General features: G+C 34.8%; 11 protein-coding genes and 3 long non-coding RNA genes across 15 annotated transcripts; 6 read left to right on the top strand and 8 right to left on the bottom strand.

The window, feature by feature from the left end:
- Positions 1 to 28,024: 28,024 nt before the first annotated feature.
- LOC148780386 (uncharacterized) lies at positions 28,025 to 31,448 on the bottom strand. Its single transcript, XR_016041697.1, has 2 exons — positions 30,836 to 31,448; positions 28,025 to 28,287 (listed from the first exon to the last, which is right to left on the bottom strand). It is a non-coding gene; the product is annotated as an uncharacterized LOC148780386 (long non-coding RNA).
- Positions 31,449 to 46,852: 15,404 nt separating this feature from the next.
- Positions 46,853 to 47,418, bottom strand: LOC148780385 (uncharacterized). Its single transcript, XR_016041696.1, has 2 exons — positions 47,243 to 47,418; positions 46,853 to 47,126 (listed from the first exon to the last, which is right to left on the bottom strand). It is a non-coding gene; the product is annotated as an uncharacterized LOC148780385 (long non-coding RNA).
- Positions 47,419 to 51,390: 3,972 nt separating this feature from the next.
- LOC105421833 (uncharacterized) lies at positions 51,391 to 52,107 on the top strand. The gene has a single exon (XM_011630784.1). The coding sequence runs from the start codon at positions 51,391 to 51,393 to the stop codon at positions 52,105 to 52,107; it is 717 nt and encodes a 238-aa protein (XP_011629086.1).
- A 2,332-nt stretch (positions 52,108 to 54,439) lies between these two features.
- Positions 54,440 to 57,520, bottom strand: LOC148780384 (uncharacterized). Of its 2 annotated transcripts, none has more exons than XR_016041695.1 (2): positions 57,331 to 57,520; positions 54,440 to 56,111 (listed from the first exon to the last, which is right to left on the bottom strand). It is a non-coding gene; the product is annotated as an uncharacterized LOC148780384 (long non-coding RNA). The 2 variants fall into 2 exon arrangements; XR_016041694.1 differs by having other exon boundaries at positions 54,440 to 56,058.
- Positions 57,521 to 69,015: 11,495 nt separating this feature from the next.
- LOC18424316 (uncharacterized) lies at positions 69,016 to 70,327 on the top strand. The gene has a single exon (XM_020661620.2). It carries the CDS (start codon positions 69,335 to 69,337, stop codon positions 70,196 to 70,198), a length of 864 nt encoding a protein of 287 aa, XP_020517279.1. The 5' UTR covers positions 69,016 to 69,334; the 3' UTR covers positions 70,199 to 70,327.
- An 8,661-nt stretch (positions 70,328 to 78,988) lies between these two features.
- LOC148780383 (uncharacterized) lies at positions 78,989 to 80,021 on the top strand. Its single transcript, XM_088845837.1, has one exon. It carries the CDS (start codon positions 79,178 to 79,180, stop codon positions 80,003 to 80,005), a length of 828 nt encoding a protein of 275 aa, XP_088701963.1. The 5' UTR covers positions 78,989 to 79,177; the 3' UTR covers positions 80,006 to 80,021.
- An 8,812-nt stretch (positions 80,022 to 88,833) lies between these two features.
- On the top strand, positions 88,834 to 90,137 carry LOC148780382 (uncharacterized). The gene has a single exon (XM_088845698.1). It carries the CDS (start codon positions 89,160 to 89,162, stop codon positions 89,982 to 89,984), a length of 825 nt encoding a protein of 274 aa, XP_088701824.1. The 5' UTR covers positions 88,834 to 89,159; the 3' UTR covers positions 89,985 to 90,137.
- A 1,835-nt stretch (positions 90,138 to 91,972) lies between these two features.
- LOC18424315 (uncharacterized) lies at positions 91,973 to 94,443 on the bottom strand. Its single transcript, XM_006828904.3, has one exon. The coding sequence runs from the start codon at positions 93,037 to 93,039 to the stop codon at positions 92,095 to 92,097; it is 945 nt and encodes a 314-aa protein (XP_006828967.1). The 5' UTR covers positions 93,040 to 94,443; the 3' UTR covers positions 91,973 to 92,094.
- Positions 94,444 to 96,805: 2,362 nt separating this feature from the next.
- On the bottom strand, positions 96,806 to 98,025 carry LOC148780381 (uncharacterized). The gene has a single exon (XM_088848560.1). It carries the CDS (start codon positions 97,752 to 97,754, stop codon positions 96,927 to 96,929), a length of 828 nt encoding a protein of 275 aa, XP_088704686.1. The 5' UTR covers positions 97,755 to 98,025; the 3' UTR covers positions 96,806 to 96,926.
- Positions 98,026 to 106,115: 8,090 nt separating this feature from the next.
- Positions 106,116 to 106,943, top strand: LOC18424313 (uncharacterized). The gene has a single exon (XM_006828902.3). The coding sequence runs from the start codon at positions 106,116 to 106,118 to the stop codon at positions 106,941 to 106,943; it is 828 nt and encodes a 275-aa protein (XP_006828965.3).
- Positions 106,944 to 111,832: 4,889 nt separating this feature from the next.
- Positions 111,833 to 112,639, bottom strand: LOC148780380 (uncharacterized). Its single transcript, XM_088845990.1, has one exon. It carries the CDS (start codon positions 112,637 to 112,639, stop codon positions 111,833 to 111,835), a length of 807 nt encoding a protein of 268 aa, XP_088702116.1.
- Positions 112,640 to 115,524: 2,885 nt separating this feature from the next.
- LOC18424311 (syntaxin-111) lies at positions 115,525 to 116,821 on the top strand. The gene is made up of 2 exons (XM_011630783.1): positions 115,525 to 115,632; positions 116,210 to 116,821. Exons 1-2 carry the CDS (start codon positions 115,525 to 115,527, stop codon positions 116,819 to 116,821), a joined length of 720 nt encoding a protein of 239 aa, XP_011629085.1.
- A 793-nt stretch (positions 116,822 to 117,614) lies between these two features.
- On the bottom strand, positions 117,615 to 118,157 carry LOC148780379 (uncharacterized). Its single transcript, XM_088845989.1, has one exon. It carries the CDS (start codon positions 118,155 to 118,157, stop codon positions 117,615 to 117,617), a length of 543 nt encoding a protein of 180 aa, XP_088702115.1.
- A 2,216-nt stretch (positions 118,158 to 120,373) lies between these two features.
- LOC148780378 (uncharacterized) lies at positions 120,374 to 121,179 on the bottom strand. The gene is made up of 2 exons (XM_088845988.1): positions 120,709 to 121,179; positions 120,374 to 120,604 (listed from the first exon to the last, which is right to left on the bottom strand). Exons 1-2 carry the CDS (start codon positions 121,177 to 121,179, stop codon positions 120,374 to 120,376), a joined length of 702 nt encoding a protein of 233 aa, XP_088702114.1.
- Between the last annotated feature and the right edge of the window lie 23,000 nt (positions 121,180 to 144,179).

The following is a 144,179-nucleotide window of genomic DNA, read 5'->3' as shown; positions in this document are numbered from 1 at the left end:
AGTAACAACTAATGTGGCTGAGTCATATAACAAGTGGATTTTAGAAGCACGAGATATGCCAATTCTCTAGTGCATTGACTTAATTAGGAGACAAATTATGGAATTAATGGCCACTCGTAACTTGAAAGCTGAAACTTGGATTACAACACTTACCCCAAAAGCACAAAATGAACTAAAAAATATCATAAGACAATCCCTTTCCGTGAGAGTCACTGTGACATCAAATGGCTGTTTATGAAGCTAGAGGTGATCGCATGAATTACAAGGTAAATATTATTACACGAGAATGTGAATGACGGGGTTGGCAAATAGCATGTTTGCCTTACAAGCTTGTTTGTAAAGCCCTTCAAGTAATGAATAAGGATTCCATTGACTATAGTCAAGAATGTTTCATAATTACGAAATTTCAGAAAATATATTCCGTAGCTATCATGCCAGTTACCTTGATCGACTTGTCTGGGCATCGTTTACATAGACAACTTCATCTAAAGGGAGTAAGAGTACTTCCACCTCACTCAAGGCCCCCCTCTGGTCGACCTAAAAAGAAGCGCATTGAGTCACATGACATACCAATGTGACCTATTCACTGTAGTCGATACAAAGGAACTGATCGTAATAGGGCAACTTGTAAAGCACCGACTTGAAGTTGTACAAATGTAAATTTTGCAGCCCTTTCATTTTAACTTCTCTTTTTAATGTGATTGTTATTATTGTACTTATAGTTGTGTTTATTTTGGTTAAAGAAGCATACTTTATTTACATTTTTGTTTCTTTGTAATGTGATTCCTGTTATTGTACTTGTAGTTATACAAATGTAAATTTTGCAGCCCTTTCATTTTGACTTGTCTTTTTAATGTGATTGGTGTTATTGTACTGGCAGTTGTGTTTATTTTTTATTAAAGAATAACACTTTATTTACATTTTCTTTTCTTTGTAATGTGATTGTTGTTATTGTACTTGTAGTTGTACAAATGTAAATTTTGCAGCCCTTTCATTTTGACTTCTCTTTTTAATTTGATTGTTGTTATTGTACTTGTGTAAGTCTAAATTTTACAGTTGTAGTTATTTTTGCCAATTCATAAGTTGTGCACATGTAAACTCTAATAATAAAAATAGATAATAGTGATGCAAGACCCAGAACCGTCAAGTGGAACAAGGGGCCCATCCACTTCCTCCGATCAAAGGGAAAAGGTATGATACTCAATTTGCTTTAGTTCATGATTTACATTAATTAGACAATTATTATAATGTTAATAATTATTGATATATTTTATTGAATCCATTTCAGAAGAAAACAATTTTCGTATTAATGAATCAACTAAGACCCTGAGAAAATGGGAGCTGGATCCACGACAGGTAGCTTTGGTTGAAAAAACCAATTTGATTTTCTCGAAAAACATAGGGGTCACACATATCGATTGCAGTCTACTGAGGGCCTTTATTGGAAAGTGGTGCAAGGTGACTAATACCGCATAGTTAAGTGTTGGTGATGTGACTCCAACCCTGTACGATGAATGACACATATTACGGATACCTGTGACAAGTGAGTCTGTAACATGCATAAGACCTAAAGACTACATGGCTTTCATCATGGAGTATTTAGGAGATTGTCTTAATGGTGATAAGTTAAGCCGACTAAAATATACTTGATTGAGGACGAAATTTGAGCAACTACCGAAAAAACCTACCAAATTAAAATTTCTTTAACACAGTAGAGCTTATCTCCTGTATTTAGTTGGCACAACTATATTTGCTAATGCATCTCAAAGATCGACGCTGACAAGTTACTTGCAACTGTTCTGAGATTTCGATGAGGCAGGAAAGTATGCATGGGGTGCAGCAGCACTTCCATTCTTGTGTCGTTCCTTATCTAAGGTTGTGGACGGGGATACACATTTTAGTGGGTCAGCAACACTATGACAGGTAACTTGCATCGTTCATTAATTTTTATAGTCAATATTGTGATATTTACAATTCCTTGGGCTTCAAAATAACTGTTTCTTGCTATATTTTTACATTCTAGCTATTTCTTTTGCAGTGTTGGATCTACGAGCATATTCCATCTCTAGCCAGCAAGCCTACAACTATCACTATAGAAATGCCTAGAGCTTGCAAATGGAAAAAACAACCACGAGGGAAAGACCCATTAACAACATTTGATGACTTCTCAATTGACATGGTTTGTTATTTACTAGTGTGTCTATGTAATTGTGGATAAATACAAATACAAATAAGTTATTATTGTGTTTTGCTTTTGTTGTAGGTGACTTGGCAACCATATGAGTACAGTCCATGAGATATACTAAGTAAAGAAAATACGTTGTGCCGGTCATATCGGATATGTTTCAACATTGCAAAGTTCTATACGCTTGATCGTGTATTGCAGCAATTTTGGATGATGCAAGCGATTCCTGTTGGGCCACCCAAGTGGGATAGGAGGGAAAAGGTCGGTTTACATCCCACAAGTTGGATTGATGAGTTGAGTGCCGAGATAAGCGACTGGCGTCAACGAGAACACAACATTGTCAAGGCAGACATGGATAAATATGATGGAATGCCTACAAATGAATATATGAGCTGGTACAATATGTTCCCTCATAGATATAGAAATACTCCAATCTGCCCCCCCTCACAGTCACAATCGAATTATAGAAATAATCCCATGTGCCCCCCTTCGCAGTCACAATCCCATTTACCTCCCCTCGCAGACCATCATAACGAGAGGTCATTGGTATATTATGTAATTTGTGTATTTTCTTTTTTGTTGACTTAATATGCATTCAAAATAATTTTTTATTTTGTTTTCCATTGCCTACCTGCAGTGATTAACTTGCACAGGGATGCTACAACCTACACTTAGGTGTGAAGTATTAGCAGGTGAATCCAGACATTACGTACAAGCGGCACATGATTTGCTGTTGCAAAATACTCTTATAGAGATAAATGCCGAGGAGTGGGTGGAGGGAGATGGTGAAAACGAGCTCGAAGAGAGACATGATGGAGACGATGAAAATGAGAGCGAGGAGAGAGATGATAAAGATGAAGAAAGCTAGACTGAGGAGGGAGATGAGGAAAGTGAGACTGAGGAGGGAGATGATGAAAGCGACACTGAGGAGGGAGATGAAAAGAGAGCAAAAAACATAAATGACAATAGCAGAAGCCTGCAAATTTAAGTTGTGCCAACCTTACAGGAGGAATCAAGGAGGCATACAAGATCACAAGGAGATGGAGATGTCCAGGCAGATGTAAAAGGAAAGGGTATAACAAGCTGGCCAAAAAATGGTTGAGGCGAAGAAAATGATTCAGTTGTATCTTTCAGTTAATATGTATTTTTGTACTTTGAAGTAGCTAGCTAATGAAATGTCTCATTGTAATAGTTTTTATACTTTGAAGCTACTCTATCAAGTAGTCAGCTAATGAAATGTCCCATTATAATAGTTTTTGTACTTTGAAAGTGGCTTGTGTATGTCACCTGAGAACAAACATTGAAATCACTAGGATTTTTGTATTTTAAAGTGGTATCAGAGTATGTGCATCTACAATGTTTTTGTACTTTGAAATGACTTGTGTTCTTAAGTGGCATGTCTTCTTCTTAGCATCAATCATTGAAATCAAAGGGATATATATATATATATATATATGTCTTCTTCTTGGCAACTTAAGTGGTATATGAAGACCAACATTGACATCACAGGGATATATGTATGTGCATCTACAATGTATCATAAATCACATATAATTCATGAAAATCCATGTGCTTCGGTGATATATTGGGGCACTCTGGCGATCATGAGGGGTAGTCCGGCACTTAAAGGGCATGGTCCGGTGATCACTAAGAGCAGGTCGACACTTTAAAGGAGCAGTCCAGTGAAAAGTTGGGTCAGTCCGGCAATTATTTGGGCCATCCAGCATTTGGTCAATTGAAAAGATGGTCCGATGATCCTCTAAGGCCAGTCCGGCATTTAGGGCCTTCAGTCCGGCGATTTTGTTAAGTCAATCCGGTGATTGACCTCATTGGAAAATTCAATCCGGCAATTGCAAGGGGAAGCCCGACGATTTTCTATGTCTTCCAAAAATTTATGGGGGCAGTCTGACGACTAGATCAATGGAACACCCACTTTGGCAATGCGATAAGGTCGGTCTGGCGTTTAAGGGCACCAATCCGACCTTTTGGCTGGTCGCTCCGGGGTTTATCCTCACTGAAATTTCCTATCCAGTGATTTTGATGACCGTTTCGATGTTTAGGGTATTCGGTCCAGGATTGTCTTTGTTCACTCCGGTGTTTGATCTCACTGGAAAAACCAGTCCAACATTCTGTGGACCAGTCCGACGTTTTGTTTAGTCAGTCCGACAAAAGAACTGTGCAGTCCGGTGTTAGAGTCACTGAAACTGCCCATTCCGGCGTAATGAGGGATAGTCCGGTATTTTGGCACGTTAGTCCGACGTTTTTTTGTCTCAGCCCGGCATTGCTCATTCCGGTGAATTTGTGGGTCAGTCCAGTGATTCATGTCACTGAAACTGCCCTAGTCTGGCGATACATGTCACTGAAACTGCCCGCAGTCTGACGTTGTGTTGGACCAGACTGGCACTATATGGGGTTCAGTCCGGCGTATTGGTGGGACAGTCTGGTATTTTCTTCACTGGAACTGCCCCAATCCGGTATTCTGACGAGCAGTCCAGCTCTCGGGCATGTCACTCTGGCTTTTTTGTATTACAGTCCGACGTTGTGCAATCTAACAGTTTTTTGGGGCAGTTCGACGTTTTATATCATTGGAACTGCCCCAGTCCGGCGTTTTAAGGTGCAGTCCGGTAATTGGTGGAGTAGTCCGGCGTTTTTTTATTCTGGTCCGGTTTAAAAGTTTAAATGGACCTGAAAATAATTTTTTTAAGTATGGGAAGGGTATATTCATCCAAAAAATTTCTACTTTTTTTGTTAGAAAAGCGGGGTTTTCAAAAACGTTCGGGAAAAAAGTTAACTTGGCGTTTAAGTTGATATATACTTGATTTTGGAGGGGTTTTTAAAATTTTTCCTTTTTAATTATCCATGCAAATCCCAAGGAAAAAGTTGACAATCTTTTGAAACGATTTTGCTTCTAACCCTTCATAAATATGTACTCCAAAAATTGACAACTGATTACTAGTCAAGTAATAAATAGCTCTAAGTCCTTCCATGCCTAGGTTTCCTTGTCCTTCTCTTGTCTCCTGATAGGCTTGAGTTCTTCTATTTAATACTTGGTCAGCTTGAGTTCTTCTATTTAATACTTGGTCATAAGCTGTGTACAGGCGTGTGTGCTCATGTGGGTCAATATGCGCTATGTTTACATAAACCAAAAAAGGTGTGTCAGGCTTAATTGGTTAGCGCTTGGCAATTTGCATTGCTACATCCTAAACTCAATTCTTATCAAGCTCAATTCTTATCAAGGGTAGAAACCTTCTTTAGACTGACTCACCCCAAAAAAAAAAAAAAAAAAAGTGTGCCAACAGTGACACTGATACCAAAATTAAATTGTCTTTTAGACGGGACACATCTTTCACCATTAAAAGAAAGGAAGATGTATTTAAGCAACATCAAATATTTTTACAGTAAAGTTTCAAGTAGTAATATCAAGACTTTTTTTTGTTCTTTTATGTTTTGCAATAGAAGTGTTATGAGTGCACATGATGAATGTTACATCGATCTTACCTTGCAAGTTTCGAAGCAAAAAAATGTTAAGATGTAAGTGCATGCATAAATGTAACTGACTGAAACTTTTGAAACACTCTCTCTATTGTTTTTGTTTTTTTTTTTAATCTCTCGACGTAGTTTTTTTTCCTATATCTCGTTTTTTTTTTTTTCAATTTTTTCCATTTTTTATGTCTCTCTCTCCCTCTCTGTTGTTTTCTTTGCTACTTTTTAGGACTAAAATTCTTTCCCTTGTTTTCATGGTTATTTTTTGGGACTAAAAATTTATGGGCATGTGTTGCGTGCAGGTGAAATGGCGCAACCAGTTGGTCCAAAGTTTTGCAAGTTTTACCTGTCTCGTTTTCCCTGTTCTCCCGGCAACTGCGTCCCGAATGATTGCGACATAAGATGCGTCTTGGTCGAAATACAAAAAGAGATTGCCCCTATCCCGAGCAATGCCTATGCACTTTCCCCTGCTAAACACACTCTCTCTCTCTCAACGTTGTATTTCTACTTCTTTTTATCACTTGACGGTTTTGCTAATGAGGGATGACAATCCTATATAAAAAAATGTGCACTGTTATGTCCTTGTCTCTCTGTCTCTCTCTTAGATGATGCAATTTTGTTTCTTTCTTTATATGTCTCTCTGATTGTGTCTCTTTTTCTTTTTTATCATTTTACCTTATGCTAGGGTGATAATCTAATTTAGGTTAATGTGCTTCTCTATCTGGACTTGTTTGCCTCTAAAACCTCATGTCGATCAATGTTTTTAAACCCAGATTAGGTGGACCATTCTGGATCATCATTCTGAGATGGATCAGATCGATTCTCTTGGCTAAGAACAACTTTTTAAAAAAATATTTTTAAATTAGATTGGATTTTGGCACTCTACAATCAATTTCTCTGCCCCAACATATTCCCTGTGCATGCTCTCATCTATACAGGTGCTTTTTTTTGTGATTTTAGCATCATAATTAATTCATGAGGTTCTGCCTAAATTTTGGAGGAAGTCTAAGTAGTAATGATCTTTTTTCTTTTTATTTATATTTTTAAATGTTAACTTGGGAGCCAGGTAGGATTAGAACTCGATATAGCATATTGTGACACCTGCTACCTTGAAGACCTATGCCTTTAGGATGTTTCTTGATCCTTCATCCATTGTATTTTTGTTTGATTATATAGAATTACAATGATATGTGAGTTAATTCATAGGTTGTATTAGGTTTTCTTTCTGTAATAAATTTTTTTTTTTTTGACAGATGTAAGTGATCTTGCCGGTAATGCAAAAGAAAAAATAAAGTTTTTTTAAACTATAAGTATTATTATAGATCACATAAGTCTTCTTTCATTGTTATCAGAGCAAGATCTCTTGCTGCACACATTTATTTTGTTTTTGTTTTTTTTTTGTGAGTTTGGAATCAAAAATTTTAAAGAAAATGACTTTGTGATCAAATGATACACAACCGGAATAACAATTGGCATGTTTCCAACATGAAGATGTGCTCTACAAATTAGAGTTTTTATGTTATTTTGGCAGATTGTTATGAGCCGGATGATTCGGTGCTTGTCTTGGGCATACCCTAAAGATATTTTGTGATTTTGAGAGTAGTATGCCTCTGTAAAATTTCAGTACGAGAAAATATGGGGATTGAGAGTTATGAACTCATCATTGACGGAATGGGGCACTAAGCCCTCCGAGTATAAATAAAATGTTTTATTCGGTATTAGCAAGGCTAAGTGCATCTAAACTTGAAAGGGCCATGGCATTTTCCATGTCCCTGATCACGGAAAGACTTGCAAGTATATCTGCAAAGGGAACCGATTCAAAAGATTGGCACAACATAATATCCTTGCTGCATTCCTTTGCAACAATAGATGCCATTTCACCTGCATTAATAAAAGGATGCGGTTAATCATGAATATGAAAAAATAAATAAATTTTTATAAATTGGAAATACTAATTATATTAAGAAAACATTTTCGACCGTTAGTTACGACTGTTTTTAGATGAACCACCTATTTTGCATCTATCTTTAAGATGGATGCTTTATATCTCTGGACCTCATGTTGTACAAATGCAGTCCAGCCCGCATGAAACAATTGTTATTTATTAAATACAATAAACCATCGAGAGACAAAAAAAGAAAAAAGTAGGCCTAGTATTGTGCACTTTGACCTACTTGAGAGGATGTTCTAGTACACTCCCATGGAATTATTATTGCGCATCTACTGTCTCATTCAAAAGACTTACTTTAGAGGATTTTTTCAATCTGAAATTTAGGAACCGCCTAAGAATCACTGGACGATTATTTTTAAAAGAAATTTGAGCTTTTGGCATTCAGATCTCACCCTTTTTAAATATTGGACAATCTTTGATAAATCTTGAGACATTATTTTTTCTAGTGTATAGATATTTTAATTCCAAATTTTTTATTTATGCTGTGGGTTTAAAAATTTATATCCTCAAAATTAGAGTCTTAAAATTACTCTTATGTTAGGTTTAACCCGAGGGAGTAAATAGATAGTATACTCTTGCCAGAGTGTAAAATCTTTTGGCTTAATAAAAACGGATGATGGCTCTCATGTTTGAGCACCCCACGAAATGCAAGTAGCAAGTACGGCAGATATCGACACTATTGGGTAAAAGTATCACATAAAAAAAATAATTTTTTTAAGAAAGTCACACTCTTTATGACATTTCTATTTATCATTGTGGTAGCACATAGTCAAATTTTGCCAAAATGTAAAACTATGGTATCTCCTACTAGTATACATTAGACTTTCATCATTGGTTCTTAATATTTGGACGCCCCAGAGGTATATCATACAGTGTGAACCATAGTCCATATGGTACAGAAATTATGCACCATTCGTTTGTGACATTATTTTCACATTCGCGAACAAAAAAGTAAATGCAACGCTTTTTCAGATCTAAAAAATTGGATCTAACTGCAAATTACGAAAAAAATAAAGCATTCTTTCAGCAATATAATAAAAAATCATTTTATATTCTCAAAAAATAGATTGATTGGAAAATATGAAATTTATGGAACTCTTTTTAAATATAAAATATAAAATAGGATTTATTTATTACTTTTTTTTCTTTACAAATTGGTAAAAATGATATAATAAGATTAGAATATGATCCATTTAAAAGTTGAGAAAACATCTTTGTACACATTTTTAGGTTTCATTTCTTAAAAGATTCAAGGTTTAAAAACGTATATGGTGGCATAAAGTTCTCTTGTGTTATATCTTCTAACACTCTAGATCAACTTTACCCACTTTGATTCTATATTTTTAGCCCAAACAAAAAGACATCATTTTTTTCTATTCTTTTATAAATTCCTTTTTCTCTCTCTATTCCAGTATTTTTTTCAAACCTCTCTCTCTCTGCGGAAAAACCCGAGAAGAGAGAGAGAGAAGGGGGTTTAGAAAGAAATAAAGAGTGAGGAGTTTAAAAACGAATAAAAAAAAAATATCATTTTAAATTTTGTTTGGGCTAAAAATGTATAGTCAAACGAGATAAAGTTAGTCCAAGGGTACACATAATCTCTATGCTGCCAACTATATTTTAAAACTTTGGATCTATTTAAAAATGAAATATAAAAAGAGATTGTCTATATTGCGAAATGATAACTAAAAAGTTATCACCCTATTGTTAAAATTTTTATTTTAAATGTTAGAAATGATATTTGTTCATTTACTTATATGCATTAATATGCAATCATGTACTGTTATGTTCTTGTAGACGTTGTAACAAATTGTGTTGCCTGTATTGTTATTGACATTATCGGAATACTCTGAATCTTAATGCAGATGTTTTAATCTATTTATTTTAGTTTACTCATGACCATGGGATGTAGAATATTCATCTCAAAGTATCAATTTTTTACACAAGGCTCATGATTATTATACAATACTTTAGATTGTATTTTGTGACTTAGAGCAAGTAACGCAATTTTACTGTTTTAATTTGGTTTTTAAGATAAATGTAGTTAATAAAATAATATAAATTTAATCTATATTTTGTACTTTTTTTAATTTTTTTGGGTTTTTAATCCATTTAAAAAACAAATTCTACCAGACCAAATCGGTCTTGTTAACCACACGGTTAAGCTAGTTCCGATCCATCCACTTCCAACCCCATGTCTGGTTGACCATTACGGTTCGGCTTTTCCTACACCTAATGAAAGTTAAGAAGTGATATTTCCAATAATAAATAAGATGATTTGATACCTTTAATGATTTTATATGCCGATTTGACCGTTAAGTGGTTATTTCACAAGTTGTTTTAAAACAAGATAAAAAATGCCCTTTATTTATCAGATCTCAAAGTTTGATTTCCCCTACATTGTGATAAATTTTAAATAGAGAGATTTATATATATATATATATATATATATATATATATATATATATATATATATATATATATATATAAGGGGGAGTGGATTTTAAACGCCCACTAGTTGACTGCTACAGTAAATGTCAATATCCCAGATTGAATCTGGGCCGATCTGACGGTCACAACCTCTTTCATGATTGAATTTTAAATTTTTTTTTTTATAAATCCAAATCACTTGAAATTTTAGGTGTATATTCTTCTCATCAAGGCGCACCTAATAAAATATAAAAAAAATAATCAGAAAATTAAAAATTAACCAAAATACCCTCGAAATTTTATAGGGGTGTTTTGGTCAATTTTTTCATGTAAACGTTTTTTATAATATTTTCAAAATATTCACCTATTTTTTATGTACACAGGCTCCAAATTTCAAATCAATCCGATTTGTAAAAAAAAAAATTAAATTCCAATACTACCAGACATTCTGGATCGTCAGATCGACTTAGATTCAATTTGGGCCATTCACGTTTACTGTAGCAGCACACCTTTGGGTTCACAAAACATTTTCCCTATATATATATATATATATATATATATATATATATATATATATATATATATATATATATATATATATATATATATTGGAAAACGCTGGGATTGGCCCACTAGCTCATATGAACATATGAGCCCAGCGGTCCAGATTGAATCTGGGCCGATCTGACTATCACAACCTCATTTCGTGTTTGAATTTTAATTGTTTTTTTACCAATCCAAAGAACTTAAAATTTTAGGCGTGTATTCTTCTCATCAAGGTGCACCTAATAAAAATATTAAAGAAATTATTCGTTAAAAACAAAAGGATCAAAATACCCCCGAAATATTTTAGAGGTAGTTTGATCAATTTATTTCATGTAAACTATTTCTTTGATATTTTTAAAAAATTCAAATATTTTTTATGAATATACTATTAAAATTTCAAGTGATTTGGATTTGTAGAAAAAAAAGTTAAAATTAAAAAACTACTGGACACTGTGACTGTCAGATCGGCCCAGATTCAATCTGGACTGTTGGGCTCATATATTTATATGAGCTAGTGGGCTAATCCCAGCTTTTTAATGATATTAATATTTTGAAAAACTCCCATTATAGAAGATGTGCAAATGGATAAAATTAAAGTATCATTGACATAACTAAAGAGTTTGCCTCTTCATGCTTGTAATTTCACCATTAAATTTTAAGTAATTTTTTCAAAATCGCTCTGAAGAAAAAGAAAACATTTCCAAAAAATGAAATGGTGCAGTGAGCCCTCCGAGTATAAATAAAAGAAAATTATTTCATGTGGGCTGGACTGCATTTCTATGTATGAGGTTCAGAAAGTGTAAAGCATCTATCTTATAGATGGATGCAAGGAGGTATTCCATCTAAAAACAATAAAAACTAATGGTCCAAATGTTTCCTTACTAGAATTATTATTTCTAATTTTTTATATTTACATATTTTTTCATATTCAAGATCTTCATTTTAAAGATTACAAGTCTTTTAAAATTAAGTCCAAAAATCTATCTAAAAAATAGATTTATTAAGAGGCTCGCATTATTACATATGTCTGCTTGGCCACATAGAAGTCCATAAATAAAAAGCTTTTCTCTGTATTAACAAGGCCACGTGCATCTACACTTGAAAGTGTCATGGCATTTTCCATGTCCCCGGAAATGGTCCAACTTGCAATTGGATCGACAAATGAAACCGACGCAAAAGATTGTGGTGATAAAATTATCCTGGCTGCATTCCTTTGCCTCTACAATTGATGCTATTTCACCTGCATTAAAAAAAAGATGCGGTTAGAATGAGGCTAAGCCTGCACATGTAGAAATGTGGGTTCGGCAATAAGTATATTTTAAATATAATTTGATTTTAATTTTAAAAGAATATAGAATCTTTACCACAAAGATCATGAATATGAAAAAAATAAATAAATTTTGAAAATTAGAAATACTAATTATATTAATAAAACATATGGACCATTTGTTACAATTGTTTTTAGATAGGCCACCTATTTGTATCCATCTTTAAGATGAATGCGTATACCTCTGGACCACGTATTGTACAACAATTGTTCTTTATAGCATGCCATAAACTTTTGAGAGAGAAAAGAGGAAAAAATTAGGCCTTGCAAGTACATTATGCACTTTGACCTACTTGGGAGGATGTTTTAGTACCCACCCATGGAAGTAATATTGCGTATCTACTCCCTCAATCAAAAGACTTACTTTGTAGGATTTTTTCAATCTGAAGTTTGGAAGCCACCTAAGAATCACTAGATGATTATTTTTAAAAGAAATTTGAGTTTTTGGCATTTAGATCTCACCCGTTAAAAATTGGACAATCCTTGTTCATTCTTGAGACATTATTTTTTCCAGTACAATTCCAAAGTTTTTTTATTTAGTCTATGGGTTTAAAAGGTTATATCCCCAAAATTAAAGTTCTAAAATTACTTTTATGTTAGGTATTACCCAAAATTAAAGTTCTAAATAAAGAGTATACTCCCGCGAGAGTGTAAAATCATTTGGCTTAGTAAGAGCGGATGGTCGCTCTCATGTTTGAGAGCCGCACGCAATACAAGTAGTATGTTGACTTTATTGGAAAAAAGTATCACATAAAAGAAATATTTTTTAAAAAACATCACATTATTTATGACACTTCTTTCTTAATAAAGAGATATTTATCATTACAGTAGCGGAAAGCTAAAATTTGCCAAAATGTAAAACCATGGTATCTCCCACCAATAAACATTAGACTTTCATCATCGGTTATGTAGGTGTTCCAAAGGTGTATTATACAGTGTGAACCATAGGCCCTATGGTACAGATATTAGGCACCATTGGTTTGTGACATTATAATCACACTTCATGAACAAAATAGTGAATGCAACACTTTTTCAGGACTAAAAAATGGGACCTGACAGTAAATTATGAAATGTAAATAAAATTAAGCATTATTTCAGCGATATAATCAAAATTCACTATGTATTCACAAAAAATGAGACTTCAATGTAAAATATAAAATATATGGGACTCTTTTTAAATATAAAATATAAGATAGGATTTATTTATAAATTTTTTTTTTGTTTCTTTACAAATTAGCAAAAATGAAAAACAATAAGATTAGAATATGATCAATTTAAAAGTTGGGAAAGTACACCTTCTTTTTAGGTTTCATTAATAAAAATAAACGAGGTTTAAAAATACATATGGCTGCATAAATTCTCATGTGTTATATCTTATAACACCCTAGACCGACTTTACCCCTTTTGAACCTATATTTTTAGCCCAAACAAAAATTTAAAAAACATCATTTTTTCCATTCCCTTCTAAATCTTTTTCTCTCTCTGTTCCCATGTTTCTCCCCAGACCTCTCTCTCTTTCTCTCTCTCCTCATTATTCTCCCCAAACCTCTCTCTATGGGAGAAGCATAGGAAGAGAGAGAGAAACAAGTTTTGAAAGGAATAGAGAGAGAAAGTTAGAAACGAATCGAAAAAAAAAGTTATCTTTTTAACTTTGGTTTGTACTAAAAAAATAAGGTTGAAGGGGATAAAGGTTGCCAACGGTACATATGATCTCTATACCGTCAGATATGTTTTAAACATTGGATCTATTGAGAAATGAAACCTAAAAAGAGGTTGTACGGATATTTTTTCCTTTAAAAATTTATCAAAATAGCAAGAAATATCAAATTCCAAATCTAAACTTAATCTTACATGTCCCATATTCTTGATATGAAATAGCCCTCTATATCATTAAGTGTTTTAAAACATGGATAGGTGGGATGGATCAAAATTTAGCACATTGGTGAACTGACCAAAAAAAATGAAGGATTTTTTTTCCTAATGTTTTTAAATTTTTTTTATGATTCAATATATCTCAAATTATCCAAGGCATAGATTGAAGAACAGATTTAAGTCATTAATCATAATCAACAATTCCTTATCCTGATTTGTGATTTTTCAAACCATTATCACTTGAGAAAAATCTAAGATCCATATCTAGATTGAATATTTGAATGATAGTTCTCATACCCCTATGTGTGACCTAATATTTCTATATACTACTACATTGGATACAAGTGAAAAGGACAAAAGACTGAGTTTGTCTTGGTTTCCATCCTTGAGAGGGAGAGAGAGAGAGATTAAACTGTACCTGTAGAGATGAGGAGAAGAAAAACAAAGGCAAGTAACAGCTTCATCTTGAATGGACCCCAATGCACAAATTCTTCACCTTTTCAAATGCTATCTACTAAGGTATGTCGGGTAGTTATAGAGTCAAAGTTAATTTTCTTAGTAAAGAAAACCATTATTTCCCATTCATTATGCCAGTCCAATTTCCTTAATTGTAGAGGCTGAGGTGATTTTCTTGCTAAAGATAACCATTATTTCCAAATCATTTTCTCCAATTTCCTATTAGGATTGTCTTGTTTAAAGAAGCTCCTATTTTATTATAATCTTGTATTCACAAGGGAGATTATAGAAGGCTAGTTTATTTTGATTCAATGATTGCTATAAATTTCTATATTAATGAGAGAGAGAGAGAGACCTGGTGGCGGAGGGGGCAGGATTGGAGCCCATGACTTCCATAGGAAAATTGGTTTCTAATACAAGAGCAAGACTTTATTTAGGAAAAATGCTTTTCTCGTACAGTCATACCCAATCATTATAATAGGATCACCAATATCTATAACTAGATCATCACAAATGATGATCACAAAGTAGTAATATAAATATTTCCTAAACAATTTGTGCAGACATATTCATTGAAGAAAGCTTTGGTGTCATCATAATGAATAAATTTAGTATCTCTTGCAAAGAGCAACCCTAGAATTTTTTTAAAGGGAAAAGTTTCTATGCTTTCCTTACAGCATAGAAGTTCTATCCTCCCCTACCAACCAGCCGTTCAATTTTGATCAAGAAAGCCACTTATGGTTTGATCTTAGATCCACATGTCTTAAAGTATTTTATTTTTAGTTTTTTTATACAAATTGTATGAATATGAAATTTGGTATGTGCCATCTTCTCATTGGGCTTCACCTATAAAAAATATTAAAAATAACTTTTTGATAAAATATAGTGACCAAAATACCTTTTAAAAATTTCAAGGGTATTTTGATCATTTTATTTTATTGAAAATATTGTTTATATATTTTTTATTAGTACATATTTAATAGAGGAATTGACGTCCAAAATTTGGTATCAAAATAGTTTATAAAAAAAAAATTAAAAATAAAATAGTGTAGAGACGCGACATTGTGATTGAGACAATCTTAACCCTCCATTCAGAATGGACGGTTGGATAAGGGGGATGATAGAACTTCTATGCTGCAAGGAAGAAAAACTTGCCCTTTTATAAATTCTCCATGCAAGTCCTAATTGACTATCTTTTTGAAGGATTTTGCCCTTAACCCTCTATAACTATGTACTTCAAAACTTGACAACCCACAAAGTGATCACAAGTCAAGTAATCCAAGTCCTTCCATGACAAGCTCTTCACACTTTTTGACCTAGTTTTCCTTTTACTTCTCTTTTCTCCTGGTAAGCTTGAGTTTTTCTATTTAATACTTGGTCATGTGTACAGACATGTGTGTGAATGTCGTTAAATATGGATTATGCTTACGTAAACCAGAAAAGGTGTGGCAACAGTGACCTTGATATCCAAATTAATTTTGGTCAATTTAGAGCTGACACATCTTTCACCAAAAAGGGAAATACCAAGTAGTAATATCAAGAAAATAACATGTTTTAGACCGGACACATCTTTCATACAAAGGATAAAATGTAGGGAAATTAAGGTGAAAAAGAGACTCAAAGCCATTTACTATTTTTTCACTCTAACATAAATTATTGCAAAATGATTGCATGTGAAAAATTCATATAGAGCTGAGCCTTTAAACAATCAAATTAGAGCCCACCTCAAAAATTTCACTAAAAGAGATTGTTTTGATACCCAAATATCCTCAAATTGATCATCTCAACATCAAGATGCATGGACATAAGAAAAAAAAATGGATTTCAAGTTTTGGAAATAGTGCATCTTGTAACGCATTTTTGGGCTGTCAATTTTCAAGTTTTCATAGATCTACTTGATCTACACTATTTTTGAATCTTTAAATTTTATAATAAATATAAAAATATATTTTAAAGTTATCACAAAGATTTCCAGTAATTAAACCACATTTCTAAATACTATTTGAAGGTGCACCTTCCTTTGATTCTTTCGACCCTTGGCACTACACAAACCGCACCCCTATTTAAAATGTTTCTTATTATATTGTATATTTTGTTTATATTCTATTTTTTCTAGAATACTAATTAGAGGTGTATTTTTGTATAATTAATTTTTTGGAAACTTTAAATTCTGACTTTTTTCCAAAAATTAGGAACTTTAAGTTTGGAACGGGTTTAGTAAATTATTAGGTGCATTGGTTTGGAACTTGAAGTTAAAAAATTATTGTTCTTGTTATTTTTTATTTTTTTTTCTAAAGTAAAAGATCAATTCAGAACGTCATGTTCCCAACCTATACTTCGATATTTTTTTTTCTAAAAGGTTCCTGAGTGAAATTAAAGCAATGTAAAAAAAAAACGACCGTTCTAATGGAATCGGCCGGTTAGAACAAAACTGTGACCCTCCGAGTTTCGGTTAGCCTCACCCAAAATTCTGGGGCTTTTGGAGATCACAGAGTTACTCAGAAGGTTGCAATCCTAATTTAATCGAAAAGTCAAACTTTGGTGCTCAATTTTTACATTCGAGATCACATGTATGAATTTCGTGTTATTTTTCTTTTAGCACTTTTTTATATAAAATTTTTCTTGCTCTAGTAATTGTTTACGACTTTATTTTGCTAAAAAAATAATTATGCAAAAAAATATTTTTAAAGTTGAAATAATAATTTTCTATTTTATCTCATTAATTTGTAATTTTTATGGGAAAGAACTCGGATTTTTTAAATTTATCTCCAATTTTATGTTAATGATATAAAATCTAAACTAACAGCATGAATTTTTCTTGTTTGTCTTTAATGACTTAATCTAATAGGGTGCGGTCCGTATAGAGCCTAGGCTCTAAACAATTAAACTAAAACCTATCTTCAAATAGTGTAAAGAAATGTAGTTTCAATATTGAAAATCTTTGTAGTAGCCTCAAAATATATTTTCATCTTTATTTATAAACTTTAAAGATTCAAAAATAGTGTAGATCGACAGATCTATGAAAAGTTGAAAGTCGTAAAAATTGACGGTCCAAAAATACATTGCAAAATACACTATTTTCGATACTTGAAATCCATTTTTTTTCCTATGTCCAAGTATCTTGATGTCAAGATGATCAATTTGAGGATATTTGAGCATCAAAACAACCACTTCTAGTGAAATTTTTGAGGTAGGCTCTAATTTGATTGTACTTTATGTTTGTATATTATAAAAATAAATAAATTTAATTAATCATAATAAGGATTAAATATTAAAAATAAATAAATATAATTAATCTTAAAAAGAATTATAGACCATTTTATTTTATAGATGTCCTTGTATATGAGAGAAAGGTATATTTATAGTACCTACCCATCCCTATCTAATACAAACACCATAAATAATTTGGAACAATTTATCGCCATCATTTAAAATAAAGGGCGCTTTTATTTGGAACAATTTATCGCCACCATAAATAATTTGGCTGCATGGTTGATCTTTTGAGGAGGGCTGGTTTAGTGAGAGAAGTCCATGAATTCATGAGAGAGAAGCCTATTGAGCCTAATGCAGTTATTTGGAGGACTTCGTTGGTGCCAGTGCCATTAATGGACATGTAGAGCTTGGTGAATTGCCTCGAGCCCAATTGGGTCGGCTCGAACCGAGACTTAGCGGTGATTATGTTCCTCTATCTGGATTACAATGACCAAAATACAATCACGAGTCTAGGGCAAGATTAGGGTATCCAAGTGCTAAAAGGTTCTTGAGATTTCGGAAGCTGGAAAATGGTTTTCCGATTGTGATGAGGTCAAACTCTAGTCAGAGTACTCGAAGAATACTGAGAGAAATGCCCGTAATGACCAATTGAATTTGCCCCAGCACTTTCAGTATGCATGACCATCTCTCTCAAATTGTTGCCTGCAAAAGTAGCCCTAATACTTTTGCCAGCAAAAGTAGCCCTAATACTTGATTGGAGAGAGACCGAGTGCGTGATAGGGTTGGTAATAGCATTTGTGAATGGGGAGAAAGAGCTCAGGAGAACAGGGCTAGGCTTCAATGGTTAATAAGATGGATGACGGGAATGGAATTTTATAATTGATTTGAAGTGAAAAAAGATGGAGAGAAGGGCTTCGGAGGGGAAGAAGGTAGGTGTTGCAGTAGGTATTTGTGATGGCCCTCCTGGCAATCGCAATTTGATTCCGTTGATCGGAGGGCTTGGGAACAATTGGAGATTAAAAGTGTGTTCTTTGTCACCGGTTCTTTCTCTCCTCTGATTGTGGATTTCTTTCGGCTTTTTGATTGAGCCCAACGTGGATGGAATTTGTCCTATAGGCCGGATGTGAAGATCATTGGTCCTAATAAAGTGGTGTTTAAGCTTCAATCTGAGAAGGAGATTGCTTTAGCTATTTTCCTGTAGGTTTTGCAGAATCCGAGATAGTCTTCTTTCCTTGGACCATTGGAAGGCTTCTGGCCATGTTTCTTTTCGACATAAGGTTTCTAAGTGGCTCTATCTATGGGGCCTACCCCTGTCAACTTGGAATCTCGCTATTATAAAAAAATGACTTGACAGATTCGCGTTTTCGTTGATTTGGATTGGGATTTCCTCCTGAATCCTTTTTGTCGGTTTGTTCGAGTTAAGATCGACCTTTGTGTTGGGGTGTCTCTTCTAGAGATCGTTTTGTTGTGCATAAATGAGGAGTTCTTTGAGATTCATTTATCTGAAGATAGAGAGGCTCATTCATCAAAGTCTGTTGGGTATCCCATCATGGATGTGAACGATAGAGTTAATCTGCATGGAAATTTCTTTCTGGTAGGAACAAGTCGGGACGATATCAGTGCCAGAGTAGGAATTTGAAATTTAAAAAAGGTGTAAGGCCCAAAGGTAGGAAACGGTGGATACCGATTGGCAGGTTCCATATTCGTCGGAAGCTTATTCGAAACTTCTGTTTTCTCGTCAGTGTGTTTCATTTGACGTTGCGAACGCATCCACTATTCCCGAAGAAGTTATTCCAAATAGCCTTAAAGATTACCGTGGGGTTAATGTCGGGTTTTATGGTTCGGAGGTTGCACCATTGACATTTCCCATTTCAAAAGGCTTGGCGGAGGGCGACTGTTTCAAAAGGGAAAGTTTCCATATAGGATTTTTTGATAGGGATGGCTGGGCGACTCATTATGAGGTTTTGCCCAAACTCTTCCCTAGGAAAGTGGACGACCTTAAAAGGAAATTGCTGGCAGTGACTACTATAGCTTCTTTTCCCTATTTTCTTGCACAAAAGAAGTTCTCGGCGTGGATCCTGCAACAGCGTTTGGTGGTAGTGATATTGGCTCTTCTGTCAAAAATGAATATACACTTCCTTCATTGGGCCATGGTGCAATCAGTGAGTTGAGGAAGAGATATTGATCTCGATATGATCCTCTCTTTATCAAACCTCTAGCTTTGATGGTCATAGTTGATGATAATGTCTCGGTGGTCCGTGTGCCTCAGGCTGAGAAGAATGCTATTGTGAATGGGGAGTTTGCTGCAAATGAGGAGATTGCTGTTGTGAATGGAGAGTTTGCTGCAAATGAGGAGATTGCTGTTGTGAATGAGGAGATTGCAGTGATTGAGGAGCTTGTTGTTGTGGATAATTCGAATGGGGGTGAACTGCTCCTCTCTGAGTCTTTGGAGGTTGTCCCTTTAGTCGCATTCCCTCAAGAGGTCTTGTTGCATTGTTACTCACTAGACTTACTTCTGTGATGCTTCTTCAGCCAGCTACGGTGCTTGATGATACGGTCTTGGTAGGGAAGATGATTCAAGGCATGGGTATGGATGATGTGCGCCTAAGTGTTGTGATGATGGAAATTCAGGCTAGGCGTAAGGCGAGAGCTGCGGTGCCAAACGATAAGGGCCAGTGTATTGTGGCTGCTTCTGACCCTCTGTCCCCAGCAAAGTCCCAAACTTGTGTAAAGAAAAATAAGAAGATAGAATTGGGCACTCTCTCTAGTGGGAAAAAGAAGAAGAAAGTGGAGTTGGGCACTCGCTCTTCTGCTCGACTTCAAGCTTAAGGTATCAGCAAAGGAGCTCCTGCAGTTGCTACAATCAGGTTTTGTGACCATACTCTGGTAGAGGCAGAGTCGTCTTCCAGTGATGATGAAGGTTTTATTGTGCTGCGATTGGAAGATCGTTGACCTGGCAGTCGTCCGGAAGGACCAGGTTCTTCTTCAAACCCTCCTCCTCCTTTTCCCTTTTAATGAATGTGATTTCATGGAATGTTAGGGGTTTGGGTAACCCCAACAGAAGACGGGATGTGTTATTTTTGGTTTTGAAATTTAGACATGTGCTCCTAGTTTTGCAAGAAACAAAACTCCCTAGCCACCTACTATTTCAGGGGTCCGGGAGGTTTGGGGTAATGGGTCTGTTGATTTTTGTGATGTGGATGTGTGTGGGGTGCTTGGTGGGCTGTGGGTCCTCTGGGATCCTACGGTACTCCGGACTTTTGACTGTGTTAGAAGGGATAACTTTTTGCTGGTTGGTTTTTCTGTGCCTAATTCGGGCTTTAAGTGGGCCCTTGTCAACGTTTATGGGCCTTATGTTCTTTCCTTAAAAGAAGTTTTTATTTCGGATTTGAATGTTGTCATCCTTTCTTTTGCTTATCCTGTAGTGGTTGGTGGTGACTTTAATCTTTTTCAGTGGCCTGACGAGTGTCTTGATGATACTCTTATTAATTCCTCTATGAGATTGTTCAATGATTTTATTGAATGTAATTCGTTTTTGGACCCCCTATTTTTGGCACTAAGTTTACTTAGTCCAATAATAGTGTTTCTTCTCTGGCTATGTCCAAATTAAACAGATTTCGGCTATCAACGGAGTGGTTAGAGGTGTTTCCCTTATCTACAATCAAGCCTTTACCTAGACTATCCTCAGATCACTGCCCAATCTTTTCGAATACTGAGGTGAATCGAGGAGGACTGAAACCTTTTAAGTTTGATTTAGCTTGGTTGGAAGAAAGGGAGGTGTTTGAGCTGATCAAAAGGACTTGGGTCAAAACAGTGGTGGTGCGCACCGTAGATTTCCAGTAACATAAAAAGCTGTTGAGCATTAAGCAAAAATTAATTGATTGGAAGAAGGTGAATAAATTTGATATCATGGCTAAGATTGATGGGGTGTTATTTGATATTGAATTTTTGGATCACAACACCCAAATGTTAGGGGTACTCTCGGAGCAACAAGATTTGGATCGATGTGTTAAATTGAAGAATTGGACGATTTACGTAAGTTAGAGGAGGTTTATTGGAAGCAGTGTTCTAGAATTAAATAGGTAAAAGAAGGGTATTTTAATACAAAGTTCTTTCATGCCACTTCCAGTGCGAGAAGTGGTCAAAATGATCTCTCTGGTTTGTCGATCTTCGGGATTGATCTTGACAATGAACACGAGTTGGAAGCAACAGTTATTAATCAGTTTAAAAAAGCTTTCTCTTCTGAGGTAAAGGTCACCCCCTCTTTGAATAGAGCCCCCTTTAAAGTTTTGTCAGTGGAGACGAAATCCATGTTAGAAAGAGAGGTGTCTTGTGAGGAAGTTCATAAGGTAGTGTTTGCCATGCCCGGGAATAAAGCCCCTGGTCCGGATGGTTTCCCTTTAGCTTTCTTTCTGAAATTTTAGAATGTAGTGAAAGATGAACTCTTGGAGTTTGTGAAGAGCTTCATGAGAAGGGGTTATATCTTTAGAGGGGTAAATTCTACTTTTTTGGCCTTAATCATTAATAGAGCACTAATTTCTGGTCTTACTGATATTAGACCTATTAGCTTGCTGACTAGTCTTTATAAGATTCTTGCTGATAGGTTGAAAATTGTTCTTCCATTTCTTATCTCTAGCACTCAGTCAGCTTTCATCCAAGACCGTCAAATTACTGATGGTGTACTTATTGCCCAAGAATGTATTCATTCTCGAGTTTTAAGTGAAAGGCCAAGTATTCTACTTAAGTTGGATAAGGAAAAGGCTTAGGATCGGGTTGAACGGGGTATTCTTCGTGAAATCTTGAAAGCAATGGGTTTTAGTGAAAGATGGTGCAGATGGATGTTTGGTTATCCCTCTTCTGCAAACTTTTTTGTCCTTTTTAAAGGTAACCCTATTGGTTTTTTTTAGTGCATCCAGAGGATTACGCCAGGGTGATCCCTTGTCCTCTTACTTATACACAATTTATGTAGAGTGCTTTAGCCTGATGTTGAACAGAGTGGAGGGATTGGGTCATTTTGCAGGTTTTAAAATCTCAAATTCTGATCTGATTATTTCCCATTTGCAATATGTTGATGACACTCTGATTTTTTGTGATGATGAGCCATGCCATGTCTTTAATATTGCTAGATTCTTGGAGATTTGCGAAGTTACACGTGGCCTTAAAGTGAATTTCCATAAATCTTCCTTGATTGGTATCAATTGTGAGGAAAATTTGATGAAGAGTTTGGCAGAGGTATTGGGATGTAGAATTGGCTCTTTCCCTATCTCCTATATTGGTCTCCCTATCTTTGATAGTAGACTTACCATTGCAGTTTGGGACATAGTGCTTGAAAGAATTCAAATGAAATTAGACCTCTGGAAGCATAAGTACCTCTCTTTGGGTGGTCGGCTGACGTTATTGCAATCAGGTTTATCCAACCTTCCGGTGTACCAGATGTGTTTAATCAATATGCCTGCTTTTATATCACGGAAAATTGATCGTATGATGCAGAATTTCTTGTGGGGTTCCTGTGCTGAACAAAGGAAATTCCATCTTTTAAGGTAGGATAGAGTATGTACCCGTAAACGTGAGGGTGGTTTGGGAATTAGGAACATCAGATTGGTTAATCAAGCTTTACGGTGTAAGTGGTGGTGGTGCAGTTTTCTTCTTAAAGATCAACTTTGGTGCAAAGTTCTCTCCGCCAAATATGGGATGGACAAATTCGATCTTTGGCGTGGGGGTGGGAGAGGCAATAGTATATCGTCTGTATGGAGGGATATCTTCTCTTGCAAACCGATGATTACGGGTTATTTTAGATGGAATATTGGGGGTGGTGGGCGGAGGCACCACAAATGGATTGGGGAATTTCCATTGAAGGCATTATTCCCTGATTTATTTGCTATTGTTGTTAATCCAAATTTTTTGGTTTGTGAGGCAGTTGATAAGAGGGGATTTCAAATTTCTTGGAATATACCATTGTTGTATTCTCGTTTAAACGGTTTGGTTTTTTCCCAATGGTGTTATTTGATGGAGTTACTTGATACTGTTTATATATCATCAAATGCTGAGGATGAAGTAGTTTGAAAGATTGAGGGTGATGGAAGGTTCTCAATTAAGTCTTGTTACAATCTCTTTTTCGACGATCGTTGGAAATGGTCATATCCTCAGGTGGCATAGGTATGGATGTGGCCTATCCCTCTTAAGGTTCGTGTCTTTATTTGGCTGGCAGCTATGAATAAAGTTCTCACCATTGATAATCTTTTTAAAAGAGGCAAACTTTTGCCAAATTTTTGTCTTCTTTGTAAGAGCGATGGGGAATCGGGACCACACCTTTTTATTCATTGTCCTTTTACCACTCGTATATGGGGGTGGCTTTTTTGAGTTCTTAGTATCAATATTATGTTACCTCAATCAGTGGGAGAGATTGTGCACCAGTTTGAGGTTGGCTCTAATTTGATTGTTTACAGCCTCGGCTCTATATAAACTTTTCCATTTTTTTCTTTTTGCTAATTGATTTTTTTTTTTTGCAATATTGTTGTTAAAATTTTTATTTTAAATACTAGAATGGATATTTGTTTATTTATTTTGGTGCATTAATGTGCAATCTTGTACCGTTATATTCGTGCAAACATTGTAACAAAAAGTCTGTATTGTAATTCATATGATCATATTGTTCTGAATCTAAATGAAGAGAATTCAATTTATTTTTCTTTATTTATTTCAGTTCTCCCATGACCATAACTTGTTGATTATTCATCTCTAAGTATCACTTTCTTAGACGAGCCTCATCATTACTATCCATAGACGTTTAGATTATATATTGTGACATAAAGAAAGTAATGCAATTTCTATATCTTAAGTTTTTTAGTTTAAGATAAATGTAGGTAATAAGATAGTATACACTTAATCTATATTTTTTCATGTCTTTTGAATTTTTCTTTGGGGGTTTTTGACTCATTTAAAAAAAAAAAGAAAAAAAAAGAAAAAAAAAAGAACACTACTGTAATGAACCAGTCCGATTAACAACCCAATTACGACAGTTCTGATCTAACCGCTTCCGGACCCATGTCTAGTTGACCTATCCAGTTCGATTTTTCCTACTGAATGAAAGTTAAGAAGCAACATTCCCACTAAAAAATAGGATGATTTGATACCCTTAATGATTTTGTATGCCGACTTGACCCTTAAGCTGATATTTTCCCAAGTTATTTTAAATATTAAAAAATGCCCTTAATTTCTCATAATCTCAATGTTTTATTTCTCCTAGCTTTTGTTTCTCTAAATCCTAAAAACAAATATAACTGAAGTCTATAATGCTAAAGATTGTGGTGTGATAAAATTTAAACACAAAGAATAAAAGATATATATCGCAAAGTAATGATTTAAGTATATTGAGAAACTCCCATTATAGAAGATATGCGAATGGATAAATAAAGATATCATTGACATAACTAAAAAGTTAGCCTCCTGTAATTTTTAAAATTCCCAACCCCCTTCGTTTTTGCTCACCTGTAAATATTAGCCAACCAAATTAAGATATCCATGACCCTCAAGTGGGTAGAGAGAAACATTATTACTAAAAATCCATACATCCAAACAGGCCGATCTAGCCATTTCACCATTAAACTTTAAGTAATTTTTTCAGAATTAAATGAAACTTTTCCAGAAAATGAAAACTTCAAATCCATAACTTTCTTACGAAATGGTGCAGTGAGTCCTCCGAATACGTTATTACGAAAATGGTGCAGTGAGTCCTCCGAGTACAAATAAAATGATTTACTCAAGTATGCAAGGCCAACTGCATCTACACTTGAAAGGGCCATGGCATTTTCCATGTCCCTGATCACGGTAAGACCTGCAAGTATACTTGCAAAGGGAACCGATGCAAAAGATTGGAACAACAAGCCCGCACATGTAGAAATGCAAGTTTGGCAATAAATATAATTTTATCTTAATTTCTAGGGAATATATAATATTTAACATAGAGATCATGAATATGAAAAAATAAATCAATTTTGAAAACTAAAAATACTAATTATATTAATAAAACATTTGGATTGTTAGCTACAATTGTTTTTAGATGGACCACCTATTTGCATTCATCTTTAAGATGGATGCTTTATATCTCTGGACCGTATATTGTAAAAATGCAGTCTGGCCTGCATTAAGCAATTGTTCTTTATAAAATGCATTAATTTATCGAGGGAGAAAACACGAAAAAATTAGGCTGCATTGTGCACTTTGACCTACTTGGGAGGTTGGTCTAGTACACTCCCTTGGAAGTATTATTGAGCATCTACTTCCACATTCAAAAGACTTTGGAGGATTTTTTCAATCTGAAATTTGAGAACTACTTAAGAATCACTAGATGATTATTTTCAAAGGAAATTTGAGTTTTTGGTATATAGATCTCACCCTATTTAAATATTAGACAATCTATGTTCAATCTTGAGACATTATTATTTTTAGTATATAGATATTTTAATTCCAAAATTTTTATTTAGTCTATGGATTTAAAAGGCTATATTCCAAAAATTAGAGTCCTAAAATTACTCTTATGTTAGGTTTTACTCAAAGGAGTAAATAGATAGTATACTCCCGCTTGCAGGAGTGTAAAATCTTTTGGCTTAAGAAGAACGGATGGTGGCTCATGTTTGAGCACCCCAGGTAATGCAAATAGCAAGTACTGCAAATATTGACTTTATTCGGAAAAAGTATCACATAAAATAAATAAATTTTTAAAAAAGACATTATTTATGACTTTTCTTTTTTTAAGAAAGATATATTTATCATTGTTGTAGCGTTGAGCCCAAATTTGCCAAAATGTAAAGCCATGGTATCTCCCACCAATATACAATAGACTTTCATCATTGTTTCATAATATGTTGATTCCACAACTGTGTATCGTACGGCGTGAAGCATAGCCCTTATGGTACAGATATTATGCATCACTCGTTTGTGACATTATTTTCACGTTTCTCGAACAAACAAAGTGAATGCAATGCTTCTTCAGGACTAAAAAATGGGACCTGACTGTAAATTATGAAATAGAAATAAAATAAAGCAGTCTTTCCGCAATATAATCAAAATTCATTTATATTCTCAAAAAAATAGATTTGATTGTAAAATATGAAATATATGGAACTCTTTTTAAATATAAAATATAGAATAGGATTTATTTATAACTTTTTTTTCTTTACAAATTAGCAAAAACAATATACAATAAGATTAGAATATGATCCATTTAAAAGTTGGGAAAATATCTTTATAAACCTTTTTAGGTTTCACTTCTCAGAAGATGCAAGGCTTAGAAACATATATATGGCATAAAGTTCTCATGTGTTATATCTTCTAACACTCTAGATCAACTTTACCCCGTTTGGCCTTATATTTTTAGCCCAAAAAAAAAGACATCATTTTTCTATCCCTTTATAAATCCCTTTTTCTCTCTCTATTCTAGTGTTTCTTCCAAACCTCTCTCTCTCTCTTTCCCTCTCTCTTCATGATTCTTCCCAAACCTCTCTCTCTGTGGGGAGAAACCCGGGAAGAGAAAGAGACTAGGGGGTTTAGAAAGAAATAGAAAGAGGAGTTTAGAAACGAATAGAAAAAAAAGTTATCATTTTAACTTTTGTGTGGGCTAAAAACATATAGTCAAAAGAGATAAAAGTTGGTCCAACGGTACACATAATCCCTATGCCACCAGATGTGATTTAAAACTTTGGATATGTTGAGAAATGAAACATAAAAAGAGATTGTACGAAGATATTTTCCCTTCAAAGTTTATCAAAATGGCCAGAGGTGTCAAATTCCTAACCTAAACTTAATCCTACATGTCCCATATTCTTAATTTAAAATGTCCCTCTATATCACTAAATGTTTTAAAATACGAATGGTAGGCTGGATCCGAATTTAGCACATTGATGAACTGACCAAAAAAATGAAGGATTTTATTTTCATATTTTTTTTATGCTTTTTTTATGATTCAAGATATTTCAAATTAAAAAAGGCATAGATTTAAGTCATTAATCATAATCAAGAATTTTTTATCCTGATCAGTGATTTTTCAAAAAATTATCACTCAAGAAAAATCTGAGATCTATCTCTAGATTGAATATTTGAATGATAGTTCTCATACCCCCATGTAATATCTTATAAACTACAATGGATACAAGTAAAAAGGACAAAAGACAAAGTTTGCATTATTTTCCATTCTAGAGAGAGAGAGATTGATTGAACTGCACTTGTAAAAATGAGGACAAGAAAAACAAAGGACAGTAACAGCTTCATCTTGAATGGATCCCAAAGCACAAATTCTTCACCTTTTCAAATGCTATCTAAGTCGTGTACGTATAGAGGCTGAGGTGATTTTTTTGCTAAAGATAACCATTATTTTCAACTAATTTTGTTTGTCCAATTTTCTATTAGGAATGTCTGGCTTAAAAACAGCTCCTATTTTATATCATCTTGTTGTATTCACAAGAGAGATTATAGAAGGCCAATTTATTTTGATTCAGTAAATGCTGCAACTTTCTATATGAATGAGAGAGAGACTCGGGAGTAGAGGGGTAGGAATGGAGCCCATGACTTTAATAGAAAAGAGAACTTTTCCATAAAACCAAAACTTCAAATCCATAATGGTGCACTGAGACCTCCGAGTATTAATAAAATGTTTTACGGAGTATTAGCAAGGCCAAGTGCATCTACACTTGAAAAGGCCATGGCATTTTCCATGTCCACGATCATGGAAATACTGGCAATTTCCTCTACATAAGGCACCGAAGCAAATGATGGTGGTCACAGGAATATTCTTGCTGCATTCATTTGCCTCCCCAATTGGTGCCAGTTCACCTGTAAGTGAAAAAAAGAGGCGGTTAGCATGTGGCTAAGCCCGCACATGTAGAAATACAAGCTTGGCAATAAATATATTTAAATATAATTTGATCTTAATTTTGGAGAATATATAATCTTTACCAATAAGATCATGAATATGAAAAAATAAATAAATTTAGAAATTTAGAAATACTAACTATATTAAGAAAACATTCGGACCATAGTTACAATTATTTTTAGATGAACCACCTATTTGCATCCATTTTTAAGATGGATGTTTTATACCTCTGGACCGCATATTGTACAAATGCGGTCCAGCCTATATGTAACAATTGTTCTTTATTAAAGGACCTAAAACCTTGATAGAGAAAACACGAAAAAATTAAGCCTAGCATGTACATTGTGCACTTTGACCTACTTGAGAGGATGTTCTAGTACACTCACAATTGCGCATATACTCCCTCATTCAAAAGACTTACTTTGTAGGATTTTCTCAATCTGAAATTTGGGAATCACCTAAGAATCACTGGATGATTATTTTCAAAAGAAATTTGAGTGTTTGACATTTAGATCTGGCCCTTTAAAAATTGGGAAAATATAGAATGAGACAATTTGCCTTTTATACAAGGTGGCCACAATAATCTTGAGCATTGGATGTAAAGTTGGGTGGCTGTAATTATTCCAATGACCAAAATCAAACTTCAAATAGAAATTCTCTTGAACTTTATCATACATCCAAGCGATCAAATTTCACATCAAATGGTTGTAAAGAATTGTGACCACCTTGTGGTAAATGGTCTCATTGTATACAATCCCTTAAAAATTCGACAATCTTTGTTCAATCTCGACAATTTTTTTTATTTTTTCAATGGGTTTAAAAGGTTATATCCGCAGAATTAGAGTCCTAAAAATACTTTTATGTTAGGTTTTGTTCTGAGGGAGTAAATAGATAGTATACTCCCGCCGAAGTGTAAAATCATTTGGCTTACTAAGCACGGATGGTCGCTCTCATGTTTGGGAGCCCCATGCAATACAAGTAGCAACTACAGCATATATTGACTTTATTTTAAAAAAGTATCACATAAGAGATATAGTTTTTTAAAAAGTCACATTATTTATGACAATTCGTTTTTTGGAAAAAGTTATTTATCAGTGCAGCAGCGCAAAGCCAAAATTTGCAAAAATGTGAAACCATGGTATCTCCCACTAGTAAACATTAGACTTTCGTCATTGATTCTTAGATACCCCAAAGGTGTTTCATACAGTGTGAACCATAGCCCCTATGGTATAGCCCCTATGGTACAGATATTATGCACCATTGGTTCGTGACATAATTTTCACGCTTCATGAACAAAAAAGAAAATGTAATGTTTTTTCAGGACTAAAAAAATGGGATCTGACTGTAAATTATGAAATATGAATAAAATAAAGTTTTCTTTCAGTGATATAATCAAAATTCACTTTATATTCTTAAAAAATGAGACTGGATTGTAAAATATAAAATATATGGGACTCTTTTTTATTATAAAATATAATTAGGATTTATTTATTAATTTCTTTTTTTTCTGTACAAACTAGCAATAACGATATACAGTAATATTAGAATATGATTTATTTCCAAGTTGGGAAAACATATTCGTTCATCTTCGTTTTTGGTTTCATTTCTCAAAAGACGCAAGGTTTAAAAATATATATGGCTACATAAAGTTCCCATGTATCATAACTGCTAACACCCTAAATCAACTTTACCCCTTTTGAACTTATATTTTTAGCCCAAACAAAAGTTAAAAATACATTACTTTTTCTGTTTCATCCCTTTCTCACTTTGTTCTCATGTTTCTCCCAAAACCCCTCTCTCTCTATAGGGGAGAAATGCATGATGAGAGAAAGAAAGGGGTTTAGAAAGGACTAGAGAGGGATAGAGGAGTTTAGAAACGAATTGAAATTTTTTTATCCTTACTTTTGTTTGGGCTAAAAAAATAGGGTCAAATGGGATAAAGTTGTTCCAAGGGTATACTTTATCTATAGGCCACTAATATGTTTTAAAACCTTGGATCTGTTGAGAAGTAAAATCTAAAAAAAAGTTGTACAGAGATATTTTCTCTTAAAAGTTTATCAAAATTGCAAGCAGTGTCAAATTCCTAACCTTGACTTAATCCTACATGTCCCGTGTTCTTGATCTAAAATATCCCTCTATATCACTAAGTGTTTTAAAGCACGGATAGGTGTTGTGGATCAGAATTTAGCCCATTGGCGAAATGAATAAAAAAAAAGAAGGATTCTTTTTTTTTCATTTTTTTTATTTTTTTATCATTAAATTTATTTCAAATTATCAAAGGCATAAATTTAAGAACAAGTTTCAGTCATTAATCATAATCAACAATTCCTGATCATGATCAGTGATTTTTCAAACCATACCACCCAAGAAAAATCTAAAATCTATCTCTAGATTGAATATTTGAATGATAGTTTTCATACCCATGTGTGACCTAATATTTCTATAGACAAAGTTTGCCTTATTTTCCACCAGAAAGAGAGTGACAGAGAGACAGAGATTGAACTGTACCTGTAGAAATGAGGACAAGAAAAGCAAAAGCAAGTAACAGCTTCATCTTGAACAGACCCCAAAGCACAAATTCTTCTCCTTTTCAAATGCTATCTTCTTAGGTAAGTTGTGTACTCATAGAAGCTGAGGTGATCGTCTTGCTAAAGATAACAACTATTGCCAACTGATTTTGTCTGTCAAATTTCCTATTAGGATTTGTCTTGCTTAATGCAGCTCCTATTTTATTGTAACCTTATATTCACAAGGCAGATTATAGAAGGCCAGTTTATTTTGATTCAATGAATGTTACAAATTTCTATATGAGACAGAGAGACCCAGGGGCGGAGGGGCAAGGATTGGAGCCCATGACTTTAATAGGAAAATTGGTTTCTAATACAAGAGCAAGATTTTATTTAGGGATAATGCATTTCTCATACAGTTAGAGCTCATCTTTATAATAGAATCACCACTATCTTGTTGAAATTTTGTGGTTGCTCTGAAACCACTGTTGATTTTTTTAAAAAAAAAAACCTACAAACTAAAGAACTCGAAGAGAGATAGACACAACTCAACTTCACTCAAGTTTTTTTTTTCACACGGTTACTACATTTTTCCACACACAACCACACACACATTCAATTTAAGGAGCACCAATATATAGGCGAGTACAACACAACTGCCCACTACCTAGATAACTACCCATTGCCTAGATAACTATCCATTACATCCACTTTTTTCATCATCTTTAACAAAGTGCTTATACACCACTATCTATGTATTTATCTACATTGAGGGAGAGAGATATAACTTCCCATACACGTAGTGATAACTACCCTTATATTCCTATTATTTTGCATCATTATCTTCAACATATCTATTACAAGATCACCACAAATTAGTAATAGAAGTATTCCCTAAGCAATTTGTGCAGACGTATTAACAAAGCTTTGGTGTCTTAAAAATGAATAAGTACAGTGTCTCTTGCAAAGAGCAACCCTAGATTTGGAAGGTTTTGCCCTTAACCCCCTATAATATGTTCTCCAGAACTTGACAACCCACAAAGTGATCACTAGTCAAGTAATCCATACCTCTAAGTCCTTCCATGATGAAGCTCTTCACAATTTTTGCCCTAGTTTTCTTGTCATTCTCTTGTCCCCCGGTAAGCTTGTGTTCTTCGATTTAATACTTGGTCATAAGCTGTGTGCACGTGTGTGAATGTCTGTCACTATGCACTTTGTTTACGTAAACCAGAAAAGGTGTGCCAACAGTGACACCAAAATTAATTTTAGGCTTTTAACCGGGACACATCTTTCGGGAAAAGTTTATATAGATTCGAGGCACTAAACAATCAAATTTGAGTTTACCTCAAAACTTTCACTAAAAGATGTTGTTTTGATGCTCAAATATCCTCAAATTAATCATCTCGACATCAAGATGTATGGATATGAGAAAAAAATGGATCAAGTTTTGGAAATAGTGTATTTTATAATGCGTTTTTAGACCGTCAATTTTCAAGATTTTCAACTTTTCATAGATATGTCGATCTACATTATTTTTGAAGCTTTAAACTTTATAAATAACGATGAAAATTTATTTGAAGGTTATCACAATGATTTTCAATATTGAAACAACATTTCTCCACACTATTTGAAGGTAAGCTCTAATTTGATTGGGTAGAGCCTAGGCTCTATACAAACCGCATCCCTAAGAGAAAGGGAGATGTAGAATTTTAAGCAAAATCAAATATTTTTGCAGTGAAGTTTCAAGTAGTAATATCAAGAAATTTTTTTATGTTTTGAAATAAATGTCGTGTTATTAATACACATGAATGTGAATGTTATACAGATCTCGCAAGTAGTGAAGCAAAAAAATGTTAAGATGAATGTGCATGTATACAACAGAAAATTTTTAAATTCTCTCTTTCTTGTATTTTTTTTTTTTTTTTTTTTTTTTTTTTTTTTTTTATATTTCTCTCTTTTTTTTTTTTTTGCTATATCTAATGGCTAATCTTCTTCTCTTCTTTTACTTTTTTTCCATTTTTTTCAATTTTTTTTATGACTCTCGTTTTCTTTTCTTTTTTTTATGACTAAAATTCTCGCTCTCTTGTTTTCATTGCTATTTTTCTAGACTAAAAATTTATGGGGAATGTGGTGGGTGCCAGCTTTACTTGCCTCGTTTTCCTGGTCCTCCCAGCAACTACGACTCGAATGATTTCGACATAAAAAACACCTAGACTCTCGGTAGAAATGCAAAAGGAGAATGCTCCGATCCCGACCAATGCCTATCTAAAATGCTCTCTCTCTCTTAATATTGTATTGCTGCTGCTTTTTTTCTCATTTTACGGTTTTGCTAATGAGGGGTGACAACCCTATAAATAAATGTGCATTGTGTTGTGCATCTCTCTCTCTTTAGGGTTCTCATGAACTCCTAGCTTGCCGAACTGGGAATCCCAAATACGGGGATCCCACCCAAGATCGTGTACATGATTAACTAAATACCAAATAGATGAATACAACTATAAATCGAGTGCAAGAAATACAACAAACATAAAAAACACACCACAACAACACACGATTTACGTGGTTCACCCATAGGGCTACATCTACGGCCTCGACAACAAGAAAACCACTATCACAATGAAGATTACAGCAACACACGATTTACGTGGCTTACCCTGTAGGGCTACATCCACGGCTTCGGTAACTAGAAATCCACTATCACAATGAAGATGATAGTTATGGGTTACAAGAGATAATACCTAACTCTAAATATCGGTAAAAGACCATTACCGATCTTTTCTTCTAAACCCGCTCTCCCAACCGAGGAACACCGGCAATCAACATCATCTTTTCTACTGCATTACCGCTACTGGAAAGATAACCTTGAGAGCAACCGAGAAACTTTATCTCTCTAGAAGTGAAAGTTAACCAATCCAAAATTCATGGAAGTACCTCCTCTCTCTCAGAGGCTATGTCTCTCTCTCTTGGAGACCCATCTCCATATTGGAGATCCATTCCCCTAATACCCAAAGGGGTGGCCCTCAAAAGGATGGGTATTATGTCCTCCTTCACTCTCTTATAAATATATCACTTTCTTGCTTCACAAAAAAGTCAATTTTTTATTTTCCATAATACCCTAATCTTTAGAAGAAAATATGGGTATGACGATTTAGCTATCACCAAACCGAACAATCTCCACCTTTATAGCAAAATCATCATAATTGTCTTGACAACCTTCATTGAATAGATTTTTTGATTTTTTCATACTTGCCTCCATTTTGAAATTTTCACAAAACACTTTACCTTCATATTTCTCCACTTCAAACCATGGATATTTCTTAATTTTTTCTCAATTGCATCCATTGTGGAATTTTCATAAACACTTTCCCTTTATATTTCTCCACCTCAAACCATGTATCCATAAAACTTCATCATTCATCTTTTTCTTAATATAAACCTTAGTCATGTACAGACCTTGTGCTCTGATACCAATTATGGGGTTCTCGTGAACCCCTAGCTTGCAAAAACTGGAATCCCAAACACCCGAATGCCACCCAAAATTGTGTACATTATTGACTAAATGCGAAGTAGATGAAAACAACAATAAATGGAGTGTAAGAAATAAAGCAAACATAAAAAGCACACCACGATAACACACGATTTATATGGTTCACTCCGTAGGCCTACATCCACAACCTGGGCAACTAGAAATCCACTGTCACAATAAAGATTTTAGATATCGGTTACAAGAGATTATACCTATCTCTAAACATTGGTAAGAAACCATCATCGATCTTTCCTTCTCAACCCGCTCTCCCGACCGAGCAACACCATCGATCAACATCATCTTTCTCACTGCAATACCGCTAATGGAAAGATAACCTTGAGAGGAATTGAGAGACTTTCTCTCTCTATAAGTGAAAGTTAACCAATTCAAAACTCATGTGAATACCGCCTCTCTCTCAGAAGCCATGTCTCGCTCTCTTGGATACCCATCTTCATATTAAAGATTCATTCCCATAACCCCTAAAGGGGTGACCCTCAAAAGGATGGGTATTATATCCTCCTTTACTCTCTTATAAAGATATCACTTTCTTGCTTCTCAAGAAAGTCAATTTTTGATTTCCCATAATACCCTAATTTTTAAAAGAAAGTATGGGTATGATGATTTAGCTATCACCAAACCCAGCATCTCTTTCTCAGAGATGTATTTTTATTTCTTTCTCGATATCTTTCCCTCTTATTCGGTGTCCCTTTATCTTTTTTATCATTTCACCTTTTTCTAAGGGTGATAATCTAATTTAGGTCAATGCGCTTCTCTCTCTGGACTTGGTTGCCTCTAAAACCTTATATCGATCAATGTTTTCAAAACCCAGATTCTTTTGGCTAAAAATCATTACTAAAAGTCTAAAATATATTTTTAAATTAGATTGGATTTTGTCACCCTACAATCAATTTCTTTGCCCTAACTTATTCCCTATGCATACCCTCATCTATACAGGTGCTGTTTTTTTTGTTACTTTAGCATCATAATTCATGAGCATCCACATAAATTTAGGTAGAAGTCTAAGAACTAATGGTTTCTTTTCTTATTATCTTTTTTCTTTTAAATGTCAACTTGGAACCCAGGTTGTTATGCAACTCAATATGGCATATTGTGACACTGCTACATTGAAGACTTATGGCTTTAGTATGTTTCTTAATTCTTGGTCCATTGTATTTTTGTTTGATTATATAAAATTACAATGATATGCGAGAGAAGGTTGTAAGTTGTATTAGATTTTATTTCTATAATTTTTTTTTTAAAATATGTAAGTGATCTAGCCAGTATTGCAGAAGAAAGGATGAAACATTTTAAACCATACATACTATTGTAGATTACATAGGCCTTCTTTCGTTGTTATCATAGCTAGATCTCTTGTTGGACACATTTATTTTGCTTTTTCTATTTTTTTGTGAGTTTGGAATCAGAAATTTGAGAAAAAATGACTTTGTGATCAAGTGATACACAGCTGAAAGAACTATTGGTATATTTTCAACACAGAGAAGTACTCTACATATTAGAGTTTTTAGGCTATTTGGGCACAATGTTATAACCCAGATGATGAGGTACTTTCTTGGGCACACCCTAAAGACATTTTGTGATTTTGAGAGTAGTATCTCCTTGCAAAATTGATAATTTAGGGATTGAATGTTATGGACTCATCATTGATGGGTGTCAGTTTTGATCCATCAAAATCCATGAACTGTATACTATGCTTCATGAATGTTTCCACCAAGTAAAAAATTTTATTTTTGAGGAATATTTTATTGTAATTCACCCAAATTGAGCCTATATTCAAATACTAATAATTTCATGGAGAAAACCCTTGTGGTTTGAATGATATAGTGATTTTATTAAAAGGTGCTCAAAAGCTATTTTCTGTGATGGAGACTATTTCTATGATGTAAATATAAAGCATTTATATCCCTTCTTAACAAGTGTCGCTCTCAATTTTATTTAAGTGGCTACAAATAGGAAAGGTTTTGGAGAGGTTTAGGCACCTTGCACTAGATCATTCTCCCTATCTCTCCCTAAAACATCTCTCTCTTAAGCTGTCTTGTGTACTGGGTACAACGGCATGCTTCTCATCTCTGTGAGAGCCCTTCAGTATCACAAAATAAAATGACAACATTGTCATACATACTTGTTACAACATTTCTCTATCTAAATTATCTCCTAACTATTGTTTTATGGCAAGCTTGTCTTCCCTCTTATGCAATATGTTCAAGGAAAACTCATTCTCAAATAGTTTCTCTCTCAACGAACACTACATAACTGGCAGATCTATATGAATTTGATGAGTTTGTTCCTTGTATTTGTTCATATGTTGTATTTGAAATATTAATGTGAAGTTTGGGAAAAATTTGTATGGACAAGAAGAAAGTTATAAAGTATATATTTTAATTTGCTGAAATGATTTAAGTTGGGTTTTGAAAAGTATATACTTGCTGGAAATTAGGTTGGGGTTGTTTGGATGAGGTTTATAGTAGTTGCAAATGATTTTGGGTTCTAATTCTTTTGTCCATAACAAAGTTGGTGATCTTTGTGCATCTTTGGACTCAATGTACAATAAGTTATTTGTGACCCTTTTCAATTGGGCAAGAAAGGGTTACATGCCGTATATTTGTTGATTTTTCTGGTTGAGTTCAAAACCCAATTTGCATACTACTATAGCTCTCTATTTACTTTTGAAAAGCAAAAAGACATGCTGCATTTGGCCAACATAGTGTTGAATTTACCAATCTCAATCTTTTGTTTGAATGAAAATTGAGTAAGGGCAATTTCAAGGTGTTGTTTGGGCCATAGTTTTGCCTTGTATTACGTCATTCTATGTGGCATAACAATTTTGTTTTGCCGTAATTTTGTTGCATGTGTATGTGAAATGGATACATAAGAGACTTGTATGGGGCAATGATTTCATGCAACCGTCGTATAGTAATATGATGAAACAACCTTAAAAAACCATCTTATGGCAGTTGTTTGATCCAAATTTTGAAACATACACCCTTTTCATTCTCATGAACAATCACAAAAACTAAAAATTTGAAAACACAACTTAGAAAGTATTTTTATAGCCCAATTAACTTAGGCTGTTCATTCTGGTGAGATGCTTAAATTTAGGTCTTAGAAAGATTTTTTCATTTCCAATTTTTTTGGATGGCTTTATTATCTTTAGATGAACAATGTTAAAAAAGAAAAAAATGATTTTGAGTTTATAAAGGCTAAGATCTTGAAATTCACAAAATGAATGGTCTAGATTTATTTTTGGAGGGGACTCATTTTGACCATATCTAGGGTTCAAATTGAACTTTTTTTTTTTTGGATTGATTATTAAGATGAAGAGAGTGTGTGTGCAAAATTTAGGATCATACAAATACCACAAACATGGTTTTCTAGAAGTGTCGTTGCGTTATACTATGATAGAACCGTTGCACTAGGTCATTGCTAGTATGTAAAACTTTCAAATTGTCAGACCACGTTAAACCCTATAATAAATGATACATTATGAAACATACAAGATAAAAATCACTATCTCTATAAGCATACTTAATGTAATACTATCCAACGTGTCTATGATTTTTTGGGCATGTTGACACACAAAAGATATGATACGTGTTTGTATCTTTACATTTTTCCCTTTCTTCTCAAAATCTTAGTAAAAAATACTCAGTGGTACCTAAAAGCCACATCCATCCTTCATTAAATAATACACAAATGTGTCATGTTTAGAAAGGAAAATGAGAGTTGACAAATCCCAGAAAAGCGAATCACGGCACACCCAACAACAATATCAGATGCATAGACTTCTAATTCGGATTTCTCCACTAAGAAAAATAAGGAAAATATTTATGGAGGAGCTGAGATGCAAGAATGCTGCTCGCCCTCTCTGTTGGGGCAAAGGAGTCCCAAAACACGTATTTGGATGCATCTCTACACGTGCTGCTCGTTACGTTGTTGCATAACACTTCTGTCTCTAGCTCTCCAGTGCCGCAACAACCGTACCTAGATTCCTCCAAACCTAGAAAGCCCATAAAACACGTGCCAATGATATCAATACGTGAAACCTGTGACTTGTCATTGCTATGATCCAATGACTTGGATCATAACAATAGCTTATGCCCAATGGCCCAAACTATATCTCTGTTGATCTTGCGATTGTATTTTATACTTGGCTTTTAATAATATTTATATAAATTTAAATAAGTTGAAATTTGGAGTCGTCAACTACTCTCCTTAGGGCACACCTAATAAAAATATTTAAAAATTTGTAAAAAATAAATTGATTAAAATACCTTTCAAAATTTTAAGCTATTTTGGTCAATTTATTTATGTGAATTATTTTTTAATATTTTTATTAAGTGCATATATTTTTCAAGTGTTGACGTATGTTAGAACTAAAATTCAAATACACAATGCAGCTGTAGTCATCCAATCAGTTTGATTCAATCTAAATCAATGGGCACTTATTATTGCATCAACACTCAGGCTGACAAAATATATTTCCATATATTCATATCAATCTATCTATATTAGCACAAGCAGGTGCTACACCATACCCATTTGACATCCTTAACTTTCTAATTTTCCATTATTATAAAGGAACATGAAACAACATATTTTTATTTTTCAACTTTAGCACAAATTATTCTATAAGTGACCCATAGCAAATCCACATTATAGTTTTGAAAATATATTTATAGTTTGATAATCCCATCACGCCTATCAAGGAGGAGGCTAAAAGCCTGGACTAGTGTTGTAGATGTATGAACCATGCACCATTGTTTGAACCAGTGGTTTAAAAAACGGATCGGTGCATCGGATCGGGCACCCAAAAAATCCATCCAAATCGGTGAATCGATGATCTGGATCGAGAATCGGCCGAATCGGTCGGATTAAGCCTTAAAAGTTTTATATTAAAATTCATTATAAATGTTGTTTTTTAGTAATCCAATAAGAAATGGGGTACTCCATTAATAACTTTCATTTTTTCGCATCAACATGCGAATATTGAGATGTTCTTTCCCCGTATGAAGGTTCTCAAACCTAAGTAAACGCAATGTTATACATTGAAATTAGAATTATTTGTTTGTATTTTATTATTTTATCATCATTTTACTTTACAAATAAGAATAAATTTGAAATTTATCTTATAATATCATCTAATTTATAACTATAAGAAAAAATTATACATTGCATAATTTATAATGTAAAGAAATTAATATACAAGATTTGATTATCATTGTAATTAGTATAATTGTTAATTCTAATAAACATGATTAAAAACAAGGGTATGACCCTCACAAATAAATAAATCTAATGTATAATAATTAGTAATGATAGAAATATAGAATTTAATAACATAAATTTGCAATCATATTTTAATAGAATTCGGGAAATAAAATAAAATTTTTCATATTTGCAATGGGACATAATTGATAAAGCAACTTGAAATAAATTCTAAAGTGGTATGAACTAGTGTTATTTTTCTCTCTTAAAATATCTCACGAACTAATATTTTTTAAAATGTTCAAAAAACCAGTATTAGAATTATTTTTTAGTTTTTTTAATATCGTATGACCTAGTGCAATAATTTCATATAATTATGTTAATTTTTTGCAAATTTTAGATGGAATTTATTTTTTAAATTTTATGTAATTAAAAACTATTTATGTGTACTTTATGCTTGTATATTATAAAAATAAATAAATTTAATTATTCATAATAAGGATTAAATATTAAAAATAAATAAATATAATTAATCTTAAAAAGAATTATAGACCATTCTATTTTATAGATGTCCTTGTTTATGAGAGAAAAATATATTTATAGTACCTACCCATCCCTATCTAATAAAAACACCATAAATAATTTGGACCAATTTATCGCCAACATTTAAAATAAAGGGCGTTTTTATTTGGAACAATTTATCGCCACCATAAATAATATGGCTGCATGATTGATCATTTGAGGAGGTCTGGTTTAGTGAGAGAAGCCCATGAATTCATGAGAGAGATGCCTATTGAGCCTAATGTAGTTATTTGGAGGACTTTGTTGGTGACTGTGCCATTAATGGACATGTAGAGCTTGGTGAATTGGCTCGAGCCCAATTGGGTCGGCTTGAACTGAGACATAGCGGTGATTATGTTCCTCTATCTTGATTACAATGACGAAAATACAATCACAAGTCTTGGGCAAGATTAGGGTATCCAAGTGCTAAAAGGTTTTGGAGATTTCGGAAGCTGGAAAATGGTTTTCCGATTGTGATGAGGTCAAACTCTAGGTCGGGATACTCGAAGAACACTGACAGAGATGCCCATAATGAGCCATTGAATTTGTCCCAGCACGCTTAGTATTCAGGACCATCTCTCTCAAATTGTTGTTGCAAAAGTACCCCTAATACTTTTGCTTGCAAAAGTAGCCCTAATACTTTTGCTTGCAAAAGTAGCCCTAATACTCGATTGGAGAGAGACTGAGTGCGTGATAGGGCTGGTTGTAGCGGTTGTGAATGGGGAGAAAGAGCTCAAGAGAACAGGGCTAGGCTTCAATGGTTAACAAGATGGATGACGGGAATGGAATTTTATAATTGATTTGAAGTGAAAGAAGATGGAGAGAAGGGCTTCGGAGGGGAAGAAGGTAGGTGCTGTAGTAGGTATTTGTGATGGCCCTCCTGGCAATCGCAATTTGATTGTCACTAATCGGAGGGTTTGGGAACAATTGGAGATTAAAACTGCGTTCTTTGTCACTGGTTCTTTCTCTCCTCCGATTGAGGATTTCTTTGGGCTTTCTGATTTGGCCCAATGTGGATGGAATTTGTCCTATAGGCCGGATGTGAAGATCATTGGTCCTAATAAAGTGGTGTTTAAGCTTCGATCTGAGAAGGAGATTGCTTGAGCTCTTCCCCATAGGTTTTGTAGAATCCGAGGTAGTCTTCTTTCCTTGGACCATTGGAAGGCTTCTGACCATGTTTCTTTTCGACATAAGGTTTCTAAGTGGGTCTATCTATGGGGCCTACCCCTGTTAGCTTGGAATCTAGCTATTATAAATACGTGACTGGACAGATTGGGGTTTTCACTGATCTGGATTGGGATTTCCTCCTGAATCCTTTTGGTCGGTTTGTTCGAGTTAAGATCAACCTTTGTGTTGAGGTGTCTCTTCTAGAGATCGTTTTGTTGTGCATAAATGAGGAGTTCTTCGAGATTCAATTATATGAAGATAGAAAGGCTCAATCACCAAAGTCTGTTGGGTATCCGATCATGGATGTGAATGATAGAGTTAATCTTACTGGAAATTTCTTTTCCGGTAGGAACAAGTCGGGACGGTATCAGTGCCAGAGTAGGAATTTGAAATTTAAAAAAGGTGTAAGGCTCAAAGGTAGGAAACGGTGGATACAGATTGGTGGGTTTTCATATTCGTTGGAAGGTTATTTGAAACGTCTGTTTTCTCATCAGTGTGTTTCATTTGATGTTGTGAATGCGTCCATTATTCCCGACGAAGTTATTCCAAATAGCCTTAAAGATTACCGTGGGGTTGATGCAGTATTTTATGATCCGGAGGGTGCACCATTGACTATTCCCATCAATCATGTTGTTTCGAACGGCTTGGTGTAGGGCGACTGTTTCAAAGGGGATAGTTTCCATGTAGGATTTTCTTATATGGATGGCTGGGCGACTCATTATGAGCTTTTGCCCAAACTCTTTCCTAGAAAAGTGGACGACCTTAAAAGGAAATTGCTGGCAGTGACTACTATAGCTTCTTTTCTCTATTTTCATGCACAGAAGAAGTTCTCAGCTTGGATCCTGCAACAGCGTTTGGTGGTAGTGATCTTGGCTCTTCTGTCAAAAATTAATATGCACTTCCTTCATTTCGCCATGGTGCAATCAGTGAGTTGAGGAAGAGATCTAGATCTTGATTTGATCCTCTCTTGATCAAACCTCTAGCGTTGGTGGTGATAGATGATGATGATGTCCCGGTGGTCGGTGTGCCTCAGGCAGAGAAAAATGCTGTTGTGAATGGGGAGTTTGCTGCAAATGAGGAGATTGCTGTTGTGAATGGAGAGTTTGCTACAAATGAGGAGATTGTTGTTGTGAATGAGGAGTTTGCAGTGTTGGAGGAGCTTGCTGTTGTAGATAATTCGGATGGGGGTGAGGTGCAAATGCGGAGATTGCTGTTGTCAATGAGGAGATTGCAGTGATTGAGGAGTTTGCTGTTGTGGATAATTCGGATGGGGGTGAACTGGTCCTCTCTGAGTCTTTGGAGGCTGTCACTTTAGTCGCATTCCCTCAAGAGGTACAGTAGCACTGTTACTCACTAGACCTACTTCTGTGATGCTTCCTCAGCCAGCTATGGTGCTTGATGATACGGTCTTGGTAGGGAAGATGATTGAGGACATGGGTATGGATGATGTGCGCCTAAGTGTGGTGTTGTTGGAAATTCAGGCTAGGCGTAAGGCGAGAGTTGCAGTGGCAAACGATAAGGCCCGGGGTATTGTCGCTGCTTCTGACCCTCTGTCCCTAGCAAAGTCCCAAACTTGTGTAAAGTAAGAAGATAGAATTGGGCACTCGCTCTAGTGAGAAAAAGAAGAAAAAGGTGGAGTTGGGCACTCGCTCTAGTGAGCTAGGGGTTTGGGTAACCCCAATAGAAGACGGGATGTGTTATTTTTGGTTTTGAAATAGACATGGGCTCCTAGTTTTGCAAGAAACAATACTGCCTAGCCACCTACTGTTTTAGGGGTCTGGGAGGTTTGGGGTAATGGGTCTGTTGATTTTTGTGATGTGGAAGCGTGTGGGGTGCCTGGTGAACTGTGGGTCCTTTTGGATCTTACGGTTCTCCGGACTTTTGATTGTGTTAAAAGGGATAACTTTTAGCTGGTTGGTTTTTCTAGGCCTAATTCGGGCTTTAAGTAGGGTTTTGTCAACGTTTATGGGCCTTCTGTTCTTTCTTTAAAAGAAGCTTTTATTTCGGATTTGAATATTGTCGTCCATTCTTTTGCTTATCCTGTAGTGGTTGGTGGTGACTTTAATCTTATTTGGTGGCCTAATGAATGTCTTGATGGTTCTCTTATTACTTCCTTTATGAAATTGTTCAATGATTTTATTGAATCTTATTCGTTTTTGGACCCCTTATTATTGGTACTAAGTTTACTTAGTCCAATAATAGTGTTTCTTCTCTGGCTATGTCCAAATTAGACAGATTTCTGCTATCGACGGAGTGGATAGAGGTGTTTCCCTTATCTACAATTAAGGCACTACCTAGACTATCCTCAGATCACTGCCCAATCCTTTTGAATACCGGGGTGATTCGAGGAGGACTGAAACCTTTTAGGTTTGATTTAGCTTGGTTGGAAGAAAGGGAGGTGTTTGAGCTGATCAAAAGGACTTGGGTCAACACGGTGGTGGTGCGCACCGTAAATTTTCAGTTACCGAAAAGTTGTTGAGCATTAAGCAGAAATTAATTGATTGGAAGAAGGTGAATAAGTTTAATATCAGGGCTAAGATTGATGGGGTGTTATCTGATATTGAATTCTTGGATCATAATACCCAAATGTCAGGGTTACTCTCGGAGCAAAAATATTTGGATCGAAGTGTTAACCTGAAGGAATTGGAGGATTTACATAGGTCAGAGGAGGTTTATTGGAAGCAGCGTTCTAGAATTAAATAGGTAAAAGAAGGGGATTTTAATACAAAGGTCTTTCATGCCACTTCCAGTGCGAGAAGGCGTCAAAATGATCTCTCTGGTTTGTCGATCTTTAGGATTGATCATGACAATGAGCACGAGATGGAAGCAGCAGTTATTAATCATTTTAAAAAAGCTTTCTCTTCTGAGGTAAAGTTCACCCCCTCTTTGGCCTTCTGGGGTCATATATTCAGAGGGGTAAATTGTACTCTTTTGGCCTTGATCCTTAAGAAAGCGATAATTTCTGGTCTTTCTGATATTAGACCTATTAGCTTGCTGACTAGTCTTTATAAGATTATTGCTAAAATTCTTGCTGAAAGGTTGAAAATTGTTCTTCCATTTCTTATCTCAAGCACTCAGTCAGCTTTCATCCAAGACCATCAAATTACTGATGGTGTACTTATTGCCTAAGAATCTATTTATTCTCGAGTTTTAAGTAAAAGGCCAAGTATTCTACTTAAGTTGGATATGAAGAAAGCTTATGATCGGGCTGAACGGGGTATTCTTCTTGAAATCTTGAAAGCAATGGGTTTTAGTGAAAGATGGTGAAGATGGATGTTTGGTTGTCTCTCTTCTACACACTTTTATGTCCTTTTTAAAGGTAACCTTATTGGTTTTTTAAGTGCATCCAGAGGATTACACCAAGGCGATCCCTTGTTTGCAGTTTTCAAAATCTCAAATTCTGATCTGATTATTTCGCATTTACAATATGTTGATGACACACTGATTTTTTGTGATGATGAGCCATGCCAAGTCACTAACATTGATAGATTCTTGGAGATTTGCGAAGTTACACTTGGCTTTCAAGTGAATTTCCATAAATCTTTTGTGATTGGTATCAAATGTGATGAAAATTTGATGAAGAGTTTGGCAAAAGTCTTGGGATGTAAGATTGGCTCTTTCCCTATCTCCTATCTTGGTCTCCCTATCTCCGATACTACCATTGGAGTTTGGGACATAGTGCTCGAAAGAATTCAAATGAAATTAGACCTCTTGAAGAATAAGAACCTCTCTTTGGGTGGTCGGGTGACGTTATTGCAATCATGTTTATCCAATATTTCGGTGTACCTGATGGGTTTAATCAATATGTGTTCCTTTATTGCATGGAAAATTGCTCGTATGATGTGGAATTTCTTGTGGGGTTCTTGTGCTGAACAAAGGAAATTCCATCTTTTAAGGTATGATAGAGTATGTACCAGAAAACGTGAGGTTGGTTTGGGAATTAGAAACATCAGATTGGTTAATCAGGCTTTACTGTGTAAGTGGTGGTGGTGCAATTTTCATCTTAAAGATCAACTTTGGTGCAAAGTTCTCTCCGCCAAATATGGGATGGACAGATTCCATCTTTGGCGTGGGGGTGGGAGAGGCAATAGTATATCGTCTATATAGAGGGATATCTTCTCTTGCAAACTGATGATTTCGGGTTATTTTAGATGGAATATTGGGGGTGGTGGGCGGGTGGCTTTTTGGCACCACAAATGGATTGGGGAATTTCCATTGAAGGCATTATTCCCTGATTTATTTGCTATTGTTGTTAATCCAAATTTGTTGGTTTGTGAGGCAGTTGATAAAAGGGGATTTCAAATTTCTTGGAATATACCATTGTTGTATTCTCGTTTAACCGGTGTGGTTTTCTCCCAATGGTGTTCTTTGATGGAGTTACTTGATATTGCATATATATCATCAAATGCTGAGGATGAAGTAGTTTGGGAGATTGAGGATGATGGAAGGTTCTCAGTTAAGTCCTGTTACAATCTCTTCTTCCACGATCGTTGGAGATGGTCATATCCTCAGGTGGCATAGGTATGGAAGTGGCCCATCCCTCTTAAGGTTCGTGTCTTTATTTGGCTGGCAGCTTTGAATAAAGTTCTCACCATTGACAATGTTATTAAAAGGGGCAAAATTTTTCCAAATGTTTGTCTTCTTTGTAAGAGCGATGGGGAATCGCGACCACACCTTTTTATTCATTGTCCTTTCACCACTCGTATATGGGGGTGGCTTTTTGGAGTTCTTAGTATCAATATTATGTTACCTCAATCAGTGGGAGAGATTATGCACCAGTTTGAGGAAGGCTCTAATTTGATTGTTTATAGCCTCGGCTCTATATAAACTATTCCATTATTATTTTTTTGTTAATTGGATTTTTTTTTTTGCAATACTGTTGTTAAAATTTTTATTTTAAATATTAGAATGGATATTTGTTTATTTATTTTGGTGCATTATTGTGCAATCCTGTACCGTTATATTCTTGCAAACATTGTAACAAAATTGTGTTGTCTGTATTGTAATTCATATGATCATAATGTTCTGATTCTAAATGAAGAGATTTCAATTTATTTTTTTTTATTTATTTCAGTTCTCCCATGACCATAACATGTTGATTATTCATCTCTAAGTATCACTTTCTTAGATGAGGCTCATCATTACTATCCATAGAGACATAGAGAGTAATGCAATTGCAATATCTTAAGTTTTATTTTTCGTTTTGGGAAATATTTTTTATATTTTTTAATTGTGCGCCCTATTTTTAGTACGCATGTCTAAAATTTCATTATGAGAAGATTTTTAATCAAAATAATAAAATTAATATAGTGATATGCATTCTGAACCATATGAAGAAGATCTAATTGTTGAGATTTCACATATATTACTATCCATTATAAGTTTGCTTTATGGAGAAGCACATTGATCTGAATTGGATTATCACCCTCCGATTAGCAAAAGGTAAAATGATAAATAAATTTAAAAAAAAAAAGAATAAAAATAAATAAAGTTGCATAATCAGAGAGAGGAAGATATCAAGAAAAAAAAACCGAAATATGAGAGAGAGAGAAGCACATCGCACTGCACATTTATTTATATAGGGTTGTCACCCCACATTAGCAAAACAATAAAGTGCTGAAAATAGAAGCAGAAATACAGCATTGAGAGAGAGCATTTTAGCAGGGGAAAGTGCATATGCATTGGAAGGGATCGCGGCATGCCCCTGTTGCTGCTTGACCCAAAGTCTGGAAGCATAATTTGTTGCAGTCATTCGGGTCGCAGTTGCTGGGAGGCTGGAAAAGCTTGCAATAGTTTACTTGCTGCGCCATTTCACCTGCACCCAACTCCAAAGATTTTGGACACAAAAAATAGCAAAGAAAACAAGAGAGAGAATTTTAATCATAAAAAAATAGCAAAGACCGAGTATTGAATAGAATTACTCAAGTTTACCGGGAGACGAAAGAAGGACAAGGAAAACTAGGGCAAAAGGTGTGAAGACCTTCATCTTGGAAGAACTTAGAGCAATGGATTACTTTACTAGTGATCACTTTGTGGTTTTGGACTAAATATTTATAGAGAGTTAAGGGCAAAATCTTTGCAAAAGATAGTTACCGTTTCCTTTGAATTTGCTTGAAGAAATAAAAAATCTTCTCAACGAATACTGAATTTATTCATTTTGAAGACACCAAAGCTGTGTTCAATGAATATGTTTGCACAAATTGTTTAGGGAATATCTCTATTACTGATTCCTAAAATGATCATGTTATAAGTACTGGTGATCCTATTATAATAATGGGTTATGAGAAATGTATTTCACCTAATAAAGTATTCTTCTTGTATTAGAAACTAATTTTCCTATTAGGGCAGGTTTGGATAGGAGGAAATTAAGAATTTTAGATATTTGAAATCCAAGAAAATCTATAGATTAATATCAAGGATTTTCCTATTAGAGCCGGTTTAGATAGGAGGAAAATTAAGAATCTTAGATATTTGAAGTCCAAGAAAAACTATAGATTTCTAATATCAAGGATTTTTGTCATGGATTCTTCAAATCTGTTGTTTGGATAAACAATACAAAACTTATGGATTCCTTGCAATAATTTCCATACCCATTGTTTGGTAACAAACCTCGATACACTTTCTTTCTCTAAAATTTTTATATACTTTCTCTCTCTAAAACTCAAAATTTGGGATAGTGTCCTATAAAAAAATTTAGATAGTTTCTCTCTTAACAATTTGATATGGTATCTCTCTCTAAAATTTAATATACTTTCTATCCAAAATTTAAATTTGAAATTGTCTATCTAAAAATTTAAAGATAATGTCTCTCTCTCAAAATTTTAGATGCTTTACTCTCTCTAAAATTTAATGTAGTATCTCTTTCTAAAATTTTAAAATATTCTCTCTCTAAAATTTGAAACTTGTATAGTTCCCTCTTCAATAATTTTGAGATAGTTTCTCTCTCTAAACATTTTTAAATGGTTTCTCTCTCTAATTTATGATATATTTTTTTTCTCAAGTTTTAAGACACTTTCTCTTTCTAAAAGAAAAAATTTGAGATAATTTCTCTCTAATAATTATGCGATAGTTTCTTTTTACGAAAAACTTTTATGTACTTTCTCTCTCTCTAAAATTTGATATAGTTACTCTTTTAAATTTTAAGATGCTCTCTCTCTAAAACTTCAAGTTTGAGATAGTTTCTCTCTCTAAAATTTATAAATAGTTTGTCTCTTTAAAATTTGATACAGTGCATTTCTAAAATTTTATATACTTTACCTCTCTAAAGTTTAAAATTGGGAAAATATCCCCTTATCTTCTATTTTTAACTTCTATATCTCACTAGACTCAAGAAATGAAAATATTACTTGTAAGCAAAAAGGATCCATCTTTTCTATCCTACAACCCCCTAAACCCTCTTTGTCCATAAATTTTTTATCCAAATAAACTCGAAAATAACACCATATCCAAACTTTTCTACTCCGTTAACATCAGTCTTTTGAACCACCCTCTCTCTCACATCACCGTGTCTCTCTCAAAAATCCGTCTCTCTTGACTTTCTCTCTCTCTTTCTATCTCTATTTTTTTGGGTATTCTCTTAGTTTCTCTCCATCTATATCTATTTTGGGATTTTAAGGATTTTCATTAGTTTATTTTTATCCCTATCTCATTTTTTTGTTTTTTTTTTTGGATCTTTTTCAATTTCTCTCTATCTCTTCCTATCTCGATTGTTTCAGGCATTTTTTTAGTTTTTCTCCATCTCTATCTTGAGATTTTTAGGGGTTTTCAAGAGATACTCGATTTCTCCCCCTCTCTTTATTTTTGTATTTCTCAATATTCATCTCAATGTCTCTATTTTTTCAATAATCCCTAAAATATAAAGTTATAAGGTGCTCAAAACCCCATATTGCCATCAAGAGTCTCTTCAAAAACCCCCAAATCAAGTATGTAATTTTTTTTTTTTCTTTTTTCTTTTTTTTTGCTTTTTTTCCAGCATCCTTTATTTCCTTGGGTTAGCCCTCTCTCTATCTCTTCCTCACACGGTTTCTCTCTCTCAACTTCTAATCTTTTGAGATCCGCCCCTCTCAAAGGTTTTTTTAGAATAATGTTAAAAATAATTTTTGATGCATAGAATAGGTCTGACTGCTATATTTTGGGAGAGGTTTTTTTAAAGAGGTTTTACTTCTATATTTTGTATAGTTGTAACAATGAATAGAGTGCGCGAAAATGCGTAGATACAATTATTGGAAGCAATTATCTAGACATCTATTTTGGGGCTGATAAGGATCTCCCTATATTCATAAAAATTTTAGGTTTTGTTGGCATCATCTCAGACACTTCTGCCAATTTTAACAATTATTTCTTTATTTAGTAATGATTGTATGTGTTTCTGGTTATTTGGCCTTTGCCAATTTCAACAACTATTTCTTTATTTAGTAATGATTGCATGTGCTTCTGGTTATTTGGCCTTGATTATGTTTACTCCTATTTAGAAGTACTGCAACTTTTGCTTATTAAGTATCTGAAATTGGTAGAATTACCTTCGTTTGCTGATTAAGTGTCTGAAATTGGTAATTACCCTGCTTGTCAACTTTGTCCTCTGGATTCAATGTGGCACACATGGTCTTTGATTTTTTCTAAATACAAAATACAAGTAAAGGGTTCTCAAGTTACATATAGTTGTTTAAAAAAGGATAGTATAGATATAGTTGTAAAGCTATGGCTGATCAAGTTACATACAAGCATATGAGACTGAAATCTGATGATTATATAAAACTAGCTGTTCACTCAATTAAATATTGACTGCCCTTATCATTTGATAGATATGTTACTCTTATTAGAAGATTATTGTTTATATGATTAGTGTTCTATAGATTGAAGTAATAGTGTTGAACCTCATTATCTTTTATGCAGCTGTGAACATGGATGAAAAAATGTTCCTATGTATATATGGAGGTGAACTTTGCAATAACTTTGATGGTAGTATGGAGTATGTTGGGGGCGATTCATGTACTTTTTAGTTCATCGACAAACAAAATTGGATGAGATAAAGGAAGATGTAGCAAATCAATTCTCCATAGAGTCATCCAGAGTGCCACTTAAGTACATCTTCCCAAGTAACAAGAGACACCTTATTACGTTATTTAATGATCGTGATGTAGAAAGGATGTTATTTGCATATGAAGGTTGAAATGAGTTAGAAATCTATGTTTTCGATGGATGTGATTGCAAGAGTGGTGTTTATGTGGTCAATGGTAACACAAGGTACGCTGACCCATAAATTTGATCTAATCAACCTTTGTTTTATATAGAAGTTATGGATAGCATATGAATTTGGTCATATTTTAGAAATCTATAGATATTGTCTAATCACCCTATTGTTCCTTCCGATGTGTTAGGGACAACAATTTTGTGCGGGCCCTGCCCTGTTCTTCGAATGTTGAGGAAGGCAATAATGAACATAATACTATGCCTCGTTTGCTTTGCACATGGAAAACTGATTAACTAATATCGGTCAAGAATTCCGCAATATATCTTAATTTTGTGATGCACTTTGGAAGTATGCAATGGCGCATCACTTTGAGTATGTTTACATAAAAATGAGAACTATGGGGTGATGGCGAAATTTAAGAATCATAATTGCAATTGGGAGATTTATACTTGTAAAGATGTTCAAAATTAGGACATGGAGGAGAAAATGTTGGGGCTAACATCAATGTCCATAAGAGAGCCTCAAAACAATTTATCGCTAACCTTGTCCAAAGCTAGTTGGATGACACCCCAAGGTACAAGCCCAGAGAGATGATAAAGGACATAGCTCGAGATTATGGGATAGAGCTTCCATATCTCAAGGTATGGCGGGGGAAGGAGATAGCAATAACTGAGATGCATGGTACCGAAGAAGATACTTCTAATCGACTCCTAGCATACCTCGATCGCAATTTAGAGATAAATTTTGTCGAGTTTTTATATCACTTTCTGCTTCAATATATGGCTTTAAAAATGGGAACCGTCCAATTATCTTTCTTGATGGAACACATTTGAAAGCTCAATTGCTTGGTACATTGCTTGCCGCTACATCAATAGACTCTAAGGATCAGATGTTTCCACTTACATATTCTATCGTTGATACAGAGGATTATGACAATTGGTTTTGGTTTCTAGATAACTTGAAGAGTGCTATTGGGATGGATCAACCAATCACATTTATTTCCGATAGACATGTTGGGCTAGTCAACAATGTATCAGATGTGTTTCGAAATTCCCATCATGCTATTTGTGAGCACCACATGATAGAAAATCTTAGGAAGGACATGAAACATATTCGAAATGATGTTAAAAAGGCCATAATATCTGCTTTCCAAGGTGCCACACGTTCATTTCGGCGAGAGGAGTTCAACCTAAGAATAGCAGACATTCAAAATTATTCTCAAGAAGAATTTACATGGGTAGCTACATCAACTCCAGGGCGCTGGGTAACTTCAATATTTAGGGGAAAGCGGTATGGACATGTTACAACCAATGTAGCAGAATCTTTCAACAACTGGATTTTAGAAGCTCGAGAACTCCCAATACTGCAATGCCTTGAAAAAATTAGGAAGCAAATGACCCAATTAGTGGTAGAGCGCCTTTTAAAGGCTCAAAATTGGACAACTACATTAACACCCTCTGTGGAAAAGAGTTTGGTAGCAATTGTAAAGACTTCTATCTCATTGTGTATGATATGGGTTTCAAATGACGAGTTCGAAGCAATTGGTGACCATAATAGCTGCACAATAAACATTAGCACACGAGAGTGTGAGTGTCAGGCTTGGTAGGCATTAGGCCTACCATGTAAGCATGCATGTAAGCCATTCTGATGGTTAAGAGAGATTTATATGAGTATTGTGATGACTAATTTACAGTTGTAAAGTACAAAGAAAGTTATACCAAACCGATACGGCTAGTCTCATACTTTGATATGTCTTTGCAAAGAGAGTCATCTTCTTATGAGCTAGAAATACTACCTCCATGTACGAAACGTCCTCCTAGGTGTCCCATAAAGAAACACATTGAATCACAAGAGGTGAAAGTGAGGCCTCTTCAGTGTAGTAGGTGTGGCCAGCATCGACATAATAGAGCTACATGCAAGGCGACTCTTTCATGTGAGGCCAGTATAATTTGTTGCTGAATTTTGTACTCGTTATTCATATTATGCATGTTGCTCATACATAAAGCTCCATCATTATGTGTAATGCACCATCATCTCTTTCATGTGTAATGTTATGTATCAAACAAATGCTTGCTACTGATTTGGAGATTTAGAAATAAATGTATGTGTTGATTTTTAGTTGCAAACAAATGTATGTTGCTGATTTTTCACTTAAGTTCATTATGTGTAATGCACCATCGCTTTCATATGTATAGCTTGTCAAGCACAAAATCGAGGAGTCAAGCACAAAATCAAGGAGTTGGAGCCCGTTGCGAAGGGACGAGACCTAGCCAGGTTTTTATACAAGGCATCCATTTATAGGCCCTTGGTGGTCAATTTGTAAAACTTTTGGGCCCCTGGCGGGTTTTTATACAGGGCATCAATTTATATGGTTGGTTATGTTTTGTAGAATATTTTTTGGGCCTTCTTTTGGTCTTTTGTGATATCACAAGTTTTGATCGAGTTTTAGTCACTGAGTTGCAAATGATTGCTTGTATTGGAACTGAGCTCAAAATCCTTGTCATGACGGTAACATTCAACGGCTTGGAATGCATATTATTGTGGATATATCTCATGCATATGTAGCTATTATTACAGTTGTGATTGAAGTAAGCATATGTAGCTATTAGCCTATTACTATAGTTGTAATTGAAGTAAGAGGACCATGGAAAAAGTTCAACTATGTATTTTTCTTGGTGCACCATTAAAAAAAAGTTACAGTTTTTGTAAATTTTAAGTATTTTGAGAGAGAGAGAGTTTTGGTGCACCATTAAAAAAAAATATAGTTTCTTACAAATTGTAGGTATTGAGAGAGAGATATTACGGGGTTTGGTTACAGGGGAGATGGCAGTTACAGTGGATAGTTAGAAAATGAACATGACACTTGATCTTGTTGAGGGTATCTAATTTGAATTTTAGTAGTATTTATATCTGCACTATTATATTTGACGTCCATATCAATGGGTTGGATAGTTCGCATGTTGTCTTGTTTCATCTGGTTGATGTTCTCTCGATTCACAGTGTGCTATGGGTAAAGATGCAAGACTTTAGAAAAAGATTTTACAGTTACTGATTTTAAGTTGCAAATAGTGATTTTAAGTTTGTTGAGTTGTAAGTCACTCGGTAAACTGAATTATAGAACGAGATAAAAGATGTGAAGAATGGATGGGGTTCCTTCCATAAAGGACCTTCTATGTTTGAGAAGAATGAGGTTATGATCATGGCCAAATTTTAAGTGGCTTGTCTTTTTTTTTGTTAGCAATTTTTGTTGAGGCCTAAGGATGTAAATATATTGTGCGGAGGGACAGTTGGCATATTAACATTGACACAATATTTTCTTGTGTTATCAACATATTTCTCTTGAAATGAACATGGGTACAATTTAATGGGCACAAGCCTCTCAAAATTCACATACACAATCACTTTAAATACGTATAAGAAAGTACACATGCGTTCTTTACATTCATATTGGACTCTAGGTGTATATAAAGAGAATATAGAATGAGACCATTTACTTTCGATACAAAATGATCACATTAATCTTGACCATTGGATGGGAAATTGAGATGACTGCAATTATTCCATTGACCAAGCTCAAACTTTAAAAAAAAAATTCTCAAACTTACATATCCAAGATATCAAATTTTATATCAAATGGTTGTAAAAAATTGTGACTACCTTGTATCAAAAGTAGATGGTCTCATTGTATACAATCCCATAAATAAATTCATATTGGACATGTTATTCCTCTATCTAAACTCAAGAAATTCGTTTGAGCATGGGTTCAAATTTGGCTAATGAAGGAGCTCTCTTTCTTCATAGTTTGTTTTTCTCCATCTATTTTTTTCTTCCTTATTCATTAAACACAAATAGAGGTTCAGAACCTATTAGAAACAATAGGAAACAAAGGGAGATATTACGCCATTCCCTCTTTAACACACCTACATGACACAGAGAGATTGCCTTCAACATCACAGCATTTATGAGATTACAATAGTTACAAAATAAATTAAAAAATCTATGATCATTTATTATTGAAGGGGTATTCACTATCCCTCAGTTACATCCCCACAAAATCACCCATTATCCAGGGGCATGAACACATATTTATAAAAGAAAATACGAAGGAACAAAAACAAGTGTGCTCAACAAATGCTTTGGCAGCAGCAAAGCACGGGCATAAATTAAATACTAAAGACAAACGCTGCCTCTGCAACTTCTTTAAACACCCAACCACACAACCCGTTTGATGCTGCACCCCAACTACAAAAGAAAGGATCAAAGGAAATAGAAGAATCCAAGGAAACAATTCTTACCAGCAAGTTAGTCAAATGATGAAAATAAATATTATAAATCAACACCATTACAAAATATATGGACATGAAGGGAAAGTAAAAGTTACAAGTGACACCAACAAGAGAAGTAAGTGAATATCTCTTGAGCTTGATAGAAAACAAGGTAAATAAGATCTGCAGCAGAGCAATAGATAAAGAACCGTGAAACATAGAAACCATGGAAGAAAAGGAGAATAAAAATAAAGGCAAAATATCTCATTATCCCCCTATTTTTAACTTTCATATCTCATGGACCCAAGAATTGAAAATATTATTTGTAAACGAAAGGTCTCTATCTTACAACCCCCTAGACCTCTTTGCCTATAAATTTTTGACCCAAACAAATGCTAAAATGACACCTTATTCAAACTCCTCGCTTCTCTAAAACTCGATCATTCTCTCTCTCTCTCTAAGACTCCATCTCTCTCTCTTCACTTCTGAGTGAGTATACCAGCCAAGGGGTTTAGGTTGAACTCGAACACGAGCACACTTTTTTATGTGTGAGAGAGAGATGGAGTTTTAAAAAGAGAGGGATGGAGTTTTAGATAGAGAGAGCGAGATGGAGTTTGAGTTTTAAGGAGAGAGAAGGAGTTTTGAGAGAGAGAGGATGAAGGGAGAGAGATGGAGTTTGGGTTTTAGAGAGAGATGAAGTTTTGAGAGAGAGATGATGATGTGAGAGTGAGATGGAGTTTTAGAAAGAGAGAGAGAGATAGAATCATTTTAGAAGTTGTTGAGGTCAATAATATATGGCCAAAAGGGTTTAGGGGGTTGGAAAATAGAAAAGATGGAATCTTTCTGCTTGCAAATAATATTTTCAATTCTTAGGTCTGATGAGATATAAAAATTAAAAATAGAGAATAATAAGATATTTTTTCTAAAATAAAAATATATATTTAACTAGCATGGAAAGAGGCCAAAAATCCAAAAGCATGGATAACATACAAATAGAAGATTTTAGGAGTTTATCAACACTTATGAACTCGTCAAGGTACTAGCAGACAGACGAGTTAACATATAAGCTTAGAGCAGGCACATATTCAATATCACTACTAGAAAAGAAATGATACCTCCACCAAAATGACTAAAGCATAGTTTTTGTTAGAGAAATGTATAGTGCACTTTAAGTGACTATTGAGAACCATGGGCCAAATGGTTCACCATCCAATGAAACAATGTGGAGTCATGGAGAGAGAGAGAGGGGTGCAACCCACCATCCACTCTGTGCCTTGAAAGCTTCAAAGGACCTTGAAACAGTTGAAAATAGCTTTTGATAAGAATGGAAACGAACTTGTTAGAGCTGAAATACATGTTTTGGTTTAGAAAGAGAGCATTACAAAGGCTAATAGATGTGAATAGAACCAGAACCAAAACCTAATTACCAAATAGAGTGAGAAAACCAGAATTCAACAACAGTGACATAACAATGATACAAATTATGATACAATAGAGTGAGAAAACCAGAACCAAAACCTAATTATGTAATACACACCGACAATAACATAATTTCTTAAAGTTCTCCACAACGGTGATCAGCAGAAGGAAACCAGAATTCAACAACCATTTACCAATTCAAAATCAAGTTCAATAGAATTGCTAAAACAATCAGTACACAGATGGCACAATGTAAATAAATTGCTCAATAATCTTCTTCACCCATGCAACATAGTGCGCATCATTATGATATCTTCTTTGGAAGTCACACATTCATCTTCTTAGCATGAAAACTGATAACCCATAACACAAAATATGAATGATAGAGGAAAATGAAGGAACCATAGTAAACAATATATAGCAGGAAAGACAAAGTATCATGCAAAAACTCCCCACTCCCTTTCAATTGATCTATCTCAAAGACCAATACAACAAATTCAAAAATATCTATAACTTAAAAAAAGAAATCTAAACAAGGACAAGATTTTGAAATGAAAATTCTGATATAGTATCTGAAAACAGCGAAAAATCAGGTATCTGTGCAAAAATTAGGTATCTGAGCCTTAGAACTTTATATTTTAGGGATTTAGTGAAAAAATAGAGACATTGAGAGGAATATAGAGAAATACAGAGAGAAAGAGAGAGGGAAAAACCGGACATCTGTTGAAAAACCCTAAAAAACTCGAGATAAAGATGGAGAGAAATTAAGAAAATGCCCCAAAAAAATCGAGATAGGAAGAGATAGAGAGAAACTGAGAAAGATCCAAAAAAACAAAACAAAAAACGAGATAGGGATAAAAATAAACTAATGAAAAGCACTAAAATCTCAAAATAAAGAGAGATAGAGAGAAACTGACAGAATGCCCAAAAATATGGAGATAAAAAGATATAGAGAGAAACTGATAAAGATCCCAAAAACAAAAAAAAAACAAGATAGGGACAAAAATAAACGGATGAAAAGCCTTAAAAATCTCGAGATAGAGAAAGAGGAAGACACTAAAGAAAAAATCATATGAAAAAATTCGAGATAGAGAGAGGAAAAATGCAAAAAAGCGCTAAAAAAAATCTACATAGAGAGAGCATACCTGATGTAGTTCAGATGAACTGCCTCTGAGTTCCAGAGCGCAAGATCTATGTCCAAAGAGCGAGAGCTGCCTCTGGTTTTCGCAAGAGAGAGAGAGAGCTGCCTCTGATTTTCGCAAGAGACAAATGGAGGCTTGAGAGAGAGACGGTGATGTGAGAGAAAGAGGGTAGGTCGAAAGACTGACGTTAACGGAGTATAAAAGTTTGGATATGGTGTTATTTTTCAATTTATTTAGGTCAAAAATTTCTAGTCAAAGGGATTATGGGTCAATCAAATAACAAAAATGCAGCTAATTTGCTTAAAAGAAATATTTTTATTTTTTGGGTTTCATAAAATATAGAAAGAAGTTAAAAATAGAAGATAAAAATATTTTTTTTTTTTAATTTTCACTTTGAAACATAATTTTTGAAATAATTTCCCTCAACAAAATTTTAAGATAGTTTTTCTTTCTAAAAATTTCATGTATTTTTATAATATAAATTTTAAAATAATTCTTCTTTTTAAAATTTTAAGATACTTTCTCCCTCTAAAACATAAATTTTACAATAGTTTCCCTCTTCAAAAATATTAAGATAGTTTCTATCTTTAAAAATTTTTAAGTAGTTTCTCTCTCTAAAATTTGATAAAATTTCTATGTCTAAAATTTGATAAAATTTTTATCTCTAAAATTTTAATATGTTTTCTCTCTCTGAAATTCACAATTCAAGATAATTTCTCTCAAAAACTCAAAATTTGAGATAGTTTTTCTCTCAAAAATGACATATTTATCTCTCCAAAATTTTTCGGCAATTTCTCTTTCTAAAATTGGAATAGTTTCTCTTTAAAAGTTTAAAAATATTTTCTCTCTCTACAATTTTAAAAATATTTTATCTCTCTAAAACTTAAGATTTGATATAGTTTCTCTCTCTAAAATTTTTTGAGATGGTTTCTATCTCAAAAAAAAATTTAGTACTCTCTAAAATTTGATATAGTTTCTCTCCAAAAATTAAAAAATGAGATTATTTCTCTCTCTTAAAATTTTGAAATAGTTTCTCTCAAAAAATTTGCATGTATTTTTTCTCACTAAAATTTGATAGTCTCTCTCAAACTTAAACTTTGATATAGTTTCTCTCTCTGAAATGTTGGATAGTTTACCTCTCTATAATTTTTTGGTATTTTCTCTCTCTAAAATTTTAACATACTTTCTCTCTCTAAAATTTTAACATAATTATTATCTCTAAAAATTAAAATTTTAGATAGTTTCTTTCTCTAAAATGTTGAGATAATTCATCTCTCTAAAAATATTGGTACTTTCTGTCTTTAAAATTTTAACATAATTTCTCGTTTAAAATTTGAAATAGTTTCTCTCTATAAAAATTTTGAGATAATTTCTTTCTTTAACAAATTTAAGTACTTTCTCTCTCTAAAATTTCATGCCTACCAAATGCTCCCTATCGAGGGAGCCCATGAGTGAAATCCATAGGCCTTAGAGTAAAAAAATAGGTTTTAGTGTAGAAATAAAATCATTAAAAAATAAGTTTTATTTCTATGATTTTGATTTTGACAATATCAAAAAATTTAAGAACCCATACTTTAAAATCCATGTACCCAAACAGGGATGGGCTCTAACCCTCCCCCTCCGCCGCTGGTCTCTCTCGGAGGGAAAACAAGGCATATTTTGCCTTTTGTCCGCTTTCACTTGCATCCATTGTAGTATGTAGAGATATTGGGTCACCTAGGAACTATCATTTAAATATTCAGTCTAGAGATGGATCTTACATTTTTCCCAAGTGATAATGGTTTGAAAACTCACTTATCAGGATCATGAGTTCTTGATCATGATTAATGAATTAATTCTATTCTTAAATATGCACCTTTTTAATATGAAATATCTTGAATCAGCAAAGATAAATTCCCACAATTTTTTTTTTTTGACAGTTCTCCAATGTGCTAATTTCTTATCCGTCCCACATTTCCATGTTTTAAAACGTTTAGTGGTATAGAGGGACATTTTTTATAAAGAATATGGGACATGAAGGATTAAATTTAGGTTGGGATTTGACATCTCTTGTTGCTTTAATAAACTTTTAAATGGATCATATTCTAAACTTATTCTATATCTTTTTTGCTAATTTTGACACCTCTTGCCATATATTTGACAAGTACTTTCTTATGGACCATTCTTTGATTCCTAAATTATAGCTCATAAATTAATTAGGGTGTGGTTTGTACAAAGTTGAGGCCCTAAACAATCGAAGTAAGACATATCTAAAGATTAATTTTCAAAAAATATTTGCGATGGTATAAAATTTGGACTTCAAAAATGGTATAGATTGGACAGATCTATAACACTAAAAAATATTGAAAATTGATGGCCCAAATAATCTAGTACAAGATGGACTATTTTCCATATTTGAAATCTAATCTTCTTTTTAACATCGATACATTTTTGAGGCCGAGATGTCAAGGGTTTTTCAACATTGAAACAACCTCTTCTAGTGATTTCTTTTTGAGGTGCGGCTTACTTTGAATGTTAGGGCTCAACTTTATATAAACTTTTTCCAATTAATTACCTGTCAAATAGCCCATCCATCTCTCCCTCTTAAAAAAGGATCTAATAAATTTCTAAAACATCATCCAATAAGTAACTATGCATGAATGCTTTTTTTCATGTTAATAATTTCCATTCTCTTGCTTTCTATTGCTCTAGAATATTTTGGACATGTTTGCTTGCGAAGAGTTTTGTTTTGGAAAACTGAAACTTCCGGATATGAAAGGGGCGGCTTCCATTTTTCCACCCCATTTTTGGAACCAAGTGGATGGTGATGACTCAAAGTAATGGTTATAGAATTCTATTTGCTTCTAATCTCATTTGGGGCAAGTTTTACTATTTTGAAATTCGACGATAAATTGTTGCTTCATTCCCGCCCGCCATCACTTGTGCAAAGGGAAAATAAAAAATAAAAATAAATCCTATTTTATCTTTTATATATAAAAATAGTTTCATAGATTTTATATGTTGTAATGAAAGAGTGATGATCCTATGAAACCCTCCCACATTCATGTGTATAGGACTTCAAATGATCACTATTAAATTTGACACAGATCTCTAAAAAATCAAATCTTATATCTATGTGATAACTTTTCTAGAGATCTGTGTCAAATTTAATGGTGATCATTTGAGGTCCTACATACATAAGTGTGAGAGGGTTTGATAGGATCATTATTCATAATCAAATCTCATTTTTTAAGAGCATAAGGTGAACTTTAATTATATTGCTAAAGAAAAGCTTTATTTAAATTATATTTCATAAATCACATGAGGTCCCACTTTTTTTAGTAGTGAAAGAGTGTTGTATTCACTTTTTTGTTGATGAAGTACGAAATAATGTCAGAAACCAATGGTGCATAATGTACGCACACCATAGGGGCTATGGTTTCACATTCTATGATACACCTTAGGGGCATCCACATATTGGAACCAATGATGTATAATGTTTACCGGTGGGAGATATTAGGCTTTTACATTTTGGCAAATTTTGTCTTTGAGCTACTACAATCAAATATCTCTTTTTTAAAAAAAAAACGGAAAAATTATAAAAAAAACCCAAGTGTACAATTCCTATTACCCTCAACCCAACTTTATCTCTCATTTATTATCTCAAAACAAAAAAAAAAAAAAAAAACCTAAAGTACAGTAACACTTTTACCCGTGCCCCTCTCTCTCTCTCTTTTTCCTCCTTCGGTCAAAACTGCAGTCCGGCAGTCAAAACAAACGGTCTTGCACTTTTCGTTCCATCAAAACTGCAGCCCGGGGGTATATTATCTATTATTCCCTTGGGTAAAACCTAACATAGGAGTAATTTTAGGACTCTAATTATGGGGATATAACCTTTTAAACCCATAGACTAACTAAAAAGAAAATGAATTAAAATATATATGTAATAAAAATTATAATGTCTAAAGATTATTAAAGATTGTTCAATTATCAAAGGGCGAGATCTAAATGCCAAAAGCTCAAATTCTTCTTTTGAAAATAATTGTCCAGTGATTCTTAGGTGTTTCACAAATATCAGATTGAAAATTTCTCCTAAGTAGATCTTTTGAACGAGGGAGTAAATTCATAATAATATTTCCATCGGAGTGTATTAGATGTTCAACATTCTTTTCTTTTGGGTAATTCAGTAGGAAAGACAAACCCTATCCGTTTTTTCAATAGATTGGGGAGTTACAATTTGAAGACGTTAATTGGGGGTGTCAGTGATAAAAATAGATAGTAAGATGTGGTAATTGGATGTGGGGATGCACGACAACCCCAACCCCTTTCCTTATTACTCGTCCAACATTGGCAACGAACCATTGTCTTGCCCTTTAAGTCCTGCTAGGGAATTGAAATTGGACTTCATTGACCATTGATAAGTGCAAATGGTGGATGGTTTGTCGGACAAAGTCCTAAAATGGAATGCTTAGAACGATAGCATCTTTCAGAATGAAATTTGCTGCAGTGGCTAATTAATATAGGGACACGGTTTCTATGAATCCATATAGAAATGAGTCATCTCTTAAAAATCTATTTTTGAGATGGATTTTTGGACTTAATTTTTAAAGAAATGTAATCTCAAAACATGGAGATAATGAATATGAAAAAAAATAATTAAATTTTAAAAATTAGAAACAATAAAAATAGTAATTAAATTTTAAAACTTAGAAACAATAAAAATATTAATTAAATTTTAAAACTTAGAAACAATAAATACATTAAGAAAACATTGAGACCGTTAAGTTTTAATTTGTTTTAGATGAACCACCTATTTGCCTCCATCTTTAAAATAGATGATGTATACCTTAGGATGCGCAAATATAGAAATGAGGTCCCACTCGCATGAAACAATTTTCCTTAATATATTCAGACAGGCATAGACATATACATACGGAGGTTATGGAAGTAATGGGTATGCGAATACACATGCCAATCATTATAATGTTGACATAAAGGATAAAGTTGATATAGAGCCGAGGCTTTAAACAATCAAATTAGAGCCCACTTCAAAAATTTCACTAAAGGTTGTTGTTTTAATGCTCAAATATCTTCAAATTTATTATCTCTACATCAAGATACATGATCATGAGAAAAAAAAAATGGATGTCAAGTTTTAGAAATAGCGCATCTTGTAATGCATTTTTGGACCAAAAATTTTCAAGATTTCATAGATCTGCTCAATCTACACTACTTTTAAAACTTTAAATTTTATAATTAACGATAAAAATATATTTTAAGGCTGTCATAAAGATTTATAATATTAAAATCATATTTCTTGACACTATTTTAAGGTAAGCTTTACGTTTATTGTTTAGAGCCTCCTTCTATACAAACCACACCGCATGTAAGACATCTTTTAATGTGGTGAAGTCACGGTCGCACCCCAAAGAGAAGCTTACTAAACAAGTGAGACAAGCGCTTAAGGCATACATAAACTATGGAAAAGGGCCTCTGTTAGTAATGCCCACACAAGCCAATTATACGTGCTCTGGCCACGTATAGCAAGGCGATGACTCTCATAGATGCCCATGCACAAGGGCTATTACAAAAGGCAAAGGTTTCTATGCGGCCAGCCCTCATATTATAGATGCTTATGTAGAAAAACGGGCTTGGCAATAAATATATTTTTAAATATAATTTAATCTTAATTTTTTAGATTATATAATCTTTAATATAGAGATCATGATTATGAATTTTTTTTTTAAACTAAAAATAATAATTAGATTAGGAAAACATTTTGATCATTAGTTACAATTGTTTTTTGATGGACCACCTATTTGTATCCATCTTTGAGATGGATATTTTATACCACCGCAATCGCATATTGTTAATGCGGCCCAGCCCTCATGAAACAATTTTCCATTACAAAATTCAAAACCATTTAAAACCCTCTCATGACCATTGTTGCCAGCACACTAATCTAGCCATGTTAATGGTCAACCACGCCTCTTGCACATGGTCATATTCTAAGTTCTTAGTGGTCCACCAAGACCCATCTTAGCCACTCTTCCGCACCATATCCCACAAGGCCTCACACCAAAGGTCTTTGCCACTAGTCCACATGCATGCATGCGTCTGCGCCATAGTTATCAGGAGTGGGAGCGGGAGTGGGAATGGCTCCGACTCTTATTCGTGGATCAAAGCATTGGATTGATGGCTTTCCGAAGCTCCGGAGCTTAAGGGGCGAGTTCCAATCAGGGTAAAAGTTGCTGATCGAGATCCCATATGAAGAGGGAGCGCATTCCTAATACAACGGCATCTAGATCCTTACTTAACGAGTACGTGGTCCACGTATAATGGGATCACGCTTTCATACTCAATAGGAGCGACGTCCCATTTGAATTTGTGTAGCTCCCCCATATAAGAATAATCGTGCTCCTAGAGTTGGAAAGGATTGAACTCCATTCAAGCACGGATTGCGTTCTGCATATGATGGTTGGCACTTCCATTGCCGAACTCCAATTGTATCAAGAACCCAACTTCATTACACATGGATTCATGCTCGCACTAAGCACGGCAACCTGTTTCCATATGTTTATTCTAGAAGCCAATGTCCTATATAGCAATGGCCCATGGGGCTAGATCCATACGCAACCAATCCTAAATGTCTATGGATTAATTAAATTCCATTAATCCTGTATGAAATAAATTCTTTTTTTTTTTCTTTTTTCATTGAAGTTCTTTGTATGAAATAAATTCTTTCAATGCTTTATACAATCATATTCTTGAAACGGCATATACCAGTGTTGTTCAAAATCTCATAAATGATATGCGCATCGTCATCACGTAGGCCGTTTGTGTACATGGAAATTATGCTTAGGAAACAAATTAATAGTGTGATGCATTACCAACGTAATATATTACCAAAAGATGTAATGTTTTTATTTGGGTACCATCTGGATGCAACTTAAGCATGGATTGCTATTGTTTGGCTACGTCCAAAAGAAATTTAGGAAATGCATTACCTTTATTTTAGGATGAAAATACTGCATGAAAGTTTGGCTTAAAATATATATTTTTATTTTAATAGTTAAATTTATTTAAGAAGTTTCTTTTAGAAAGCTATAAATCGGTAAAATAATTTTATTCAAAAATACGAAAAAATTCAAGTTCAGTTCTTTATAAGGACATAATTCTGTGAACGTAGAGATCACACTCCTAAATTTGAGAAATCGTGGAAATGGGATCTACAATTTTCAAAAACATGCACTGTGCGATGGTGGGATCAAGATCTTTTGTCCATAGGAATTGGATTTTTTTAGGTTAAAATAACTGGCCTACTATTAGAGATAGCTAAACCGCTCAAAGGCGCACCGGTACGGGACTTGCGAGTACATTGTAATATTTTGCCATTGACAAGGTTCAACCTAAGTTGACCCCAATGCATGACAAAAGGGAACTGACAATATGAGTGGCTAAGCACTACAATTAAAAACGACAGTAGGGTCTGTATTGTGCATAATGCATATGTTGGGCCTAATTTTTTCCAGTACTCTCACTCAAAACGTTTTGTGCGTTTTATAAATGCACGTGAAATGGCATCAATTGTAGAGGGCAATGGTTTAAAAAACGGATCAGTGACCCGGATTGGGCTTCCAAAAAATCGATTCGGATCGGGAATCGGGTGAATCGGTCAGAATAAAGCTTAAAAAAAATTCGAAAAAATTATTAAAATTCATTATAAATATTGTTTTTTAGGAATTCAATAAAAAATGAGGGTACTCCATTAAGAATTTTCATGTTTTTGAATGAATATGCGAATATTGATATGTTCTTTCCCTGCATGAACCGCCATTCAGCATTTAATTTACAGTACTTCGTGCTCATCCCTACACTGTTGCTGTTGGGACTCGATATGTGAATAATATGGCTGGGATAGGGTGGCCTCAGAATCATCATCTCTCTCATTTTCTCTTTGAATAATATGGATTAAAAAAAAAAATAACAAATTTTCAAAAAAATCGATCATGGATTAAAAAAAAAATCACAAATTTTCAAAAAATTCTATCATGGATTACAAAAAAAAATTTGATCATGGATTAAAAAAAAAAAATCACAAATTTTCAAAAAATTCAATCATGGATTACTTAAAATTCGATCATGGATTACAAAAAAAAACAAACAAAAAAAAACAAAAAATTCAATCGTGGATTACAAAAAAAGAAAAAAACAGTTCGATCATGGATTACAAAAAATTCAATCATGGATTACAAAAAACTCTATCATGGGTTACAAAAAAAGCAAAAAACAAAAAATTCAATCATGGATTACAAAAAAAAAAACAAACATTTCGATCATGGATTACAAAAAAAAAACAAACATTTCGATCATGTATTACAAAACATTCGATCATGGATTACAAAAAATTCTATCATGGGTTACAAAAAACAAAAAAAAAACAAAAAAGTCGATCATGGATTACAAGAAAAGAAAACAAACATTTCGATCATGGATTACAAAAAATTCTATTATGGGTTACAAAAAACCAAAAAATTCAATCATGGATTACAAAAAAACAAAAACAATTCGATCATGGATTACAAAAAAATCGATCAAGTATTACAAAAAAATCTATCATGGATTACAAAAAAAAAAAAAAAATAAATAAATAAATAAATAATAATAATAATAATAATAATAATAATCCGTATGGACTCGCCAATTCACTGTTCGGACTCGCCGATTCCGTACAGTGAATCGAAGATTCACTGTACAGAATCATCCGGTTCTCTCTAGAACCGGACGATTTCCGATTTTTAGGCGATCCGGTCCCCTTTCACGATTTCCGAGTCGAACCGGGTGAGTCCGGTTTGACTCGGCGTTTTTTAAAACGCTGGTAGAGGGAAAGAAAGGCAGCAAGAACGTTACTTTGACCATTTGTTGCCAAAGTAAGCGCCGCACCTATAGAGAAGATGATAATTTTTTTGGAATTCAAGATAAGGTAGACATTTATTGATATTTATCTTGAATTTATGAATCTTTAATTTTAAAGATTGGTTTTTTTTAATTTAGGTTTTTTATTCATATGGGTATAGCCTATTATTTAGAATCTAAGTTTATGGATAAATCTTACTTACATTAAGATGAGGCTTTAAGTCGATAAAATCAATTTTTGATAAAATTAGGAAAGTTGACACTGGTTTGAGGTGAGGCTTTATTATCTATGTAAAGATGATTTTTTTAGGAGATAAAGCATGTGTGAAAAAAGCAGGCGGACTTTTGGGTTTGTCTTCTCTTATTGAGATACATTGTAGAGAGAGAAAATACATAGAGAAAAAAAATAAAGAGAAACTTTTTGGGATTTTTTTTGCAGAGAGAGAAAATCATAAAAAATAATGCTTTGTGAGAGATTGAGTCTCTAGCTCTCTCAAGTAAGTTGTTTTATAATTTTATTTGTTTGATTTAGTGAAAAACATCGATCGTCTTCACCCGTGGGCCTATGGATGTAGTTACATTTGTAGCGAACCACGTAAATCTTAATATTCTTTTCATGTTTTTTATTTTATATTTTAAATTTATTGCTTGTTTCATTATTATTAATTTTTTTATCAATTATTTTTCTCGCACTTCATTTGTCAAAATTCAACCCAGACTACCCATCTTTTGATTCTTAAACAAGACATGTAAATCATCCCATTTGAGTGTGTAACCGAAAAAAGAGACGACCCCTTGAATGCATTATTAACAGACGCATATTCCTTTCCATCCCACAAGAGGGAATCACCACTTTGAGTGCATGAACCAGCACAACTTTCCAATGCTACATCATTAAAAAATTCTCATAAATGTTCACATATCAATGCTTAAAAAAACTTGTATGGAACTTCTATTTTATCAGGTTTTAAGCATGCTAATTTGATCAAGTCCCCACAAAAAGGGAGAGAGACAAGTCGAATATCTTGGTTTGAACTTTTAACCCCAAAATGGATGGAGCATTTATCCAGACAAAAGCAAGCCTACCAGGCTGGCTTGTCTGTGACAACAGTCTGGGTTTCCAGACGTGCTCTCTCGTCCCCCACTTTCATCCCCGCATCAAGCCGGCCTTACAAGATGACGAATTGGTTTTCTATTTATTTAAATTTTGACGACTGAAAATGTAATCATTTTCTCTTGATACTAATTCCTACTATTGGAAAAATCGGAATGGTGTCCAAACTGTCATCTACTGGCTTCGAGCGGGCTCAGAACCCCCATAACCGAGGTTTATAAGCACTAAAAAAATAAAACCTGTAAGAGCCCGGCAAAATAAGAACCAAACCCATAATTAGTGATTCCGAGCCAGCTCTACGATTCTTAAAATACAGATTATATCATAACCTATGCATCTGACTTCGAGACTGTTAACTTAGTGGCAATTATCGCTGATAATTTGAATTTGTCCTTAGTTTGTCACGGGAAAATCAAGGGTTGATAATATCTCCTATGTTATCACTATAAAATGAATTTATAACAGGGGCATCCCCAATATTTTCTGGATAATAACCTTGGACGACAATAACATACAATAATTGGAAGACTAAATTTTGAGAAAGAACTTAAATAAAAGATCCCCTAATAAGTAAGACTATTACCTAAAGTACAAAAATCTGTCATTTTGTAATTTCTGAATACTAACTTTTCAAAAACATTAAGTACAACTTAGTATTTAAAATTGTAAAAATTAATTGCCGTTACCTCTGCCTGTAAAGTACCTTGCAAATCTGTCATCTAAAATATTTGAACGAAGCTTAAAACTTACCAAAAATTTCATTTGAATAACTAAGACTTTCTAAATAAGACACTCTTGTAAGGACTTATAAAGGAAAAACAGACAATCACAATTAATCTTGACCATTACGTATAAAATTTGGTGACTACATATGTTCGATTGACCAAGCTCTAAAGTTCCAAAAAAGCAAAAAAAATATAATGAAAAATGATTTGATAGGGCAGCGGCCCTATCAAAACAAATAAAGCCTCACCTCATAACTCATAAAAATTCAAGTTTTAGAAAATCTTTAAATCGGTGAACTCAACTTGAGCATTATAGTTGTACAAAAAAATTAGGATTTTAAATTCTAAATATAGTGTATATTGCAATAAATCACCTGGACCATCCATTTTGCCATAAAAATTAGTGTTCACAAACCTAGATGATAAGTAGTATTTTTTGAGTTTCAAATGCTATTGTCAATGTTAAAAATTAATTTTAGAGCCACCATGAAGATTTCCTACGCCGAAAAAGCTTTCCAGATGAGGAACTCAAAGTTGAAAAGATATTTTTTCGAACTCTATGATACATCCAAGCTATCAAATATCACACGGTGTGTACTAAAAGTACATGGTCTATGATCTGATGTACGAACCTATATAATATATCTTTCATATATTAACACTCGAATAAAATTTTGATAAACACCGAATAGTATTGCTCATATATTAACACTCTAATAAAATTTTGATAAACACCCAATAGTATCCCAATGCCATAGCCCATGCATCCGGAATGAATACGAAAGAGGTTGGTGTTCATGGTAGGAGCATGCTCATGAGTCAGATGAGCAACTGTGCAGATAAGGAAGCACCGAAAGGATGGTGGAGGGTACGTGCCCACATGGACAGAGGCCGTGTTTGAATCTTTAAAATATGGGCCACCAGCCTGGCCCTGTGATGAGTTCTCTCCACGCCTGTTCATAGACCAGGACATAATTGAGACTGCACCGGTTAAGGACCCTTTCTTTATTGTGCGCAGGTCTTGACTTTTGATCCCACTTTTTTTCCTGAAACCCACCCACGCTTTGTCGCCTGTACGCCGTGTGACCACTGCAGCTCTCCACATGGCGAGAGATAAACAATGCACTAATTCGCCACCCTTTAAAAGGCCAGAAGAGGCTCTTTCACCTCCACACTCCTCTTTTTCTTTGGTTTTTTATCTCTAACAAGCAATCCAAACTCTTGTGTTTTTGTTGTCAAGGAAACGCAGAGACGAATAGATAGAGTTGCAAAAATGGTGGCTTCTTTTGCGCGTTCGCTTTCTCTTCCAAATGCTAGATCCAAAACGACATTGCATGCGAGATCTGTGAGCCTGCCTTGCCAGCCTCACCCGGTGACGGCCCAATTGCAGGACCATTTGCAAAAGCTCAATACATGGGTCAAAAACTGTTCCAAATCAGTGAGCTCGTTAACTGATGGTTTAACTTCCTTGAAAGGCCTCTACGACTGCTTTGATGATCTTCTCCAACTACCACAGACGCAGGGAGCCTTGAGCCATAACATCAAATGGGCTAACGCTCTCCTCGAAGACCTGCTGAAGCTTCTCGACTCGCACAGCACCTTTAGGGCCGCACTGCTTGCGCTCAATGAGCAGCAGCTCGGAGTGCAGGTGGCCCTCCGTAGGAGGGACCCTTCCATCAGAGCAAAGCTCGGCTCGTTTCTGAGGTTTCGAAAGAAGATGACCAAGGTAATTTCTGTGTTTCTCCCTGTTCTTGCCTCGATAGCTCAATCGACAATGCCAAGCACTCCCGAGGCCTCATCCGAGCTCTTTGCAGCCCTTCGAGATGTTCGCACTGCGACCGTGACTGTATCGGGTTGGCTTTTCCTGTGTCTCTCTCTCAGGCAGAGGCCTAACAGCATTTCAAGATTAGTGTGCTCAAGGCCATTGGAAGATGGCATTGGAGAAGTGGATTCCACTGATGATGTGATCAGAGATCTATATCGTTGCCAGAAATTGGAGGAGGGGTTGGTGCAAAAAGCGCTGAAAAAGTTGGTTGTTTTGGAGGACTGTATAAGCAGCCTTGATAAGGGGAGTGAATCAGTGTTTAGGGGGTTAATCCAGTGTAGAGTATTACTTCTTAATGTTCTTACACAGTAGGGATGGAAATAAACATAGGCAGCGTTTGGATGTGCAGATTTTTAGGGAAGAGCTTCTCTTTGTATACTTTTGTACATTATCTCTGTACAAGAGAACCTATTCGATTTAAAACCCTGAATTATCGCCAAACGTTTGTTGGTTTTGCCTGCTTTATTTCCTCTATGGCTATTTCAACTTATGTGACTTCAATGTTGGGTGTGGTTTTATAGTGATGAGTGTGGAAATTGAAAATCTGTTTTGGTATTTAATTATTGAATTTTAAGATGGACAAATGATACCGAACGAGTAGATTTTTGTAAATGAAACGTCTAGATAATATGTTACAAGAAAAAAAATTTCTCTATGTGTCAATTTTGAACTTCGAAAATTTTTCTCATATTTGTCCATTTCAAACTTGAGACGATAGACGTTTTTTTTTTTTGGTAAGGTAGTGGTTAAATTAGAGGGCGTTTCAGTATCAATTTTTTTTTTTATAACGAATTTTTGAGCTACACCTTACTTTAAAAATACAGAATTGACACCTAGTATAAATTCTTCCCCTCTTTAATGTGATTGAATTATGGAAAAGCAAATAGCTCTTATATTGAGTCTGCACGCGACGAGACATGCATACCATGTGGTCTAGATGCTCGTTTTAAAATTCATCCAACTTAGTTGAAATATTTGAGTTATAAGTGAAAAACAGGTCCGTGAAAAAGCGTAGATGGCGCGACATTCAGAGTGGGAATGGGTACGACTAAGCCTTAGTTCGACCAGACCCGACCTAGATTCGTTTCAGGTCTAGGGGTCTAGCTCTATAAATAAAAAATATGTCTAAAATTATTTTATATTATAGTATTATTTATATATGAGTATTGATCTCATGAGACCTTCCCACACTTATATATGTAGGATCTCAAATAATCACCATTAAATTTGACACAGGTCTCTAAAAAAATTATGACATGAGTGTGGAACTTGATTGTTTTTAAAATTTGTTTCAAATTTAATGATTATTTTTTGAGGTCCTATATACATGAGTGTGGGAGGATCTCACAAGGTGATTTCCTTTTATATGTAATTTATAATAATATATTTAGGTGGAATTGGCAACAACGCGGACCTGATCTGACTTGATAAGATCCATGCTAGACCCAGACCCAGTCATGGTCAGGTTAAGGTCAAGTGGACCTAGACCCAACCTGAGCAAAGTCGGATATTTTTTGAAATCTCCCTCTCTCTCTTGTGCCTATAACTCTTCTTCTTCTTAAGAATCTCTTTATGCCTCTAGCTATAACGTCTTGTGTAATGCTACATTCTATTAAAAAACAAATGGACACTACACACTGAAGGAAAAATTAGGTAGTCTAATCGATACCTGCCTAGTTAGATCGGAACCAGCCACTAGCTAGTTTTGATTTTAGCTAGTTTTAGTGATCGGCTAAGTATTGTTTAAATAATAATATTAATAATAATATTAATAATAATATAAAATTCCAACAAACACGAGATTTTGTTTGTAATGTATTTTTTAAAGGTTTTCATCATTGTAACAAGTATTGGAAATTGTTTCGATCATTAATCCTTATTTTTATATTTTTTGATTTTTTTGAAAAATTTCAAAAATATCTGTGGGGACAAATCGATTATTTAAAATCCATTTTTTTCGTTACTTTTCAACTTCATTTGGATGTGCTTTTTTAATCATTCTTTAAATATAAATTTTAGATTTCATTAATTTTTTAAATTGTTTAACACATTTTTAATTGTCTGGGACTCTCCCGGTTAAAATGGTCGAACATGCCAATTTACCGGGTAAGCCGATCGAACCGCTTCCGCACCCATGTCCAATTAATCGTTCCAGTTAGCTTTTTCCTTCATTAACATAATGAGACTATTTACTATTGATATAAGAATGCCACAATCATTATTTACCAATGTTAAATAGTTAGTTGGGGAAATGTCATTTAATGGACACCAAGTCCAAAATAAAATTTCTCGAATGTTGTGACACATTTTAATCCGTTAGATTTTACACCTAATGGCTAAAAATAATTATGTCCTCCGTATATAAAAAACAAACGGTCTCATAATATTCAATCCCGATTAAAAATAATGTCATATAGTGTAAAAAATAATAAGATAATGGTAGATTATATAATATACAATATTGTTATAATAAAACAAATTAGTTCATCGAAAATATTTGGGTCAGGACGGGTCAACCCAGACCTGACCTAACCGGATGTCGGGTCCTTACTTCTGGTCCCGGAGCAGACCCATCAGATCCAGAACTAAAAAACATACTCACAAGTCAGGTCGAACCACGAGGTTGACTCAAGCCGTTACCTACCCCTACACGATATTCAAATATTAAACCCGTTTGAGGACCAGTTTAGTTAGTTTCTTAGCAAAATAACACAACGAAGTCAGCACATGTGGTGGCGAACGTGTGCACAAAAAGGGCCGAAGCCACAATGCCTTCCCGCTCCACTCGCCTGCTTTACTGGCGTGGGGAGTATAAAACGCATATGCATATTGGCCGACCAACCTGTGTATAATAGGCGGGCTAAAGACGCACGCGTGAGATCAGTTTTTTTTTTTAAAAAAAAAAAAAAATTTGGAATTTACTTATAAAATTCATAGAAAATGAATTGAAAATTGGAAAGTATAACTATTTAGGTCTAATATTCGAAAGGAGGATGATCCCTATTTAACATTTTGAGAGATTGTAAGATTATTTACCTATGATACAAGAAAGTCACAATTATTTATAACCATTGGATGTGAAATCTAATAGCTTGGATGTATCACAAACTCTGGGAAAAAAATTTTGAACTTTCAACTTGATCAATGGAATAAATGCAGCCACCCAATTTCGCATCTAATGGTCAAAGTTAATTGCGATTACCTTGTAACAAAGGGAAATGGTTTCATTGTATACTTTTTTATATTTCGATATTGTTTTTTGGAAATGTGTACAAAAAGACTATTTATTTTTTATATAAAGAGGCTACAATCAGTATTGACCATTGTATGTGAATCGGGTGGCTAAGGGCGTATCATTGGCTAGGCACAAGTCCAAAATCAAATTTCTCAAATGTTGTTACATACTTTCATCTATTATATTTCACATCCAATGGTTAAACATGATTGTGATCTGTACGTACCACAAATAAATTGTCTCATAGCATACAATCCCTTTTTTTTTTTTTTTGTGAGACACCCACAAAAGTCCCACTATTAACTTTGGCTCCTAAAAATACTACTAGTTTGGGTTGCACATTATGGGACAAATTAATAGTATGCAACTGCACTAGAAGGAAATTATTTCCCTTTGTTGTCAATGGTTTTGCTTTTAAAGTAGAAAAACTAAACACATACAGACCAAGAAGGCCATATCCATGCTCCTCTTTTATTAAAGTTTATGTTAGCCAGTTGGGGTCACCTGTAGACAAAATCAAAGCCTCAAAAATATTCTTCTAATATTATGACATATTCTAGTATGCCCATTTAACATCCGATTGCTAGATGATTGTGACTTTTTTGTATCAAAAGGTGAACAATCGTATCGTTTACATTCTTTTTAAATAGATCTTATTGTGTCATAGCAAAACGTTTGATTTTATAATATACTAGAGGTTTATTAACTAGAATTGCAAAAATAATTTATTCTTTTCCCTTGATTTGGGAGAGATTACGAATCTATTCTTTGTTTAAAGAAAAAAGTCTTTAAAATATTCCTTTTCTTGGGTTATACGAGCGAGGAAATTGTCTATTTTGGGTGCACTAAATCAATCCATTGGATGAGTCCACTAGACCGACTATTGCTAAAGCGTTTACTCACACAAACTTCATGTTCATTATTTTGAAAGTAATCGATTTGTGATTTTTAGATATATCACAGAATTTCAGATAGAAAATAATTATCTTATGTGATTCATTTTATCTTTATTTATATGTCATAGTTTTAAGTATCATAAATATGAATCATCCACACACGCCCAAAAGCATCAAAAGAGGCATCAAAATAACCAAAAAGATATGAACTTTCATTAATATTCAATCGGTACAAATTGTCAGCTTTAGTATCATACATCAATGTTCTAAAATGCTTCCCAATGGCGACCCGACCAAACTTGAATATTATTTCATAACACTTGTTGTCGAACTTGCGAACATAAATCAAATTACACCTCATATTGGGCACATACAAAGTATCAACAATAAGAGATTCGTTCCTCCTGATAAATACAGCTTAAAAATACTGACACCAAGTACATCGTAGTAGATGTCATTCCCCATATAAATCTACTGGTTACTGGCTGTGATCTCCTTCAAGTCCATCCTTAGTCATCGAGATATGTCGAGTGGAGGCTGAGTCGACCCACCAATTCCTTAGGTTATGGTCGGCAACTATTGATTCTAGAACTATACAGAACAAGTCAGTACTTTTATTTTGATTACTATTATTACTTCGAGCATTGTAGTTATTATGAATCTAAGTTTTGTTTTTCAGCTTGGGACAATTAAACTTGATGTGTCCAATTTCCTTACAACAACAAAAAATTATATTTATTCTTTTGATTTTTAAAATTTATCTCATTTCCCTTATACCTATTATCATTCTTATTATTGCAAGGTTTGGGAATTTGAGAAGATGAACTTTAGGCAAAGTGGAGTTCATTTGATTTTTTCCTCATTCTCCTTTCAACTTCATTACTGAGGTGCATGGGAAGATTCATCATAGTTATCCATTGTGCAGAGTGGTTTCATGCAATTACAACATGCTCCCAAGATGGAGGAAGACTGTTAAGGATAACGAACACTTACATGTGTTCAGGATAGGATTCCATGTCGTAGCAAGGTCATTTATGAGCACTATCATTTTATTGATATGTTCGGTCACTGAGTTTGATTCTTTCATTATACAAAAATTATATTTTTCAAATAAAAATTGCACACGGGTCTCAGAAGTGGTCTCATATTTTTCAGATAGGGCACCCATCATACTTTGAGTTGTTATGTGATCCTCAAAGACTTTAATTAAATCATCTTCCATAAACATAGTAGTCCTAGCTATCTTCTAACCATTTGTCAAGTCACCTTCTGGCTTGACTATTAGCATTAGGCTTTGAAATTGGTGCTTCTGTATCTAGAACATAATACCCTATCTTCGAAGAAAATATATCCAATTTTTCTTTTTCACATAAAAAAATTGGTTCCATTGAGTTTTTCAAGTTTCGATAGTTCTCACATGACTAGCCTAAATACCATGAAATTTTAGATAATGCCTAAAGGTTCAAAAAAAAATTGTGTTTAAGAACACGATTTTCTGCTAGTCGAACCAATAGGTTTGCCGACTCTCAGTGCGCTGCAACCTCAAAGAAAAATTTTCTCAAACAATTTTTGTTCACGCTGTTTTGAAGCAAGAAACTAAAAAAGTAAGTTAATAAACTACTAATTTTTATAAATATATGAATGTGTTTTAGCTCTAGAGAGAGAATCTACAATAATATTTGATCTTTTCAACCAAAAAAAATGGCACAACATAATCATAAAAAATTGAGTTCAGTAAATCAAGTTCATGAAATTTTTTCACTTAAAGAGACCAAAGCATATGATAATTATGCTAAGCAATAACAATTATTATGCTAAAATTATATGTAGAAAAAACCCTAAATTAAGGTATATATATATATATATAGCAACAAAAAATTAATTATCAGCAGCGATTATATGTCTCTAAAATCCTTGTGTGTCTCTCCAAAATTTCAGCAGCACAAAATTTAGGAGGTCCGTAGTTTCCATTGCAAGTCACGGAACTACTTGCTAGCTAAGAAAATTTCTATTAAAGATGAGAGAGGAGCACAACTTAGGATGCAACCGGGAAAAATAAAGAGGCAATATCTCTTGATATTGAACGAAAGATATTGAGTCAAAACATAAGTGAAATTCACGGCAATGAAGTCAATAGTGGTTCAATCTTATTAACAACAGTAGTCTTGTATTAGAAAAAGTATTAGATTTGCTAAGAGTGAGACTTACGTACTTTTCAATTAAGTTGAAACAATCAAGTCAAGAAAAGATAAAGTAAAACTTTTCACGATAAAATACTATCTTTGCAGCACTACAGTTTAATGGAAAAGTAAATGAAAAACTAAAAATGAGAGAAAAAAACCCAATGCAGATAACTAAGGGTTCTCTATTTGAGTTTGAAAAGTCAATAAACATAGGGATATGGTTAATTATATAATATTACTTTGCAGCCTTGATGCTTTAATAACAGAAAAAACACTGATAGAAACATCAACAGAGAATATCACCAAATTTCAATGACTTTTACAAGATTTCAGTAAATCCATGAGGTTATTTTATTATAACAACGAGATGGAAAATTGAGTTATGGTACGATCATTCTACCAGAAAGCTAATGACGAATGAATAACTGAATATGAATAACGGCTTAGGTGACTGCAACTCAAAACTCAAGCGACTGAAAAAATCCAACTAGAATTTTCCTAGCCTTCCATAAATCACATGAGATAACTTGAATTTTGCTAGCCTTTAGTAAATCACAGGAGATAACCGCCCTGCCATAGGAGTGTCAGGCTCTGATACCAATGTTGAACTTTTGAGGGGAAGAGATGAACCCGTCAAAGTCTTAAGAATCGAAAGCAATATTGTAAGACTGTGAATCGCAGATATCAGAGTTTTACCCAAACAATTGAGAACTCAAGCTTTCTCTGTATGCCTCTCCATAGCTATGAAACCTTAGTTATTGAGGGATGAGAGGAAGCCATTCTCCAATATTTGGCTTTCTTTCTAAAATATTTGAGAAGGTGGCTCTTTTTTTGTGGGAGATAGGTAGTTGTCTTCTACCTATTGGATAAAGGCATTTTCTCTATGTAAGAAGAGTTTTTAGTGATAAATATTAAAATATATTATTAAGATAACGAAGAGAAATATTGTACATGTGAGGCCCCATAGCCACCCACACATACCAACAAAATGCTCATAAAGTTATACTTTAAGTTTCCCCAAAGTAGACAAGCCTGCATAAGCCTCATTGAAGTTGTGGATTAGGGAACTCGTGGGATGTACTAATAAGTGCAACAATGTCGATTACATCGTTTCTAGTTTCTACCACAGTTGGCTCAATCCTACAAATCTAAACCCCGGTTCACAAATTTAGACCAAGCACCTGAATTTATGACTTTTTTTCGGTGAAAACTTAGGACCCGCAATGTTATTTCTTGAAAAAGAAACTCTCCAAATGAGCTTCATGTTTAAGGCCTGCATCATGTATGTGCAGTAAAAGTTCAACATTTTATCATGAACTAGTAATTGTATGAGGAATGGGGTTGAGGTTGTGGTGGTAACACCATCTGAGCCTCAGATACCGGTTTAGGTTAGGTTTCCATTTCCACTGCTGAACAACTGGATGGTGCAATCGTCGAACTTCTACCCTCCCACAAATTAAGAATTGGCTTTTGTTGTTTTTTGGTGGTAGATCAGTAGGGCAGGGGTCCCTAAATTGAGAATTTACTTCAATCCAGGGGTCCCTAAATTGAGAATTTACTTCAACCCACGATGACATTCCTTCCCATATGTTTCGTTTTTTGTTTTTTTTGAATGTTGACATGATACTTTTGATTAACTTATTAAATTGATATACATGTATGCATTGACAAACAGAATTGTTAACAGTGTCAATACAACCAAGTACAAAACCTATTGACTATCACAGAATCTCTGCAACCAAGTACAAAACCTATTGACTATCACAGAATCTCTGGCCGCTCCCTTGGAAGGAGCATACTTCCGGCTTCATTTCTCAAAAGACACGAGCATTAAAAGACTTCCATATGAGCTATGATGTCCCTAATTTCTTTAAAATTTAAGGTAAAATGGCACATAACTGCTTGGCTTGGCTTGAATGGTTAGCAGCTGAGTTTAGCAGCGCTATATCTCAAGTTCAGTTCCTAATGTTAAGTACACAAAAACAAAACTACTTTCGTACCTCTACTGCATCAGATAACACTAAGGAGTATTCTTCAAAAATCCCTTTAGCAAGGACTTCTTGCTAGTATATGAAGGCCTTGAAAGAGTGTAGCGGCCAGCTCCTCCTTACCAGTATAAATTGCACTAGGTTTTGAGTAGGTTAGAGCATGCCATCCTAAGTGAACAATCCTCCTAAGCTAGCTGCGTTCGGGTTACCTTGATGACAACAAGCAAAACTTAAATGATACTTCCCGGGTTAACTTCCAAGTGTTCGACCATGTCATGGCAGACTCAATTTGGCAACTTATCTTCATGGTGATAGGATATCATCCATTCTGACTCCCCACAGCTCTTTTCTTGAGGTTGCCCAAGATATAGTAAAGGCCATATTTTGGTTTCCATTTAATTATGTTATGATCTCATCAGAATTTGTATTCCCATGTTTCTACAGAATCCACATTTTAACCATGAGTGTAATTCCTTTCCATCCCTGTCATTACTTTCACTTGCTGAAGGGCACTTCAGGTTGTGTAATTCCTTTCCATCCCTGTCTATCAAGGCAAAGGGAATCTTTTCAGTTCTTCCTGTAAAAGAAATAACCCAAGACCCATATGTGTCTCGTATGCTCCAAGCAATGGAATCACTACAGCTAAGCCTAACTTTCAACCTTCATTATCAGAAGCCATTGGAACACTGGATGTATAAAAAAGGGTGCTTATTAATTCAAAATGGTTGTTGTCGGGTGGAGAGAGGGCATTGAAGATGAGAAACACAGGTATTATTGGGTTTCGAAGCAGACCAGCACATAACTCTTCCATGAGGCTACATAAAGAAAGAATTCATTCCTACACTGCAAAATTTTTATAAGGCAGCGACAATCTCAAACTTAGGAGAAAGATACCTTTGTCCCCCCCAGAGTTTCCTATAAGAGGGAAGATCCCACCATCAAGACCTAAGTTACACAGAGAATTGGATTAGAACCTTTGAGTTGATAAAATGGAAGCCAGAGTTTCCCACCATGCTCGTTCCAATAGCATGCCTAACAGGTCACACCCCATCTTGTTCAGATTGAAGGAGCAAATGCAACATTTTAGTGGTTCTGAATTGCAAGCAAAACAATTCAATCAGAGCCTCATCGATTCTCTAGTTGACATATACAGCACTTTGAATATCCTTCTCCAATTGCCACTCACCCAAGAAACCCTTCGTCGGCAAGATGAATGGGTAAGCAACATTGTTGATGACTCCATCAAATTGCTTGATTTGTGCAACAAGATAAGAGATGCCATTATCCAAGTGAGAGGGCAGCATCAAGGTCTTCTATCGGCTCTACGTAGGAGAGACCACAAAGGGTTGGAAGGCCAAGTTGGAGGCTACATCTCTTCCTTGAAGAAAATGTCCAAGGAGTTTGCCAAATGCATTGGCACATTGGGGAAAACCTGTAAACCAATTTCATCTTGCCTCCAATCTACACAAGAGAGTGAGGTGGTGGAGGCCATAACACAAGTCAGATCCATCGCTGTCGACGTGTGCAAATCACTCATGTTGAAAATTGGTGTACCGATGAAAGGACAATCACTCTTTTGCACATTGATCAAGCCATTTTTTGCCAAACAAGTCAAGAAGGGTGCTACTGAATGCGATCGCACCCTCCTTTGCCTCAGCACATCTTCAGGAAAGATCGATGAGAAGTGTCTCAAGGATGCACAGTGCCGGTTGGAGTCGCTTGATGAATGCTTGAGTAGCGTTAACATTGCGTTGCAGCGCATCAATAGCCAGCTAATTCAAACTCGTGTCACTTTGCTAAACATCCTAACCAACTAAACTGCTCCTCTGCCTTCCCAATTTACAGCTTTTGGGCATCCGCATTTTATAGGATATGACCCTTGTCGCTCGTTATAATGCGTTGTACAGAAAACAAGATTATATGAAATGGAAAATTTTGTATCATATATTCAAATTTTTATGTTAATTTTCTCCCTTCCTGCATAGGACATGAACTCATTTTCCATATTTTTAGCTTCATTATGTGATCGTTCAGCCCCTGTGGACATAAGGCTTATCATAAAAACCTCTCAAATGGAGCCTTATTCCTTCGAAATAAACCAAATACATGCGACTTTGTCTCCAAAACCAAGAACCTGACCATGTATGAATTTTTGTGCGTGTAAAATGCTTTATTAACTGCTTATATTGAATAATGGTACCAAAACATCTATTGAATCTGGCCTCCTACCTACTTCGTGGGTAATATTCCATTTTATTTTCAGATATTCTATTGAAGATTCAGATTTTCAATGGTTTTATTTAGCTGAGATACTTTGATCTGGTTCTCTGGTGTCAGTTTCATCTAGTGTTCAATGTTTGAATCCGTAAATGTTTAGCTTCATGCAATTCCAAGAATGAAAGTTGGGAAAAGCAGTTTTCTTCTCCTTTACTTTCTTTTCAATTTATTGTGAGGTAATAGCATTTCACATAAGGCTGGCAATGGGCCAGGCCTAAGGCGGACCAGCCGTAGTTCGGCCCCTGCCTCCATAGGGCTGGCCCAGCCCATCCCTTGTGCCCATAGGCCATGCTCAGGCCCGGCCGGGCCCTACATGGCCGAGCCAAAAACAAATGAAGGAGAAAACAAATGAAATAACAAGAAAAAAAAAGAGGGCTGAACCGAGCCATCACTGGCCCTAGGCCAGCTTGGAGCTATAATATGTGGCATGGTTTTTTAGGGTCGGGCCGGGCCGGGCCAAGCCTCCCCGCCTATTTCTAGCCCTAATTTCACGTATCGCTCAAACTAATTTCTTGAAATGCCTGTTCATTAATATTATCTATATATAAATTTTACTAAACAAATTCCTGCGCCATCCTTTATGAGAGGTTCTCTTTTGAAATCAATGCAATAAAAAATATCTTTGATGCAACCACTTAAACTAATATATAAGAAAGCCTTACAGCAGATATATATGAGAGTCACTTAAAACTAATATGATGGATCACATGTCATTTACGTAAGCTTGTGACAAAATCGGAGGCAAAGAGAATCTTGTGAGTGGGCTCCCTAAATTAAAAATGCCATCTCAAACATTGTCTCTCAGGATACAAGGTATTGAATAATCCGAGTTAAGGTCTATTATTTCAAATAATTGTAATGCTTCTCTGAATTAATTATAAATGTAGCTCCTAAAAGCAATGTTTTGTTTTGAGAAAGATGAGGGACCAGCATCATTGGGGCGCAGGAATAACAAAAATGTGTCACCGAAATTGCACGTGCCACATTGAAAGAGGGCCTACTCCGATGGGTGCACGCTACATTGTTTTATACCATGGGCTTAAGATTTGCACACTAGAATTCCTTCCATCTGAAATATTGCGACCTCTTTGCTACTTCAATGAGCAAAAGATTATATTTTGAAAAATATCTCCAATCTAAAGTTTTGATATACACAAGATTGTGCTTGCAATCAACTTTCTCCACTTGAAACTTTGTGCTTAAAACTATACAATCATCCGGACAACCTCAAACCTGACTCTCATATCACTTCTTATGCGTGGAAGCTCTAAAATCCAATGGGTCGATGTTTGACATGTAAAGAGCGAGACAAACATAATTGGAAACAAGCAAGCAAATTAAAACAGAAAAAAAATAAGAAAAAAAGAAGGCCAACATTTTATGCAGATCAGCCCAAAGAACTATATCAATAGGTATAGAAAAGTGAAATCCAGTATATTGACGAGTGTACATCACAAATTTGGGATACATAAAGTATTTTACTGGCAATGGAAAATACCCAGTTGAATAATTCTTGAAACCACTCTCTTGATCGACATCACTTATCATTTTTCATTCACTTTACTTCTGACAACTATTACCAAACATGCTAGATAAAAATGTGAAAAATGATTCTATAAAGAGTATACTACCCAAAAATCTATATGGAAACCACTTTTGTACAAGAAAGAAACCTCAACCTCTCTCTACACAAGGCACATAAAAATTATTTATTTTATTAGAAGCTTACTTTTCTCACTAAAAACTCCTTCATAGGTTTCTCCTCCTTTCCAAAGGTATAACCAAGAGTACTAATCCAGTCGAACTTCAATGGATATCCCCACTAATTTAGGAAATTTATTAATATTAATATGGGTATCAATCCTAATCATATAGGATTTCATTAAAGGGGTGATTTTAGATATGAGCATATCCAATTGGGCCATCCCAGGTCCTTGAATATATCGGGAAACGGGTCGTAACAATAGGAACTAGCCTGTTCTCTATTAGGGAACTGCCTGATCCTATCCCATATTTTATTTTTAAAACTTTTTAGTTTTCCTCTTTTTATTGGCCAATCTCTCGACTACATCACCAGGATCGGTGATTTGATAACCCATACCGATTTCTTGGATAGCCAATTTACCCTACCGATCTGGGTTTTTGAAGCAACAAGGCATATAAAAATTCTATTTCTTTTATCCAGGTTGATGTCCACAGCCCTCTCAAACACAAGTTATTAGAAATTAAATGGCCATGCAGGCACTTAGGGGTCGTTTGAATCCTAGGGTAAACAAAACATGTTTTTTGTATAACCATGTTATCTCGTAAAAAAACACATTTGGCAACTTTTAGGATACATGATCATGTTTTTTTGTAACCAAGAGAGCCAAAACAATCAAATTAGAGTCTACCTTCAAATAGTGTCAAGAAATATGGTTTCAATACTGTAAATCTTTGTAATAGCCTTAAAATATATTTCATCTTTATTTATAAAGTTTAAAGCTTCAAAAATAGTGATCGACTGATCTACGAAAACTTAAAAATTTTGAGAATTGACGGTTCAAAAATGCATTACAAAATACACTATTTCTAAAACTTGAAATCCTTTTTTTTTTTTTTTGATGTCCATGCATCTTGATGTCCAAATGATCAATTTGAGGATATTTGAGCATCAAAACAATCACTTCTAGAGAAATTTTTGAGGTAGGCTCTAATTTGATTATCTAGAGCTCAACTTTATATAAATTTTTCCCTTAAAAAAAGCCTACTCTCTCTCTCTCTCTCTCTGCAATTTCCAGGAAACATTTTCTATAATGTAGTGAGGAAATGGGAGTTATAGAACTAATAGGTAGTTACTATTGTACGTGAGTCAACATACTAGTAAATTTAGTTACAAGAACCTTTATTTAAAAAGAAGTGTTAGTGGGAAAATTTTGTGGAAAAGAACAAAATGGTGTGTAGTGGGAATACATAAATATCATGTATCAAGTTTGTAATGTTTTTGTGTATTCCATTTTCTCATCATTCAATAAAAAATGATTTTTTTTTCCCCTCAGCTTCATCTATTTGATTGTTATTTTTTTATTTTTTTTGGTGACTCTTAGACGGGTGAGATATCGTTACACAATTTGAGGAGCAGATTGCTCCGGTATTGTGAGATCCATGTTTGCCCACAATTATTGGTGATACAATTCCTCAATGTCTTCTCTTCAATAGAATGCATTCCTTTTTGATGTGCCCCGTTAAATTGAACGTACTAGTTTGGCTAGCGTTAACAAGGCTAACTTTGGCTCGCTTGTCAAGGTCATAAAGAATAAGTTTATTGGCAATAGCGATGGTTGGGGCATTGTTTTGGCATTTTTACTCACCTTCTAGTCGCTTCAAAATGAATTTTCATATGCCAAAATTGGATAAATGTGTTGAACTTTTGAGGGAATTGATGAATCTGCCAAAATCTTAGCAATCGAAAGTAATGTCGTAAACTTATGAATCATAAAGATCAGGGTTTTTACCAGAACAGTAGAGAACTCTGACTCTCCATAGCCATGACATCCTAGTTATAAAGGGATGGGAGGAGGCCGTTCTCTTATATTCAGCTTTTCTCCTGTAATATCTGAGAAGGTGACATTCGGAGATGGGTAGTTATCTTTTACCCGTTGGATAAAAGAATCTTCACTCTCTAAGAAGTCTTTTTAGTGATAAATACTAAAATGTATTATTAAGATAAAAAGCTAGAGAAATATTGCACATGTGAGGCCCCATAGCCATTCACATGTACCAGCATCTCCCACTTGGCTATGAGGCCAAATACATTGAAATATCATAAAGTTTATACCACTTAGTGGGCTTAATATTTATTAGTATATCCTTGTCATGGGGCTTTTCACGCTAGTCAAATATTAATCAAAATATTAATCAAGCTTGTCATAACGTCGAAAAGAGGGATTCGTTCAATTGGTATTTTGTCTAAAGATACTTGTGCTAAACAAAAGGGAAGTTTAGATAAAGTTGACACTTTAAAATGTAGAATTATATTGTACCTGTAAAATCCTTCAAAAAAGGTTGTTTGATATTGTAAAAATGCCTAATCGATCATCTCAACATGAGATCTATAGATATGGAGAAAAAGGAAAAATGATCAATTGGAAGGTTTTCCGAAATGATATAAAACATTCATACATATGGATATCAAAATGATCCATTGGAAGGTTTTCCAACTTTGAAGCACTCTTTTCTATTGGATCTTTAATGTGCAACTTCTATAGGACAAGGACCCTGCATAAACTTTCTCTTGTATTTTACTTATCCAAAAAGAGATTGCATTTTTCTAGTAAGATAGACTATAATTTCTAGGTAGAACATCATTGTCCCTTTTGTTTTTTGTTATATGAGCAGGTACTCAAGGAATTTGTTTTCTCTATGGCTCAAAATCCCCAGGTACTGAAACAAGTAGAAGGTAGAGGTGTATCTTCTGTCATTTATGTATGACATGGGTGGCACAAATAACGGGAAAGAGATTCCCGTAATTTGGTTCTTTAATAACAAATTGTCGTACAAAATTGAAAGGAAACAATTTATATAGGTTGCAACTTTAAAATGTAGAAATCAGGTGCACCTCAAAAATCCATCATAAAGGTTATTTTGATGTTAGAAAACCCTTTGTTTGGTCATCTCAACATCAATATGTATGAATCTGAAAAGAAAAAATATTTTGAGTCCAAAAATAGTGTATCTTGCAATAAATTATCTGCGCCGTCTATTTCAAGATTTTCATGTTTTCGTAGATCTACATGATTTGGACTTTTTTTAAGTTTAAAATTTTATAATTAGATATCAAAATAGATTATCAAGCCATCTAAAAAAAAATGTAACCAAAATTACATTTATGATAAATTTTGGAGGCGCACTTTAATTTGATTGTTTAAGGTTTCAACCTTATGCAAACCATACACAACCCTAAACAAAGAATACATTAATCCTAAGTTAAATGCCACTCTCTCCTATAACTGTGAAGCCCAGATACATTGAACTTGGGTCACTAACTCTCCCTGGTAGGGTAGGGACTTAAAAGAGGACAATATCTGGTGGTGAGTGTCCATGCATCAAAAATACCATTAATAAGAACTACACACCTGCACAATGCTGGTTGTTTCTATCACAACAACATGATGAGCCTCATAGGTAGTTAATTGAATTCCCCAGGTTGAACTTGTTAACAAGGTCCCTTCATCAAGGATGGACCTAGGGATGATACCAATATTGTGATCCCCACTTGTGATCCCCAATTTCGCAAATGGATAGAGGGCTTTGAATGGACTACCTTAGCACTCTATTATATCATGACTAAGAAACAACATCAAAATGTAGATGGGTAGGATGATTGGAAACAAGGATGTGTTAAAGTTATTACCTTGCTTAAGTCATAATTAAATAGTTGTCAAGTGATTGATAACCAATACTCTTATCAGAAATAGATTATGTTCTATATAATTACTATGCTTTGCATGATATTATTTTGTTAGTTGTTTGGTATTTTCCTTCTATCCTATATACAATATTTTGGTACATAGCTTGTATTATATATAATATTATTTAACTATTTACCTTTTTCCATAATTTTCAGTTATTTTAAAAAATTTATCTACTAAAGTATAAACAACTTCCCTAAAAGAGTGCCAATAAGTTTATCACAAATTATTTTATAAGAGACATTGCCAAACAAAAGATATTTGATTAACATGATTAATCTTATTGAAATAGTAGTTTTTCTGTGATAACAAGTACATCCAAACGTGACCTAAAGATTTTGAAAAAATTTATACACGGTGTCAAATCTTGTACTACAAAAATAAGGCAATCTCACATGAACAGGTTGCTTTAACTCTTAAAATGATGAGAAAAGCAAGATTCCAAGTCCAAGCAATAGTGTGTCATGTTATACATTATTTGAACGATCTGTATTTTTAGGTTCAGGTGTTTATAGATCTACTCGATACATACCATTTTTAAAACTTTAATTTCATAATTAAAGATAACAATAAATTATTAGAGGTTCATAGGAGTTGCAACAACAGACTGTATCTTCCAGTGAGGTATGAAGGATCATCTTATTTTGCTTATTTAAGGCCGCGACCTTATATAAACCACATACCAAGATTTTTGAGTGGTTTTGACCGTAAAGCCACGGCCTTAAGCGTGCCTCACCGTTTGTTATGCGTATCGCTGGCAAGTGCCCAGGAACTCTTGGGTCTGGTCCGTGACCCTTCCGTGTGAACCCGACCACGACCGGCCCTAAGCCCAGCCAACCTGGACTGGGTTAAAGGAGCCGTAGCGCAGGTCTAGTCATGGCCCTAATAAAATAAATATAAAAAAACCAACAAAAATAAAAAAAAGGAGGGTCGGGCCGAACTGGGCTCGGGTTGTCACATCCTTGGCAAAGGCCGAAGTTGGCTTGGCCGGTGTCGTGGTGTCCCCATACCTAATGGTCAATCCTCTAATTTTTAAGGCTGGGCTGACTAGGTCAGGCCCCAGTCTTAGTCATATATAGTTAAAAATCTTTATAAGGCTGCAATTTATTCCGAGAAATAAGGTTGCGTTAATATGCACTATAGATTTTGTTTAGATGATGTAAATTGGACACTATCTAAAAAAAATGTATCATGTATTGACACTGCCCTAAAAGATGCATCAAATCTATACTATCCAAATAAAAGGTGGTGTAGAGTATCCTAACCTTATTTTTACACACAAATAAAAAAGTAGTTTTTATCTTATACAAACCACACCCATTAAAAAAGGGAAAAGTTTATATAGAGCCCAGGCTTTAAACAATTAAATTTGAGCCTACATCAAAAATTTCACTAGAAGATATTGTTTTGATGCCCAAATAACTTCAAATTGATCATCTCCACATCAAGATGCATGGACATGTGAAAAAAATAGATTTCAAGTTTTGGAAATAGTATATTTTGTAATGCATTTTTGGACCGTCAATTTTCAAGATTTTCAAGTTTTCATAGATCTGCCGATCTACACTATTTTTTAAGCTTTAAACTTTATAAAGAAAGATGAAAATGTATTTTAAGGCTATCACAAAGATTTCTAATGTGGAAACTACATTTCTCAATACTATTTGATGGTAGGCTCTAATTTGATTGTTTAGAGCCTCGGTACTGTACAAACGCACACCCTTAAAACAAATAAGCTAATTGACGAGTATGACGTGTATCTCACATTTTTAAGCCTCTTCTTCCTCCTCCGCTCCAGTCTGTCTACCACTCTACCTCTCACCCAAAAAAACAACGGAAATATTATTGAAAAGTTTAATACAACAGAAGAAATTCACATAACAAAGACTTGATAAGTACGATAAATTTATTCGAGTAAATAAGTTTGAGGATAATTACGTAAATCCAATAAATGGCATTTCTCTAAAAGATGTTTCTTCCATAGAGTCCAAACAATAAAAATGTGTCTTCTAGGTTGCATCTAGAGCAACAAAATCCCAATTTACAGGAAATATTTTTAGCAAGAAATATATATTTCAGAGTAAATATTTTTTTTCAAGTACCGAAATGTGTCCAAAAGGGAAGCCTTTCCGTGTGTTGCTACTTCATATAAAACATAGGTAATTGCTGCTCTCGACCAACCAATCTAATGGACGATCGAGATAACTTCGGTGATAGTTTTACAAGTTGATCTATGAGAATTTCATCTTGATCGGATGTTTCAACCTGCATATCTACTGTGTTCTTTAATCTTTCTATAAATTGTTTTGTAATGAAATTTGCTAAGTGCCCGTTTTTCATAGGCACACAACTAATAAAAATAAAAAAAGTTGTTTCTGACAAAATAATTGACCATTAGGTATGTCTCTATAAGAAGTAAACATGCCCCAAATTTCATGTAAAACTAGTTTATACAAACTAATTAAATATGAAACAATTTTAGTCATGACATTATTGCTGAAGCTATCCTAGTTTATTTCGATCCAACAGCAAGGAATATAAGTCTCATAGATGGGTGGCACCATGTATAAATGCTTCCCTGTACCTTGTACCGTTGGTTAGTTAATGATGAAACCATCTTATAATTGTACCAGTTGCCATTACATAACATAATGGGCAGGGAGCATTTATAGCATAATTATGATTGACATTTTCATTGTAGTTTGAACAGTGGTTAAAAAGATGGGCACAGTGTTTCCAAACTAAGATAGTGACTTCCTTCCATGGAAGGAATAAGCCATCGCATTTGTTTAAGGCCAGCTAGTCCCTTATTAATTTGGAGACAAAGAGAATCTTGTGAGTTGTGTCCTCTGTTTCAAAGATCGCAGATCTCAACACTGTCTCCTTCATCGTTTCTTTAAATCTTAGTTAGATGCATAATTGATCGATTTCATATGATTTTAATGACTGGTTGTATACAAAGTCGGGTATGGATTACATTTAGAGATCCATGTTGGGTGGATGGCAGCCATGCCACTCGTGCACTCCTCATAAAATAACAGCATCCAAAATGCAGGTGATGTACGGGATCGAGGCAGACGAGCCGATTGGCATTGAATGAAGCCTAGAGATGTAAACCCTGGAGTGCACGTGTGGACACGTCGATTCTTCGAATGAGGGACCTTAGAAACGTGCTTATAAGAGGCTGAGTCACAGGTTCTATATCTGTGCTACTAACGTTGGCTGTTAGTCTTTGATTTGCAGAATGGAGACCCCAGTTCAATACCATGTTCGTTCTAACAGCTTGCCTTCTAGATCACACCCCATCTTACAGGAATTGAGCAAGAAGTTGCTCTTCTTTTGTGAATTCGCCACAAAACAAAGACCTGAGTCCCTTGTTGATTCCCTTGTGAGCGTATATGACAGTTTGGATGACCTTTTGCACTTGCCACTCGTCCCTGAAGCTCTTTATCGGCAAGACAGATGGGTCTGCCAGATGCTGGAAGACTCTCTCCAATGGATAGATGTGTGCAGCAGGATGAGGGATTCCATATCCTGTGTAAAGGAGCAACAACTTAGACTGTTGTCTGCTCTTCGCAGGAGAGACTACAAAGGGTTGGAGAGTTTAGTCAGAGCCTACATGTCCTCCCGAAAGGAGATGGGCATGGAATTCGCCAAATGCCTTGGCCCTTTGAGGAAAACTTGCAGAATGGTGTCTTCTGGATCCCTCTCACAAGAATCAACACAACATAATGAGGTATTGGAAGCCCTGAGGCAAGTGGGATCAGCCACAGTATTTGTGTGCGAATCACTCTTGTCAAGATTCATATGGCAATCTAGAGTATCTGCGTTCTTCAAGCCCAAATCTCAGCTACTGAATTGTGCGATTGTTGAGTGGGATTGTACGAAACTTTCCCTCATTGCCCTCTATTCCATCGCAAGCAAGGTTGATAGCTTGTGTGCTGGTGATGCCCTGCGACAATTAGAGTCATTGGAAGAAAGCATGAGCCGCATTGACGATCGGTTGGGATGCATCAAAAGTCGGCTGATTCGAACTCGTGTCACCCTCCTTAACATCTTAACCATCTAGACCGCTCTGATGTTTTCCCAACAATCTGCTCTAGGCATCCACTTTTTTATGATCTGATCTATAGTTGCTTGTGATAACTCTCATGTATATAACACTTATAAGTGATGTATATTGTCATATACTCGATTATTAGGAGTCATGCTTTTTTCCCAACTCCATGTTGTGCGCAAACTCACACTCCTCGCCTTGGTTCAAAATTGTTAAATTTTTTGCAGTTGTAGGTGTAGGATTTATCTGTACAGAGTAAACACCATTTACATTCATAAAGAAATCTTAAAATGTGTGAGGGCAGGTATATCTAATTTCTCTCTCTCTCTCTCTCTCTCTCTCTCTTTCTAATTCCCTTTTGCAAAGTACTCTGTCCCCTTATTTTCCAGCATCCTACCTGTCCCCTCTTTTATTTCAGCCATTCTCAAGCTCCTTCTCGATAACGAAACCAGAACCACATCATCTATTTCATTTCTCTCTAAGGGCAATAGTTGCAACACCACATCTCAAATTCGATTCCTATAGCTGAACTGCCAAAAAAAAAAGGGAAGTATGCCATGGGGCACCTTATTTGGTCTCCCTATTTCAAGAGAAGTCGAGGCATTTTTATTGACCATCTTAACGTTATTATCTAACAACCATGTCTCTTAAGCTTTCTGTTGAGCACCACCAGAATAGGAAGAGAAACGACAAATAACACAAGACACAGATAACCAGCATAGGACAAACCAAGAAAAAGGCCATAAAAGATCAACGTCACAAAAACACAGAGAAACACTTTTAAGAGTGACAACAGACTCTGTTTTGTTCATTCCTTGAATTCAAATGAAACACAAAATATTTACATCTCCACAAAAATAGAAATTCCTGATGCCCAAAATGTTTCCTCAGTACTTGATTGAAGATGTATATCTTTGACTCCCACAAGTTTAACTTTTTTTCTGTATCCTAATATTTGACGCTACAAAAAAATATTGAAAACAAATTAAACCAAATATTACCCTTATTGTTGAGATCACCTACTTCCCGATGCTATCGGTCAGTGCTGATTCTAAACAAGGGCAATTCAGGACATTTAGTCCCTCTCTTAGTCATTCATGGGTTAGACAGAACTAAGGATATCTTCTGTAAATTAGGACTGGTTTGCGGATTGGGAATGCCAAAGTAAAGCAATAAACTTCAGTAGGACATGTGAGAGTTCACAGATCATATGAATGGAAAGAAAAATTGATTATAAAGATGAGTAGACAAGAATCAATCAAAACTATTATATGAGAACTTGGGATCTTATGCAGCAATTTTCACATTGTAACTTGGGTGCCATACGTTCTTGAGATATCATGGCCTCGATGTCTCTCTTTTTATTTTTTATTCCAAAAAAGAAAAAAAAGGAACTATCAAGCCTCGGTGACCTAAGTAACATGTGGCATCCCATCAAACCCAATTATGCTTAACTGGGCTCTTACATAGCCAAAAAATAAAACAAAAACCATATGAGAACCCATATCCATTTATCTCTGTGCATGATCCCTTTACTTATTGAAAACTGGATTGAGAAAGGGAGAGGTAGAGAGTAGAGACAACTAATTTGATTTGTGAGGAGAGATCCATTTTAAGATTACAAGAGGGTAATTTGTTTTGCTAAGAAATAAGAATCCTTTATGGAATCTTGGCTCACCTCTTCTCCTCCCAAGTCACAGTCATAGTGGCCAGTAAGTTCAATTTTACCTGGATTTTTGTTGCAGAAATCCTATAGCAAAAATTGTGTGAGCTTCAAATTTGTGCTTTGTCAAATTTAAAGTACCACTACGATTATTAGTGATGCTCATCATGTAGAAATGCATTTCAATTGAATGGGGCATTTGTTCCTTTCCAAAGGGAATGGCTCTAGCCTCCACACTTACAGCAAAATCGCTCCCTACCTATCAACCAAATATGATCTTCAAGACATGGACAAGGCATAGTGATGGATAAAGCAGATTGAGAAGAAGAGAATATGATACTATAAATCATCTTTTTTCATTAATTGTTGTATACAAAATATAATTACAGTCAACAAATGGGTCAAATCCAATGGAAAGCGGATACCCAAAGCTCAAAGTTGGGAGTCTATAAGAGCAATCTATATGTTTTGGATGTTAAGGAGTGCGACCCGAACTTGGATCAACCGATTACTGATAAGCCTCAACTGATTGTCTATGTAGTTCATGCATTCATCCCATGACTCCGACTGGTTTTGGGCATTGATAGCACATAATTCTTCAACCTTTCCAGAGCTGGTGTAGAGGGCATTGAGGGCAAGTTTCACACAGTCCCACCCATCACTTGGTGGTTGTAATTTTGTTTTGAGGAATGTCGATATAATTGACAGCCGTTTCCTTGGTGTCATGAATCTCGAAAGGAGAGATCTATACACAAGAGCAGTGATAGATCCCATTTGTTTCAAGGCACACACTACATCATGGTCTTGAGTAGATCCTTGGTGTTGGGGATGATAGGAAACTGATTTGTAAGTTTTTCGCAAAGCGCAAAGGCAAGTGGCCAATGCCTTGGTCGTCTTCTTTTGGGCTAAGATGCAGGCCCTAATTTGGCCTCTCAATGCTGTGTGGTCTCTTCTACGAAGAGCTGAGAGAGCACCTCGCTGTTGCTCTCTTACTCTGGCTATGGCATCATTCATTTTGCTGCACATGTCCATCAACATAATAGTCTCATCGAGTATCTCCTCGACACATTTATGCTGTCGCCGAATGGCTTCATGGACGAAAGGCAACCGGAGAAGGTCATCAGAATCATCATATATAGCGACCAAGGAATCAACAGGACACCTGCCCTTGTGCTTGGCGTCGCAATCACTGAAGCTGAGCAACTTCTCACTCGATTGGTGTAAGATTGGGTGTGATTTAGATGGCAAGCTATTGGATCGAACATGGTAGCAATTTGGGACATCCATTGCGCAACTTCGAAACCAAGATCCACACTCTGTTGCTTGGAATGAACCAGTGGCCATGCCTCTTGTAAGCTCATGTATTAAGGGGGAGACAAATGGAATCCTCCTCCTGTATGCCATTGCTAGCAAGTGGAGTCTTGGGGTGAGTATTTGTTGATCGGCAGGGTCAATGGAAGATGGATCTGATTGTCTCAAGGACCCCAGACAACACACTAATTGTGGGTGCTTGTGGCACACATGGTGGTGTTACTTATTTATTCTGGAATGCACGAGTGGCTTGCCTACTTTCTGCCAGACAAAAGGCCAAATATTTAATCCTTAAACCATGTTGGCTTCGGATCAAAAGCGACGTGCTTCAGTTCTAATCAATTGTTTGGTGGGTAGGATCCCAAGCTTGGGGTCATGGCGACAAATGAGGCTGGTTTTTGCATTTTTACATTGATTTGTTTCCTATCTTGATGTGTGCCTTTCCGGGGGACTTTCGATGGAGTTGTATGTGTGCTCAGCACCAAATGCAAACTGAAAGCAAAAGGAGTCTTTTTTTTATGTAAGATTAAACAGATGCATCAATTTCATTGTTGCATTTTTTCAAACAATTTGAAGGATTAAAACTGCACATAGATGACCATATTATCTTCAGAAAAACAGAATTAAATTCGTTTAATATCCATCGAAAATGTGCCTTCATAATCATCAATGATTGTGATCTGATCTGTCGGCAACTACTGCTTGGAGTGTTACCTTCCACATCTCTTCCATGAATCCCCAACCACCAACAACGTATCCCACCACTCACCAATCTCTCTCTTCCTAACATCCATATATACCAAGGTTTAAACAAAGGGCAAGCTATGGATTGGACATCCTAAACACTGTGATCGAACAAACTGGATCGGAGAATCGACTGGATCGACAAGAGCTCGCATGGAAAGATTTTCAAATATCACTAGAATTTTTTAAAAATCTAGTTTCTTTCAATTTCCAAATACTAATCGATGATATTGCATTATAATTTTTATTATTTTAATAAAAATACATAAATGCTGAGAATCTTGATTATTATGAGTGTTTAGTATTTATTACATTCATTTTATGGTCAAAATAAGATTTAAAATGCAGCTCACTCGAATAAAATGGATCTTTTTAGCTCAAATTTTTATTTAAAAAAGATAAAAAATAAAAAGGAAAGGAGTTGGACTACATTCGCATATCTTTTGACCTTATAGAGACAATAAAAGTTATGCCGCTCGCAATGAGCTATTTGTTTTTATTAAACCAAAATATAAATTGGGAAAAACGTTAGGACCCTCCATTTTTGCTTTCTCACAACATAAATTTTCGCTATTTTAAAAAAATAAAAAATTATGGTTTTGATTTTTTTTAAATAACTTCAAATTTCATATTAGTTAACTTAAATCATTTCTAACGTTTTCCTCACATGGTCACAATTACCGAGGAAATAAAATTCTCTCCACTACATGAGATTTAACAAGTAAAAAAGTATATATTGCCAAATAAATAGATCTAAGTTATAAATAGATCTAAGATGAAATAATTAATAAGGATAGAAAGATGGTATTTGAAAACACGAATTTATAATCACATGTTAATAAACTTAAAAAAAAAAAAAAAAAATTATAATTATAATAAAGCAAATAGATATAGTGACTTGAAAATAGATTTTTAAGTGGCCTTATGAACTGGTGTTATTTGTTTCTTTTTTAAATATCCCATGTGCTATATTTATCGGTCGCCTAAATGGGTGAGAAAAAATAATGTAAGATGTGTTACAATATCATGATTTGTCCGCTTTTTTAAAAAATATAACATTAGTATGGAATACATGAACCACAATCTTTAAAGTATAGTTAAGCCATACTTTAAAATTGCACAAACGAAAATTTTGCAAAAGTTAGAGAGAGCGCCCAATACACTATGAGCTCCAAATTGTCCCACATCGGGGCATTTAAAGGCGGAAAATCTTGGATAAAACGTTCGGGGCTCACTCAAACCATGGCGAGCATTTCCTCGAGCACACTTTCGGGCTTATTTTTTATTTTATTTTAGCCTCCTACTTGAACTAACTCGTACCTCCTAACAGATGTTGTATTGGATTTGTGCCATACATAGTTGGCCTATTTAAGTCTACTTTATATCATTTTTATCACCTATTAGTGTCATACCAAAAAATTTTCACATGTATTCGTTTCAAATTCTATCCCTTTTTGTCTTGCCACTCATCCACCTCAATATCCTTATCTGAAGTACACTCATTCTATGGGTATATTGTTTCTTGACCATCCAATATTTCAACCTGTAAAGCAAAGCTAGTCTCATAGTTGTTCTATAGAACTTGCCCTTTAGCTTCATTGGTATGCGGCAATCACATAAAACTCAAGTTCTACATCTCTACTTTGCGCACCCAGCTCTAATTCTATTTTCAACATTTTTTTCAATCTCTCCATTTTCCTAAATTATTGACCCAAGATATCGAAAGTATGTTTTTTTTTATATTTCTTGATTATCAATCTTAGTTACTTCCTCCTCTCGACTTCTATTATTATAAACTTGTATTTCATATACTTTATCATAGTCCTTCTACTTTTAAAACCTTTATATTCTAGAGCATCCATCCAAAGTTCTAACTTTGTAAAACACTATTTCTAGTCTCATTGTTCAAAACTATATCATCTGTGAGTAACATACACCAGATATCTCATCATGTAGGTACCTAGTTAGATTGTCTGTAACTAAGACAGAGATGTATGGGCTTAATGCAGACCTATTGTCACTGAAAACTCATTTGTCTCTCCAGTAATTGTTCATACACTAGTTAGTGCTCTCTTGTACATATATCTCACCAAGTCGATATAGTGTCTAAAGACTCATTTTTTCTCCAACGCCCATCAAATATTCTATCATAAACTTCGTCTAGATCAATAAAGACTATGTGAAGGTCTTTACCCTTCGTCTTAAACTTCTCAGTCAGTTGCCTAAGTAGAAAATAGCTTCAGTAGTTGACCTCCCTGACATAAACTGAATTGGTTTTCTGATACACTCGTTTCATGTCTTAATTATAAATCAATCATTCTCTCCCTACAACTTTATAGTGTGGCTCACAAATTTGATACCTCGATAGTTCACACAAGTTTGTATGTTTACCTTCACATATCATATATAAAAGGAGATATTGGTTATAAAGATGAGTGGATAGGAGAATCTTTCAAAACCAATAGTCAAAAACTTGGGATGCTATGCAGCAACTTTCACATTGTAACTTGGGATGCATATGTTACTCAAGTTATCACGGCTTGATGTCTTCCTCTTTTTAGCCAGGCTGACTTAAGTAGCATGTGGCATCCCATCAAAAAGCAATCATGTTTATCTAGGCTTACATAGAAAAAAAAAAATAGAACCTATATGTATGCCCCATATATCTCTGTACATAATCCCTTTACTTTTTTAAACTTGGATTCAGAGAGGGAGAAGTAGAGAGAATTAATTTGATTTTTGAGGGGGGGATTCATTTTAAGATTACCAGAGGGACGATTCTTTTGTTAAGAAATAAGAATCCTTTTTGGAAAGCTTAGCCTCATTGTTCACCTCATCTCATCCCAAGTCACAGTCGTGGCGGTGAGTAATTCAATTTTACCTAGATTTATCCCCCAAAATCCTATAGCCAAAATTATGTGAGCTTTAAATTTGTGATTAGTCAAATTTGAAGTACATCAAATTTCCTCATGAAGAAATGTATTTCAATTGCATGGGGGCATTTTCTCATCGCCAACGCAAATGGCTTTAGCCTCCCTAAAGCTTCCAAGACATGGACAATTGCATAGTGATAAGAAAAGGAGATTTAGAAAAAGAGAATTTAAAGAAGAGAATATGATGCTACAAATCTTCTTTAGTAAATTGATCTATACAAAACATAATTACAATCAACAATGGGTCAAGTCCAATGAAAAGCGGATACCCAAAGGTCAAAATTGGGAGTCAATAGAAACAATTTATATGGTTAGGATGTTGAGGAGTGCGACTCGAACTCGGATCAACCGATTATTGATGCATCTCAACTGGTTGTCAAGGTTGTTCATGCATTCATCCCATGACTCCAATCGGTTTCGGGCATCCTTAACACACAAATCTTGGACCTTGCCAGAGTTGGTGTAGAGGGCATTGAGGGCAAGTTTCACAGAGTCCCACCCATCATCTGGTTGTTGTGATTTTGGTTTGAGGAACGTGGATATAATTGACAGACGTTTCCTTGATGAAATGAATCTCGAAAGGAGGGATGTATACACAAGAGCAGTGATAGATCCCATTTGTTTCAAGGCACACAGGACATCATGGTCTTCACTTGATCCTCGGTCTTGGGATTGATAGGAAACTGATTTGTAAGTTTTTCGCCAAGTGCTAAGGGAATTGGCCAATTCCTTGGTCATCTTCTTTTGGGCTAAGATGCAGGCCCCTATTTGGCCTCTCAACGCTGTGTGGTCTCTCCTACGAAGAGCTGAGAGAACACCCGCCTGTTGCTCTCTTACTCTGGCTATGGCATCATTCATTTTGCTGCACGTGTCCATCAATATAAGTGACTCATCGAGGATCTCATCGATCCATCTATGTTGTCGACGAATGGCTTCATGGACGAGAGGTAACTGGAGAAGGTCATCAGAATCATCAAATATACCGACCAAGGAATCAACAAGACACCTGCCCTTTTGCTTGGCGTTGCAATCACTGAAACTGAGCAACTTCTCATTCAATTGGTGTAAGATTGGGTGTGATTTAGATGGCAAGCTATTGGATCGAACATGGTAGCAGTTTGGGACATCCATTGTGCAACTTCAAAACCAAGATCCACGCTCTGTTGCTTTTAAAGAACCAATGCTCATGCCTCTTATAATGTAAGGAGGAGACAAATGGAATCCTTCGCCCTGTATATAGTACGGACATTGCATTGCTAACACGTGCAATCTTGGGGTGATACGCAGGGTAGGTCAATGAAAGATGGATCTAATTGTCTCAAGGAGCGCAGAGCAGAGCAGAGCAGACAGACATGGTGGTTGCACCAGTGGCTTGCCTACTCTCTGCCGCCCCAATATTTAATCCTCAACACATGTTTCCTTGGGATCAAAACATACTTACTGTGGGTATGAAAGGGCTGGCATCCTTAGGACTATGGCGACCCAATTCTTCTTCTTGTTTTTGTTGGTTGAAAATTGCATGTGGGCCATTTTATTTTACCGTTGTAATAAAAAAGCCCCAAAATATACGACGGCAAGACTACCCCTCATATTTTTTTTATATTTTTTTCGATTTTTCTCCCATCTAATGTTTCAAATATCGGACTGTTTATTTATTTATTTGTATTCAAAAATTCGAATTGCCCTATTTGTGATCGGACTGCTTGTGTTAGGGTTATGAAACGAGAGAGGAGAAAAAACAAAAACTAGCACAAGCGGTTTGATGACCCCTTTAGAAATTGTCTTGATCGATATTTCCGACATCAGATGGCTTTATGAATATTATAAAATAGTAAAAAAAAAAAACAATCAATCCGATATTTCAAACATTAAACCGGGTCCAAAGTTGAAAAAATAAAATAAAAAAATAGTCCTTCCACATATATACCATATATTTTGAACCTTTTTGTTAGATCGGTAAAATAGTACCTTGCGGATATAATTTTCTTTTTCTTTTTCTTTTTTTCTGGTTAAAGAGCTCATTTTTCGTAGCTCGCTTGCTTCCGATAGTCTATAGTTGCTTTTGTAGTTGATACCGTGTACCGTTCAAGTAAACAAATTTAGGAATGGACCCAAAAAATGGTAGACGATAGGCGAAAAGTTATAGACCACGCGTAACCCCACATATTTTTCCCAATCCACATATGAAGGAAAATTTTTTATGGGACCGCATTTTTACAATTTGCAGTCCAAAGGTATAAAGCATCTATCTTAGAGATGGATGTAAATAGGTGGTTCATCTAAAAAAACAATTGTAACTAAAGATCCAAATATTTTTTTAATATAATTACTATTTTTTATTTTTTTAAAAAAAAAATTCTATATTCATGATCTCTATGTTAAAGATTATATATTCTCTAAAATTAAAATTAAATTATATTTAAAAATATATTTATTGTCAAGCCTGCATTTCTACAATACACGAACTGGCCCCATCGAAACCGTGTCCATAAATTTAGAGACTAAGACAACTAAATATAGGCGCTAATTTATGTGGCCCAAAACTAAAAGATAGAGATAGTCTACCATCAAAAAATTTATACTCAACAACAAAACTAAAAATTTATGCCTAGTCACCAATAAGAATAGAACGTGCTTTATCACCCAATAATAGTCTTATTTCCTATTCTCCAAATATCAATTATCCAACTTATTCAAGCCAACCTTCAGCTTCTCCTCCAACTCCAGTTTTCCAAACCTCTACACCAAAAAAACCAACTTTATCTAGCAAAACTCCATATCTTGAAACCTATTTTGTTGCTGATGCAATCATAGAATCCAGACATGTGAATGACAACCCAAATAATATTACTAAGTATTACTTATGCAATAATCTTTGTCCATCTGTAGGTACCAAAACAAGAGAATGGTACGAAATGATTCTGCTAGAAACAGAGTCTATTTCCTTGGTACATTATAATCAAAAGAATTAAAAAATAGTAGCATATTCAAAATTACAAATAAGGAAAGTATTATCTTTTGAAGATTGGGGATCAGACCCTTCCAAAGCCAAGAGAATATATTCCCCAGATTTCCCAAATAAATACTACAGACATGCTGATTACATAGATGTTTGGCATAAGATACTGACACTTCAAAACCCATATAATTCTCATACTTGGCTCTTACAGTTTAAAATGCCTATAAACACTCCATTTCCAAATTGTTTCGTAACTGGTTTGCAACATGGGGATCTTTAACCCAAATACTTCCTGAACCTCTGTAACTCTCTCAAAACCGTTTTATTGACTTCAATGGGAGTGATCCCAATATAGATTACCACTTATATTTTATTGCTATGTATCAAGTACCATGGATCGTTAAATGGAATTTTGTGATATCCCCAAATAATACAAATAATTTTGAATATATGCCATGTTTAGGCAAACAAATTGCCATAAAATGGTGGGACGTCTTTGTCTACCATAATATTGAACCAGACAATATACAGCTCAAAAGAATCCCATTAGCATATGGCTCTCATTCATACTCCAACCCAAATAGTCTAGCAGAATATATTACCATAATGAAAAAGCAAAATCCCAGAGCCACCAAAGAAGAACTAGAAAAACAACTACTGAAAATATTTGAAGAAGAGACAGAAACTGCCAGCACACCAAGTACTCCCGAAATAGAAATACCACTTGATACACCAGACCCATCAGAACATGGAATGTCCCAAAAACATACATTGTATTAACCCAATATGGATACCATATGTACAATAATATTTATGATATGACATAAAGCAAAGATGTGACCCAAAGCAAAGCCGATGTGACCCAAAAGCAAAGCTGATGTGACCCAAAGCAAAGCTGATGTGACCTAAAGCAAAGTTGATGTGACCCAAAGCAAAACTGATGTGACCTAAAGTAAAGCTGATGTGACCTAAAGTAAAGCTGATGTGACCTAAAGCAAAGCTGATGTGACCTAAAGCAAAAGCAAAATAGATGTGACCCAGATATGACCCAAATAAAGATGCTCGAGCCACAGACAAAGCCACCTGTCATCAGAAAAATTCCACCTATCTCCACAATTACTCGAAAGATGCTCCAACCATCTCATCAACCGGTCTTTTACAACTAAAGCAAGATTCCCGAAGATAAGCATGAATGATCCTCTACAACCAGGACCAACCACGTGGCACCCACCTACATCTCTTACTTCTCTATAAATCGAGGAGGAAGAGAAACATTCGGAATAACCTCTCATCTCAGAAAACAGTCCCGCTTCTCATCTCTTCCCATTTTTCTTCTCTTTTAAACTATCTATGTGTGATTGTAACGTCAAAGCCTTACCAAATTATTACCCAGACGAGTGGAAACTATTATGCAGTTACTGTATCTGCACTCTGTAAGTTTTGTTTTATAAGTCGCTTTGATTTTTATAGCTGATGAATTTAAGTCTGTAACAAGTTTGCTTACTTAAGTGAGAGTTTGTAATAATTTGTTATTCTCAAAGATTGCTTAGTTAAGTGAGAGTCTATAACAGTTTGTTATTTTCAAGTTTACTTCGGTCTGTAACAAGTTTGCTTCAGTTTGATTCAAGTTTGTAACAGTTTACAGTTGTTATGATATACGTGTTGTATGTAGCATAAAGATATATCAAACTACTTATAATACATGGATTACTATTGATATTACTCCTGTATCTCTCATTATTATCATAGTATTAAGTCTCTATTTTGGTTATCTAATACTGATAGTATAGAATCTTTATTAAATCTAATCTTTATTAGGTTAGAATTGTGGTAGGTTAGAATTATGGTAGATCTTGGTTAGAATTGGTATCAGAGCCACACCATAGTCTTCTTTAAATAGTATCCAAAAAATATTACTATTAAGAGTAATACTTTAGGAGAGAAAAACCTAATTAAATTCCTTCATTAGAGAAAGTTGGTCCGAGAGTTGAGGTTAGATAGCATCCAGTCAAAAGACCGTTAAGGCCAGGAGAGCCGCTAAAGTCAAAAAGACGTAAGAGATAGCTAGGAACACTCATCCGCAACCTAATAATGGAGAATTTCATTAGGAATCTATCAAATAAAACATTACCTCAAACTAGTAATATTCTAAGGATAAAAAATAAAGAAGAGATAGTAATAGATAGTATTGAAAACCAAATACACAACTGGAATATACCTAAAGTCCCTATAAGTGATATATATAAGAAAGGATCTTTCAACTTCAAAGTAGGTTATGCTATAAAAACCGTAGAACAAACTTTATCAGTAACAAGTACCCAGGAAGATTTTCAGTTATTAAGTAATAAAATAAAACAATCTCATAATGATAAAAGTTACAATTACCTTCATATAGGTTTAATACAAGTAGTTATTAAACCATTAACCATGTTAGGACTTAATAATTCAATATTAGTATGTTTAAGAGATACTAGACATAATAAGTTTAATGATTCCTTATTAGGCATGGTAGAATCTAGTTTATGTAATGGTCCAGTATACTTTAATTGCTTCCTAAATTATTCTATATCATTAAAAGATCCAAATATCCTTAAGGTATTAACCCTAAACCTGAAAACCTAAGGGTTCGATATGATCCCAGGATCTCAAAATTTAGCCATAGTATATAGAATACATTACAAAGTTATGACCACATTATGCCCTAATGTTTTACAACATGATACAAGAGGAAAAACAATACTTTTCCAAACCAATATTGAAAATCTAATACTATTATACCAAAAACCATAGAATGGTCAGAAATTACTCTACCAGAATCATGGTCAATCTACAATGAAAATCATCAGTACCAAGCCCCAAGAATAAATAATATTCCAGAAAGAATATTAGAAAATCCTAATGGTAAAATAGAAATCCAATTTACCAACAATAGAAGAAATAACAGTAAAGATGATTCTGAAATAAAATCATCTACAAAACCTATAATAGAATTACCAAGAAGTTCTACCTCTTCTATAAATCCAAACTTAGAAAGTCTATATAGAACAAAGAGAAAATATTATCATCCCACAATATAGGTCCATACAAAAATCTGAACAAAAAATAACTGACTCAGAAATGGATTTTCAAGTCTTAACTCTTACAGAAGAAAAAAGACTTAGCAAACAATTTATAGAACATGATTACTTATCTGAAGAAAACAAGGAGATAATAACTTGGTATAAAAAACATTTTCAACCTAAATTAGTAGAATTATTTCATATAAAGTACAATAAGGCACGAAAAAAAGAACGATAAAACAAATGATTTTTTGTCTGGTTAAAAGAAATATGTAGGGAAAGAAAAATACATATTCCTAATTGTGAAATAAATACAATACAAAGTCAATATGCTTCATATAAAACAACTGAAGGAAATACAATGACAAGTATTCACCCTCCTGAAAAAAGTATTATTATAAAATGATCAAAACCAGAATTAAAATTAGAAACAAAGGCTACACCATACAAAATGACCACAGGAGAAATAATACATAAGCTGAATTAATTCCACATGTAATAGAACAAAATAACTATACAAATTTATATATGCAATCTTTAAGAAAGCAAGCATCCAGAATTGAAAATATGTTAAGACCTGTACCTATAAAAGAAACCACAAATGTTTTATTTAAACCACCTCCATCACTTGATAAAGAAAAATTTAATTTTGGAGAAGATAATAAAACCTTAATGGATCAATTAATATCAAAATTATCTAAATTAGAAATTAAAGAGAAAACTTTAAACATTCAGGACAAAGGAAAGGAGAAAATTTCTACAGAAATCCCTGAATCATCTACATTAACCTTACAAGAAGAAACACCCATAATTGCTAACACAATAGAAAATATGGAAGAAGCTTTTATGGAAAATAGTCATGAACAAGATAATAATAATATTCAAAGAATAGTATATGGAAAATCATGGAAACCTTTAACAGCTAATCCCTATCATCATAGACCTACCCCTGTTGATATACAATTCGAAGAAGATTTGGTAGCCTAGAATATTTCCTATTCAGGAAGATCAATAGTAAATTGGAATATAGATGGATTATCTGAACAACAAATATTAGACACTATGAAACATATGACCATGTATGCCTCTGCGTGCAAAATGGTAGGCAACCATGATCAAGAGGTCGCCAAAGCCATTGTTTGTGGTTTCACAGGATGGCTTCGAGATTGGTGGGATTTCCACTTACCTGAAAATACAAAACAACAAATTTTGAATAATACTCGCCAATGGACTGTTAAAAATGAAAATAATCAAGATGTCTTATATTCCGAAAGTGATGTTGTTAATACTCTCATTTACACCATCACACTTCATTTTGTGGGAGTACAGCCTTACTTGAAGCCCGATCTGAAGATTTGTTATCTAATTTAAGATGTCTAACCCTATCCCATTATAAATGGTACAAAGATGTTTTCTTTTCCAGACTATTAAGCAGAGAAGATAGCCAGCAGGATCAATGGAAAGAAAAATTTATTGCTGGATTACCATATTTATTTGCAGAAAATGTAAAAACTAGATTAAAAAATAAAAATGGAGGAATAATACCATATTTTGTTTATACATTAGGAGAATTATCTGCAGAAGGATTAGCCCTATGTACCGACATGAAATTAAAGAAACAATTAGATAAACAAAAAATGACTGGTAAAAAAGAATTAGGAGACTTCTGTGAACAATTCGGATATCATATTGAAAAATCTAGAGATAAATTTCATAAAAAGAAAAGATATAAGACAGAAAGAAAGAAAAGAAATCTCATAAAAAACACAAGAAAGATAAATTCATAAAAAGATTCTCTCCAAAATACAAATACCATAAGAGTAAAAGGAAATTACCTGTATGTTATAAATGCGGAAAAGTTGGCCATTATAAAAGCCAATGTAAAATAAAAAAGAAAATATATACTATAATTTTAGAAGAATCCATTAGAAATAAACTATATGATATAATACAAATATATGATGATGATTCTTCTGAATCTTCCACTGATACTACAATGGTAGGACAAATAGAGGATGACGATTATTTCATGTCCTCAACAGAACAATCTGGATCTGAACAGAATATAGAAGAATGTTCCTATAATATGCTATCCAAAGAAGATACCTTAATATTAGACCTTATAGAAAAAATAAATGATCCAGAGGAAAAGAGAGAAATAATTACCCAATTTATCACATTAACAAAAGCAAAAAATAAACAAATTCCATTACTCAAACCACCAGAGGATTACAATTTTGCTGAAATACTCAAACGAATTAATAAAAAAGATATACTTCAAAAAGAACACACAATATCTGAATTAAAAAAAGAAGTAAATGAAATAAAAACAGAAATCGGACAATTAAAAACTAGAATCAAAATATTAGAATTACAAAATGACATATCAGGAACTGTAACTGATACAGACGAAATCGAATTTGATCAACTAACAGATCCTAGTATTATTATAAAAGGATAGTATAGGGTATAGGTTTTGGACCCGAACCTAACCCATCGGGTTCAAAAGTTAGATTCATACCCGTACTTGTCAAGTCCTTGTTCTATCCTGTCGGGTTTGAGGTCTAGTTGGGTCCATTGTCACCTTCATTATGAGTTTTTTCTTTTTTTTCTTGCTTTTTCTTTTTACTATCATATACTCATATTATCGGCAACAAGGTCACAATCATCCGCTATTAAACGATTTATCGCTTAATAGCTAAATATGACTACAAGTTCTTATTGTATATGATTCTTAATACACCTAAGTGAATAGGGCTTGAAGTATTTTATCTCCAACAACTTACAGGTACGGATCAGATCCAACTAGACCCGGACCCAGACCCAAACCCGAATAATGATCAGGTCCAAATTTGGGACCCGAACCCGACTCGCTACGTCCAAATATTGAACCCATACCTAGACCCCGTGTCGAGTATACCAGGTCTAGTCGAGGTCCTTTTTCACCCTAGAAGCAAGCGAACCACTTGACTTCACCTCCTTAACCCAAAAAATAAATAAATAAACTAAAAAAAAAGCCAAAACCAGCCTCAATTGGCGAGAGCCTCAATTGTCACCATAATCCCAAGCATGGGACGCTACCCACCAAGCAACTGATAAGAAATGATGCAGGTCAGGTAACTTTCGATCGGAAGGCGACATTGTTTAAGGATTAAATATTTGGGCTTTTGTCTGGCAGAGAGCAGGCAAGCCACTGGTGCAGTCTACATTAATAAATAACACACCGATGATGTATGTGTGCCACAAGCATCCACAATTACTGTGTTGTCTGCGCTCCTTGAGACAACCATTGACCCTGCCCATCCATCAACAAATACTCACCCCAAGATCGCACGTGTTAACAATGCCATGTCCGTACTCGATACAGAAAGAAGGATTCCATTTGCCACCCCTTACCTTATAAGAGGCATGCATGCATGCCCACTGGTACATTGGAAGCAACAGAGCCTGGATCTTGGTTTTGGAAGTTACACAATGGATGCCCCAAACCCCTATCATGTTCGATCCAATAGCTTGCCATCTAAATCACACCCAATCTTACACCAATTGAATGAGAAGTTGCTGCGCTTCAGCTATTGCGACGCAAGGCAAACAGCGAGCTGCCCTGTTGATTCCTTAGTTGATATATACAATGATTCTGAGGACTTTCTCCGGTTGCCTCTCGTCCATGAAGCCATTCGGCGACAACATATATGGGTCGATGAGATTCTCGATGAGACTCTTATATTGATGGACATGTGCAGCAAAATGAATGATGCCATAGCCAGAGTAAGAGAGCAACAGGCGGGTGTTCTCTCAGCTCTTCGTAGGAGAGACCACACAGCGTTGAGAGGCCAAATTGGGGCCTGCATCTTAGCCCAAAAGAAGATGACCAAGGAATTGGCCAATTCCCTTGGCACTTTGCAAAAAACTTACAAATCAGTTTCCTATCAATCCCAAGACCGAGGATCAAGTCAAGACGATGATGTCCTGTGTGCCTTGAAACAAATGGGATCTATCACTGCTCTTGTGTATAGGTCTCTCCTTTCTAGATTCATTTCATCAAGGAAACGGCGTTCGATTGTATCCGCACTCCTCAAACCAAAATTACAACAACCAAATGATGGGTGGGATTGCGTCAAACTTACCCTCAATGTCCTGTACACTAGCTCTGGAAAGGTTAAAGAATTGTGTGCCAAGGATGCCCAAAACCAGTTGGAGTCATGGGATGAATGCCTGAACAACATAGACAATCAGTTGAGGCATATCAATGGTCGGTTGATTCGAGTTCGGGTCGCACTTCTTAACATCCTAACCATATAGATTGCTCCCATGGACTCCCAATTTTGAGCTTTGGGTATCCGCTTTCCATTCGATTTGACCCATTGTCGACTGTAATTATATTTTGTATAGAACAATTAATGAAAAAGATGATTTATAGTTCTCATCTTATATTCTCTTCTTCTCAATCTGCTCTACCAATCACTATCATTTTCCTTGTCTTGAAGAGCATATTGGTTTCATAATTTGGGCGCGATTTTCGCTGAAATTTTGGAGGCTAAAGCCATTTCATTTATAAAGGAACAAATGCCTCATTGAATCGAATTGCATTTCTGCATTATGAGAATCACTAATAATCTTAGTTGTACTTCAAATTTGACAAAGCACAAATTTGAAGCTAACACAATTTTTTCGATAGGATATTCGCAAGGAAAATCCAGGTTAAAATTGAATTTACTGGCCACTGTGACTGTGACTTGGGAGGTGAAGAGGTAAGCCAAGCTTTCATAAAGGATTCTTATTTCTTAGCAAAACTAATTACCCTCTTGTAATCTTAAAATGGATCTCTCCTCACAAATCAAATTAGTTGTCTCTACTCTCTACCTCTCCCTCTCTCAATCCAGTTTTCAATAAGCAAGGGGATCATGCACAGAGGTATATGTGGCATACATTTGCGGTCTCATATGGTTTTTGTTTTACTTTTATTTCTTTTTTATTTTTTAGCTATATAAGCCCAGTTACGCATTATTCGGTCATATGGAGATGTAAATATTTTGGGTTTCATTTGAATTTATGGAATGAACAAAACAGAGACCGTTGTCTCTCTAAAAGTGTTTCTCTGTGTTTTTGTGACGGTTGTCTTTGATGGCCTTTTTGTTGGTTTGTCCTGTGTTGCTATTTGTTAATACAAATAGCGGTGAGTGGTCTGTTCTCGTGTTATTTGGCATTTCTCTTCCTATGCTGGTGGTGCTCAACAGAAGAGCTTAAGAGACTTGGTTGTGAGATAAGACTCAGTTGTGGTATATAGTCTGTTTTACAATGGCGTGAAGTAATTAGTGTTGGCCAAAATACAATGGATCTTTTTTGTTTTTATAATTAAATGTAGTTATAGTAACACGTAAATTAGGTTGTGAACGCAACTAAAAAAATTAACAAATATATGACATGCAATACATTCTCGCTCTATAAAAAACAGTCACAAAGGTCTGCAGGAAATTTCTTTAGAACTCTAAAAATGATGCACAAAGATCACTACTTCTTGGAAAATGGTTAGGTGAAATAGGGGCAAAAGATAATACCAATTACAAAAATAAACACTCGAACCTTTTTTGTTTTTGGGCACGATGGAGCACTATCTCAAAATAATATTTGCCCCCATCCGATATTATAATTGATGTGCATAAGAAAGGCAACTCGTCCTCGAGATACAAGAAAACATAGAGGTCTTTTTTTATACTTCAAAGCTCTACACACCTGAGCTTGAAGCCCATACAATACACTAGAGTCTTGTCTTGTTTAGAGCATTGTTCGCAAAATCGCCCAATCTAACCGCTAACCGCCCGGTTGGATCGGAACCGCTCAGTGGCCGGTTCCGGTTTTAGGCAGTTAGGGTGATCAACCGGTATTTAAAAATATATATATATATATAATATATAAGTTCTCAAAAATAAGGAATTTGATTTGTAGTGTATTTTTAAATATTTTTTACATTATGGTAAAAATTAAAAAAAATTTGGTCATTAATACTCACTTTTATATTTTCTCATCTTTTTAGAAAATTTTAAAAATAGCCCTTGGAAAATATAAAATGGGTTTAAATCCATTTCTTTCATTAATTTTCGCAAAATCGCCCAATCTAGCTGCTAACCGCCCAGTTAGATTGGAACCGGCTAGTGGTCGGTTCCGGTTTTAGGTGGTTAGGGTGATCAACCGGTATTTAAAATTTGTTTTTGAAAAAATACATATAAATTCTCAAAAATAAGGAATTTGATTTGTAATGTATTTTTAAATATTTTTTACATTATGGTAAAGATTAAAAAAAATTGGTCATTAATACTCACTTTTATATTTTCCCATCTTTTTTAGAAAATTAAAAAAATAGCCCTTGGAAAATATAAAATGGGTTAAAATCCATTTCTTTCATTCATTTTCAACATCATTTGAATGTGTTTTGTTTTAATCATTCATTATATGTTTTTCATATTTTAGCAGATTTTTTTTTTATTTTTTTTCAACATTTTTTTGATCATCTGGGACTTACCCGGTTAGAGCGGTTGAATCAGCCGGTTTGCCGGTTACTCGATTAAACCGCTTCCAGGCCCAACTCCGATTAACCATTCTGGTTCGATTTTACGAATACTAGTTTAGAGAGAAAGAAAGAGATAAAAATGAGTAGAGAGAGAGATGAGTTCACTGATATGCTCCCTAGAATTTCATAGAGAAAAGTGTTGCAAGTGTTTGTTGAGAGGCTCACAAGTATATTTTCGTATGGAAACCAAGGCCCCTTATTTAGAGCACTAAGAGGCTGCCTCTTTATTGTAGTCGTGGTTATATACACTACCAACAATCACAAGTTACATGCACTTGACTGTTGTTGTTACAAGCATCCACTTTAATGGATAGACTGTTGAATCTCCCACACTACCCGGGCTCACAAAAAGATATTGGGCCCGTAAGCCTCCACTTCAATGGGTAGATGACAGTTGGATGTCCTACACTAGCCGGGCTCATAAAAAGATATCGAGCCATCAGCCCGACCCACACACGTGCTCCGTCGAGAGATGCCCCATATGTCGATCGAAGCGTGCAAAGTGCAGAACGTGACGTGTTGCAGGCTTCGCGTGCTTCGCGCATACACCATCTTTCTCTTATTTGTACTAAAACTATACATTATGAGAATGCTTTCTCCTAAATACTTTTTAAGTAACTCACTCCTCTTCAATATGAGATTAAAAACCTACAGCTTTCTCTCTCTACAAAATGCAGCTTAGAAAAGACTACTTAATTCATAAGGACAAAGATACTCGATCATAAGCATTACTCAAATCTAGCTGCAAACTCATTTTTGGACTATTGGAATTTTCAAAACTTATAAAAAAAAAATTTACGATAGAAAATAGAATTTCTCAAACTAAAATTAGTAACAAAAAATGGTGAATATCACACCTATTTGATGTTGAAATATGAATTTTCAAACTAAAAATAGTAGCAAAAAAAATATATCAAACAATAAATTGTGGAAAAGCCTTGTTTTGTACGTATTTTGACCAAAAAAAACTTTTATGGGGAGATTGTCCATACTAGAGAGATAGTCAAATCTCTTGCGATGAATTCCCCTACAAACAAAGAGAGAAGGTATTTTTCTAGGGCAAGCTTTTTATGTTTTTCCTACAACATAAAACGTATATACTTCCCCTTATCCAAATGTCCATTCTGAATGGAGGGCTAATATTGGCCAATCATAATGTAACGTCTTTACACTATTTTTATTTTAATTTTTTTTATAAACTATTTTGATACCACATCCAATCCTCTATTAAACTCGTACTAACGAAAAATATATAAAAAAAATATTTCCAATAAAATAAATAACCAAAATACCCCTAAAAATTTTAAAGGGTATTTTGGTCATTATATTTTTCAAAAAACTATTTTTAATATTTTTTATAGGTGCGCCCCAATGAAAGGATGTCACGTACCAAATTTCATATTTATACAATTTGTACAAATGTTTTTTAAAAATACAATACTTTGAGACGTCGGATCTAAGATTAAACGGTGAGTGACACTCTTGATCAAAATTAAACGGCTGGATAGTAGAGAAAGCGTAGATCTTCTATGTTGTAGGGGAAGTATATAAACCTTTCCCATTTTTCTATCGTCCGGGTTTTGATCTGGAAAAGTAGTGTGTGTATCAGTGGATGCACTTCTTCAATAGGATCTGACGCATGTAGCATCATCCATGTTGGAACGGATATTAGAAACTAAAGGCCTCCAAAAATTCTAATATAAGTGGTATATAAATTATGTAAATTTTTTATTTTTATTTTTAAAATTTATTTTTTTAGGGTTTCAGTTTAGATTTCATTTCTTAAAAATTTGAATCCAAAATCCGTCCCTAAAATATATTTACGAGAGAGGACTTATTTAAATGGATAAATCAACCAACTCATAGAAATTTTGTCCTTTTGATTATCTATTCTACTCTCTTTCCCTTTCCTCTCTCTCTCTCTCTCTCACACAGACACTTATATCACATACATTCCATGAATATGTGCCATACTAAATATTCTTGCCTTTTTGTACTTGTACTTCTAGTTATGAGTTATATATCATTTTCGAGACTTTTTTTTTTTTCTTTTAGGTAATTCAGCGGGGAAGACAAGCCCTTACTTGTTTTTTTTAAATAGTTAGTGGTTTTTTGAAACTCTCAGTGAGATTGAAAGCACAACATGTAACCAAGCCAATAGTTAGTGGTTTTTTGAAGCTGTCAGTGGGATTGAAAGCACAACATGTAACCGAGCCAATAGTTAGTGGTTTTTTGAAACTGTCAGTGGGATTGAAAGCACAACATGTAACCGAGCCAATAGTTAGTGGTTTTTCGAAACTGTCAGTGGGATTGAAAGCACATGTAACCGAGCCAACTCTCATGTGAATCATAGGGCCTTGCGCTTAAGATACAGGTTTCTTACTATATTTATAGATGACTACTTGTATTCTTCGAGAGAGCCTTAGAGGGTGAGGAGCTTAAGTACACATGATTAAGTGAAAAGAATCTAAAAAGAAGCATGGAATTTGAAATGTAAAAATGTGCCATTGTACATCTTTTACTACACAAAATTTTCTCTACAAAGAAATTGGCATGAATTGCTCAAGGCAACTCCTGTAAAATTTGGGCTCTCAGATGTTGAAGGTCTAGGATGGGAAGGGGTTCAATTTGTTAGAATATTGAGAAGGGTGACCCTCATCCGGATCAAGAGGTTACAAAGGCATCCCAACTGTTCCTCAATCGAGCCCAGCCGATCCTCCACAGAGTCCAACAGTCTCAATGCATCTTGACTGCAAGCTTCCTTCAGTTTGCTCGAGCAGGCATGGAGAGGCCAGAGAATCATGTCCAAGTGCTCCAATTCACAGGTCTCTACATGGCCTGATTCCAAAGGCCTCATTCTCAGGAATTTGGAGATCAGAGACCATCTATTACTTCCTCTAGCAAGTCCTGTTATTAGAGTATGACAATAAGAGACTGTGACTGATCTCGCTAGTCTCAAGACATCCATCACCTGACAATCACGTGCGATCGATTGATGGTTTTGGCCATCTGAGGGTATACATTTGCTCATTGTTGCGATAGTGCCGAGGCATCTAGTGAGATCCTTCGTCATCTTTTTTCTAGAGCGAATATAGATGCTGACTAGCTCATCCAACCCGAAGTGATCTCTCCTACGAATCGTTGATAGAATGCCTTGTTGTTGTTCTCTCACCTTGGCAACCACACCCCTCATTTTGTCACAGGCATCTAGCAAGCTGAGAGAATCTTCCACCAACTCCTCGACCTCGTCTTTGCATTTGCAAAGGACATGTTGGGCAAGAGGCAGCCGAAGAAGATCATCCAAGTCATTGTATAGGTTTCTGAGGTTCCCAATGAACCATTCACTGCTTGAACTGTTCATGTGCTCACAACTGAGCTGGTGCACTTGTTCCTTGACTTGGCTCAAGATAGGGTGTGATCCAGTGGGCATGCTTACGGAACGAATGCAGTATGGATCTGGGGAGGCCATCTCAGTGAGACTAGAAAGCCTCTGATCTAACTTAGTAGGTTCAGTGCCCCATAGACGCTTTATATATATATATATGCATGTAGGAGAGGGGGGACCAAATGATTCCCACACAAAAATTGGCCCCCTTGCCTCCTTGAAATCCTTACCACAAATGCATTATCAATTCACAGACCAGACCCATGGGATCTAGCCATTGTAGATGTTAACATTATGGAATACATTAGTGCTACAAAATTGGGCTCCCTTTGCCTCCTTGAAATCCTTACAAACACTTGCATTGTCTATCAACAAACGTCGACCCATGGGATCAATCCTTTCCAAATGTTAATATTCTGGAGTACATTAGGAATACAATAGTGTTGCAAACTTGCCTCCCCTTGCCTCCCTAGAGTCCTTACGGCTCATGCATTATCTATTCACCAACTTCTGACCCATGAGATCGGTACTTTGCAAATAAAAGTCTGAATACCAAATACATTTAGGAATACATTGGTAGGCTGGTAATGGGCCGGGAGGCCCGGTCTGGCCATGTTGGCTCAGCCCTATAAAAGTAGGGCCTAGGCAACAAACTGTGGCCCGAGGGCCTGGCTAGGGCCACTACCGGCCAGGTTCAGCCTGGCATACTCCCCACTTTTTCCTTTTTTTTCTTTAATTTTTACTTCATTTTCTTTTTACCTGGCCCACTCCCCACTTTTTTCTTTTTTTTTCTTTAATTTTTACTTCATTTTCTTTTTACTCGGCCCAACCCTAACAAGGCCTAGCTGGGCCTAGGCTAGCCCTATGGGGACAAGGGCCGCGCTAGGGGTCAAGGATGGCCAGACCCATTGCCACCCTTACATTGGTGATGCAAAATTGGCTCCCATTTCCTTCACTAATCCTTACGACACATACTTCGTCCGTTCACCAACTTTTGACCCAATTGAGATCAATCCTTGTAGAAGTTTATATTAAGTGTTTTAAAAATCAGAATCGGATACTAAATCACTAAGGATACCAATTTTCCATTCACCTGTTCCAAATCAACAATTTTAATATGAAAAAATGAAAAGAAATAAAAAGGAAGGGACATTGTGCGATTTATTGGAGAACTGGATCGCCCCTATCAGTTGTGGGGTCAAACCGGGCAATTCGGATTGGACCCTTACTTTTTTCAAACACTGATTAATATTATTGAATACATGAGAGATTGCATTGGTGTTGAGCATGTCTCAATCATCGCCGGCTTTGTATACATGTGCATGAGAGGCCTTGTAAATTTAGAGTCCCACATCGTGGGTTGTCACCCTGTTAATTAGGATTGCATTATTAAAATTAGTTTTGAGGACTCATATTGTCTGGTCATATGATGGCATTACGAGTTAGGTACTAGGTTTAGGGCCTTAGCATTAGGGTAGGCATAAGTGTTAGATCCTTTATGTCACCTCTCTAATTGGTGTACCTTTTGCATAAGACAAAGCCAGAACGTCAACGGTTGCATTTTTATGGTATCTAATTTCACCTTGTCTCGCCCGAACAAGTTCATAGAATAGTTTGGCACTTTTGTAGCCTGGGTGGTGGCAACGGGTCAGATCGGGTTCGGTCGGATCCCAAAAAGTATTATGGTACTAAGGCTTGGATCTAGATCCGAAGTCATAGGATCTGGACCCAGACCCGGACTTGAAAATATAAGGTGGGATCTGTACTAAACTTGACCAGACCCAACCCAAAAATTAAAATATATATATATATATATATATATATATATATATATATATATATATATATATATATATATATATGTATTTAAATATATTTAATTATTTTTCATAAATTAAGACTCGAAAGTATATGTGGGACCTAGACCCAGAACTAACCGGATCTGATTGGACCTAGACCCAGACTCGAGTTTACGATTTGGAACCAAACGCGACCTGTTAATAGGTTGGGTCTACCTTTCGGATCCCGGATCTGACCGGGTCCATTGCCACCCCTATCTGAGTTCAAAATCAGGGGAGTTGGGTTAAAATAACGGCTTATGGTAACGCATCTTGTTCCCTGGGTGATCTAATGGCGAATGGCTGGAAGCCATTCCAACAAGCGCTCGTAATGAGAGATTAAACACGTTTTATTCAAAATAATGGCTGTTATACAATGTGGATTTGAGTCTTGGATTGGAATGGCAAAACTGGAAAACTTAATCAAGATTATTGCATTTTAAATAACTACAATATTTAAAAAGAAAAGAAATTTACGAATATATCAATATTTGCCATTATTACAAAACTACCTTTTGGTTTCATTTATTACATGTATATCCATTTTCTAAACTTCCTAACATTTAAAAGAAAGGGGAAAATATTTTCATGTTCTCTATTTTTAAGTTTTATTTCACAATAGACCCCAAGTTTTAAAAGATATCTGGGTAAAAAAATTGTAGATTTTATTTCTCCTAATCTTTGAGCTAATTTAAACGTATTTTTTTAGGCCAAAAAAATTGTAAAGACATTTTTTTCTAAAAGTCATTCCCAAATTTCGAGAGAGAGATAAAACCTTTTGAAAGGGAGAGGGTACTGGGAGGAGAGAGAAAAGTGTTTGGGGAAACACAGTAAGAGAGAGAGGAGAAGAGATAGAAATAGATAAGTTTAGGATATATAATTAAAGAAAGAAAAATTATAAAAAAGACCGACTATCTATGCAACTTACCCCACCCTGATCTTTTCTCTCACTTTTTCTCCCAAAACAACATTTCTTCGCAAAACCCCCCCAAAGTAAAAAGTTGTTATTTTTTTTGACGGAAATGCCTTTCCCGTACAAACCAAATCAATTCGTGCGTCCCAAGTAGTGTGCTGTCGGAGCGCGTTCTCACAATGCCAGAGCACTATGGTTCAGACCTGCATTGCCGGAGTGCATATTCAAAATGCTGGAGCGCTTGTTTATACTGCCAGACAGCGGTCCTCAATTGCCAGAGCGCTGTGGTTCCAGAGACTTAATTGCCGAAGCGCTGTGGCTCTAGAGACTTAATTATCAGAGTACGTCTTTGCACTATCGGAGAGTTCTTATAATGTTGGAGCACTACGGCTCAAACCTGTATTGTCGGAGTGTACATTCAGAATGCGAGAATACGTGTTGGGATTGTCCGAGCACGTGTAAAAATAAGAGAGAGTAGGCCGTATTAAAACAAACAAAATAGTTTTGTTTTATTTCATGCTACTTTTGAGTTGGGGGGGCGTTATTTTGTGAGGAATGGTTGTTTGGGGAAAAAAATGAGAGAAAAAGATTGGGTGGGGGGAAGTTGTATAGATAAACGTTTTTTTTTTTTTTGTAAATTTCTCTACGAAGAAGAAGATATGAATGGGTTTAGAAAAAGCGCGCCTTTCTTTTAAATTTGAGATTTTGAATAATCGTTTTTATATCGGCGTTTCTTGGCTTCTCCTTATCTCTGGTTTGTGGAAAACCCGCCGGTGTGTTTGAACAGGAAGGGAAACCCCCTCTTTCATTGCAGCTCTCTCTCTCTCAGGTACGCAGCTGTACCGTTTCTTAAAATTTTCATAGAACTTAAGAGCAAAGGGGTCCACTGATCAGAGCGATGATGAACGACCTAATGACCAAATCCTTCATAAACTGTGGAACTCAAAGAATCAAGCCCTAAAAGACCTTGAAGCTGGACCAGATCTTGAACTATCCGACCCAACCCTAGAAGATGAGAAAAACCAAGGTCAGTTATTTGAAGAAGTAGGGGTCATTAAAGGTGACATTGAAATCCTGTATGATCTCCGGAATCTCAAGGATGCAGATAGAGAAATGAAATCCCTTCAGGACCCAAACCCTCTGAAATTTCTGAGGGAGCGAATGGATTTGGACGTGGTTTCAGTCTTAAAGAAGGCTAGGGCTATCAAAGCAAGGCTTGAATTTCTTGATAAGTCTAATGCTGATAATAGGAGGCTCTACAGTCACAAGGAAGGGAGCTTTGTTGATAAAACTAGGGTTTCAGTTAGTAATGGTTTGAGGAAGAAATTGAGAGAAGTCATGAAGGACTTTCAGTCTTTGAAAGAGAAAATAGTTGTGGAGAACAGAGATGGGTTGAGAAGGAAGGTTTATGCCGAAACAGGGCTTCAAGTGAGACAGTTGGCTGAAGAGGAGGTTTCTTTCTCTATTATAACTTAAATTTGGCTTTTCGAAAAACCGAAAATAATCATTTTTTTAAAAAAAAAAAGTGTTACGAAAATATATATTGTCTTTCAGATTAATGTAGAATGTGTATATGGTAATTTGTATATTTGGGAAAGGCAGATACAATGTCTTGTATTTATGGTAAATCTGGGTACAGTGTAGCAAAGGGGTATTTTGTATTGCATTTGCCCAAGTTATGTTTTTCTGGGGATCCCCAAGTGATTCCATTTATCAGTCATAGCCCAAGTCATGTTTTTTGGCTAATAAATTAGAGGTTAGAGCGCACAACTCAACAACTCGACGCTGTGTTAATACACTCTTGGGAATGAATAGCAACAAGCTGTATCGTGCATTCCTCTAATGGATGAGTTCCTAGAAATCAACATCGGAAAATTTTAGAATGCATGAAGCTCAGTTCCATATGGACCACCTTTCCTGGTCTTAGAAGTGAGGCACATAACCAACTCTTTCATAAAAGACTTATATTGTTATGAAGAAGGTTGGACACACATTTATCATAGCTAATTAGGATGATCTTTTTGCCCATTCTATGCAACCAACTGAACCACTAGAGGAATGGACTTTAAATTGCAATATCAGGTGAAGACAGAGATGAGGTACTAAATAAATGAATATATGACAAATTGTAAAGTACAGTGTCCGGTACAAAGCATAATAATTACAAGCTACTGGGATGGGTCCTATAAAAATCGGATTCCCCGAGCTCAAAACTGGAGTTCATAGGAGAGGATTATATTGTTAGGATGTTAAGGAGGGCAACACGGGTTCAAATCAGGTGACTGCTGATGCACCCAAACTGATCATCAATGTTGGTTACGCATTCATCCAATGACTCTAGCTGTCTTCGGGCATCCTTCACACGCAAGTCATCAACCTTGCCGGAGCTGTGCAGAGGGCATTGAGAGCGACTTGTACTCTCCCACTGCCCATTAGGCTGCTGCAACTTGGGCTTTAAAAAGAAGGAGATGATTGATTCTCGTCTCCTTGGTGCGGTGAATTGTGATAAGAGCGATTCACACACCAAAGTGGTGATAAATCCAACTTGCCTCAATTCACAGAGGGCCTCATTGTATTGAGTAGATTGTTGGTGTTGTGGCTTGTGGTCTTTCTTCAATGTGCCAAGGCATTGGGCTGAAACCTTTGTCATCTTCTTTTGGGCTGAGATATAGGCCCCACTTTGGCAATCCAAGCTAATGTAGCCCCTCCTACGGAGAGCGGATAGGAGGCCTCGATGTCGCTCTCCAATGTAGGGTATAACATCTCTCATCCTACTGCAAACGTCTAGCAATTTAAGAGTGTCATCAAGCATCTTGCTAACAAACTCATCATGTCATCGTAGGACTCCCGGGAAAGTTGTAACTGAAGAAGTCCATCCAAATCGTTGTACAAGTTAGCTAGAGAACCAACAAGGCATTGAGGATTTGATTCAAAATTGCTAATGTGGAGGACCTTCTAGTTCAATTGGCGCAATACAGGGTGAGATCCAGAGGGCAAGCTGAGGGAACGGACATGGTATGAAATCGGGGCATCCATTGTTGTAACTCAAGGACTCTGATCCAACCTCTGGCTTGGGGATTGAACATGTGAGGTCTGCATCTTATATAAGTCTAAGGGGGAGACCATGGGAAAGGAACCAGACTTCTTAACATGTGCAATCGTTTCTTTTTCATTTTTTAAGGCATATTGTTTTCACATTTTGGTAGTCCCATAGAAGAGGGATCTGCTTATTTCCTAGCAATGCAGCTGATGATGCAAGCTTAGTTATTTAAGTTGGTTCCATGAGCGGCCCGACTGCCCTCAACCCAACATTTCGCCTTTAAGTAATCCTCAGTTGAAGTTGCTAACAAATTATTAGAGATGAGGTGCTGAGGCTGTCATGTTTCAGTAATGTTTAGACATATGATGTCCAGATTTGCTGCCTTTTTGGTCAAGGGAATGCAGCTCACGAGATGCTCTTTGCTTCCTATTAATATGGTAGTGTTGAACAAATGAGAAGATAGGGAAGATCCATCCTTTTCGCTGCTGATGGAAGGCTGACCAAATCATTTATTTTCTTGTTAGGGCTGACCCAAGGCTGACCCTTGAGACTTGGCCAAACCTGGCCTTTTTCAGATACCTAATGTCCCTGTGCCAGGCTTGGTCCTACTCCCTTGCTACCTAGGCCGGCCAGGCCTTATTAATGTGGTCGGGCCGGGTGAGTCAACAAGATATGTAACCTTCTTTTGTTTTTTCAATTCGTAAAGAAAATTATGGAAACACCCTGGGCCATGACCCTTCACCCAGGCCAAGCCGATGCCTAGACATTGGGCTTAGATTTTGAAGCTTGTACCAGCCCATGGGCCAAATTAATTGGCATAGGCACGGGCTTTGTAGGGCCGGCCTGCCTTTCCCATTGCCTCTCCTATTTCTTGGGTGTGTAAGTTAGGTCTTATATTATTGAAAAAATTTTGTATGTATTTCAAATAATTTGTGGCGTCTGAAAAATATCATTGATTTTTTATAACTTACACTCATGTTTTTTTTTTAATTTTTTAATTTCTCAAAGTACTCTTGGATACTTGGAATTTGAAATAAGGCTATAAAAATCACTTTAAAATATTTTGTTAATGTTTTTCTATTTGATTAATTACGCTCAATAATACTATGAAAGCAGTTGTCATTCGCGAGAAACTAATTGATCTTAGCATTACATTCTTCTTAAAATTTCCAAGAGCAGCTTGTGTCATTCATCCATGTGCAATAACACTATCCCATGATTCTTGAACCAGTACAATACCAGTAGCATGACCATCAATGGTGGGAGCTGAGATGAACCATTCTTCTCAATTTGGTCATCAGTTTATCACCTGTTTGAGTGAATGAAGAAATGGACGGTTCATCCCAAGGACTGTTGATGTAACATATTTTTGTGACAAGTATTAAGGCATACAATTTGTTTTTGAAATTGTCAGGAGATTAAACATGAACAAAAAGAAGCCAACTATTCTGGGTAAGGGAGGAAAGGATCCATCTCCGAATTACTTGAATATCCTTTCTTACATAAGAATTGAAAATCTTATTTGGAAACATTGACCATGTTACAGTCCTCAAATGTTTTCTTATTTTGATATAATAACATATAAATTCATTTTCAGCTTGTGAATCACAGTAATTCCCATTTTATATATTCTTCACAAGCGGACGTCAATTTCATTTAGCTTGTTTTTTTTTTTCGGGTTGCTTAGAGGTGGAATTGAAATCTGGAATGTTGGACATTTAGCATGACACATGCTATATTCTTATTTTGTTAACATAGCTAATTATGCCTACAACCTGCAATTATCGATTGTGATGAACCATCAGAGGCGTGGACTTGAATTGCAATATCAGGCAAAAATAGAGGTGAGGCAGTAAAGAAGAAAATATGTGACAATTATCATCTCTTAAATTACAGTGTTCTATACAAAGCATAATCACATACTACTGGGCAAAGTCCTATAAAAAGCGGATGCCCCTAGCTCAAAACTGGGAGTACACAGGAGAGGGTTATATGGTTAGCATGTTAAGGAGGGCAGCACGGGTTCGAATCAGGTGACTGCTGATGCATCCCAACTGATTGTCCATGTTGGTCATGCATGCATCCCTTATCTCCAGTTGTCTTTGGGCATCCTTCACGCACAAGTCATCAAGCTTGCCAGAGCTGGTGTAGAGGGCATTGAGAGCAGCTTTTGCACTCTCCCACATCCCATTTGGCTTTCGCAATTTGGGTTTCAAGATCTAGGAAATGATTAATGTTGTTTCCTTGGTGCAATGAATCGTGATAATAGCGATTCATGCACAAAGATGGTAATCGATCTGACTTGTTTCAATGCACACAACACCTCATTGTCCACAGCAGATTGTTGGTGTTGTGTCTTGTGGTCTTTCTGAAAAATTGCAAGGCATTTGGCTGAGATCTTCGCCATCTTTTTTTGGGCTGAGATGTAAGCGCTAATTTGGCGTTCCAAACCAACATAGGCTCTTCTACGGAAAGTGGATAGTAGACCTCGATGTTGCTCTCTCAAGCAGGATATAGCATCTCCCATCCTGCTGCACGCATCTAGCAATGTAAGAGTGTCATCGAGCATCTCGCTGACAAACTTATCATCACGACGTATGGCTTCTCCAGAAAGCTGCAATTGGAGAAGTCCATCCAAATCATTGTACAAGTTACTGAGAAAGTAGACATGGCATTGAGGATTTGATTCGCAATTGTTAAAGCGGAGCACCTTCTCGCTCAATTCGAGCAAGATGGGGTGAGAACCAGAGGGCAAGCTGTCAGAACAGACATGATAGGAGATTGGGGCATCCATTGTTGCAACTCGAGGACTCTGATCGCACCTCAGGCTTGGGGATTGAACTTGTGATTCTGCCTCTTATATAAGTCCTAAGGGAGAGACCAAAGGAATCTCTCAATAAAGGACTGGCCTTCTCAACACGTGCAACCATTTTCTTTTATAGTTTTATGATGCAAATTGGTTGTCCCTGGGCCTCATTGAAGAGAGATCAGCTTGTCTCCTGGGAATCTAGAAATGAGCTGCATTTTTGGTTCAAAACATTTTATTTAATTGAGTTGCACGAGTGGCATGGTAACCCTAAGCTCAGCATTTTGCCTTAAGTTTAATCATTAGTCTAAGATGCATTAAAATTGTTGGAGATTAGGTACTGAGGCTCTCATGCTTGTGACGATGAAGGAAACAAATAATGGCAAGATTTTGATATCTTCTTGGTCAAGGGAACACAGCTCATGAGATGCTCTTTGCCTCCGGTAGAGTTGCCACCCTTGAACGGAGGAGGAGGTAGGCGAGATCCATGCATATTGCTGATGAAAGGTTTCCTTAATTCAATAATTCCTGGGGTAATGGCAAGGCCTTATATCATGCTTAGGACAGCTGATTCGGCCACTCGCTTGTGCAACCAATCTTTTGATCAGTGTTCTCCGACTCGTCTTGGGCAAAAAGTACTTCGTCATGGTATGTGGCGAGTTACTCGGGTAAGTCCTAGTGGATTTTACCAATTATCATACAGAGCCCAAAAACCCTTGAAAAATTAAAATAGTAAAAGCTCAAATAAAACTAAAAACAACCTAAGAAGTAAAAAGTGCTTAAAACATGGATTAAAAAAAATGAAAAGTATAAAATGAAGCAACTTATCTATGGTACAAAGTATTCACAATTAATTTTGATCATTGGATATAAAATTGGGTGACCACCTTTATTCCATTTCATTTCATTGTATATTCTTTATGCAGTTTTAAGGTCTAGTTTTGCATATAAAAGTCACAAATTGCCATGAAGAGAGAGAGATTTGGTGTGGAGCACCAACCAAATTATAATAGTCAAGTAGAGAGAATATGCCTGCAAAACTTGGACCAATTTGCTTCAATGAGAAAGCAATGAGCCAAAAGTAAAATACCAATGCCGTTCCAGGTAATGTAATCCATGACGCGACATTATTTGTCTTTATGAGTGAGATGGGGTGGACTACGTGATCTATAAATTGGTCCCTCATTATCTTTCTTGCACTTCCACCAAACCAGCAAAACAAGGATAGATAATGTAGGAGGGGAAGGCCAAGAGCGCTCATGTAAACCCATTGCTCCAATTTGCTGATAGCCTTGCTAGCAACGGCCTCCAGGCCATCAACGTGGCCCGATCCAAAACCAAGGCAATTTTCACAAGGCAGACCCCTTTGCTCTTGCCTTCACCCACCTTGAGTTATGGCCACGACGATGGTTTGCCATCGGATTTCACTTTCGAGACTTAAATGAAGCTATTTTTAGTATAATCTAAAAAAAAGAAAAAAAAAAAATTAAAGATAATATTGCAAATGCAAAAAAAATTAACCAAAATGTACATGGGTAATAAAAGGATTTCATTTTTACAATAAGCGTACCAGTTGGACCAGTTGGACGGCAGGCTTGGGTTCGACTCCAGACGCTAGTAAGAGAGATGAAATATTAAATAATGGCATGAAAAATCCAAGCATCAAATGCATGTAACATAGCAGAGTATAGAGATGAAGAGAGAGATAGATAGAGTGAATGAGAGAGCTTACCTTGAGAAAGAGAGAGTTCGCAACGATTAGATGCAAAGCTATATCAAGGAGGTGAGACAAAATGAGGAGAGAGAGAGAAGGGAGCGAAAGATGGACCAAAACATTGAGAGAGAGGGAAGAACAACCAAATCGAGGAGAGAGAGAAAGATGCGAACAATATCATGTTCTTCATGCGTATATCAATACAATGTCAAGCTTCCATTAAATGCTGTTGTTTTGAAAGAGAAATCACTTCCTTATCTATTTGGCCATCCAATCTTATACAATTTAATCACTGTCTTTGGGCGCATTTGAATGGGATGAGCGAGTGGGTTAATCACATCTTTCTCCATATGAGAAAATATGAAGTTAATCTACTAGCTAACAGTTACATATGAGCTCAACGACCTAGATTGAATCTGGATCAATTTGACAGTCACGACTACATTTCGTTTTCTGAATTTTAATTATATATATATATATATATGAAAAAAGTTGGGATTAGCCCACTGGCTTATATGAACATATGAGCCTAATGGTCCAGATTGAATCTGAGCCTATCTAATGGTCACGACCTCATTTCGTGTTTGAATTTTAATTTTTTTTCTACAAATCCAAATCACTTGAAATTTTAAGCATGTGTCACACCCAGCGTTTTAAAAAACGCCGAGTCGAACCGGACTCGCCCGGTTTGACTCGGAAATAGTGAAAAAGGAACCGGATCGCCCAAAAATCGGAAATCGTCCGGTTCTAGAGAGAACCGAACGATTCTGTACAGTGAATCGCCGATTCACTGTACGGAATCGGCGAGTCCGAACAGTGAATCGGCGATTCCGTACGGATTTATTTTTTTTTTTTTTGGTAATCCATGATAGATTTTTTTGTAATCCATGATCGAATTTTTTGGTTTTTTGTAACCCATAATAGAATTTTTTGTAATCCATGATCGAAATGTTTGTTTTCTTTTCTTGTAATCCATGCTCGATTTTTTTGTTTTTTTTTTTTTTTTTGTAACCCATGATAGAATTTTTTGTAATCCATGATCGAATGTTTTGTAATATATGATCGAAATGTTTGTTTTTTTTTTGTAATCCATGATCGAAATGTTTGTTTGTTTTTTTTTAATCCATGATTGAATTTTTTGTTTTTTGCTTTTTTTGTAACCCATGATAGAGTTTTTTGTAATCCATGATTGAATTTTTTGTAATCCATGATCGAACTATTTTTTTCTTTTTTTGTAATCCACGATTGAATTTTTTGTTTTTTTTGTAATCCATGATCGAATTTTATGTAATCCATGATCGAATTTTATGTAATCCATGATCGAATTTTATGTAATCCATGATTGAATTTTTTGAAAATTTGTGATTTTTTTTGTTTAATCCATGATCGAATTTTTTTTTTGTAATCCATGATAGAATTTTTTGAAAATTTGTGATTTTTTTTTTAATCCATGATCGATTTTTTTGAAAATTTGTTTTTTTTTTTTTTTAATCCATATTATTCAAAGAGAAAACGAGAGAGATGATGATTTTGAGGCCACCCTATCCCAGCCATATAATTCACATATCGAGTCCCAACCGCAACAGTGTAGGGATGAGCACGAAATACTGTAAATTAAATGCTGAATGGCGGTTCATGCAGGGAAAGAACATATCAATATTCGCATATTCATTCAAAAACATGAAAATTCTTCATGGAGTACCCTCATTTTTTATTGAATTCCTAAAAACCAATATTTATAATGAATTTTAATAATTTTTTCGGATTTTTTTGAAGCTTTATTCTGACCGATTCACCCGATTCCGATCCGGATCGCCGATTCGCCGATCCGGATCGGTTTTTTAAAAGCCCGATCCGGGTCACCGATCCGGTTTTTAAACCATTGGTCACACCTAATAAAAATATAAAAACAATTATTTGTAAAAAATAAAATGACTAAAATACCCTTGAAACCTTACGGAGGTATTTTGGTCAATTTATTTCATGTAAAATATTTTTTTGATATTTTTCGAAGATTCAATTATTATTTTTATGAACGCAATCCTAAAATTTCCAGTGATTTGGATTTGTAGAAAAAAAATTAAAATTCAAACACTACCAAACATCCGTGATCGTCAGATCGGCCCAGATTCAATATATCCTAATGCTATATTGTATTATATAATTACATAATTCAAAATTATTTTATGTGGGTTGGATCTTATTTCTACAATATGCGGTCATAAAGTATAAAGCATTCATCTTAAAGATGGATGCAAATAGGTGATCCATCTAAAAACAAGTGAAACTAACTATCCAAATGTTTTTTTAATAGAGTTATTATTTTTATATTTTTATATTTTTATATTTTTATATTTTTATATTTTTATTTTTTTATATTCATAGTCTTCATATTAGAGATTACATGTCCTTAAAAATCAAGTCCAAAAATCTATCTCAAAAACATATTTTCTAAGAGGGGACTCATTTCTACATGGACTCATAGAAATCGTGCCCTTACATAATATATCAATATAATATAACATTATTCATAATATTAGTATTATTAGTATAATATAATATATAAGGAAACAGTTTATATAAGGTTGCAACCTTAAAATATAAAATGATAAATTGACCTCAAAATTTCACATGAAAAAGTTGTTTTAATATTGAAAAACCCTCTAATTGATCATATCAATATCAAGATGTATGAATATGAAAAAGAAAGATAGATTTTGAGTCTAAAAAATAGTACGTCTTGCAGTACATTATCTAGACTGTCTCTTTTCAAGATTTTCATATGTATATAGATCTACTTAATTTTAACCAGTGGTTTAAAAACAGATCGGTACCCCTGAACGTGCCCCCAAAAACCCATCCGGAGTGGTGAATCGGCGTTTCAGAACGGGAATCGGTCAGATTCGACCTTAAAAAAAATCTAAAAAAATTATTAAAAATCATGACAAATGTTGTTTTTTAGGAATCCAATAAGAAATAGAGGTACTACATTAAGAACTTTAATTTTTTTCATCAATATGCAAATATTGAGATGTTTTGTCCCTGTATGAATATATTTAAAATTTGTCTTATAATATCATCTAATTTTAAAATAAAATATTTACAACTATAATAAAAATAATACATTATATAATTTATAACATAAATAAATAAAATACAATATTTGGTTATCAATGTATAATTATTAATAATAAACACATGTGTGACCCTTACAAATAAATAAATCTACAAAAGTATAAAGTTTAGAAACGTAAATTTGTAATTATATTATAATAAAATTAGAAAAATATATAGCTATCATACTTGCAATGTGGGATAATTGACAAAGCAACTTTAAAATATATTTTAAAGTGGTTTGGGCTAGTGTTATTTTTGTTTTTTTTAAATATCCCATAAACTATTAATTTTTTTAATGGACAATAAGCTAGTATTAATATTATTTTTTGTTGTTCTAATATCTTATGAGTTAGTACTATTTTTTCTTTTTTAATCTCTATTAACCAATAACTTAATGCCTAAAATCTAATAAAAAGATTATTTTTTTATAGCAAGAAGCTTAATTTAATTTTAAGTATAGTTATCATATTAACACATGGTTTTTCGGCAAATGGTTAAGCCTAATATCTAATAAAAAGACAAAAAGTCATGGAACCGCCTGGTATCACCGATACCCAACCCGAATCACCTGATTCCAGATCGGATCGACAATTTCTTAAACACTAATTTTAACCATTTTTAGAGTTTAAAATTTTATAATTAGATATGAAAATAGATCTTTAGATAATTCTAACAATTTTTTACATTAAAATTACATATTATGATAAAATTTGGAGGTGTGCCTTAATTGGATTGTTTAAGGTTGCAACTTTATGGAAACCAAACCCAATATATAATATTACTATAGTATATAATAAATATTACATTATATATAATATATAATACAATTATAGATGAGTAAAATAAATATAATATACATTATATTAAATTTTATAATATATATATTTTTATAGATTTTTATTCTAATATATGATGTAATATTTAATATTATAATGAAGATTATATTATATATTATATAATACAAAATATAAATTAGTAAAATAAATATAAAATATATTATTTTATATTGTGTTATATATTATACATTAAATAATATAATATAGAATATTTATATTATATTATATTTATTTTATTAATATATATTACATTTATTTTTGTACGAATATTTGATGTAATATTTAATATTATAATAAATATTACATCATATTATATCTCGTTTAAGACTAGCTCGACCGTGAAACTAGTGCCGTAAAAGAGGTCTTGTAGCCCTTCTGCCGCCGCGTTTCAGCTGCCGAGTTCTGTCCTTTCTGTGGTGCGGCACCTGCGGCCTTCTCTCTCGTCCATGATGCATATATATATATATATATATATATATATATATATATATATATATATATATATATATTTCTTACATATATAACAAATCTGGTATTGTTATTTTTTTGTCTTTACATATATTTCTTAGCCAATCGAAGAAATATATAGTTTTCTTCTCCTTGGTTAGACATTTATTGAATTTTTTATAGAATAATTCTACTAAGCTTGGCTCAAAAGTATTAAGAAACCAATGCCTAATATTTTTATTTTCTTCAGATAAATAATCATTAGTAATATGACTTTTATTAATTTTTTTCTCTTCTTGAAGAGTTAATAGGTGAAATTATGATTCATCAGGTTTGTCTTGGGCTGGTTTATATTGAGGAATAATAACATTTTCAGATGTTTTTAGTAGTCCCTGAATTTGTGGTTCAAATGTTCGACTATTTCGAGATATGGGTCTTTATTCAGGTGTCACTGGTCTTGACTTACTTCCTCAAATAATTGAACAAAATAATTATACAAATCTTTACCTACAAACAATAGGCAAACAAATAGTACGAATTAAAAATCTTTTATCTCCAGCTCCATCCATTTCTATACCCAAACAGTTATTATTTAAACCCCCTCTTGAGCTAAATAAAGAAAAATTTCTTATTGGAGATGATAATAAAACATTAATGGATCAACTAATAAAAAAATTATCTAAACTTGATATTACAAATAAAACCAAAGGAAAGGTCCCTGAACATGAAACCCTAGTGCTTCAGGAAGAATTTGATGAGTCTATAAATGATACAATAGAAAATAGAGAACAAGCATTTAATCAGTCTATGACATCTAGTCCACCTATAGATGAAATTCAAAGAATTGCATATTCCAAAAATTGGAAACCTGCAACAGCCCTACCATATCACAGGAGACCAACTGCAGTTGATATACAATTTGAAGAAGCTTTCATATCCAATACTTATTCTTATTCAGGAAGGACTTTAGTAAACTGGAATATTGATGGAATATCTGAACATCAAATCTTAGACACCATGAGACATATGACCATGTATGCATCTGCATGCAAAATGGTAGGAACACATGACCAAGAAACAGCAAAAACCATAATCTGTGGTTTTACAGGATGGCTTCGAGGATGGTGGGATTTCCATCTCCCAGAACATGTCAAATAAACAATACTAAATAGTACAAGATAATGGACTGTGAAAAATGAACAAAATCAAGACATCATTCTAACAGAAAGTGATGCAGTAAATACATTAATTTATACGATTACACTCCATTTTATAGAAAATACAGATGTCTTAGCTGCAAGATCTGAGAATCTTTTGTCCAATTTAAGATGTCCTACCTTATCTCATTATAAATGGTATAAAGATGTATTTTTTTCCCGATTATTACTACGGGAAGATAGTCAGCTAGAACATTGGAAAGAAAATTTTATTACTGGATTACCCTATTTATTTGCTGAAAAAGTCAAAGAAAGATTAAAGAATAAAAATAATGGTGCAATATCATACTCTAAATATACTTTAGGAGAATTATCTGCTGAAATATGTGCAGAAGGTTTAGCCTTATGCATTGATATGAAACTCAAAAAACAGTTAGATAAACGATAAATGACCGGTAAAAAAGAATTAGGTGATTTCTGTAAACAATTTGGTTATCATATGGACAAAAATAATCAAATTCATAAAAAGAAAAACAGACCAGGGAAAAAGGACAAATATCATTCTAAAAAATATAAACATAAAGAGAAAAGAGATAAATTTACCAAACGCTTTGCTCCCAAATATTCTACTTTTAAAAAACAGGGTAAAAGGAAATTACCCGTCTGATGTAAATGTGGTAAAGTGGGTCATTATAAAAGCCAATGGAAAGTTAAAAAGAAAATCGAAACTCTTATAGTAGATGAATCAGTAAGAAATAATTTATTTAACATAGTACAAATATATGATTCTCCTACAAGTTCCGATACAGACTCTCAATCCGGTAGTGACATGTCTTTAGTAGGAAATCTTCATGATGAATATCTCATATGGTCAGATACTACGACTGATGAATCTGATAATGACCAATGTGAAATTTGTTCTAGGAATGTTCCAAGTCATAATCTTCATACCCTGACAAAAGAAGATAATTTTATCTTAGATATAATAGAAAAAATATCAAATCCCGATGATAAAAGAGAAGTAATCACTCAATTCATTAATCTTACAAAACAAAAAGATAAACCTATTTCATTAATTAAACCCCCTGATGAATATAATTTTGCTACTATAATGAAAAGAATCGGCCAAAATGAAGCTTTTCATAAAGAACCTACTAGAGCTGACCTCAAAACAGAAGTAAATACTATTAAATCAGAAGTATCTCAACTAAAGCATAGGATACAAATCCTCGAATTACAAAATAATATTACTGACACAATAACTGATACTGATGACATTGAGTTTGATAATTTAGTGCATACATACAATCTGAAAGATAACCCCGAATCCTCTGGTGTCAAAATAAAAGAAGAAGAGACTACAACTCTGAATTTACTCAATAAAATTATTATACAAAAATGGTTTGTACTAGTCAAGATTGTAGTAAATAATGAATATGAATTTCAATCTTTAGCTTTAATAGATTCTAGAGCAGATTTAAATTGCCTCAATGAAGGATTAGTACCTATTAAATATTTTGACAAAACTATTCAAATATTAAATACCGCTGATGGAAATAGATTATTTATTAAATACAAATTATCTAATACAATGATCCGCAATAATAGACATTGTTTTCCAACTTCTTTCATAATAGTCAAAGGATTAACCCAAGCTGTTATCCTTGGGGTACCTTTTCTTACATTACTTTATCCAATGACAATTACTCATACTGGAATAGAAACAAGAATAGATAATACTACTATTTAATTTGAATTCTTAGATAAACCCAGAATTAAAGAAATAAATAATATAAAAGGAATTATCAAACAAAAAAAGAATTTTCTATGCTCTTTACTAACAAAAATAAAACATAAAATAATAAGTGAAAAATTACAATCCACTGAAGTAATTCACAAAATACAAACACTCAAAACTTTAATTGAAAGAGACATTTGTAATGAATTACCTAATGCATTTTGGAATCGAAAACAACATATTATTGGATTACCATATGAGCCTGATTTTGATGAAAAGAAAATACCTACAAAAGCTAGACCAATTCAAATAAATACTGAATTATTACAAACATGTAAAAAAGAAATAAAGGATCTATTACAGAAAAAACTCATAAGACCTAGTCAATCTCCTTGGAGTTGCTCAGCCTTTTATGTAAATAAAAATGCTGAAAAAGAAAGAGGAGTTCTTCGTTTAGTTATTAATTATAAACCTCTTAACAAAGTTTTACAATGGATTAGATATTCAATTCCCAATAAAAAAGATTTATTAGACAGACTTGTACATGCAGTCATCTTTTCCAAATTTGATATGAAATCAGGTTTTTGGCAAATACAAATTAAAGAAGCAGATAAATACAAAACAACATTTAATGTACTATTCAGCCAATTTGAATGGAATGTCATGCCTTTTGGCCTAAAAAATGATTCATCTGAATTTCAAAAGATAATGAACGATGTATTCAATCCCTATTATAAATTTATGATAGGAATAAGAATATGCATACTAATACATCTCAAAAATCTAAACAAAAAACCCCCATGGACTTAGTTCTTTTGCATCCATCTGAGCTCCTTGTGCTCAGCCAACCATTTTTACCATTACAGCCTGTCACACCCCAAGAATTTACAATACTGTTATTCCTGAGATGTGACAGACAAAACATATATACATCTATTGATAGGACAAATTTACAGTGGCGAGGTCTTACAAAGTAAATAAAGAAAGCTAGCACAACAACAGTATCTTCCAAGGTTGATCTTGACTAGCACTCAAAATGAATCCGCAGTTATCCTGAAAAATGTTTACCATAGTTTGATGAGTTTGGCTACTCAGTAAGTGATCATCATAATCCTAAAAATAATCATGATTGAAAGATATCAATATTTTCCAAAATGAGATCTATTAACAGAAATGTATCAACAGTTTCACTTTCAATAAATGCATAATTAAGTATAATCCGAGTAATTGAAATGCTTATAACACTTTTAACGGCAGTACATAATTCAAAGGATTTTACAAAATACCCTACTGGCGTCCCAAGTAGGTCACCTATATACCCCATCAGCGTCCTGATGGGTCCACTAAATCCCTATCGGCGTCCCAGATAGGTCCACTTAATCCCTGCAGGTCCACTTATACCTCACCGGCGTACCAGATGAGTCCACTTAATCCCTACCGGCGTCCCAGATAGGTCCACTTATACCTCACCGGCGTACCGGATGAGTCCACTTGCATACTTAAATTATTTCTAAATCTCTTTAAACATTTGGAACCGGCAATATCATGTACTCAACATATCACTGAAACCATTAATATGAATTTCACTTAAACCATTAATAACAGTCACTCTCTATAATATTTCAAAAATAACCAATCAAATATTTTGGGCTCAAATTTAGAAAGGTAGCAGTTTGTGAAGGCATTCTAGCATAATTGCCAATTTAATATGTATAGAAAAACTCTTACAGAAATTCAAGAATACGGAATTATCACAATTTATGGGATATCAATCCACAAATAAACATTTCACAACAATATTATAATCAACTGCAAAAATGTCAATTTTTAAATAATAAGGCAGTCATTTGCACATGAATTTTTCAAAGTCTAAATATTCAAAACAATAGAAGGAAATATCACAATTTATTTTTTTTTACTAAAAGCAGAAATATCACATTTATTTCTAACAATAAACAAGAAAAATAAATAAATTTATTTTTCTAATTTACAGCATTCAAAATTTCTAACATAGATAAAATATCACAATTTTTATCAAAAAGATTATTTTTCAAGATAATGAGGTCACGTGCGCATAAAATGTATCGCGCCTAAAATTCATGATAATAAGCAGAAATAATTATTTCATTTTATTTTTAAAAAGAATGGATTATTTTTAGAGACAATGAGGTCACTTACACACAAAACTGATAAAATAAAGATCCTAGACGGAAATATCACTATTTATTAAAAATAGACTATTTTTCAGAAAGACGATGTCACTTACCCACAAATGTTTGAGAGGGAGCTTCCGATAAAAATTTCGGTTCGAGAGAGGAGTTCACTATGTTTCGACCAGAGAGAGAGAGATCTCAAAATTTTCTAGGGTGGGAGTGCTCACCTCCTCTATTTAAATTCTTATAACGTATTATTATAATATTTTATTACGCTCTACCTCATACCTGACGTGTCGCGTTAAGCGTCTGCTTCTAACATACGAAAACCACGTCCGCTAAAGGACGTGGCCAGCTGCAAGCAGCAACTGCAAAGGCTGCAAACAAAAGCAGCAGCAAAAGTTTAAACCAAGTAAAAATTTTTGAAAATAGTGATGGTCCCCAAGGACCATCATACTCAATCAGACCATCACCTATTTAAAAGCATATTTTCTCCTTTTTTTTTTTTTTTTTGAAATTTTAGGATTGTTACATTCTTCCCCCCTTAAAGAAATTTAGTCATCTAAATTTGTGTACCTGATTACTAAAAAAGATAGGGGTATTTTTCTCTGATTTCGTCTTCTCGTTCCCAAGTCGACTCTTCTCTTGAATGGTACTGCCATAATACACGGACCAAAGAACTCTCCTTGTTACGCAACACTTGCACCCTTCTATCCAGTATCAAAGTTGGCTGCTCAATGAAGGATAGGTCCTTCCTGATCGGTAAAGGTTCATATTTTAAGATATAGGATGGGTCGAGCTAATATTTTCGTAGTGAAGATACATGAAAGACATTATGGACATTTCCCAATTCGGGTGGTAAGGCAAGTCTATAAGCGACACCTCCGATTCTTTCCAAGATTTCAAATGGTCCGATGTAACGTGGGCTCAACTTTCCTTTCTTACCGAATCTCATAATGCCCTTTATTGGTGAGATTTTTAGGAAAACTCGATCACTTTCCTCAAATTTCATTCGGTTATCGGCATAACTCTTTTGCCGACACTGAGCTGTCCTGAGCCTTTCACGAATTAATGCTATTTTATCTGTGGTTATCTGGACAATTTCTGGTCCCAAAAGCTTTCTTTCACCAACCTCGTCCCAACATATGGGTGACCTGCATTTCCTTCCATACAGGGCTTCATATGGTGCCATCTGAATACTGGCTTGGAAGCTATTATTATAAGCAAATTCAATCAGGGGTAAATGGTCATCCCAGCTTCCTGTAAGGTCAATAACACAGGCCCTCAGCATATCTTCCAAGGTTTGGATGATCCTCTCCGATTGTCCATCAGTTTGGGGGTGAAAGGCAGTACTAAAGGTGAGTTTTGTCCCCATGGCTGACTGTAGTCTAGCCCAAAATTTAGAAGTAAACCGAGTTTCCCTGTCCGATACAATACTGACAGGAACTCCATGCAACCGCACTATTTCCTTAATGTACAGCTGAGCCAGTCGATCCAAAGTGTACGTCGTGCGAATAGGTAGAAAGTGGGCAGCTTTGGTTAACCGGTCCACAATGACCCAAATGCTATCATGTCCTGAATTTGTTCTAGGCAAGCCAGAGACAAAATCCATAGAGATGCGCTCCCATTTCCATTCTGGCACCGGTAAAGGCTGCAACAACCCAGCGGGCCTTTGATGTTCAGCTTTTACTTGCTAGCATGTTAGGCATTTAGACACAAATAGTGCTACCTCGTTTTTCATATTATTCCACCAAAAGGTTTTCTTCAGGTCCTGATACATTTTAATACTTCCGGGATGTATTGTATAACGAGAATGATGTGTTTCTTCTAAAATAGCTTTCTTTACACTCTCATCATTCGGGACACAAACCCGACCTTTGAACCTTAGCAAATCCTCACTACATATAGATAATTCATCTATCTTTCCTTGTTTCACCTCTTCTATAATTGTTATAAGCTGAGGGTCTTTCTTTTGTACCAATCGAATCTGTTGGATTAATTGGGGTTCCGCCTTAATATTGGCAATCATACTTACCACACCATTAATGGACGGAGTTGGATGCCAATCCACTATTTCATCTAACAATCGCATTTCTTGGATCATTAGATGAGCTAAGACTCCCGTAGATTTTCTACTTAGAGCGTCGGCCACAACGTTAGCTTTTCCTGAATGATAATGGATTGTACAATCATAATCTTTTAAGAAATCCATCCATCTTATCTGTCGCATATTTAAATCCTTTTGAGAGAAAAGGTATTTTAAACTCTTATGATCCGTGTATATTACGAATTGCTCACTATATAGATAATGCCTTCATATTTTCAAAGCGAATACTATTGCAGCTAGCTCCAAATCATGAATTGGATATTTTTTCTCATATTCTTTCAACTGTCTGGATGCATATGCCACTACTTTCCCATATTGCATTAATACACAGCCCAAACCTTTATGTGAAGCATCACTATAAATCACAAATCCCCCACTCCCCTCAGGAATAGTTAAAATAAGTGCTGAAGTTAACCAAACTTTTAGTTCTTGAAAACTCTCCTCACATTCACTTGTCCATTCAAATTTGACATTTTTCTGTGTCAATCGAGTCAATGGGGTTGCGATTCGAGAAAATCCTTCTAAAAATTTTCTGTAATATCCTGCCAATCCCAAAAAGCTTCAAACTTCAGTCACATTGCTTGGTTGTTTCCAATTAACAACGGCTTCAACCTTTGAAGGATCAACTGATAGACCTTCTTTTAATATGACATGTCCTAAAAATGTCACTTGTTCAAGCCAAAATTCACATTTACTAAGTTTGGCATACAATTTCTTCTCTCTTAATATTTGCAATACTATTCTTACATGCTGCTCATGTTCCTTCTGATTCTTGGAATAAATTAAAATATCATCGATGAATACCACAATAGATTTATCCAAAAAGGGCTTAAAGATCCGATTCATCAAATCCATAAATGCAGCTAGTGCATTGGTTAATCCAAAAGGCACGACTAAAAATTCATAATGGCTATACCTTGTTCTGAAAGCTGTCTTGAGTACATCTTCACTTTTAATCTTAAGCTGATGGTATCCAGATCTAAGATCAATTTTTTAAAACACTTGTGATCCTTGTAATTGATCAAATAAATCATCAATTCAAGGTAATGGATACTTATTTTTCATTGTCACTTGGTTCAACTGTCTATAATAAATACACAATCTCATAGTCTCATCTCTCTTTTTGACAAACAGTATTGGAACACCCCAAGGTGACACACTGGGCCTGATAAAACCTACATCTAATAATTCTTCCAATTGTTGTTTCAGTTCTTTAAGTTCTGCAGGAACCATTCTGTAAGGTGCCTTAGAAATTGGTGCTACCCTTGACACTAATTCAACGGAGAATTCAATTTCCCTGTCCGACGGTAATCCTGAAAATTCTTCAGGAAAAAAGTCAGGAAATTCTCAGATAACCGGAGTGGTATCCAAATTTATTTCTTCCTTCCTATCTTCTTTGATATAGGCAAGAAAGCCTTGACACCCTTTTCGAAGGAGGCGATTAGCTCGATTACAAGAGATTAAATATGATGGGGAGTCTTCTTTGACACCATTGAAGTAAAATACTGGTTGATTCGGAATACTAAAGGTAACAATTTTCTTATAACAATCAATACTTGCATGGCATGCAGAAAGCCAATCCATGCCTAAGATTATATCAAAATCTTGAATTTCCAGGAGTATTAAATCAACCAACTGTTCCTTTTCTTCTATCTTTATTACACATGATTTGTACATTATATTGGTGTTAATTGAATCTCCCATCGGTGTGGCTACCTCTAGAATGTATTCTAATTGTTCTGGTTCAACCTTTAAGTGGCATGCAAAGTGTTGTGACACAAATGAATGAGTAGATCCATGATCAATCAAAACATGAGCTACTTTTTGGAAGATAGTAAGAGTACCTTGGATCACTGATTTTAAGGCCTGAGCGTCTTGCTCGGTAATCGCAAATACTCTTCCCTTCATCTGAGGCTTTGGAGCTATCTCTACCTGCTTTGGAAGCTGTTGTGTTTGTAAGCTAGGACATTGTTTAATCTGGTGTCCCAATTTTCCACATTTAAAACAGGCTCCGGTATTCCAATAACAAGGGCTTGATCCATGATTTTTCCCACATTTTCTACATGGTTTTATTGGGTTTTGAATTGGCGAGGGCATTGGCTTCTTGTTTGGCCTTTCAAACTGTTGTCGATTAGATGATGTAGGTCTAACATGACTGTTCTAATTTTTCGTCTTTTGGTAATCTTCAAAATCTTTTTCGACAATTTGGGCACGATCCACTATTTCAGCATAAGTTCTTAATTTCAAGACTGATATTCTGCTTCTAATAGCTGGCCTGAGACCCCTTTCAAATTTCTTCACCTTTCTTGCCTCATTGTTAATCATATGTGGTGCAAACCTGACCAATTCAGTAAACTTGGCCTAGTACTGTGCTACTGTCCTATTTCCTTGGATTAATTCTAGAAATTCCATTTCCTTTTGGTCTCGAATAAAATCTGGGAAATACTTTTCATTAAATGCCTCTAGAAATACTTCTCAAGTCAAGGTTTTATTTTCTTTGACCAATACTCCTTTTGCCATTCGCCACCAGTGTTGTGCCTCACCTTCTAACATAAAAACTGCCAATGCCACCTTCCTATCATCAGGACATTCCATAACCTCGAATATTTTTTCCAATTGCATAATCCATCCCTCGGCTTCCAGTGGGTTTACAGCACCCTTAAAAGAAGGTGGGTTTAATTTCTTAAATTGTTCGATATTACTCCCACCATTTCCTGTAACTGACTGCCTGGGTGGATTGTTGTTTTCCATCTGATGTTGCATTAAAGCAACCATATTTTCCAAGGCTTTGTGAATTCCTTCCATATTGGCTTCAGCTATTCTGGATCTTGACTCTATCCCGGTCTGTACAAACAATAATGTGATTTTAAGTACATTCTTTTTAAATTTCCTAAGGATCTTAAACATATTGCTCTGATACCATAATTGTCACACCCTAAGAATTTACAATACTGTTATTCTTGAGATGTGACAGACAAAACATATATACATCTATTTATAGGACAAATTTACAGTGGCGAGGTCTTACAAAGTAAATAAAGAAAGCTAGCACAACAACAGTATCTTCCAAGGTTGATCTTGACTAGCACTCAAAATGAATCCGCAGTTATCCTGAAAAATGTTTACCATAGTTTGATGAGTTTGGCTACTCAGTAAGTGATCATCATAATCCTAAAAATAATCATGATTGAAAGATATCAATATTTTCCAAAATGAGATCTATTAACAGAAATGTATCAACAGTTTCACTTTCAATAAATGCATAATTAAGTATAATCCGAGTAATTGAAATGCTTATAACACTTTTAACGGCAGTACATAATTCAAAGGATTTTACAAAATACCCTACTGGCATCCTAAGTAGGTCACCTATATACCCCATCAGCGTCCTGATGGGTCCACTAAATCCCTATCGGCGTCCCAGATAGGTCCACTTAATCCCTGCAAGTCCACTTATACCTCACCGGCGTACCAGATGAGTCCACTTAATCCCTATCGGCGTCCCAGATAGATCCACTTATACCTCACCGGCGTACCGGATAAGTCCACTTGCATACTTAAATTATTTCTAAATCTCTTTAAACATTTGGAACCAGTAATATCATGTACTCAACATATCACTGAAACCATTAATATGAATTTCACTTAAACCATTAATAACAGTCACTCTCTATAATATTTCAAAAATAACCAATCAAATATTTTGAGCTCAAATTTAGAAAGGTAGCAGTTTGTGAAGGCATTCTAGCATAATTGCCAATTTAATATGTATAGAAAAACTCTTACAGAAATTCAAGAATACGGAATTATCACAATTTATGGGATATCAATCCACAAATAAACATTTCACAACAATATTATAATCAACTGCAAAAATGTCAATTTTTAAATAATAAGGCAGTCATTTGCACATGAATTTTTCAATGTCTAAATATTCAAAACAGTAGAAGGAAATATCACAATTTATTTATTTTTATTAAAAGCAGAAATATCACATTTATTTCTAACAATAAACAAGAAAAATAAATAAATTTATTTTTCTAATTTACAGCATTCAAAATTTCTAACATAGATAAAATATCACAATTTTTATCAAAAAGATTATTTTTCAAGATAATGAGGTCACGTGCGCATAAAATGTATCGCGCCTAAAATTCATGATAATAAGCAGAAATAATTATTTCATTTTATTTTTAAAAAGAATGGATTATTTTTCGAGACAATGAGGTCACTTACACACAAAACTGATAAAATAAAGATCCTAGACGGAAATATCACTATTTATTAAAAATAGACTATTTTTCAGAAAGACGATGTCTCTTACCCACAAATGTTTGAGAGGGAGCTTCCGATAAAATTCCGGTTCGAGAGAGGAGTTCACTGTGTTTCGACCAGAGAGAGAGAGATCTCAAAATTTTCAAGGGTGGGAGTGCTCGCCTCCCCTATTTAAATTCTTATAACGTATTATTATAATATTTTATTACGCTCTACCTCATACCTGAGGTGTCGCGTTAAGCGTCTGCTTTTAACATACGAAAACCACGTCCGCTAAAGGACGTGGCCAGCTGCAAGCAACAACTGTAAAGGCTGCAAACAGCAGCAGCAAAAGTTTAAACCAAGTAAAAAGTTTTGAAAATAGTGATGGTCCCCAAGGACCATCATACTCAATCAGACCATCACCTATTTAAAAGCATCTTTTCTCCTTTTTTTCTTTTTTTTTTTTGCAATTTTAGGATTGTTACACAGCCCATGTCTCCACTACGATCTACCAATGTCCCAGAATATTATATTCAAAGTCCAAGGCATAATACACCAAGTCCTACTTTTTTTCCAACCCAAATCCCATATAAATCACCCTCTTCTTCCAGGTCAGTGTATATTGATAATGCCTTTATTGCAGACATAGTCCTTGATGATAAACATGTCCAGATCAAGCCAAATAAATTAGCTGCCCTATATCTTCAAAACCATTTAAGCCCTCTTAATGGCATCAAGACTGGAGAATGGTATGAGTCTGTTTTAATGGAAACCGGATCAGTTTCAATTGTCCATTTTTTCCAAGGCAACACTAATCTATACGCTTATTCAAAGTTACAAATAAAAAAGTTGTTGACATATGAAGATTGAGGTAATAACCCCACTCAGGGAAAAAAATTATTAAATACAGAATATCAATACAAATATTACAGATATGCTAAATATCTTGAAGCTTGGCATAAAATATTCTTCTACTAAAATCCAAATAATTTTCACTCTTGGTACATCCAGTTTAAAATGCCTATATTTGAAAGATTTCCCAGTTGGTTCCGTCATTGGTTCCTTATTTGGGGATCCTCCACCCAAATACTACCTGATTCCTTCCAAGCTTTCTAACAAAAATTTTATGAATATAATATTTGTTTAGACCAAATAGACTACCATCTGTACTTCATGGCCATTTATCAGATCCCATGGATTATAAAATGGGAGTATGCTATTAATGAAAATACTTCAAATACTTATGAATACATTCCCCGTTTAGGGAAAAATATAAAAATTAAATGGTGGGATATATATAGCACTGACCCACAATCTTTTTCACTCAAGAGGATTCCTCCTTCCTCGGAGTTCTGTCATAATACTACTAAGAATAATACTATTACTCTTAATACATTTTCTTCGTATATGAAAAAGATAAAACAAGCTCATCCTCATGCTACACTAGAAGAAATAGAAAAACAATTTTTTGCAATATTTGCTGACCCTTCTACATTACCTACAACATCAGAAGAAACTGTCCAATCTGGTAATCCTCTCCTTGAAGAATTTAGCCAAAGGCCTGAAAACTGACGACCCGGCCCATTGGAAAATCTTAGTTTTATCCTTTATTCTGATATGACTCAAAGTAGATTCCTTATCTTTACTTTATTCCAATATGAACCAAAGCAAATTCCTTTTGTTTGACGAGACCTCATCTACAGTAAATATTATTCCCTTGCATTATGCACCATTGTCACGTGTTTGATGAAACCCCAACTACAGTGAATATTATTCCCTGCACAGTCCACTATTGCTCCTCACGCACTATCAATTGCCACGTCGCCCAATCACCACGTGCCATCAACCGACAAGTCACCTCCGTCGATCATCACCTTATCCAGCCGTATGATTCATCTATCTTAGCCAAATCCTTTGAAGATAAGGATAAGTAACAGCAGCATGCCAGCAGCCGTCCACTTGGCAACCATCTACAAAAACCTACGCCTATAAATACATCTTCCTCAGATAGACAAAACAGGTCGAATTCAAGGAAGCCATACGAAAAGACCTTCTTCATCACCCCTCTCTAAGTCACCCCTCTCTTATTCCTCTTTTCAATTCTATTTCTTTACTACTGTAAATTCTCATACAGTAGCTAGTTTTCATAGCAATCATGTATAATCGCATCAAAGTTGGTAACCTCTATTACTCTGTATTTGTAAATGTGTGATTGTAATATCTCTTCTCTTCTATCTTACTGTCCTTATGAATGGAGTTTTTTCTCCAGTTATTGTATTTGTAAACAGTGAGTTTTTATGATATATATGTCTATTATTAATGCAATTTAAATTCGTATTCAGTATTAAAATCAGAAATTCAATCCATACTTCCTGGATTATTTTAGATATTTCTGTAATCTCTGCTGTCTTCTTAATATTATTATTCGTTTATTATATAGGAATTTTACAACAATTACTTAACTACAATTATGCTCTATTCATGTTTTTGAGATAGTAATTCTAATTCTTGGTTTTAATGTAAACTGGTTGATCTTGGCGGGTTTATGGTATATATATATATAGTGTCGAGAAATGTGATTTCAATACTGAAGATCTTTATGATAGCTTTAAAATATTTTCATCTTTAATAATAAAATTCGAAGCTTAAAAAATAGTGCAGATCGAGTTGATCTATGAAAACTTAAAATGTTGAACATTGACTGTCCAAAAATGCGTTACAAGATGCACTATTTCCATATATATATATATATATATATATGAATACAATATGTTCAAACATAGTTACCCAGAGCTTCCATTTCAACTGGTTATCAAAACACATTACTTAGAATTTATTCAATCCTTCTTGAACAAATAAGTCCACTTTCAAAGAACAACTTAATTTTTTCCAGATAATGTTTATCTTCCAACAAACTTGGACAAATATGTCCTTAGAGCCACTCTTTCTCCAAGAGCTTATCTTTCTCTCCCTCCCTCCCCCACGCCTCTCTCTAAAAGCGTACCACCCTCTTTAAAAAGATAAATTTCAATCATCTAATCAATGAATATGTAATGAATGTTAAAACATGAAGTTTCTAACTTTACAGGTTTCCAATTAGGAGAAATGGCACATCTGGTCGGGTTCCCAGTTTCCTAGCCACTAGCTTTGTGTTTACTCCCAGTTTTCGAGAGGTTCCCTACTGATTCCAATTATCAGATGTAGCCTAATTCGTTTTTTTGGCTAATAAATTAGAGGTTGGAGTGCACAATTCAACCATTCAACATTGTGCTAGTGACTAAGTATTGGGTCCGCGATTCATTGATACATATTTAGTATAGCAACAATGACGCCCTAAACAATCAAATTAAGGAGCACCTCAAAATTCATTAGAAGAGGTATATTTTGATAGGATGAAATTTCTATGAGGCTTGGGCTTTATGGAAACAAAATAAAGCATCACCTCAAATCCTCGATTGGAAAGCACTTTCAGCGATGGAAATCTTCATGATGGGTCTAAAACCGATTTCCAACAACGAAAATAAAAGTTGAAACTCAAATGATGGAACAAATCTTGCAAAACTATGAACACTTATTTTTAGGGTGAAATAGATGGTCAATATAATTTGTTACAATATATTCTATTTTTGGAGCTTAAAAGCTTTGTGTTTACTCCCAGTTTTCGAGAGGTTCCCTACTGATTCCAATTATCAGATGTAGCCTAATTCGTTTTTTTGGCTAATAAATTAGAGGTTGGAGTGCACAATTCAACCATTCAACATTGTGCTAGTGACTAAGTATTGGGTCCGCGATTCATTGATACATATTTAGTATAGCAACAATGACGCCCTAAACAATCAAATTAAGGAGCACCTCAAAATTCATTAGAAGAGGTATATTTTGATAGGATGAAATTTCTATGAGGCTTGGGCTTTATGGAAACAAAATAAAGCATCACCTCAAATCCTCGATTGGAAAGCACTTTCAGCGATGGAAATCTTCATGATGGGTCTAAAACCGATTTCCAACAACGAAAATAAAAGTTGAAACTCAAATGATGGAACAAATCTTGCAAAACTATGAACACTTATTTTTAGGGTGAAATAGATGGTCAATATAATTTGTTACAATATATTCTATTTTTGGAGCTTAAAAGCATTTTTTTTTTTGGGACAATCATAATACTCAAGCGGAAATGATCGATGCACAAGTTTTCCAATGCCTGCATTGTAAACTTTGATGAGTTATGAGGTGAGGCTTTAATTAATTTAAGAGAAAATATTTGCATACCCCCTATTTTTAAGTTTCATTTCACAATAGATCCAAAGTTTTAAAAGATATCTTGGAGCATAAAATTTGTATATTTTTTTTCTTAAAACCCCCTAAACTAATTTAATCCTGGTCTTTTAAGCCAAACAAATTTTAAAAAACATGCTTTTTCTAAAAGCCATGCTCTAAGCTTCATGGAGGTGAGAGGATACCTCGAGGAGAGAGAGAGGTACTTGAAGAAACACAAGAGGAAAGAGAGAGTGAGAGACGTAGGAAGAGAGAGAAAGAGATAAGTTTGAAGTATATAAGTGAAAAAAGAGAAATGATTGGGTTTAGAAAGAGCATGTCTTTCTCACATTTGTTTAGGTTAAAATATAGGTTTAAAGTTGTTAGGGGATTAGAAGATATCTTTTGAAACTTTTGGTTTATCAAGAAATGAAACTTAAAAATTGAGGATATGGAGATATTTGTCCTTAATTTAATAGGGCCACAGCCCTATCAAACCATTTTTCTACTAAAAACCCTCAATTCGATGATCTTCACCTCTAGATGAATTGATATGAGAAAAAATATGTTGAAGTTTTGCAAGTGGTACATCTTGTAATGTATTATCTAGACCGTCAATTTTCAAGTGTTCATAGATTTACTCAATCTACACTATTTTTTAATCTTTAAGTTTTATAATTCAAGATGAGAATAAATTTTAGGGCCATCATAAAGATTTATGATACTTAAACGAGACATTCCGCCACTATTTGAAGGTGCACCTTCGATTGTTTAGGGCTGCAGCCTTATAAAAATCGCACCCTTCCTCTAATACCAATAGCAGGAAATTTTAGAATGCATGAAGCTCACATACCTACGGACACCTAGAAGTCAGGAGCATAACCCACTCTTTTAAAAGACACTTTTCTTTCTCTGAAGAAGGTTGGACGCACATTTACACAGTTCCACATCTACTTTTGACACACCAAAAGACTTTTCCCTACCTACTAAGGTGATCACTGTTCCTACATTCCACTATCTCTATGAATGGAAACCTATATAGCACAAGGACAACCCATGAATCTTCCTATTTCTAAACTCCCACATGTGACCTTGAGAGTGTAAATCCAAGGGGTTAGAGTGTGAAAGAAAAGAGAGGAAGAAACCCATGAATCCTTCAAGAGAGAGAACCCTCTATATGTGAGAGAACCCTAGAAGTGTAGGGCCTA

The sequence above is a fragment of the Amborella trichopoda genome, chromosome 9, assembly GCF_054954075.1.
Source record: "Amborella trichopoda isolate Santa Cruz 75 chromosome 9, AtrichopodaSantaCruz75HAP2 v2.0, whole genome shotgun sequence".
NCBI classification, from domain to species: domain Eukaryota; kingdom Viridiplantae; phylum Streptophyta; class Magnoliopsida; order Amborellales; family Amborellaceae; genus Amborella; species Amborella trichopoda.
This window is presented reverse-complemented; position numbering and strand designations above follow the sequence as displayed.

Coding starts and splice junctions, on each gene's coding strand:
- LOC105421833 (XM_011630784.1), top strand. CDS start 51,391: ATGTTTCCACTTACATATTCTATCGTTGATACAGAGGATTATGACAAT.
- LOC18424316 (XM_020661620.2), top strand. CDS start 69,335: ATGGTGGCTTCTTTTGCGCGTTCGCTTTCTCTTCCAAATGCTAGATCC.
- LOC148780383 (XM_088845837.1), top strand. CDS start 79,178: ATGGAAGCCAGAGTTTCCCACCATGCTCGTTCCAATAGCATGCCTAAC.
- LOC148780382 (XM_088845698.1), top strand. CDS start 89,160: ATGGAGACCCCAGTTCAATACCATGTTCGTTCTAACAGCTTGCCTTCT.
- LOC18424315 (XM_006828904.3), bottom strand. CDS start 93,039: ATGGCATACAGGAGGAGGATTCCATTTGTCTCCCCCTTAATACATGAG.
- LOC148780381 (XM_088848560.1), bottom strand. CDS start 97,754: ATGGATGTCCCAAACTGCTACCATGTTCGATCCAATAGCTTGCCATCT.
- LOC18424313 (XM_006828902.3), top strand. CDS start 106,116: ATGGATGCCCCAAACCCCTATCATGTTCGATCCAATAGCTTGCCATCT.
- LOC148780380 (XM_088845990.1), bottom strand. CDS start 112,639: ATGCCCACTGGATCACACCCTATCTTGAGCCAAGTCAAGGAACAAGTG.
- LOC18424311 (XM_011630783.1), top strand. CDS start 115,525: ATGCCAGAGCACTATGGTTCAGACCTGCATTGCCGGAGTGCATATTCA. Junction 115,633..116,209: donor TCAATTGCCAGAGCGCTGTG/GTTCCAGAGACT, acceptor AAATTTTCATAG/AACTTAAGAGCAAAGGGGTC.
- LOC148780379 (XM_088845989.1), bottom strand. CDS start 118,157: ATGCTTGATGACACTCTTAAATTGCTAGACGTTTGCAGTAGGATGAGA.
- LOC148780378 (XM_088845988.1), bottom strand. CDS start 121,179: ATGGATGCCCCAATCTCCTATCATGTCTGTTCTGACAGCTTGCCCTCT. Junction 120,605..120,708: donor AATCTGCTGTGGACAATGAG/GTGTTGTGTGCA, acceptor ATCATTTCCTAG/ATCTTGAAACCCAAATTGCG.